At 51.7% G+C, this 141,577-nt stretch overlaps 2 protein-coding genes across 14 annotated transcripts; one reads left to right on the forward strand and one right to left on the reverse strand.

Annotated features, from left to right (window-relative positions):
* Positions 1–1,382: 1,382 nt before the first annotated feature.
* CTPS1 (CTP synthase 1) lies at positions 1,383–20,618 on the forward strand. Of its 3 annotated transcripts, none has more exons than XM_086765074.1 (19): positions 1,383–1,493; positions 1,854–2,031; positions 2,499–2,669; positions 3,448–3,548; positions 4,693–4,809; positions 6,207–6,290; positions 6,536–6,616; positions 8,337–8,488; positions 9,740–9,872; positions 11,327–11,415; positions 12,272–12,366; positions 12,916–12,978; positions 13,826–13,869; positions 14,811–14,907; positions 15,119–15,174; positions 15,259–15,355; positions 15,643–15,787; positions 17,996–18,086; positions 19,601–20,618. In XM_086765074.1, exons 2-18 carry the CDS (start codon positions 1,866–1,868, stop codon positions 18,078–18,080), a joined length of 1,776 nt encoding a protein of 591 aa, XP_086621200.1. In that variant the 5' UTR covers positions 1,383–1,493; positions 1,854–1,865; the 3' UTR covers positions 18,081–18,086; positions 19,601–20,618. The 3 variants fall into 3 exon arrangements, with proteins under 3 accessions (XP_086621200.1, XP_086621198.1, XP_086621199.1); XM_086765072.1 differs by having other exon boundaries at positions 1,389–1,493; positions 1,858–2,031; XM_086765073.1 differs by having other exon boundaries at positions 1,389–1,493; positions 1,858–2,031; positions 20,179–20,618.
* A 3,705-nt stretch (positions 20,619–24,323) lies between these two features.
* SCMH1 (Scm polycomb group protein homolog 1) lies at positions 24,324–96,591 on the reverse strand. Of its 11 annotated transcripts, none has more exons than XM_086764856.1 (16): positions 96,477–96,572; positions 79,616–79,721; positions 76,167–76,252; positions 73,416–73,484; positions 68,129–68,199; positions 67,119–67,353; positions 64,048–64,136; positions 62,821–63,064; positions 43,561–43,793; positions 42,874–43,000; positions 41,639–41,839; positions 40,786–40,971; positions 34,679–34,810; positions 28,207–28,410; positions 26,918–27,060; positions 24,324–25,066 (listed from the first exon to the last, which is right to left on the reverse strand). In XM_086764856.1, the coding sequence occupies exons 3-16, from the start codon at positions 76,189–76,191 to the stop codon at positions 24,941–24,943; spliced, it is 2,085 nt and encodes a 694-aa protein (XP_086620982.1). In that variant the 5' UTR covers positions 76,192–76,252; positions 79,616–79,721; positions 96,477–96,572; the 3' UTR covers positions 24,324–24,940. The 11 variants fall into 11 exon arrangements, with proteins under 11 accessions (XP_086620982.1, XP_086620981.1, XP_086620980.1 ...); XM_086764855.1 differs by having other exon boundaries at positions 79,616–79,677; positions 96,477–96,550; XM_086764854.1 differs by lacking the exon at positions 79,616–79,721 and having other exon boundaries at positions 96,477–96,587.
* Positions 96,592–141,577: the final 44,986 nt, after the last annotated feature.

Genomic DNA, 141,577 nt, shown 5'->3' on the forward strand with positions numbered 1-141,577 from the left:
CCACATTAAAAATCTGGGAGAACATTTTTTGATAATTTATGACTGGATGAAATTGAGCAAGAGGAAAGAGGAAAATGTGTGCAAAGTATCAGGCGCGGTGTCCCAACAGTGAAATGGGTTGGTCTGTCCAACAGCCAAGAGAAATCCCTTCCTGTGAGATGCCACTCAGCTGCTGAAGGCAAAACACTGGCCTACCACAGATCAAAGCAAAACTTCTTCTGGAACAAACAGGACCAGGGTTTCCTCTATCCTCCTCTCCATTTGCTGGGGCATATTCCTGTTCCTGCAGGAACTGGCTGCCTGGGTCCTACTCACCAGCTAGCTGAAAAAGAGCACCAAAGTGACTGTAAATAAAGCTTTGTCTGACATTTGAGTTCCTTTCAGTTCTGCTTCCCTAGCACACAAAGAGTAGCTGTTAGCACTCAGTCTGAAGGGAGGCACTGATTCATGGAATCACAGAACAGTTTGGGTGGGAAGGGACCTTAAAGCCCATCCAGTCCAACCCCCCTGCAAGGAGCAGGGACATCTCCAACCAGATCAGGTTGCTCAGAGCCCCGGCCAACCTGGCCTGGAATGTTTCCAGGGCTGGGGCATCCACCGCCTCTCTGGGCAACCTGGGACAGTGTGACACTACCCTCATGGTAGATATTTTTTTTTCCCGATGTCCAGTCTAAATCTACCCTCTTTTAGTTTAAAACCATTCCCCCTCATCCTCTCCCCACCTTTCCTGCAGCCCCCTTTGGGCACTGGGAGCCGCTCTCAGGTCTCCCCGGAGCCTCCTCTTCTCCAGGCTGAGCAGCCCCAGCTCTCTCAGCCTGGCCTCGCAGCAGAGCTGCTCCAGCCCTCTCAGCATCTGCGTGCCCTCCTCTGGACCCTCTCCAGCAGCTCCACGTCCTTCTGATGCTGGGGGCTGCAGAGCTGGAGGCAGCAGACTCCTCCTCCTCCTGGCAGAGTCCCCCCTCCCCTGGCTCCCTCTGCATTCCCGAACCGCCCTCGGGAGCCACCACACCGTCTCCCGGGCCAGGGCCGAGGTCTGCAGGGCTGCAAATCACCCTCCCAGCCTCCCCCGGAGCCGCTTTCCCGGCGGCGCTGGAGCCTCTGCGGGACGGGCGGGACCGCAACCCGCAGCATCCGGTCGGCAGAGCTGCCAGATGCAGCATTCGCTGACACCGGGTCGCTCCCCGCACGGTCCCCTCCGCCCGGTGACACGCAGCAAGCGCTGACGGGGGCGGGCAGGAGCCCCGGCGGGGCGGGGCGGGGCGGGGCGGGGCGCGGTGCTGGTAACGGCAGGTCCCGCCCCGCCCTCCCTGAGGCGCGGGAGCCGCCTCTCCTCCCCTTTACTGCGCAGGCGCCGAGGGAGAGCTGCGCCTGCGCCGCGCCGCGCGCCGGCCTCATGCGTTTCCCCGCCGAGCCGGCTGGCAGCAGCGCGGGGTGCGCTCCGTCCCGCAGCCCGCCCGCCACGCACGCTCTGCGCGCCGCACCGGCGGGCACCGGTGAGCGGCAGCGGGGCGAGACGGAACAGAACGGAACGGAACCGAACCATGTGGGCGGGCGCAGGGGCGGGCGGGACCACACGGGTCTCCGGGGCGAGGGGGAGACTGGACGGGTGGCGGGCGCTGGTGGCTCGGCGGGGGCCGCGCCTGCGGCGGGAATTTCTGGCGCGGGGGGAGAGGGGGGGGCTGGCCCGCGCTGACCGGCGAGGCACTGACAGGGGAGTGGCGGGGTGGGCAGAGAGGGGAATGGCCCGGGGGGGGCTCGCTGACAGAGGTGTCGGGGTCCGGGGCTCCCCCAGGCAGCCAGTCTGTCCCCGCCTGGCCCGGGCAGAGCCCTGGCTGAGGCGGTGTCGGTGTCAGGCAGGCAGGCAGATGAAGTACATCCTGGTGACGGGCGGGGTCATCTCGGGCATCGGCAAGGGGATCATCGCCAGCAGCATCGGCACCATCCTCAAGTCCTGTGGCCTGCATGTCACCTCCATCAAGATCGACCCCTACATCAACATTGACGCTGGCACCTTCTCCCCGTATGAGCACGGTGAGTGACCCTGCGGGGCCCAGCTGTCAACGGGCACCCGGCCCTGAGCTGGGTGCCAGGGTCTTCCAGGTGGGTCCTGGGTCTGGCTTTGCCTGGAAGGAACCCGCTGGCTTTGCACAGTGGAGCAGTTTGTTTTGGGTCCTGTGCGTGGGACCTGGGAGCCTAGCCTGTCCGGTGTCTACGGCCTGACTGGTGGGGCTGGTTGTGCTGCCAGCGAACAGCAGAGCTGAGCTCTCTGTCCTTTTATCACTGCTGCATGGTCGAGGGATTCAGTCCTCAGTGTGGTAGTCCTCTTTGTTATATAAGGCTTTTAGTTTTATTAGCTACTCTTAAACTTGCTGTAGCAGTCAAAGATTGTGTCTCTTTACATTGAATTCTTCCAGCTGTCACAGGCAAACCCAACAAATTGCTGATGTGTACCATTTCCCCTTGATGTGTGCACTTGTGCCTTTTTCTTTGTGCCACAGGAGAGGTGTTTGTGCTAGACGATGGAGGGGAAGTGGACCTGGACCTTGGTAACTACGAGCGCTTCCTTGATATCCGACTCACCAAAGACAACAATCTGACTACTGGGAAGATCTACCAGTATGTCATCAACAAGGAGAGGAAGGGAGACTATCTTGGAAAAACTGTCCAAGGTGACGTGAAACTTCCTTTCTGATGCTTAGGAATGTATTCTGTATTTCTGCCCTGGTTGGATGCTTTTGCCTTTCATCCTAACTTGAGGTCTTTATTACATGCTGTCCTTGTGATGTTTTTTGTTTGTTTTTTTGAAAGGGGAAGTAGAAGACGCACCGGTGCAGGTGTAGCAGTGCGTGCCATAGTGAATTAGGTTACCTGTAAGTCGCTCGAAGACTTGCAGTGCTCAGCAATGTAGTGCCTAGAGTTTGGGCTGTAGGCTGCACTTGGGTCCAGCTGTCTATCATAGCCAGTACTAAATGTGAATAGACTTCAGACTAATATACCTGTGGATTATTGTTACTGGTTAAAATGGTTATTGCTTTTGATAACTGTCGTGTCATTAGAAAACCCAAAGGATCTCTGATCAGATCAGTCCCTTCCCTTTTTAAATATCCTCCACAGCTGGTTTGGATAAGGATTTTTACAGGCAGCTTAAAACAGAGTAACATTCTCTGCTTACAGCAAAGAACTGTTTGTACTTGAATCTTCCAGCCTAAAGGAAACATTGCTTACATGTGTTTGAGGCAGGATTACATTTCCTGCCAAGGCACTTCGCTTGAAAGTCACAGCCAAGAATAGTCATTTCAAAAATGCAGATTTCTTTAAAGACACGTTAGTGTTCAAGTCGTATGGGAAGCACTGGCTAGTTATTTTCATTAATTTGCTCTGTAATGAGTTAGAGAGAGAAACGTGTGTGGGTTGTGGCTTTAACCCTTGCCTGGATTTCTCTTTCAGTTGTTCCCCACATCACAGATGCGATACAAGAATGGGTAATGAGGCAGGCACAAATTCCTGTAGATGAAGATGGTGTTGAACCCCAAGTTTGTGTGATTGAGGTTTGTAGCTCTTGCAGGAAAAAAAAAAAAAACAGTTTTGCTTCTTGTATGGAGTAATCTGGACTCTACATGTATTTTGCACAGTAATTTTTTTTTTTTTAACAGTGAAGTTCAGCTTTGCATGTTGTTGAGTTGGTTAAAAATCCCTCTTGCTAGCATCACTTATTCAATCAAATCTTTTGAATGCTCTGTGTCTGAATCTGCACGTAGAAAGACTTAGGTCTTGGACAGTTATATATTTTGAGATGCTTTGCTCTCTACTGTAATGTGAATTGTCTAGAGCGAATTTTAGGTCTTGTAACTTCATGTAGCAAAGTCTGAGTTAGTCATGCTGTGCTCTCCTCTTCCTTGGTGGATGGAGGGAGGGCAGGTAAATCGCCCTCTGGAAGCACCTCTTTCCTCCTTAGGAGTAAAGGGAGCCTTGGAGCGGCTAGTCCAGGAACAGACCTGGAAAAGAGAATGGCACAAGTTAGTGGTGACAAACCCCTTGCAGTTTCTTGTGTTGCCAGAGGAGACACAGTAGGACGAAGGCTCTGAGACAGTGCTGCTGAGGTGGCTGGCAGGATATGCTAACACAGGAGAGGGAGCTTGCTAGAGTGCCCGGGTCATTGTGTCTTAGGACTCTCCCTCCAGCTTGAGTGGTAGTTTCTGTTCCAGGATTCACAAGCCTGGATCCTGAAGTATCTAGAGGCACTGTCTAACAACACACAGGAGGCTGTCAGTGCTCCAAAGAATGCCTTGTGTCCAAACCCACTCTATATGATTGCTAAAATTTAATATCAGTTCTGCTTCTTGGTTCGTAAATGATAGTTTTTTTTCCCTGAAGAGAGAATCAAGGTAAAGCTAATGTCCCTGGAGAGAGGCTACCCGTACGAGAAGCTGTATTTCTTATGGCTTTTTGAATTTTGGGGAAATCATGAAGGTAACCCAATAGTTGGGGTGGAGTGGAGGCTGTGGAGGTGCATGCAACTGGTAAATCCTGGTGCTCTTCATGTTAATGATGCTGCTTTTAGGGGGTCGGAGGGAGGTGCTGTGGAGATGTTTTAGTATCCTTTTATGTATGTTTTCGCGTGCTTTAGCGTACAACTGCAGTAGGTGGTGTTTTGGTACTAACTTTAACTCTAAATGTTGCTGTCTCTTTTAGCTCGGTGGGACGGTGGGTGATATTGAAAGCATGCCTTTCATCGAAGCTTTCCGCCAGTTCCAGTTCAAAGCCAAAAGAGAGAATTTTTGTAACATACATGTCAGTCTAGTTCCCCAGGTAAGGACCCAAAATGTTTTGGTGGTCAGAGGCTTCTGTAATCCAAAACTTGCTTTGTAAATATGTGTTTCTGAAATGCTATATCTGTAGGCACTGTTAAACTTCTATTTCTACGTATAGAATCATAGAATAGTTTGGGTAGGAAGGGACCTTTAAGGGTCATCCTATAGAAATTTCTGGAAGAAATGCAGAGGATTTATGGTTACGTATTTGAAAAGGTTTGCAAGAAGTGAACAGAAACTTCTCAAAGTGTGTAAATGTGTAATAAATAGTTGGGAGTTGCAGCAAATACAACTTTGCATCTTTAACTGCTGTTTTTCTCTATGGAATTGTCTCTTAGCTTTTACGGGTAAACTTGCTTTCTAGGGCTGAAAACTTTCAGTTTCCCTTCGTTTGCATAGCCCTTCATTTCTTCAAAGCTAATATAAAACTCAGTGATACAGTCACTCTTCACAGCCATTTGGACTTATTAATAAGATCATATTCCAAACTTTTCCTGGAGTTCTTTAATACTTCTGTTGCTGTGTGCTTTCCCTTTCCACCCAAGATTTACATTAGCTGTAGTTAATGAAATAGCTTGAGCTACGTTTGTAATTTCAAAACAACACTGTGTTTTGAAGCATAATCTTTTGTTTTCCCCTAGATGATATTTTTAATGTGTGGTTTGGTCTTTAACATAATTCCACAGACTCTCACGTCTGACTGCTATGTAAGCCGTAAGAGTCAAAATATCCTTGTGTGCCAAGTAGATGAGGTGAACTCCAGTTAATACCAAAAGCGTATAAAGATGTTTTATGCTATGTGATGCCTGATATGACCTCCTCTCTGTATTATGTGCTCTGGTTTTGGAGACAATTTACAGTCAAAATTAAACAGAAGAAAATCTCTATTGCAGGAGTCACTGCTGAAAAAATTCTTCCATGGTTATGTTAATAGGACTGGAGAGCATGAGTTTTCCTTGTCTTGTAACTGGATTTGACAGAGCACCTTGATAGTTACTGGAGTGCAGATCAGTCTTTGTTCTCTTCTTCTCTCCGTCTCTTTCTTTCCCGTTCTGACCCTGCCAGGTGATTTACAGAGAAAAAATTAGAAATATAAATATTAGGCATTTGGAGGGAGCAGTGGGTAAAAACCTTAGGATTTCTGCTTTCTCCTTCCCTCACTGTAATGCATACCCACTTACTGTACAGATGTGAGCTCTGGTTTCTGCCGGTTGCTTTCAGTCTTTGAGATTAAAATGATGGTGTACAGGGGTATTTGAAGTTCATGTGAATTGTTTAGGAACTGAGTCGAAGTTTTTACACAATTAATGGAGTGGAGAGTCCTGATTAGCCTGATAAGTCATTGCTATATATCATCATAATTTGATATACCAACTTCTGCTCTTCTCTGACCAGCCAAGCTCTACAGGAGAGCAGAAGACTAAACCCACCCAAAACAGTGTTCGTGAACTCAGAGGTCTTGGTCTCTCACCAGATCTGGTAAGGTTTGCTGCATGGCTTTCAATTTAAAAATGTGGTACTGACATGTTGCAACAACATCCCATTCTAATTAATGCTTAGGTTGAGAGCTCTTGTGTATTGGTAATAAAGATTACTTCTACTTAATTGGGTTTTTTCCCCAAGTCATGGAGACTGCAGAAAGACAGCTTTTTTTAGAGGTTTGTTACATGAATGTCTGAGTACTTCTGTTTTACTTCACAATCTTGATGCTGCTGTTCTGTTAGATTGTTTGCAGGTGCTCCACTCCATTGGATACCTCAGTAAAAGAAAAGATTTCCATGTTCTGTCATGTTGAACCAGAACAGGTAAAGATTGCTGTCTGCACTTCCTTGCAATAAATATTCTAGCTGTTTGTCAAATGCTGAGTGGAGTTTTATCTGAGCATATAGTGGTTTTGTGTTCTAGCTGTGTCTTTTGTTAGCTGCATAATTCATTTGAATGAATTTTGTCTTACATGGGTAAGGAATGCCGGTAACCGTTGCAAAAATAGTCCTTTTTATGCCAGCACCCAGGTTTTATTATAAAGTAGTTAGCGTAGGCTTAGAGAATTGTATGGAATCCAAGGTATTTTCTGAGTAGCTGGTTTTGACGTTAATTATCCTTCCACATTCCTTCTGTGAATACAGAAGAATGAGATTTTTCAGTATTGCAGGATAAAGAGTAGTTGCCCAAAATTAGGTTTAAAGAACACATGAATGTGTTCTGTACAGTGCTTTTGTCACAATATTATTCTTCTGCCCAAGACTGCACAGAAAAGTTGAAATGATGTTTGAGAGACGCATTACTTCATGTAAATGTTATGTGATGTGCAAAAAGTCCATATTGGCACGATTTTTTTTTTTTATCTTGAGACTACTTTGCATAGCATAGTCAGAGGTAGACCTTGGAAAATAATCAAACAGCCTGTAGGATAAATATTAGAACTTTCCAGTCCAGCTGGAACTTTTAAAAATTTTGTCTTTTTGTGAGAGACTGAGTATCACTTCACAATTCCAGGCTCTGTCAAGAAATTTTTATTAATTTCCAGTACAGTGAGATCAAACAGAGTCTTGCAGTTTCAGCTGTTACATTCAGAATTACCTGGCAATGATCCTGATTTGTCAGCAGTACAACATCTACCTCTTGTTGGCCAGGAACTGAAATTTAGCTGGCTCTTCTCATTCACTTTCCTGGAAGTTTAATGCAATTTTATATAGTTGTTTCTCTGACTGCAGCTGGACTTGAACTGAGAAGTAAGTGCTATTGATTATAATGGAGAAAAATATGCAGCATAGGGAGTTTTACTGGTGCAGTGTTGAACTTTACTTTCATGTGAGGCAGGAGAAATGAGGATTTAAAAATAGTTGTGCCAGTATATTTTTGATCCTTAAAGTACAGTGTCATTCTTGATGGACAGGTGACAGTTGTCCAGAGCCGTCTTTTCTTTTCTGACGAAGTGCGTTTCAGTGAACTGGAATGGTTGATGTAGATATTCCTCCTTGACTTAGGAGTTGCTTGCTCATAGTTGTTTAATCCTAATTTTGATGAAGGACCCCCTGTAAAATTTATTCCTCTGTTGAGATTTCCTGGGCTTTAATCAAACTGGGAGCCCTGGTTAAGCATGAGAGTGATGGCAGACGGGGAAGCTGGGCTTGTGGCAGTTTAACAGTAGTTTCAATTCAGAGTCCTGAGAAGGCTGTATCACGGGAGATGTCTCTCTTAAAGTGTTCTTTGAACTTTGCTGTGCACTCAGGGAACTTGCATAGCAGCTGACTTTCTTACTGCGAGGTTATCGTGTTATAGCCCCTCCCGGGGAGCTCCCGTGAGCAGAAATGCCTGGAAAGTGTTGAAGGATGAGCTTTTCGAGTATGTGGAAACTAGTACTGGGCTGTTCAAATGTTGTTGTGTTGTTCAACAGCTGTTGTTTCCTGGAAGTTCAGGTGGTCAAATGGTTGTCTGCTAGAGATAAGCTCTCTGAATATCTTTCTAAAAATAATTGCACGGGCACTTAGATCTATTTTAATGACATTTATATTTTATGAACAGGTCATCTGTGTTCATGATGTCTCCTCTATCTACCGGGTTCCTCTGTTGTTAGAGGAACAGGGAGTTGTTGACTACTTCAGACACAGGCTTGACCTTCCCATTGAGAGGCAGCCCAGGAGGATGCTCATGAAGTGGAAGGAAATGGCTGACAGGTGAGCTGCACCGCTGGGTGTAGTTTGAGTTAAGACTCTGGATTAGTTTCTGTTGTTGGTTATGAGGTGATACTTCGTGTTCCTCATGTGTTCTTATGTGGTCAAATTTTTTTCTCTTTTTACCACAAAAATACATTTTCTTCCTGGATGTTGAACTGTTTGAAAAAGATTCATTAACGTGAGAATCCTGTGAGATAGCACTGTTGAGTTCCTTATCTTGTGTTGGTAGTGTACTGTCTACCTTAAAACCAGTTTGAAGTAATGGAAAGGTGGACAGCTCTGCTCTCTCTTTTTACGCAGAAAACATAAAAAGTATTGAAATCCTTTTGTAGGCGTATGTTGGAGTCATCAGGAGTGTCAATAAAAATGTGTCTTTTGAGTATGCTTTCAAGCAGGTGACACAACTGTTCTGTAACTGTTCTGTCTGAGAATTCTAGGACATGTTTCTTCCCTGCAAGAAAAAAAAACAAAAACAACTCCACGTTTGTGGGGAAATAGTGGATTGAATCTTTTAAGTTGGTATTCAGACCCTTTCTGAAGCCTGAAATACATTTGTCCTTATCCAAAATCAGTGTTCAAGACCAGATGTTTCCCTTCATATGCATGACACAAGCCACCACTGTCAAGAACATTTTCTTTTGACAGGGAAACCCCTTCCAGCTTGGTGGAAGATACTTAGCAATTCTGAAATAAACTTTAAACAATCTCTTACACAGCATTCTTGGCTACAGCTAAGTCCCATGCTGCCGGGTGAGGATTGAAAAGCAGATTGAAAAAGGGTTGACAGCGGAGGCAGCACAGCCTTAGGACTGTAGAAGTCCTTTCTGTCGGTCTAGCTGCTGGAGTGAACTCAGTCAGAAGCAGTGTGGGAAGCTGCTGTGCAGTATAAACATATGCAGGGTTGTTCTTTGATCCTCTCTCCTAATAGTTTACTGCAAACTATGAATCTGGTACAGCTTCCTGAAAAGCCAATTTGGATCTACTCAAAGTGGCTTTTCTGCATAAGGAGACATGAGAATTTATACATGACTTTCTGCAACTGTTTGTCACTGTTTGGTTTTTTTTTTCTTTTAATCTTACTTTGATGTTTTAAAGTCATAATTATTAGAAAACGTCATCATCTCTGTAGTTGAACAGACTTTCAAGAGCCCAGCTGTTTATGTTACTTGAAAAGCTGGATAGAATGTAAGTGATTCCTTCCTCCATTTCCTGTTAATGGTGAAGTAACCCTTGTGTTTTGGTTTTGTTTAGGTATGACCGTCTCCTTGAAACGTGTTCCATTGCGCTTGTTGGCAAATACACCAAGTTTTCAGATTCCTACGCGTCTGTTATTAAAGCACTGGAGCATTCCGCACTGGCGATCAACCACAAACTTGACATTAAGGTAGAGGAGGGGGGGTGTGTGTGTGTGTGTAAACTGCCCCCCCAGCTCTCCTTCCATCTATAGTGCTGCCCATCTTAAGGTTTTTTCACAAACCCATAGACAGTGAGGGAGAGTTGATTCAGCCAGTGAACTTGAAAATTGTCCTTGGATTATGGCATGAAAACATCTCTTGTCAGGCGTAAATCAGCTTCAGAGCCAACTAGCCTTTCATCCTGTAAGATATACAAGGTGTCTCTGTAATTGATGGGAACTTTTCCGTGCTCAGTGTAGCGTACTGAACTGTGATAGAGTGGTAGACATATTTGAGGAGGGCACTGTTTGCTTTAATTTCTCTGGCAGTTGTTGAAAGTGGGGGTTTTTTTTGGTTGTTTTTTTTTTTTTTTTTAGGGTTGCTGCTCTTAACTTTGTGGTACTCACAGGTTTCGCGATGCTTCTGCCTCAGCTTTATTAATGCTTTAAGGCTGATTTGGTTGCACAGGTGCTCGTAAGGGTCTTCGTTATAGCTAGATGCTCTGAAGAAGTGAAATATGTATCTGTTGTCAGAAATTTTACTTTAATTTAAATATACTTTTAAAATATCCAATGGTTTCATGATGACGGTGAGTCATAGAAATAGGTGCTTGCTTTATAAGAGCGCTGTTCTATGTTTGGGTTACTTTTCAACTTACAAGTTGAACTTCTCAGTAGAAAAGAAGAAAAACAAGTAAAACTGGTGAAGGGAAAACCCTGCGCGTTCCTGACACAACTGTATTTGTATGGTTCTGCGAGCCCTGCACATGGAGATCTTACGTTGGGTTAAAGAACTGTTTAGCAGTATTCCAGCCTTAAAAAATAAAAAATCGGAGGGAGAACAAAAAAATGGTTGTTCAAAAGGCTTAGCAGACTGCCAGAACATTCAGAAGTTCAGAAATACTGGAGTACTGGAGGTGAGAAACTGGAAATTTTGCAAGTTTTTTCCACGTAGCATCAGTTGTACCTCCTTTAATTGAAACAGCCTGTGTTTCACCGTATACTATTTGTTCTTTAGCATCTCTTGAAGATGAAATGATGTACATTTGATGAGATAGCGATTCAGATTTTTTTTCTTGCTGTGTGGTTGTTTTTGTCTGCATAGCTGTGTGTTCCCATCTCACTGTGCTCCATTAAGACTTCACATTTAATGAGTTTGGGTCTTGTGAACTTCATGGACATCACAGCAGAGCTGCAGAGAGGGGAAGCCGGAAAGAAACCATGGTTTCTGTTTGTGCATTGGTAGTAGGATGGTGGGGGAAAGCAGTTTTGTTGACTAGCAAACAGGAGATCAGTCCAGAAAAAACACGCAAGCATCCAGTAGGAAACAAATCCAGAACTATCCAGGAGGAATGATGGTATCTTAATTTAATAAGAATTAAGATGACCCTATATTTACACTCTTGTGGCAGTATCTCATCATCCTTTTTTGGATTTCTTCCCAGTATATAGACTCTGCTGACTTGGAGCCAGATACTCTGAAGGAAGAACCTGTCCGATACCACGAAGCGTGGCAGAAGCTGTGTGGTGCTGAGTAAGACTCTTAACGCTCTGGCCGTTTCTTCGGAGCATGTCTGATAAACTTGCTGCTATTGACAGCTGGAATTAAGAGCCTCACTGGAGACTGTTTTCTTAAGCACTGCACCAGTGTGCTCTGACACTGCCCCAAATAGGATGAGATGTAAAATGAAGAATTGTTTACAAAGTGAGGGAGTTTGTGAAAGGTGGCAGCAGGGGAGGTGATTGTGCAGATGAAGATACTCACAGGCGTAGTGGGGAAACAGGGTGAGAGGAAATAAGGGGAGGAAAGGATAGGCACTGGCAAAGGCTGTTAAAGCCAAAGAGAGAGGAGGGGAGGTGTAAACGTGGTATGAAGTTCTTTAGGAAGAAAGCATGAGAAGGGAAAAAGCATTAGCTCAGAAAACAAGAACAAATGGGGCTTGTTAGCCTTCAGGGATGCAGGCTTTGGGTAACACTAGGAAAACAAAGAACCTCCTGCAGAATTTTGTGTCCTTGTGCCTGCAGCTAGGACAACTTGACACTGCAGCCAGCAACTTCCTCCTGTGTTTGCAAACATGTTTGATGCGGAGCATGAGAGTCATGCAATGTGAACCACTGTAGTGTTGTAACCTGCATTGTATTTCTCAGGAAGGTGAAATGTGCGTTTATAAAACGTTTCCCAGAAAAACTCTGTGACATTTTATGTGTTGGCTTGTGTGAAGTCACACGGAAACTGCTGCAGACAGACCTTGACACATAGGGTACTTCAAAGCCATTTTCAGGAGTGAGGTCTTGCAAGTCCAAGATCTTACAGGAGAGAGATGGTACATGGTTGGGAGGAACCACGCTGGTGAGCCCCATGTGAATGGAATTTTTTCATCCTCATGCAGTGGAGTTCTGGTTCCTGGTGGATTTGGTGTTCGAGGGACAGAAGGCAAAATTCAAGCTATTTCCTGGGCAAGAAAACAGAAAAAACCCTTCTTAGGTGAGAAACGTGTTTCATCCATAAGAAGGAGGAGGTTGAATAACAGCCTGGTTTGCAGCAAGAGATCTGATCTTCGTTAGTATATAGAACGTACGGTTTTGAAGAAGGCCGAGGAAGGCAGTGATCTGTGCTCAGCTTCACTGGCTGATGCAGCCGTCTTCTGTAGCTAGCTCTGAAGTGGTCGGAGTTGGCTGGGATGTGATGACGTGGAATCTTTATAACGAGGGGGTAGGAGTCTTGGAGAAAGTTTCAGAGGAGGCTGTGGTGACCTTGGCACGAAGAAATATGTGACGGCGTTTAAATGAAATGGACGTAGAGAGAGACTGGAAATGTTGTGTGAGCAGAGTGGATGGGGAAGGGAGGTGTGGAGTAAAACTTGTCAGAACTACTTGGTGCAGAGTGAACAGGCCCCTAAATCTAAGTCAAAGCTCTGTCTCACCCAGGTTTTCCTCTGACTCGGGACTGCTCTGTGAAGGGGTGTGTGCTTTGCCACGCGGGCTCAGTGGTCCTTGTCCTGACTTGGTCTGTGTTCTGCCTTGCCTCCCGCAGGAGTTTGTTTAGGAATGCAGTTAGCAGTTGTGGAGTTTGCACGCAGTGTTCTTGGTTGGCAAGGTAATTGCACAGAACTCTTCCTGGGTTTTGGTCGTTTCTTTGATTGCTTGAGTAATACCTATAACTTGTTAAATACCAGTAGCTTTTTAATTTTTCATTGGTAGCTAGATTTAATTTTTTTTTTAGGCCTGTAAAATTCCCCATCTCCTTTGCTAATTTAAAGGAAAAAGAACAATTTCTTTATCCTGTTCAAATAAAAGTCAGTGGAGGAAGGCATGCTTGTAATGACAGAAAACTTTCTATTGCTTAGAGTGAGGCTCAGCTCCTGAATAAAAGACCTCGGAGTTCTGCCTATGTGTGCCAGACATCCTAAATTCACATTATAGCCAGTGGGAATGAAGACGAAAAAGCAATTCAGCTGACCAGGCAATTGCAGGGTCGAATTGCTTTCTGGGCTCCACTACTTGAATTGACTGGGTCCCTGTTGTCAAAACTCCCTTCAGAGCGCTAAATTTAGTTTCTTGGCCTAAGTCTGAGTCTTACTAGTAGTGAAGGTAGGGGAAGATGTATTTCTCAGAGTACTTCTACTCCCTCTCCCCTCCCCGGCTTTATTTAAAATACTCTAAGCTGTTGAATGTGTACTTTTCCTGAATGACCCTTGCTTTCGTCACTGATTGCACTGGACTAGTTGCCCTAAGATTGCAACCTCCAGGCAGTCTCAGAAATTCCTGCCAAGCAGTGCTGACAGAGGCTGCACCGGCAGCTCTGCGCAGGTGAGTGGCTCAGCTCAGTTGAGGTTGCTGCTTGCCAGGAGCATGGGGATGAGCTGTGCCTGGGGGAGGTCCTGGAAATGCACCTCACAGTGTGAGGGGCTTTGTGTTTCTAATTGAGGAACGTTACATTGCAGATGCGAACTCGACAGAATTTGATCCCAAAACCGCTCATCCCGTGGTGAGTTTATGATGACTCGCTTCTAATATCCTTACTGAGACAGTCTTCTCCGCACGCGCCTGTTGGTGCAGTTAAGAGATTGTTACGTCTTGTGGCTTTTGTCTTCCATCATTTACTAATCTGAAAAGAAAATGTCTTTGCCTAGTCGACTGTATGGCAGTTGCTGCTTCATAGAAGATTGCAGTGCTTATTATAGGTGAAACACTAGTATTTTTTTGTTGTTTTGTTTTAATTACACATTTTCGTAAACCAAAGCATTTTCTAATAGGTCCATAAAAGGCAGTTTAAAAGCTAACAGATTTCACAGAGTAAACTGTAAAGATTTGGTGATACCCAGATTCCACTGCCTAACTGTTTAATTTTGATCGCAGAAATTAACACAGACAGAAATTAAATCCTTGGAACATTTGTGGACAGATCTCTGAACCTGCATTTCTTAGGCTGCAGGCTCTGCGTGCCTTGTCCAGCGCCCGCCGTAATGACCGCTTCTGCTAGAATTTATAATGCTACTCAAAAGGAAGAAGCTTGATAAATAACTTCACAAGCTGATTTCTTTTTAAAGTATAAGTGATTCTGATTTGGGGATTGTGTTTCTGTAAATTTGCTTGCCTGTTTGTTCAGAAAATAGCACAGTATTAGTGTGTGGGATCTATGGAGGCTTTGGCTGAGACCACTTCCTATGCTGAAGCTTCCTGAATACCTGCAAACCTTCTCCGTGTTCTGTGCAGCCTTCACTAGAATAACTCAACTAACTCAACTGGTTCTGTTGCTCTAACTTGTCAAGACAGCGTTCCTTGGGATAGTTTGCTTGTTCTCTGTATGGATGTTTTTTGTTTTTTTTTTTTTGTTTTGTTTTTTTTCCCTGTTATCATTTTTCAGAGTCCGCATGGGACTATTATTCCTCCCTCAGTCCCACCTCCCTCTCTGAATACTTTTCGCAGGTCATAGACATGCCAGAACATAATCCTGGGCAAATGGGTGGGACCATGAGGCTTGGCAAGAGAAGAACACTCTTCCAAACCAAGAATTCGATCATGAGTAAGGCATCTCTTTAGCTCTTTTGGAAGTGTTTCCTGGGAATGACATGCAGGTACGGTGGGTATGGGGAAGTGAGACCTGGGAGTGCTGAAGCGTCATTGAATGGTAGGTGTTTGCAGAGTTTTGTTCGAGTGGTGAAATGGAGATGAGTTAATATCATGCGGACTGTTTGGCATTTGCTCTAAGAAATGTCGTTTTCCTTTTGCTGTAGGGAAGCTGTATGGAGATCATGATTTTTTGGAAGAGAGACACAGACACAGGTTTGAGGTAAAAATGCTGTTGTAGGTATTGAGCTTTTCTGTGTAAGCCAGACACAAGAGATTATGTTATTTCTTGCTTCTGGTCTTCTAGGTCAATCCCGAATTGAAGAAGTGTTTTGAAGAGCAAGGTTTGAAGTTTGTAGGCCAGGATGAGGAGGGAGAGCGAATGGAAGTGGTTGAGTTGGAAGGTGAGTGCCTAAGCAATTAGTTTGTGGCTGTAGGTATTTACAAGGGAAAGTGTTCAGAGAGTGATTGAGCAGGTTTTTGTGCGGGACCAGTCCAGGCTCCCTCAGAATGATTCATCTGTAAAATTACACTAAAAAAATCCTGCCTGCCTGTCCATGTAGGGACAAAAGGCAGGATAGCAATGACACTTCTCCATCATCAGGGCTTCAAGGTGATCAGTACTTCCATCTGCAGTTCAGCCACAGGCTTAAGAGACTTGACATTAATATTTTCTGTTTCCTTCTTTTAGAGCATCCTTTCTTCGTTGGTGTTCAGTATCACCCTGAATTCCTCTCTAGACCAATTAAGCCATCTCCCCCATACTTTGGCCTCCTCTTGGCATCTGCAGGAAGACTGGCGCATTATCTACAGAAGGGCTGCAGGCTCTCACCCAGGTAGGCTGAAGGAAGACACCACTCAGACCTTTCACAGAGCAGTGCTGCTTCCTGCAGGATAAATTGGAGAATCCTCTTGGCACAAGGTTACTGTGGGGTAGCTAGCGGTTATTTGCAGCATCTCTTCTTTCCACTCTTCCTTTGAAACCTCTTGTCTTGCATTTTGAGATTGGCTGTAGTGCCACAGAGCTGTCCCGCAGTGAGGTCCCGACTTCAGGGAGAACAACCGCAGTCTCGTGTCAGTCGGAGGTGTTTGGGGAAACCACAGCTGGCCTGCTCTGCTGGGTGGCTGGAGACCTCATGGGGTTTTTCCCACTTTCCTTGTACAAGCCCTAGGTACAAGTTGGTCCTTAAGAAACTTGTACCTGTTGATTCTTTGGCCCTGGTTGCTGCAGCTTAATTTTTTTTTTTTTCCTGCTGACTTAAGCTTTCTGTGTTCTCAGTTTGCAAAGCAACTAATGTTTTGGGTAGACTTAATGGTGTATTTACTTCCTTCTGCTGCTCCCTAATGCCCTGCAGTTCTGCTCAGCAGTCGTGGCAATATGCAACAAATAAACATCACTTCGGTAGTGAACCATTTTCCTCCTTACAGAGGAGAACACAGGATTTGCTTGCATAGCTGGAGAGCTAACACACACTAAACAAACCCAAACTAAATGCAAAAGAGACGTAGCACTGAATGTGTTAAACTAACGCAATGCGAAAAGGAAAGCATTGGCCTTTCTGGGTTGAGCTGCAGTGCAGCTGCACCGCAGGAATTCCTGTGTCGATGTCTGGAGAACGGCTGTCAGTGGTGCTCTGACTGATCTGCTCCGAAGAGGCTTCTATGTGAAGATGCCTCATTTCAATGCTTCCAAGGGTTGAGGGATATTTTAATTTCCTGCTTTTGCACATCCGAGTCTGAAATGGCTTCTGAGAGCAGAGAGGCTGAAGTTTCCTCTGTGCTGCTGCATCTTGGAGCTTGCTCTTGGAGTCTTTTGTGATTGTGATCGCAAATTGTTTCATGGGTAGCAAATAATCTAAAAATGTTGGTGGCAGTTACAGCCCCGTGGTGCTCCCCTTTATCCCTGTGCTCTTGTAACTCTCCTCATGTTTTCAGGTAAGTCTCATCGCTGCACTCTCGTGGGGTTTGCAGGTGACACCAAACTAGGAGGAACAGACACTTGAGGGTGGGACTGCTGTTCGCAGGGACCTGGGCTGGAGGAGCAGGCCAACAGGAACCTGATGAGGTTTGACAAGGAGAAATGCAGAGTCCTGCATCTAGGAATTCCTGGCAGTAACACAGGCTGGGGACTGAGCAGCCTGGGAGCAGCTCTGCTGGAGAGGTCTCAGGGAACAGCAAACTGAACGTGAACTGGCAGCGTGCGCTGGCAGCAGAGGAAAGACAAACGGTGACCTGGGCTGTACGAGTAAGAGCACAGCTAGCAGATGGAGAGAAGTGATTACGTCTCTTTACTTGGCATTTGTTAGACCACGTCTAGAATACTCTGTGCAGTTTTGGGTCACCCAGTACAAGTAAGACATTGATAAATTGGAGAGAGTTTAGTGGAGGGCCACTAAGAAAGTCAGGAGGCTGGAGGAGTTGGGCTTGTTCAGCCTGGAGAAGGGAAGGCTTCAGGGGCGACCTAAGAGCAGCCTGCCAGCACCTGCAAAACCTTATCCGGAAGATGAAAACTGGATCTTGACTGAAGTGCATGGTGGGAGGATGAGACAGTGGGCATAAATTGAAATAAGAGAGGTTCTGACTGGATATGAGGAAAAACTGTTTCACCATTGGATCAGTCACGCGTTGGTGGAAGTTGCCCAGAAAGGCTGTGCAGTCTCTGCACTTGGAGAATTTCAGAATCTGACAGTAAAGCCCTGAGCAGCCGTGCCTGATCTGATAGCTGTCCCTGTGGTCCCTTCCAGTCTGAATTGTTTTGTGATTCTGAAAGAGCTGTTTAGTGGGTTAAAAGCAATCAGCTGTTACTGGGAGGCTGAAATAGAATGACTTAACGGGTGGTTAACCAGTCTCCTGTTTCCTGAGTTTCCTTTAGAATAACTTTGCCTTATAAAATGCCTATTATATATATGTAATAATTTTAATTCACAAACCTTTAAAATTGATAATGACTTAGCAGTTTTACCAAACCCCACTGATTCCTGATGCAAAACTAGGTCTACAAAGCACTTGTGCTCTGTAAAACAAAATATTTCTGAACTCTGCAGGGACACCTACAGCGACAGAAGTGGCAGCAGCTCGCCTGACTTGGAGATAACAGAGCTGAAGTTTCCATCAGTCAATCACGACTGATTCCTGGTAACTTGTAATGACCTCAACCTCCTTCCTTACGGAAAAAATTCCTTGCCCAGTCTTTCCTCCTGCCATCCGAATGTTTCATATTGATTGGTAGAAAACTGGCACACCATGAAAAGTGTTGGTGCTCACACATGTGTTCCAGCTGTGCTGAGGGATGTGTAGCACCTCCTGTCTGTGTTACAGATGTGGGTGGGTATTTCCTCAGCAAACCGACATGTAATAAAATATAAAAATACGCGTGGGAGTTGGAGATGAAATCCAAATAAAGAAAAAAAAGTGCAATTATAGCACATTCCTGAAAATGGAGGCAAAGCTGAGCAAGGGGTTACTGGATTTAGAAAGTTTGGTATTTTGGGGGCAGTCTCTCACCTTTGCCAAAGAACACTTTTGAGACGGCCGTTCTCCCCTGTCTCTTGACGGAGCAGGTTTCTCTGTCAAACCAGTGGGCTTGAGCTCTGCGCTGCAGTAGCTGCTGCAGATGTTACATGGATGCAAAAACTGGATGTGTATAACTGGATGTATATAATCCAGTCTTGGATGGGGGACACTAAACCCTAGCATTCAAACTTCACCAGCAAAAAAGGTGGGCTTAATTTTGAAATGAGTTCTCCCCTTGTGTGGCAGGTGATTGTGGGCAGAACACTTCCCTTCTGCTCTGGCTGGTTGTGGGTGGTGTTTTTGGAGGAGTTAAGCGGCATTTGTGTACGCGCATGTCGAGTGAGAGCAGGGGTTTATTGCTGAATGCCTCCTCCCCCTTCTCTCCTCCTCCTTTTCTTCACGTAACAGATGCTTCCAAATTTAACTGCAGAGTGAGAACGAGGGTTAGCACAGGTCTAGCACAGAAGTAGTTCCCCACCCCTGGTCACGAGACTGGGCCTTAGCGGTGCTGAAGACAGCTGGGATGGCTGGGTGTGGGGTTGTTCCCGAGCTGGTACAGCAGCAAACTAAAAGCTGAAGAACCCTCTCTGTAAATTCTTATCCTCCTGAAGACACTCCAAACTTCTGGCTCACTGAGGATATCCCGTGCGCTCCCTGATGTGGCAGGTCCGGGCACTGCGTTGATCCCCAACAGCCTGGAGGCTGTTCCCAAATGCAGTTGTGGGGCAGGTGACGCTGGCTGGTGTGGTGTCCCCTGTCCGGCTGACTGGCCTGCCGGAACACAGCTCAGCTCAGCTGCCTCCTCATAGCTGCAACAAAAGGAAGATTCTCCTTTGGTACCAGCAACGGGGGGTGCTGGGAAGGGCATGACGTTCATTCTTAGCTTAACAGTGCTTGCTCCCTGCATTTTATTTAAACGTTGACTTCCAGCAGGGTGATAGCTGGTGTTAGTGTTGCCGTAGTGCCCCTGTAAAACTGACAGGCACAGTCTGTCCTGGAAGAGGAGCGTGGGCAGCTCCCACGTGTTACGCTTGTCTGGGGTGACCTGTGTCAGACTTGGACTTTCAGCAGGCTGTGCAGTTCCAGCCCGTTGCTCTTCCCCGTCAGTAATTCCTGCTCCTTTTCTCCGTCCCCAGGTGTGTCTTCGCTGAAGAGAAGAGCCTTCGTTAGATTTTTCCAGGCATTCTTACAGCAATAGCTTGAACACTGTCAGCTTTGGGCTTTTTTTAAGTTATGGTTTTATAATTTTTGTTATGAAATCCTGTCCCTTTATTTCCTCAACTCTTCTATCCTGTGTTTGTTTTCTGTGTAGATTCTGGTTATTTCTGGAGAGCTCATTGCAGCACGTGCACCTCGACTTTCTTCAGTTAGCACAACCTTGGAGATAAACAGCAAATTTGGGGATGGGATTTGCTGTGTTGGGGAGAATGCAGTTGCACACTTCCTCTACCATGCACTGGAAGTGCACTGCCATGAGTGCTGGCATGAGTTTGTATCTTGGACACTGACAGTTGCGTTGCTTTTTCCAGCCTTTTCTGCTCCCTCAGCAGTCTCTGTTAATTACTGGTGGGATTTCGTGGATGACGCTAGATTTCGGGGGTTGCTCAGTTGTGCTGTGCTGCAGAGGATGGGTCTGCTCAGCTTTATGCATTATTTGGGGGGGGGGGGTGGACATTTTGTTCTGTTCTGATATTTTTTTTTTTTTCTTCAATAGTATTTAAAAACATTTGGCACTGGTGGTCTTTTGGTGCATTCATTGCCAGCAATGAACTTTTAACCAGGAAAATCGTCCTGGAGTAGAGTTAATCTGGAACACGATCAGCTCTAACTGTGATACGCCACTCTGCAGGGACGCATTTGACTTGGATTATGTGAACAAATAAAAAGCAAAACTGTCAGGAAAGCCCACCGTGGCCTGAAATGAGGTTAGGCCAACTGTCAGGCCTTTCCATGCCAGTGTTTGCTGGTGCTGCTTCCTGGGCTGGGAAACCTCAACTCCTTGCATCAAGGGGGAGGTGCAGAGGAGACAGTGAACTACTTTCAGGTGCTGCCTTTAAAAGCTCCCGTTGTGATTTGCCTTGGACTGAACAGTTCATGGTGCTTTTGTTTTTTTGTTGTTGATTGGAAGCGGAGCCTTCCGTTGCCTTTTTTTTTTTTTTTAATAATTCGGCAGAGCCGCGTGTCCCGCGCTCGATGCAATGCAGAGTGCTGTTTCCTGCGGGAGGGGCTTCGCGCTTTGCCCACAGTGTTACCCCGTTCAGTTTGCAGATGTGTGCTGTCCTGCCATGACCAGCTCAGCTTTGCAGCTCTGGGGTGGGAAATGCACTTGCTTTTTGTTTTTCCTGCCTCTCGCTGCAGTATAAGCCACGCAGTTTTTGGTCTCTGGTAATTCAGAAGAAAGGATCTCGGCTGTCTGAAGTGGTGTACGTTCAGAGCTCCTCAGTTCATTACAGTTTGCAGAAAGCTGTACGGCTCGAGCCTGGCTGAGTCTGAACTCCCGTGTTATCTTATGCCAAACTTAATTAAACGCTGTCCTGTCTCATCTTAAGTGATCTTTTCCGCAGCCTCGTCGTGCTTTATTCTGCAGTTATTCTAAATATATGCTGTGAAGCTGCTTTTAGCCAGGAAAGCTTTGAGCCTTCTTTGTGCGTGCCAGTTAAAGGAGTCTGCAAAAAATTATCAACTGAATCGAGATCTCCTCTGTCCTGAACAAACATGGGCTGGGAAAGGCTGGTCCTGCAGCAGCGTGAGATCATTCCGTGCGTGCAGCACAGGTTCGTTTTCTGTCTCCTGAAATGGTTTGGTTTTGGCTAAAACTGCGCACCTGACTTGCTCATTAAATGTGTGTTTGTAATGAAATGAGCAGCTAGCCCCAAGCTTGCTCTATTGCCTCCACCGTTCAGAGGGAGGAAAAAGGACCAGACTGTACTGTCTAGTTCTAAATTAATCCACTGCACGGTGGAAGAAGTTTGCTAGCTGTATGTGCAGTGGTTTTTAGATGTGCATTTCCAAGGTCTCTGAAAGGATGAGGCTCCCCCCCCCCCCCCGGCAGAAACTGCCGGTTTGTAATCGGTGACGCTGCGCGCTCCTCCGCGGCTGGCAGCGCTGCTGGCGCCGGTGGGCGGGGGGGGGGCGGGGTGTGCGGGGCTCCACGCAGGAGCAGCCTCGGCCGCGGGCTGAGTAACCGGCTCCCCCTGCCCCGAGCGGCCCTGGGGACGAGTGTCCGGGGCCACGGACCCCTGGGCAGCAGGCTCGGGCTCTGGCGAGGAGCGAGGAAGCGCTTTCTGGCTACCCACCCCCCCCCCCCCCCCCCCCTCACCTGGCTGTGTCCTGGCTGCAGCCGGCTGGGACCCCCCGGCTCCGCTCCGCCACGCCGGCCCCGCTGCGGGCAGGGACACGCTCGTTCCCGCGGCTGTCCCGGGAGGAGACGCTGGCTGTGGGGGCACAGGGCTGGGTGCTGGCACGGTGGGGCTGCAGGTCCCCGTCAGCCTGGGCTGGGAGCCTCACGCTGTGGGCAAGCGGTCCAAGGGGCGAAGCTGGCCCAGAGGCACCCGAACGGAGGTGCCCAGCGAGCCCCAAGGCTGCAGGAGAGACCTGGGGTGCTCCTCCCACCCCAGCCCGCCCGGTGCCAGACCTCCAGGACCAGCCAAGCCCCTTCTCCCCAGCAGCACCCACCCGATTGCCCTCCCTGGGGCTGGGCATCTCTGCTGCCTTCTCCGGCCCCCAGCGCCGTCCCTTCACCGCCCGCCCCTGAGCGGGTGGCACAAGGTGCTCCTGGCGCAGCTCGAGCCAGGACCCAAAGCCCAGGCCCACCACACGTGAAGGTGAGACCCCAGCCCCCCGCCCACTCCTTGGCTTCACCCCCCCGTGGGGTGCTGCTGCTGGAGTTCCAGCCTGGCCGAGCCCCGGGACACGAGCAGAGCACCCCGCCGTGCGCCGTGGGTGCCCCGAATGCCCTGTGGGGCCTGGCTGAGCCCCCAGCCCCTGCTGCCACCCCCCTCCCTGTGGGATACGGAGCTGCCCTCCGACAGCTCCCAGGGGCTCCTGGCTGCCCTGCAGCTGCCCAGATGTGGGGTCCACGGCCACGGCAATGGTCTGTGCTGGTGAGCCGCGAGGGAGCTCGGGGCTCAGCTGGTCTCCCCCTCCCACCTCGTGCCCACGTCTGGCTGCGGGCGGTGGTCACCCAACCTGTGTTCACCCACCCGCTGTTCCCTGCGTGTGTGTGTGTGGTGATGGAGCCCCTCCTGCAGTGCTTCTCAGACAGGGATGCCCCTGGGTGAAACCGCCCCGGAGAGCAGCGCTCAGCTGCTCCAGATGAAACCAAGCAACGCTCGAGGACAGCAGTGACCAACATCCCATTCCCTGTCCCCACGGCCCCCCCACAGCGCCCGTGGGAGATGCTGCCAGGGCCCAGCCCAGCACTCCCATCAGTGCACGCACACCCGGCGGGGAGGAGCTCCGTTATCCTTTTATTTATAAACAAACCAACGTAAAATAAGTGCGGAGGAAAGCACTGGCTGACCCCGCACGGGGACCTGTCTGCAGCGGGATCAGTGCCGGCTAAAAACGAAGGCCGTCCCAGGGCCAATGCTGTGAGTGCCAGGGCTCCGTGTGTGGCTGGACCCCCCCCCACCCCGACCACCCTGGTGCAGCAGCAGGGACTGCAGCACAGACTTCGCTGTACAACAAAAAGCTTTATTACTTTGGAGGTTGGGGGTGGTGTTTGTTTGTGGGTTTGTGTTTTGTGTTTGGTTTTTTTTTTTTTTGCAACTTTTCCCCTTAGGGGTAAACCTGACCCAGAGCAAGAGACGAGAGTTGTTCAGGGCGCGGGCCCGTTCTGCTGCTGGCCAGGGCCTCGAGGTTGGCAGGGAAGAGCGTGAGATGCTGCTCTGGATGCTCAGCAGGTGAGCTAAGGACAGGAGGAGGAGGAAGTGCTTGCAGTGGAGATTTCCTCGTCCCAGCCCTTTGGTCACTGCAGAAAGGAGGTGCGTGCCGTGGGTGCGTGTGTGGGCATGCACCCGGGCCGGCCCTCACCTGCGCTGGCCTCGCCCTGTCAGCCCTTCCCCGGCTCGCCCCAGGCCGGGGCAGGCGATGCTCCAGGGGACGGGCAGCAGTCCCCCCAGGCAGCCTCGAGGCTGCTGCCCAGGGCACACGGCGGCGAGGCCTCCGCTCCGCTCCTCCTCTTGCAGCTGCAGTGCCGTGTCTGGGACAGCGGGTCACTGCCCAAGTGCCATCAAAAATAAATACATCAGAGTGTCTGAAACAAACAGGTGCCCCGGCTCGGGGAAAGCCCTCACACGAAGAGCAATGAAGGGACAGGTCACCACAGCGGGATCCTCTGACTTGTCAGACCCAACGCCCTCTTGCACGCGCTGAGCTGGGATGGACCGAAACCCCAGAGGACCCAGGAGGGCCCCTGGAAGACGAACCTTTGCATTTCTGGCTAAAAAAAAAAAAAAAAAATCTCCAAGAGTTGCGAGTTCAGCAACAGGTAGAAAAATCATTTCATTTTAAACAGACAACTCCTTATTTAAAAAAAATTAAAAAGAAAAAAATAATGCAAAAAAAAAAAAAAGCAAAAAAAAAAGGAGCGAGGAATCAGTTGAGTCCTGCAGCATCCAGCCAGCCTCCAATGCTGACCCAGGCCTGTCCTTGCCACGGCTACGCCAGACCCAGCCATGCTCGTTGGCTCTCCCACAGCTCGCTCCGTGCTGCCGGGCAGCGCTGTGTGCCACCCCGCGGCCTCGCCCGTCAAAAATAAATATGAAGGCCTCCATCGCTGGCCCGGCATCCCCGGCGGGAGGAAGGCTGGGCACAGAGGGGCGTGCAGAGCTCGGCAGATGAGTGGGCCCCGGGACGGGCAGGCGGGGGCAGGGTGGGGGGGGTGGGGGGGGGGTGGTCGTTGCTCTGAGCTTGCCACGGTGCCACGGGGGCCGAGCGTGGGTCGGGGGCACCGTCCCCATCGCAGCCGGGCTGCTCAGTGAAGCGCGGAGCATTCAGCCTCACCGGCCCACCGCTCCTCTGAGGGGTCGGGAGCCGAGGGCCGCCCCGAGCAGGCGAGGCCGGGAGCGCAGGAGCCACAGCGAGAGGGAGAGGAGCCGGCACGAGCACCCAGTCCCCACGGGCTCTGCCCGGAGCCGCTGCTCCATCCCAGGGAAGCAGGACCGGGAGCCCACGCAGAAGCGCCAGCTGGGCCGCAGGGAGAGCCTCTCCGCTTCCAACACGACGCCCACGACTGGGTCCGGTGCGAAGCCCCAGGGCCAGCTACATGCCAGCCTCCTCCCAAGCACCTGCTGGGGCCTGGCTGCTGGCGCGGGGGCGGGCGGGCAGCTGGACCCCCGCAGCGGGGCCGGGGTGTCGGCGAGGTGTCCGTCTGCGGCGTAAATGGGTGTGTGCATGCGTACCTGTCGGCAGGCGAGCGCGGGTATGGGTGGCCAGGAGCGGAGCTTCCAGGATCCGTCCTGCCAAGCGTCCTTTCAGAACTTGCCTTGCTTTAGCTTGTCGATGTGGTAAGTGAGCTTCAGGGCTGGCCCCAGCTTCAGCCCCATGTACTTCATCATCATGTCACTCCGCAGCAAGAGCAGGGCTTTCCCGTCGATCTCCTGCAAGGAGGGGAAAGGAGCGCTGGTGAGCACCGCCAGCTGTGCGCAGCTGGATGCCCGAACCCTTCCCACTGAGCCGGGCTGTGCCCAGGACACCGGCAGCTGAAGCAGCACAGCTGGGTATGAAAGCAGGGCTAAACTGCAAAGGGTTGCACGAAACTGCAGCATCCCAGCATGGGCATCCCTGCATCCTGCCCTGCCTGCAGCACGGGGGTTCAGCCCCAGACCCCCACGTGGTGCTGGGAACACTGCTGGGTGATGAACAGCTGGGAACCAGGTCCAGCTGTCAGCAAATCCTGAAGAGAGGTGGGGAGGAAGGAAAAGAGGGGGATTTCCCTAAGAGGGGAAGGATGGAGGCAGCAGCAGAGCAGGGCAGCAGTCCCTCTCGCAAGGGCACTGTCATCCCACTGCCGGGGAAACGTCCTGGGCGAGGATGCGCCGGCCCTGACAGCAGTCCTGCCACAACACGCGCAGCCCCCAGGTCAAGGCTGAAGAAGGTGGCAAGGGACCACACCCTGCAAACCCAAAGGGACTGCCACTGCGTGCAGAGCAAGTTTCCGGAGTTCCTCAGCAAACTCCCAGCAGCTGGCAGAGCGACGGCGGAGCAGCACATCTGCAGCAGGGCTGATTTCAACCCACCGCTTTCAAAGGTATCTGGTGCTTTACAGTTGAGGCAGCTGTGCCGCTCCGGAGGAGAGGGACCACGAAGCTCAAAATAACTGGAGAACCGCTTTGCGCTTGCCATCTGCAAGTGGAAGTTTTCCAGAGCCTTGCAGCACTCCTTTCCTTGACCTGGTCCTGGCTTGGCCAGCTTTGCAGTGGACAGGTTTCCATGAAGAAAACGTCAATGGACTTATAAATGAAAAATAAAAATCACGACCTCTAAAACCAGAAAACCCTGTCCTGTGTCGATGCTCAGGTCTCACACTTGGTAAGCTCTCCAGTACCAGGCTTGTACTGCTTTTGCCTTCTCAGGTGAAAGTGAAGCTGTTCCTCAGGATGCCAATACGGAGCGCTGCCATCCCTCAGCAGAGCAGAGCACTCTCTTGCATAATTAAAACAAAACATTTTTCAAGTACTAGTTGTTCTAAACCAGAAGTAATTAAAATAAAGAAAAAAAGAGAGCGTTGTCCCAGCCCAGCACAGAGCCAGAAGCATCCCATCCAGCTCTCCTGCCTGCGGAAGACGGGCATTTTCTCCTACTGCTCTTCTGAGTTCACCACCAGGTATAACACGGACGGAAGCAAGGGGCAGAGGGAAGATCAACCCTCTGGCAGGAGCCAGGACGAGGAGCTGCCAAATTTTTTGTAGCTTTAATTGTACAAAGTCCACGCTGTATATCGCAGCTACTTTTCACTTAAAGACGTGCACAAGAGCCAGAGCCTTAGGAGAGCCCTTCTTATAGGAAACAGGAGTTTAGCAGCACCACGCTCAATGAATTCCACTTGGAACATGTTTCTTGCCAGGAGAAATTTGCTACCAGGTGAATATTAAGACTTCAGGATGAACAAGGTTTTGTGTTTTCAGCACGAGGGTTCAAATCCAGCTAAGAGCTGAGCTCTGTACGCACAAACGCAGCGGCGCTTGGAGCCTCAGCTGGGCTGTCATGTCTTCCCCTCGATGATTTCGGAGTAAGAGGATCCCACGCCTGAACACGATACGAGCAGGATTTATGAGGATGCTTTTCTTAGCACAAAACCCCAGTTGGTACAAAGTGCTGCCATTCTGCTGGCCTTCCTAGGTTTTTTTTGTGTGACGATCCGCCCCTTCCCATGTATAACGAATAAATACACAAGTATGTACACGCACATACGTGCACACACGTACATACACACACAGAGACATGCTTACGTGTTTTCGAAAGAGGTCAGCGTGGGGGCCCAGCTGTGGATCCGCTTCTCGTATGAACTGCATCACCTCTTCCACCGTCCAGGATGAGGGGTCACGGCTGCTCAGCCGCGAGACGTCTCGTGATCCAAGGTACCGATCTGAACCTGAGGGGAACGCGGGAGAGCAGCCGTTACTCTGCGTATCCCCGGCATCGCTCCGGCAGTTATTCACCCTTAGCCTACCACTCATTCTCCTCTCTCAAAGCAGTGGCAGAGACAACGCGAAGGGCACGTCCCAGCCGTGCCCCAGACTCCTGCAGCACAGCTCTAGCACCGAAGCCTCCTGCTCTCTCCTTAGGCCTTACTTTCCGGGGCAGCCTTCTCTACCGAGTCCTCCTCACTCCAAACCCCAATTTCCCCTTGCCCTCCTTCAGCTGAGTTTGGAGCCCCGTTCCCACTCCTGCCCATCTGCTGATGCTTCCCACCCGTCCAGAAAAGGATCCTCCACTCCCCCTCTCTCCCCACGTGCTGCTTCTCCCCTCGCTCCCCTGCTCCAAACACCACCTTCAGCAACCCGAACGCAGCAGAGCTGCTCAACGGTTTCACCAGCTGCGTTTCTGACGGCCTGAGCCCGTGTGTGCAATTCTGTTCTCCTGAAGCACCGCTCCAGCTAGCAGAAGTCCTGCTCCCAGTGTGCCAGCACCAGCACGGCCCGTTGGTCCAGCTCTCTGCCTACACACCAAGATGTGAGGGGAGGCAGAAGGATCAAGGCATCAGCAGCCTGAGCTTTTTAGAGGCTTTTATTGGTGCTGTGCACCTAAAATCACAACTTTTTGCAAACACCTGGATTTGCCGTGTCCTGATCTACTACAACGAACAGCTCTGCTGCCCCTGCCCTCCTACAGCCAAGTGCCAGTCGCGCGTCTGCCCACCCTCCTGGCCCCCTGCACCAGCTCCCAGCCTCATCAGGCACTTCTCCGCTCCCCGGACGTCCCGAGCCATCCTCACGGGCTCAGATGCTTGCTTATCGCCCTGAAAGCCCCCTCCCCATGCTTACAAGTCCAGCTCCTGCCTACTCCTTCCTCTCCGCTGCCCTCCAGGTCCACCTAGTCACCACGCCAAACGCGTGACCCTGCAAGCATCGCCTCTCCGCACTGCCACCCGCCCACCTGCCGTGTCTCCAGAGCTACTGCAGAACAGCGCAGAGGCCAGTCTCTGGTACTTGCTGAGGTTAGAAAGGTGTAACTGGAGTTAGAAAAGCCCTTCATTGCCAAATTTACAATCGGAGGGCTGGCTTCTTCACTCTCTTACCCCCAGAGCTAAGCCTACGCAAGGCAGAGGAACCGCCCTGGGTGAGGCTAGAGGGCTGGTGCAGGTGCCTGTATCCTTGCAGGCGACAGTCTCTGGAGCTCCTGCTGTGGCTGGATGAATTGACAGAGTTCAAGGCAGAGTCCATGGGGTCCAGGCGAGGCTCCAGGGGCCCTGGGAGGCCATCTCCCAGAACAAAGGTTTCACCTGGAACGCACCAAGCTGCAGTCAGTGCACCCGAATGCCACGCTGCCCGACGTTACCGCTCGGTGGCAGAAAGCAGCGAAAGGCAGAGCTTGCGGTGGGAGCAGGGCTGAACCACCGCGTTGGTGGGCTCCTCAAAAGCCCAGAAATTAAACCAGGCACTGCTAAAGCGCTGCAGCCTGGTGTTTGCCTGGCAAATACCAGTCCAACCAGTTAGCAGCAATAATGGTTTGTACCCAGACTGCAGCAACAGCTACTCTGTTAACGTTACCACCCGCTGTGGCTTTGCAGTCCTGTGTCCTTTCTGCTTCCAGAGACCCCTCCGCAGCAGCAGGGCAGTGCAACGGCAGGCGGTGGGGGGCTGCCCAGTCTGGATGCCAGGGGACACAGGACCCACACAACAGCCCTGAGCAGGGAGAGGAGGCTCCCCGAGGGGTCAAGGGCAGCACATCACCGGCATCAGCGTGCAAGGGAACGGCCCCGGCGGGTGGGACTGTGGGGATGTTCAGTAAGACTCATGCTGTAGCCAGGATGGCAGCACACATGCAGAGCAGGAGGGAGCATCGGGTTCCCCTAAGCAGCTTAGCTGCACTGTCACGGCCAGGCAACGCTTCTCACACCGTGCTGACCCTCCAGCCCCGAAAGCATAGGCGCTGGTGAGCAGCTGCGCACCCCTCTCGACCTCCTGCTGGGCCCTTTTTCATTGCCTAACCAAGCTGGTGACCAACACCCTTTGCTGGGATGTGCGCAGGAGGGACAGGGCAGAGAGGAGGGGTCCTCTTTACGCAGGGGCTCAGTGTGAGAGTGACTTGCTCACCTTCTCGACCAAAAACACATTTACTTTTCAGCTGTCAGTGGCAGTATGGGGATGGAGGGCCTGAGGAATCCATCCACGGTGAGATATCGTATTGGCTGAGCCAGCAAGATCTCCCTTTGCTGTTACACTGCAACAGCTTCATCCCAGGACTGTGTGGTTCGAGATTTTACTACGGCATGCAGAACTAGGCTCAGTCCAGATGGACCTGATGCTTCATGAGTCATCTTCAAATACATGCCTTCTTTATGAGGAAATATTGGGCAGGTTCACACAGACAACGTGGAAAGCAGCTCCTACAACGAGGGGCACTGCCTGTGCACTCTAGACTGAGCCACTGCACCTGGCTGGGAGCTGGAGCTCCTCTACCAGCATCCGTGGAGACCCTGAGATCAGCTCACAATCCTGAGCTGCTGCCCCTCAAACACCACAGTGGCGACAAGGATGAAGGAACCTGAGCAACTGCCCCAGCCAGGCCCTGGGCTTCCTCCTTAGGACTTCCCAGACCACAGGAGCAGCGGATGAGAAGCCAGCACAGTGAGGCTGTGCTGAACTGGGATGGTGGTAAGGGCACAGAGTCAATACTGCAGCCCATGAGACACAAAAGTTCTTGAGATCTTCCCAAACCTTCCTGCTAAGCTGATGCTGCCGTGCCCCACTGAAGGCCGATGCAGCTTGCCAGAGCCTGAAGCAGTCCCTGAGAGTTGCAGAGGCTGGGCCCCACCAAATGGGGCAACCTCTCTTGGAGGCACGCTGTTTTATCTGGTTTCTATCAACTACAGGACCATTCTGTGAACTGGGATCCTCTGGTTTCAGTGCCTCTGCTGTCTGTGTTTGAGCAGAGAACTCAGAGGCGAGTTCAGCCGGAGGCAGCCAGCCCAGACCTTCCCTGGTTCCACCTGCTAAGGCTACAGAATGGAAAGATCCCTCTTTTCCAGCTGTTTGGCAATTCAGTGAAGCTGATGCGAGGTTATCACCTGCAGAACTGCAGCCCTCCATCTTGTGGGCTCTGTTACTCTGCACTTGAGGCATTCCTGCCTTTCTGTGCTTTTAGGTCACTGGGATGCTCCCAGAAACCAGAAGAACATCCTTAAAATCTCATGCAGAAACAGCGCTGATGTGAAGACTGTTATTCCCCTGGAGCCCTGTGCTTCCCGTGTGAGCAGAGGTGTTTCCAACTGCTCTCTGTGCATTCAAGGAGGCTTTCTGGCTCATGACTACTCCCGCGTAACTCTAGACGCCTCCTTCACTCTGGCACCACCTTCCCCCCATCCCATTTCAGCACAAGACTGGATGCTAGCCCAGCACTGGTGGACAGAGATTCCCTGGCCCAGGGTCAGACAGACCCACACAGCAGGCATGACTGACACTGGCGGGACTTTATAGCGGCTTCTTCATAGCCACAACACTGGGTTTCCTCTCCAACAGGACAGTTCTGCTTAAAACCCAAAGCACTTTGCTCTGGGTTGCTTTCATCTACATGAAAGGTGACGTCTGACCCATGGGAAAGCGCAGAGGTGTGAGAGGGGCCACTGGGCATGCTGCTCTGCGCCGATCCGGATGCTCTGGAAAAGGAACGTGGCTGCAGACACGTGGAATGGGGCTGTGCTGCACATCTCCGTCCTCCAAGGAAAGGCAGCACCTTCTGCGAGGTCACACACAGCCTCAGCTTGCCAGGAAGCCCCAGGACACTCAGCCCAGATGTGCTGGGCCAGGCAAGTGTGTGTGTCTAACTGCTGGTGAAGACCCCAAAGCTCCCACAGAGGGGATGTGTGTCAGCAGAAGGAATTTCTGGGCTCAGCTAGTGAAGATCACAGCTCGGGAGGCTGGGAGACCACATGCACAGGTTCACGCTGCTGCAATGCTAAGGATACAAAACTCACCCTCAGAAAATGTTTAACTCAACAATTGACACGTTGTTGTTATTCTGATGTGAGTGCGCTGTGATGCATTCCTCAAATATGCGATCGTGTTCTCACACGTGCTTATGATCACAGATCCGAAGAAGAGGATGATGCCATGGACCTGGGGAGCACTACTTCGTTTTGCTCAAGATGTGGAAGTGAAGTTGCATGTTGACCCTCAGGTTACCTATCTCCGGAGTGGTGAGTGCTTGGTCATGCTGTAAATATTGCAGCAGAGCTGGAAGCTTCTTGGTAGGGTCAATGTAACAGAGATTTAGGATCACTTCGAGGGAGACGATTCTGCCCCTCTACTCCGCTCTGGTGAGACCCCACCTGTGGACTGTGTCCAGTTCTGGAGCCCCCAACATCAGAAGGACGTGGAGCTGTTGGAGAGGGTCCAGAGGAGGCCACGCAGATGCTGAGAGGGCTGGAGCAGCTCTGCTGTGAGGCCAGGCTGAGAGAGCTGGGGCTGTTCAGCCTGGAGAAGAGGAGGCTCCGGGGAGACCTGAGAGTGGCTCCCAGTGCCTAAAGGGGGCTGCAGGAAAGGTGGGGAGAGACTCTTCAGCAGGGCCTGGTGTGACAGGATGAGGGGGAATGGCTTTAAACTAGAGGGAGATAGATTCAGATTAGATACTAGGAAGAAATTTTTTACACTGAGGGTGGTGGAGCACTGTCCCAGGTTGCCCAGAGAGGCGGTGGATGCCCCATCCCTGGAAACATTCCAGGCCAGGTTGGCCGGGTCTCTGAGCAACCTGATCTGGTTGGAGATGTCCCTGCTCCTTGCAGGGGGGTTGGACTGGGATGGGCTTTGAAGGTCCCTTCCCACCCAAACCATTCTGTGATTCTATGATTCTATGATTCTCTTAAAAACACAAACACCCAGAGAACTGCTCAGGTGAACAATACCCCGAGAAAGGGGAGGGGGAAACAAGGCAAGAGGGGAACGATTACCAGCCCTGTGAATCATCCGTAGCAGAAGACAATGTGCTTCTGCAGGTGGCAGGGCACAGGCTGCGTTCAGGCGTATACGCTACCCAGAACCCTTTCGCCCGTGGTAACTTGCTTCGGGGTGAGCAGGGGGTGGTTAATTCTGAGGCAGATTTTCTTACACAAAGTGTTGGTTTTAAATAAAGGCTTGCATTTGGAGCATGCTAGGAAGACAAGCCACGATTAGTGCTGGAGATACAGGGAGCAGATAATTAAAGTTTAATTAAACAAATAGTGCTATAGATTCAAGAGTGTCGTTTTACTGCTAAAACGTGGAGTTTGGCCACAAGCACAAACCTGATTTGCACAATTGCTAAACCCCCACTGTTTCCAACAAATGGCAGGCTTTGAAAAGCAGGTCCCCACTGTGCTGGAACTGCAGCTTTTTAGCAAAAAGCAACACAAATGCCACTGGATGCACGAGGAAAAACAACGTAAGGAGTGAGATCCTCTCCTCATCTCTCTGACTTCTTGCCAAAGGCACAACGAATGAAGACTTCCTGCTGCTGCTCACTGCCTTCCATTTGGCAAGCTGGAAGCTGTTCAGGTTCTGTTGTCCGTCACACTGCTGAAGCCAGAACACGCGCTGCTGGCGGAGCTCATCACCGTGAGGTGTACCTTCTTGCTAGAGAGATATTCATTACCTGAGTAGTTCAGGCTCATATTCTTAAAATCCACCCTCTGAAACGCAAATATTCCTGCTTGTACTTAAATTTCATGGTGGAGGGGGATGAATAGGCTTTTAGCTGTGGGATAAAAACAAAATTCTAGATGGAACCTGGAACTGCACCTCATTTCTCCCTGTCCTGTACCCTGCTTGGACCGAGAACAGAACAAGATCAAGTTGCTGTAGGAAGTTCAGACACCAACAGCATCATCACCCTCACGTGAAGGCACACTTTCTGCCCTTTGTCTTTACATCTACAGAACACGCTGGAGTCCTCTGGGCATTCAGATGGCATGTCCCATTCAAAGGCCAAGAGATAATTGAATAGACTTTGAAGTAGACTAAGAATCACTCTTGTGGACAACCTAACACACGTTCCTCCTTGGAATTACCCATTTCAGAAGCCTCCTCTCTTCACTGACAATACAGAGAGTGTATGATGCTCACCAGTAACAAGGCACTTTAATCTTTAGAGCACACTACCATGCTTCAAGCACTGGTGAAACGCTGCTTGTTCTACCTGCCAGTAGAGGAGGAGCTGACAGGCTTGGCTGGTGGTTATCTAAATGCAGTGCTTGATAGATTTGAGGAGAATGTCAAGGAGACCAGCGAGGATATGTACCTAGAGATGAGAAACAGACTGGGCCTCAGGGAACATTTTTTGTCCTGTCAATATGCCGGAACAGATGAGACCATCCCATGCGTTACCTTCTTCTTCGCTTCAGCCATGTGACAAATCTACAGTTTTAATCAACGTAGATATGAAGGCCACTGGAAACTGTCCATCACAAGGAGCAAGTTCAGATCAGCTGTGCTAAGATATGTGGTCAGTAATCCTGAAGCGCGCAGGGCACAGTGATGGATGGAGACCAGAACTGCCCCTCAGCGCATGGGAGGCTGTGCAGTCTCAAATCTGGGATCAACCACCCAAGCCCAGCAAACTCAGCAAGAGCCAGGGAGATGGTGATTCTGAAGGGATTCAGCAGAACACAAAGCCATGGAACTACGGGCCCAGCCAAGAGTCTCCAGTAATTTTTCCGAGACACATTGCAAAGACAGACTAACACCTTGGCAGATTTCACCATCAATTAATTAAAAGGCTTCAGTAAGGCTGAATCTCCAGTCTGCTTTATGGGATGTCTGCAGTTCGAAACAAAAGGCAAGGTGCAAGTGTATTTACTGAATACTCCTGCTCAGGCTCAGTCCTCCACCTACCTGGGGGCCCCCTGGAAATCTCCCACCTGCACATGCAAAGGACACCTATGGACCACCTACCAAAGAGGAGATTTCTGCAACTGCTTTTGAGAACCTGGCATCGCACATCTGCACCAGCGTGACCCGATGGACACTGCAGGAATCAGCAGGCTGTGATTTGATCTGGTTTAGCTGGTGGAGCACATGCTAGGAAGACCCTCCATGCTATTTAGGGAGGACTGTGAGGAACAGGAGGGGATCCTGGGAAAGGGCAGCAGCGTCCTGGCTGTACAGCTGCACGTCAGCATATGTACAATGCACTGCAGCAAAGCACCACGGAAAAACTCGGTGGAAGACTGACTGAAGCAACTGGGCTGCTTTACGCCTGTTAATAATACGCATAGCAATGGCAGCTAAAACACAGGTAATGAAATCCCAGATTATACGGTATTAGATGCTGATTATCAGGGTTAGAAGGAATCTCCCTGTGTTCCACATGCCTTACTCAGCTGCTTGGGGAACCTGCCTTGGCATGGAGTGGTTTCTTCACTTCTCCCTGAAACGCCAAACATCGACCCCATGCCAGAGACAAAGCAAAGCAGATTTCCTAAACCCCACGGCTTGATTTGGCACGGCAAATCTAATCCTGCTGTATGTTACACGTCGCTACGAACAGCCAGCTTTGGGAAGAGACGCTGTGCTCACCTTCCAAAGGGTGACGGTCATTCTTTGGTAACTTGGGGGAGAGAGGAGCACTGTATGGAGGGGAATCTTGGGAATATCGCTTTGTACCCCGGCCTGGTCCCTGCAGAGTGCCGTCTAACGAACTGCTTCTGTCTAGGAAAAGAGAACAAGCCCTATTTAGGAGTGGAGACTTTCTGGGAAATCCAGTTTTGCCAGAGTCACTTGAGCCTTGCATGCATCAGCAGCCTGGTAACAGCCTGTTAAATCTGCAATCCAGCACATCTGCCGGTGCTTAACATTTTATATTTTGCTTTGCAAGTTTTATCAGAGAAAAAGGGTGGTGAGTAACCTAACAAAGAATCTTAGCCACGTTTTGCTACATTTCACCCCAAATATCACCTCTGATTGACTTAATTCCATTTCTCCTCGTTCTACCCCTTGGCTCATCCCACATGACTCCTGCTCCTCCCCAGTCTTCCCCTTTCAGACGCACATAACCCTTGGACAATTTGCAAACAACCCTCGGATGAGTTGCAAACACTCTGTGCCATACACAGTGCTTGATTAAACCGTACTCAAATTTTCCATCTTTTCCCAAATGGATCCCTCAAGCACCCCAGCTGTCGCTGCTGCTCTTCTCCAAATGCTTCCCAACGACGGGGCGCTCTATCGTACGCAGCAGACGAGACGCCGGGCTGGGCTGCGAGACGTCTCTCTGCAGATGGCTAAAGGCTGCACACGAAGTGTCAGTGGGTGGGTGAACACAGAGAATGGAACGGAAGGGAAGAGCAGCCAGGGAAGCAATATGGTGGGTGGCAGAGCGTGCCCCGTCTGGACAAGGCATGGTCAACTGAGAAGCAATGAAGAGGTTACTCATGGGCCACCACCTGCCCATGCGGGCCACCAGCACTCCTGGCTGGCCACTTCCAGCTGCCCTGAGCAGAGATGACATGTGTGAGCCTGCAGCGTTCACGGCGTGCGGGGAAAGAGGGGTGAAATGCTCAAAGACAAATGCTGGGAGCTGGACAACAGCACGGAGCAGCCCCAACTGCCGGTGCGGAGCAGGAGCGGGTGCTGAAGGGGTGACAGAAATACGGCGGGGAGAGACTGGGACCAGACACCACGGGAGATGCATCATACTAAACAAAAATACGAAGGTACAGGTGGGTGGGAGGCATCAGGCGGTCACAATTTAGTTGACTGACGAGAAATACAAAGGTAGAGAAAAGTGTACGTTCTATCAAAATCCTGCGGGGAAACGAAAGGTAAGCTGCTTACACCACGGCGCTGGGACTCCACACGAGTACGATCACAAATCACTGTTACGTTATTAGAAAGACAAATCCTGTCCTCAGGACAAGTCTCTGTAAGGAACATTCATTGGCCAGAGATGGGAAACAAATGCTCTTGGTAATGTCTCTGGCTATCTCTAAATGTAAAACTGCAGGACCTTCTTCACCAACCAGTCACAGAACCACAATGAAAGGCGATGCTTTTTAAAGGTTTTATCAAGTTTTGGTTTGGGTTATTTTTTAAATTGGTTGATTTTAAAAGTAATGCAAACACAGAAGGTCAAGTTGTAGAAGATAACCCAGGGAATCAAGAATTAGGTCTGTCTAAATTCATGGAAAAGTAAATCGAAAGCAGGTCTGTAGTTAGGGTGTCTGTTTTTAAAGGAAAAAAATTAAGAAAAAGAAATGGAGTAATACATAGAGCTACACTCAGCAGTCATGATGCAGATCATCAGGAAAAAAAGAAAATACCTTGTTGAAAAGTTGCCATAAACATCACGAATGTGTGTCATCAGTGAGGAAATAACCTGGGAGGAAAGAACCCCAAATCTGAGTGGATAAATGTTCACTTTGAGAAGGATGCTGAGAACAAGCAGGTCATTGACTGGAGATGAAAAGGACCTGCTCAGCACGGAGTCGCACTCCTCAGAGGATGGCGAGTTCAGGGACAAAGTGAACCTTTTAACTCGTTCTGTTCTTTTGACACAGTGTAAAGGAAAAGACCATGTTTTTGGCTACAGAAGTAACAAGTGCATGGGAATGGAGTGAGCCGATACTGTGCAGAAAGGTAAAGACTGAGGAAAAAAAAGGAAAAAAGGTTGTCCTTGTCTGCAAATGATGGGACAGCTTTGAGGGATATCTCACCTCACCTAACTTGGGACGCTGGTGGGGAGGAAAGAAGAACACGCCTGGGTTTGCACTGTTGGCCATCCCAAGGAAATCAGGATGGATGTCTTTACAGTCAGTGAGAGTCTGCTTGCCTCATCTCCTCAAGTCAAAGTCAAAGCTCCTACCTCAGGATGCTGTAACGTGCACTGACTGCACTGGTACCTCCCCCTGACTGCGGAGCGTGCCTACACACCTAGCTCAGGTGTCAGTGCCTCTGCGACACCCACCTGTTCAGTAAAACAATCCCCACCTTTCATTTCCAGTCGCAGCCATGCTGAGCACAGGAGCAAGGCTCACAGGATAAAAGAAACGGGACAGGAATGAAAATACACACCACTGACTGAGAAGTGGAGGTCAAATCACTGAACACAAAACTGGGGATGTGAGGGTGCAGAGGAAGCCAAAATGTAACTGAGGAAAGAAGGCACACCTGAAACTCTGGGTCTGCTGCAGCAAATTCTAACAAAACTTAGTGACGCGCTGCTCAGAGTGATTGGAAACATGGTGCTAATGTTTAAAAAAGAAGGTGAAAAAGTTATTTGGCAACAGCAGTACCGCAAGGCTTGTTAAAGGTTCTGAAGGAAAGGGCAGGGAAAATACTGCGATTACAGATGGCACATACTGCAGCAGGTGTTCATCAGAGGAGACTAACCCTTACCATGGCGAAAAACCTGATCTGTCACACAAAGGAACAGTGGTCTACTTCATTTACCTGGAATTCAGCACGGTGTTTGATATGGAGAACCACCAGCTGAAACAGAGAACTCAAGCATTACCAGAAGCCTTGTTATACGCACAAACATCTGAGCTGAGGGGAAAAGCAGTCAGCAGAGCACGGAGCGAGAACATGAGGCTGGAGAGCAATTGCTAACGAGTTTTCTTGAGGATCATTCTTGAGCCCAGGGTAATTTAATACTTTTATGAACAACTGTGGCACAAATTTTTAGAGTTTCACTGCTGAAATCTGCTGATATCTTCCCACGCCAGGCCAGATAAAGTAGCATTTGAAATTATGCATAAAAAATACATATAGAACGGAGTACCAGAAAGGAGGTAAATCCAGGAGCAGAATGCAGATGTGCACTTGAAGCATTATCGAATGAGCTGCAAACTTGCAGCTGACAACAACAGATGAGAACAGAGTATGCGACCAGAACAGGTTGATCATCACCCGCTACGAGGATACAGTGACGAAAAGCAGCTTTCAGAGACATTTCTTGTGACCATGGTGGTGCCAGTGCTGTGGCACCAGGTCCCTGTGAGCTCTTCCCCAGAGTGCTGGGTGGCACTCGGGTCACCTCATGCGGTTTAATTCAAACCAACACTCGATGAAGAGAGCGGAGAGTCTGTCTGACCAGAGCAGCCAAAAGGTGAGCTCCCCGAAGGGAGCTGCTCTCTAACTACTTCCAGAAGAAGGAGAACTAAGTTAAGCTAAAAGACAACGTCAAGACAAGGAGACACAGATACCACGTTGCCCAAGAATAGATTTGGGCTAGAAACTACAACATAGTTTCTAAAAAACCAGCAAAAAACCTGGGAGCAGTCTCCAGTAGAAAAGCAAAATCCCCAACTCCAGAGCTAATTAAAGCAACATCGTACGCTGTGGTGCCTGTGACAACAGAGCCAAAGGCTCAACAGTCCAGAAAGTCCCTCCAGTTCTATGTTTTCAGATGGCTCCAGATCAGATCTACCTGTTCATAGCATTTTACAGCCCGTCCCTGTTCCTATCAACAGCAATCAACTTCACTTTTTCTTGCCAATCTACTGTTTCCTGATGTACAACTTGATCTACTTCCACGATTATGCCTTAGGATGCAGCTGACCTGAGGGCTGCTGCAGACCTTCCTCCTTCTGCCCCAAGCACGCCCACGAATTCTCCAAGGTATCAACAGTGCTGCTCCTATGAAGCAAGCTTGTTCTGGGAATTGAGATCAGCTCCCAGTCCTAACCAGTGATTGTGTTCTGGAAGAACCAGCCCCGTTGAAGCACATGAGCACCTGTACCACTGAGGAAACAAGGCAGGACACAGAGCTGAAGGTGAGACCACGGCAGCCTTGACACTTGGCGAGATTTAAGCAGATGTACAACTGCATCCTCATTCTTCCACGATCAGCCCTAACCTCTCAAAATCGCCGGTACTGTTTCGTTGCCCTCACCAGAAGTCACTGTAATGTGTAGATAACAACGTTTATCATCTTCTTTCAGGTGCTTGAGAAAACTGTTAGATGACCAGATGCTGAACAATTCCTGAGACATCAGTATAAACTACAGGACTAGGTGTTATCACTTCTTTGGACTGTGGTTAATCATTCTTTAATCCCTGCAAACACTAACAAAGAGTTCAGGATGGGCAGGTCTCAGCATCGTGCCACATCTCATGCTCTGCCTGAATTCCCCTGAATTCTGACGTTGCTCTTTATACCCTTCCACTCTGCCAGGCAGCCCAGCTCTTAGCACAGACACCGCTGACATCTCATGGCGGCTAGAAACCATGTGTGCGAGCTACAGGACCCTCTCCGTCCAAGCCTGCTACCACGCCCAAACCCTGGGTCCTCCTCCTCCCATTCTGGTTTTGCTCTATCTCACGACGACAGGGTTCTTCCACACTAAAACACAGAGATTTCTTCTCATTAGGGGTTCCCTCGAGGGGTAACCTCTAGTCCCAGTAACCAGACATAGTGTTCCTGTACTTGCCACAGCAGCCAACCCACTTCCCACCGCTCCCCTCCTTCCAGCACAGCGTGGCTCCCTGCCCCGGCACTGCTGGCTCCAGCGTGGCTCTGCACAGCCTCAGCCCGCAGGCCGCTGATCAGCCAGGGCGGAAGCAGAGGACTATCACCCTGAGACCCTCGCGCTAATCCCTTCCCCCGCACACCAGCGTTCTGCGAGCTGCAATGAAGCGCTGCGGCATGAGGCTGTTGCCCCCAAGCTTCATGCTTAGCGACTTTTCCTCAAACAGCTCTTCCTAAGTGCCCGTCCTTTGACGTTAGAAATTCTTGCTTTTCTCATCAGAACCATAATTATCCAAAGGATTCACTTCAGAAAGACCTCAAACGGTACAACAGCTATTTGCTGACTTGAGGGGCAGAAAGGTAGCGGAGAAAGCAAGACAGGAGAGCAGATCCGCAGGATACATTTGTCAGACACCCAAAGAGGGAGCGGATAGCTTTTACCTTCTCCACAACCAGCACTGCTACAGCAGCAGTCTCCCTGGAGCTCCACGGCCAGCCCGGGAGGCAGCTACCGCCCCAGGGGTTGTTGCCGCTACACAGCACTGCAGGGAAAAATATTGGCTTTGTTTTCCACTGCTTTTGCTTAAGAGCAATTTTGCAGCCTGATGATTTGCACTGTGGCATGAACTATCTTGCTGGGGGTGCTGCTTCAACGCAGTGGAGCATTAGTCATGCCAAGAAAAACAAAGCCGCCTATGCCTTGGATCGCTGCAGCGTGCATCGTCTCTGAACGGGCTAAGCCTTCACCTAGGGCTGGATGTGCTGGCTGCTGGCGGCAGATTCACAGCCCCTGTGAAATCCACTCTGCTAGGTTTTAATTCCATTTCTAATTACAGTTTACCTGATACACGTTATCACTTCTATTTCTCACGCGGTCTTTCCCCTGAATTCCGAACTGGATGAAGTCACTATAATCAGATTACAGGAAGCGAGAAGGACTGGGGGACAAGGAGAGGAGGGAAGACACGGAGACAGCACGGATGAGCAGAAACCTACAGGCAGAGATGGAAATCAGACTGACAGGCAGAAAATACAGCGATTTGAACCCTGTGCAAAAAGAGCCCCGCGGGCATGTGCACGACACTAGGTGTGATGCAATGAACCCTACAGAGAGGGCTCCGAAACACACACCTGCCTCCTGAGATAAAGATAAAATCTGGGTTAAGGCATGGAGCACCTGGGGTCCCTACAACGCCTCCCCCGCCCCAGCTCCTACCTGGTAGATACCTGTCGTGGTCGTACTCGTGTGAGCGCTGCATGTGGCTGTGCTGAGTGAAAGGCTGGTTCCCAAAGAGGTTGTCACTGCGAAGATTGTGGCAGAGCTTCTCCAGGAAGCGGAGGACGTAGGTGATACTGTTTACTGCTGGCAGGTTCAGAGTGTGCTGTTCCCGATCAAACACAGCTGGAGACAGAAACAAACAGAGCCCAACACGTAAACCCCCAGCAAAGGCAGGAGACTACGCCCAGGGCTGCACAGCCAGCTTCTGTATCTCAGCATCGCTGGTCTAGACTAGAGCAAACAAAAGCCACTGCCTTCCGCTGGCTGAGCGCTGGCGAACTCGCTTCCCGGGACAGGCTAAAACCAGTCTGCTGCACCCAGCATCAGGTACTGGGTTGCAGCACCTGAGAAGCTGCGTTCGAGGGGATGGAAAGGCATTCAAGAAGGGGCCTGCACTCCCAGCATCCGCATAAACACGGCCTTGAAAGCAAAACTAAAAAATGGGATATTTCTTGTCTTTCCATCAGGAGTTCTGAAAACCCCACCCGTTCTGCGTCCTCCTGGGGCTCGGGCAGTGCTGGGGGACGACAGGAGAAGCCTGACGCTGCCCAAGCTGACACCAGGGCCACACGCTGCCTTCTCCAGCAGCTGTGCCTGGAGGCCACGCCAACTGCTCTGCTCTGAGTCAGCCGCTAGCTGTTGCTTCACTGACACAGATGTTTGGCAAGAATGAGAAGACAGAAATCTTCCCTCTGCCCGTGACTGCACAAGCTTCAAGAGAGACATCTTCCAACCAGCGAATTCTTGCAGTGACATCTCCGAAGGCACAGTGCTGCAGGCCAGTTCTCACCTGAGATGACCTCTCCCCCGTGGCCTTGTTTTAAGAAGGAGAAGACTGTTTTCTGATGATAAGCACAGTCAATGCAGGCCTGTACTGCTTGCTGCAGGACAACGGAAGCTCGAGCTGGTCCAAAATGGTCTGGCAGCTGCTGAACTTTCTTCTTGTCTAGGTGGGGCCCAGTGCTGCCGTTCTTGTTCAAGTAAATGCAAACTGCCAAGATGAGAAATGTGTTTGCCATTAACCCACTCAAGAAAGCAAGAAACAGATGCCTAAAATCCAACCTGAGAGATGCTGACATTTTAAGACTCTCAAATCACTCACAAAGGGGAAACCACCACGACTGCCGGTCTGCATCCTAACAGCAGAGCCCCTGAGAGAGGGGAATCACCTAAAACTCTTCCTGCCTCACACTCAGCTTCCAAGCCGCTGCTCTTTCTCCTACGCTCTCCCCAGCACTCCAGCTCCCAAAGGCAGGCTGCAAAGCGGTTCCCATGCCAGCCGGGTAAGGCGGCTGCAGTGTTCAAAGGAGATGAAGGAACACAGCTTCCGCTTTTTAGGGAAACTGCGTTCTCTAGGTTCCTCTGAAAAGTGGCCAATAATGTTCTGGGGAAACAGAGGGCTCAGCCCATATCCAGCGCTTGACTGAACATACAAAAAGCAGCTTTGCATCAGACTTTCCTGCCCAGAATAATCTTCAGCTATGTCTCACAGCTGTAGCAGAGCATGTACTCTGCACTGCTGCTCCTAATCCTCCCCTGCTCCCGCTTGGCCCTGTTTGCATCAATAACCTGACACTCAGCAGTTGTTCTGCATCCTGCTGCAGCTTCAGCAGCCGTGCCTGGCACGGTTTGGGAGAGCTTGCGCTCTGGATCAGCAGAGGTGCTGCGCACCGTACTGCCTCGGGGCTCGGTGGGCCATGAGAAGCGCCCTTCGAGAGCTGCGGAGGCACCAGCATGCACAGGGTATCGGGGAAAGGGGTTCCTGCGCTGACCAGATGGACTCGCAATCTTCCTATGACTTTGTTATTTCCAAAACAGACAGAGGGATAAACGAACGGCTGCTCCGAACTCGTGTGCCTGTCTTTTCCTCCCGACACACTCTGTATCAGGCCAGCCTTTCTGGAATTGTAATGTTTGCTGGTTTCTGGATTTAGAACGAAATAGGAATACCTCAGTGTGTGACTTCCTGACTGGTGCAGCTCCTAGCTGTGCAATCTTGTCAAGAATGCGGTCTGAGACCCTTACCTGTGGGAGCCTGCATGGCAGAGCTGGGGATTGTAGCAGCATCCTGGGGCACAGTGCTTGTGTCTGGTTCTGGGGTACTGGTTGTTGGAGAGGTGGGTGCTGGGTTCAGCAATGTCCTAGGTTTCCTCTGCAGAAAAAGAGGAGATATTTCTCCTTTTATCCCTGCTCTCCTTTACCACCCGGGATCGCTACACTCTCTCCTTTGCATCCAACAGACAAGGCACTGTGGAACATGACACACTTCTGATGGTGATGACGGGGAATCTCAAGAACCTAGTAATCAATACGTGTGTATTTTATAAACCACAATCCTGAAAAAAATAACAAGCCTGAGATCTGCCACCTCTGCTTGACTCAGACTAGCTACACACCACGGATGGAAGAGCTTATTCCACCGTTTGGCCATCCTGTCATGATCACAGCATCTGCCATGCTACTTCACAGCTAATGCAGCTCCAAAGACACAGTTTTGTGATGGAAATGATCTTCAGGACACAGACATTCTCTACAGCTCTGGGGTGGGACTCTGAGGGACATTCCCAGCCCACATATCCCTTTGGTCTCCTACTTGCTGCAGTCACACAGCCAGAGGCTGAGACAAACGTGCACAAACACACGCATGCACCATCCCATGGCAGAACTTGCAGCACCTGCTTTTCACCCGCCTGCGTCAGCATCAGCTTTTACCTTACTGCCAGGCTTGGGGCCTCTCTTTCTGGGAAATTTCAAAGGCTCCACTGACTTGGAGGGTGTAGGCATGGGGTGGTGGATTAGCGCTTTGGTCGTTCGACCACGCTTCTTCCCTGTTTTGCGACGCCTTTGCCCTTGTTGATGCCCCAAAACAGTCTTTGTGCTACTGTGCATGCTAGGTTTCTCCGAGTTTACTTCGGAGGCAGGTAAAGGGCTCTTTGGAATCACAACTGAAATAAAAAGAGAAAAAGCAAATATAATTAAATCAGGCGAGAATCAAAACAAGAGCAGCCTCCATCGTTAAACAGTGTCACATGGAAAACCCTGGAGTATTCGCAGCCCCCTGAATGGAGGCTACTGCTCCCCATGCCAGAATAAAAACCGAACGCACTGATCCTGGGTTCAGCACTCGAGCTGTGGGACACTGTGGCTTAGCCTGGATGGGCTGAACTCCAGAAGGATCACGCTTTCAGCCATACCTTCCTTCCTGAAAATAACCGGCACCTACACCTCCTCCTTCTGCGAGTGGTGACCTGCCAGCAATCGTGTAACAGGCACTGAACGCATTCCTAGGAAAAGGATTGGTCAAGACCTGCCTGACAGTCACAGAGCCAGTGCTGTGCAGAAATTCCCTCTTTCAAGGCAAAAAGTCAAATTTGTTCTGTCCCTAAATTACCAAGGAATTGCAGGGAAAGGTACCAGCTCCATCCTCCATGCCTGCAAGGACTCCTGCTCCTGGCCCTGAGTAACAACTCATCTCATCTGCATCAGCTGACCTGCTCCTCTCAGAGGTAAGCGAAGTGCCACCACACGGTCCGTTCCTTCTTATCTCTTCACGCTTGCCATGACTAAACCAGGTTTTTGGCATATTTGCCCCAAATCCCCTGAATTTTGTCATTCATCTTTCCCAAGTCCTGCTAAAGGCTAGAGTTAAACTGGCTCAGCTCCGCAGACCAACGTTTCCCTCAGATTTAAACTTCTGATAAAAAGAAACAAAACAAAACCCTCCTAGATTTTGAAAAACACACAGTGACCTTTAGGATGTCTTGTTTCTCAGACCTGGAAACCTCGCTGTGTTTTCAAGACGAGGGCTCTGAGTTAGAAAAAAGCCAACCACTCTTGAAGTGACGAGCTTTATAGTTAAGAAAGAAATCTCGGCAAAGGAAACAGAGCGCACTAAAAGACTGATACCAGGATGGCATGTAACCCTTACAGGGGCACAACTGTGGGAATGCACAGGGATTTTTCAGGTTTTTCTAACGAAGGTTTTGGGAGCAGTTACAGTGAGCAAAGCCTCACTCCCTTGGCACAAAGGCATCGTTTCCTGCCGACAGCTCAGAAGCAGCAAACTGAGACAGGTCCAACTCGCCAAGGTCTGGAGAAGATCCGTGGGCTGTGAGGCAACAGCAGCAAGCCCCGGGCCAGGTGAGACTGCAGGCACAGGGCAGTGAGCTGACAGCTCTGTTCACTGAGTCGCTGCAACCTGAGCACAGACTGCGCAAACCGCATGGCTGTACAGGGAGACCTGTGTAAGGCCCCCTCACTGGCAGCTTATTTTGGGCTTATGTGAACAACTACTGGAGGTGGAGGATCCTGCTTTGCTCTTCTGGTCTGACTCCGGTCACTAGCTTTGACCCTGGGGTACCCTGTGCTCTCCACAGGGAGACTGGGTGCGAACCAGCCGCCAGGTCCGAGAAAACCTGAGTGAATGGTTCAGTCAGGCAGCTTGAAACCAGGACTGGTGTCACCTCACAGCAGGACTAGGTGACTCCATGTGAGCAGACACGCTAGCCAGGCACTCCTCCGGGTCCAAGCTGCCGTCGGGACTCCCAGCCTCCAGCCACGCGGGTGTTTCTGTCTCATCGGCAGCGACAGCCGTGCAGGGGCAGGAGGGCAGATGGAGCCGACCCCCAGCTGCCAGCTCGGTGCCACAGCAAGACCGGGGGCCAGGGCATGTTTAGGAGGCAGAGGTCAGCAGCTATGGCAGAGAAGGGCCAGGAACACCAGGTGCCACCCCTCCTATTGCCGGCAATGACCGTGGCCACTGGCAAACCCTGCGTACGCCTCCACTCGCTGCTGTGAGATGATGAACTGTGTCCCTGCCCTACCACACTAAGCTCCTGGGTGTTTCTGTGAGGAACCTGCAGGAAAAGCGCAGTGCAGAATGTCCCGCCGTTACCTTTGGGTGGTCTACACCCATCCCAACCTCCCTTTGCACCAGTGCAGGTAACTCGGTGCATGGTGCATCCAGGAATTGGCCCTGTTCTGCCTGACCTGTGGGCACGGCTAGATTTCTGCTGCCCTCAATTTTGTTTTAGTTTTATGTTTATTTCCTTGCTCTTGTGCATTAGCGTTCTGGATCAGACGCCAGGGAGAAGTACAGAGTCAATCAGGGATCCATCTCACTTCCCAAGCAATGTCTTCTTTTTGTGTCAGGCAGACACAGAGAATTGTGGTAGAAATAGGGTTTTACTGCTCCTTGTTTGAGATGTTAACAGCAAGACTACTGGCAAGAAAAGGAATATGATAGCTCAGGGCTTCTTACAGTCGATGGGTTTCCAGGACAGTGAGTGTCACCTGCTACAGGTGACAGCCGGCACCGAGCTGTGCTGGTGGCGAGGAACGGCACAGGCAGCGCAGGCGCTGGTCGCTGAACCACTGTGCCTCCAGCCTGGCACGTGCCCAGCTGAGCTCAATGGAGAAATATTTGTATGGAAGGATTTACTAGAATCCCACAAGTCCATAGAACAAGGATAAACACAGGCAAAATGTTCCGTACTTTAAAAAAAACCCCTCTTAAACATCAAAAGGATGTGCAAAACAACACAGGGGGCGTTTCGTTTGCAACGCGCACCAGTGCCGAGCGTCTAAACCGAGCCGTGCCACAAGGAGGGGTTGCTAACCTGGAAGAGAAGTTGAGGATTCTGCCGACAAGCTGTGAGGCAAACACAGGGGCTCGGTTTTACCAGGGAAACACCCACAGAAACGGTGCAGTTGGGAAGTCGGGATGCAGTAGGCAGAGCAGCTGAACCGCACCCTCGGCTCCCAGGCTGGGACCACGTCACAGACAAATTCCAGTGCCAGGGAAAAGGCGACTGATGTCAGGTGAACTTCTGGTGTGCGAGCTTTCACTGTATAATTTTATAATAAAAAAAATCATTTAATCTTTTGGTACAATAAATGCTAGAAAGATCTATTGTCCACTTCAACCATAAAGCTATTACAGGTAACGTCCATTTGCCAGGCTCAAAGAATCCCTGCTTTGTCCTCAGAGCAATAAAAGCACACAGCTGGCTGCAGGCAGCCCACACGACAGCAAACCTCACTTCACTCAGCCACACCAGAGGAGCTTCCACCGCACCTGCCGCCCCTGCCAGTGCAGCCCTGCTGCGGCCACGGCTCCCGCAGGGACGGAGGAGCTGCTGCAGCTCAGAAGGCTGTTCCATGAAACAGGCTGAGTTACATCTCAACGTGCAGCCAGTTCACGGCGTAAATACACAGAAAATGACCCAGATTGTTGCTTTGTGCCTGACGGTATTGCTGAATACCATGCTGAATACGTTGCTGGATATGCACTGATGTTTTTTTCCTGTGGCTGCTTCAATAAGCCTGATACAATGCAGAGACATTTTTCTGACCTGGAGTGATTTACCAAAACGAAGTCTTATCTTCCCATGATCCAGTGCCATTCAGCAGACTCACACGGCTTTTTGTTTGATTTTAACCAGAATCTGAGAAAACACCAGCCCGTGCTAATTCATTGCCCTTGGCCCTACCAGATGTACCCGAGTCGCACGCAATCGGCGTGACGAGGAGACACCAACCCGCCAAGAGCAGTCGTACCACCCGCTGCACCCGCGCAGCCCCAGAACCACAGAGTTACGGCCGGCCGTGCTGCTGGCTCCTCTCCGAGACATTTATAACTGCTTCAGTGACTGGATGCTTCCTAAAGGAGCCTGAAGTTTTTGCCAGGTGCCTGTTACTTTCCTTCGGGATTTCAGCCTCTGATGTTACAAGGATGTGACCAAGAAGCACAGGACTGTGGCGGGAAGGAGAACTGCAGAGCACTCAGCCCCGCTCGCACCCACCCGACGCCCGAGGAGCTCGGCTGTACTCAGCAAGCAGGCTTATCTCACGGCTGCAACCACTGCTCACGTACCCTTTCAGTGCCAAAAGCTTCAATTTGTTGCACCTTATTCAGCTGGTGACAGTGCTAGCTCAGCAGTGAGCATCTACCAGGGACATCCTCACCTTCTTCTTCCTCATACTGCTCTCTTCACCCCACAGTGAGCCACTGAGAGGAGCCCAATTTTCAGAAAGTGAAGTGAGGTCCTCTTACTTAAAAAATCAACAGTTTGCTGTCACTGAGAAAAGCGGCGCCTCTCTGCCCCGCAGCTTTGGTGCTCACACAAGTTCCGAGCAACCTAATACAACTCTGAGGCTAGCGCTGCTTTAGGCAAGGAGTTGGGCCACTGAACCCCCGGCAATCGCTTCTGACTTGAATCATTGCGATCTGAACTCACGGTTAATCATTTCAGGTCACTAATGGAACAGAAAACAAATCAACAGAAGTTTTCTGCTGATGGAACTGTCTTGCTTTGGGTCACAGAGGCATACAGCACAAGGGGGGACCCAGAGACCCAACATCCACACAAGTTGGGGACCCCAGCTCCTTGTTGAGCCGGCTGGCATCGAATCAGTTTGGCTGTAGTGAGAAACATCACCCTGAAGATGCAGGATCAAACACTGCTGAACTTGGAGCCAAAGAAAAGCCAAGCACCACTGACTGGACTATTCGTCACTGCAGGATTAGTTTAAAAAAGAGTCTCGAGCTTCCTGCAGAAACAAAGAGACTTGACAGGGAATTCCAGACTTTAGGTTCTATTTCCTAACCCAAATGTCCCTTGCCAGCTGACACATGGCGCCGGCGGCACCTACAGCCGGTGACTCAAACTGTTACTCACAGGAGACTCTGTGAGGGTTAGCCAGTATCAGAAAGCAGAATCTGTCACTCATCAGCTTCTCTCAGGCTTGTCACAGCTTGAAGAAGACAAAATTATATCCTTTGGGATAAGAATAACAACACATAGGAAAATACGGAACAGAAGAGTGAAGATGGAGACCAGTTTCCTGCCTTTCTCTCCAAAACACCAGCTATTTAACAGTTCGCAGTTCCTAACAGCTGCTGGACCACAGCCCCAGGATCTCAATTTTACCTGCTAAGGGCTACTCTACTCTGAGATGCAGCCACAGCTCACACCCCTTCTCTCTAGAGATACCAGTAACAACCATTACAGAGTCCTGAAACACAGGGGGTGGTTCTGGGAAGACTGAAAAAGCCATTCCTGTCCATCTATGCCCTGTAGGCCACTCCTCCAGTGGTTTTTTGGTGCTCCAGCTGCCCCTTGTCCCTTTTCCAGCATTGCACGTTCAGAGGCGTGACCCAAAGAGATGGGTTGGAGCGACACATTTAAGACAAGCAAATTTGCCAGAGAACAAAAGTTTTGTTGAGATCTGGCTGAATCCTTCCCTGGATGCAGCAGTTCAAACCCAGACATCCTGACGGCTAGAGCTGGACAGGAACCAGAGCTCGGAGCCTGTCTCAGAGTGAGATGTAAAAGCTTCAAACCTCAGCAATTCTTCCCAAAGCAGAGACCGTTGTCACTGGTGACCATGGGCACGACTGAGACCTAAATATGGGCTCTGATATCTGGGCCATCCCGAGCTCTCAGCAGGCCAGGCAGATGTAACAGGAGAAAATGTCAGAGACGTTCTCATCATCACTTATCTGAACTCCGAAGATGCACATTCTCTTTACAGAAGGTTTGTCTAGTTTCAGCTTTCAGCTACTGAAACTCGTTGCCGCCTTCACTGGAAACCATGAGGTGCTTTATTCGCTGATCCCCTCCCAGACCTCACTGGCCAGTGGCTACAAGGCAGCAGGCATGCAAATGCAAGCCCGTGGTCCCTAGAACTGCTTCTGTCCTGATGGTCAGGCTGCATTTCAATGTCTGGTTTTGGGCAGGACACCCACAGGCACGCAAAGAACTTAGAACTAAAGAAATGTCGTAGGCTCTGAATGCTCATCATGAATGTCCCGTTTCTTAACAGCTTAGAAATCAGCAAGGTCTGGAGCAGGAATGTTCTTATTTTAATTGTCTGCATGCACTTGGATGAGCTCTGTGCACTGCAGATGTCCCTCTACGTCCCACTGGCACAAGCTGTGGCATTTTTACAGTTGTTTTATTTACAAAAGAACTAAAAAAAAAAAAAGGCTCAAGAGTCAAAAGCTATTTGCTTTTTGCACAAGTCTTACATTTACAGCTCTCAAGGCAGCATTCCTGTGTGCCCTAAACCATACTGGCAATTACACCTGGCACCTTCCGCAGGCAGTGCAGCCAGGGAGCTTAAAAACCTTCCCAGGGGTTCACTGCACCTGGCAACACATCATAGAATCACAGAATGGTTAGGGTTGGAAGGGACCTTCAAAGGTCATCTAGTCCAACCCCCTGCAAGGAGCAGGGACATCCCCAACCAGATCAGGTTGCTCAGAGCCCCGGCCAACCTGGCCATGAACGTTTCCAGGGATGGGGCATCCACCACCTCTCTGGGCAACCTGTTCCAGTGTTCTATAACTCGCATTGTAAAAAATTTTTTCCTAATTTCCAATCTAAATCTACCCCCCTCTATTTTAAAAGCATTACTTCTTGTCCTATCGCAACAGGCCCTACTGAACAGTCTCTCCCCATCTTTCCTGCAGCCCCCTTGAGGTACTGGAAGACCACTATTAGGTCTCCCCGGAGCCTCCTCTTCTCCAGGCTGAACAGCCCCAGCTCTCTCAGCCTGGCCTCACAGCAGAGCTGCTCCAGCCCTCTGATCATCTTCATGGCCTCCTCTGGACCCTCACCAACAGCTCCACGTCCTTTTGATGCTGGGGGCTCCAGAACTGGACACAGTACTCCAGGTGGGGTCTCACCAGGGCAGAGCAGAGCGGGAGAATCACCTCCCTCGACCTGCTGGCCATGCTCCTCTTGATGCAGCCCAGGATGCCGTTGGCCTTCTGGGATGCAAGGGCACATTGCCGGCTCATGTTGAGCTTCTCGTCCACCAGCACTCCCAAGTCCTTCTCCTCAGGGCTGCTCTCAATCCATTCCCCGCCCAGCCTGGATTTGTGCCTGGGATTGCCATGACCCAGATGCAGGACCTTGCACTTGGCCTGGTTGAACTTCATGAGGTTGGCACGGGCCCACCTCTCCAGCCTGTCAAGGTCCCTCTGGATGGCATCCCTCCCCTCCAGCGTGTCGACGGCACCACACGGCTTGGTGTCATGGGCGAACTTGCTGAGGGTGCACTCTATCCCACTGTCCATGTAGCCGACAAAGATCTTGAACAGGGCTGGGCCCAGCACGGACCCCTGAGGGACACCACTCGTGACCGGTCTCCACATGGACATTGAGCCGTTGACCACCACTCTCTGAGTGCGGCCATCCAGCCAACTCCTTATCCACCGAGTGGTCCGTCCATCAAACCCATGCCTCTCTAGTTTAGAGAGAAGGATGTCGTGTGGGACAGTGTCAAAAGCTTTGCACAAGTCCAGGTAGATGGTGTCTGTTGCTCGTCCCTTGTCCACTGATGCTGTAACCCCATCGTAGAAGGCCACCAAATTGGTCAAGCATGATCTGCCCTTGGTGAAGCTGTGCTGGCTGTCACCAACCACCTCCTTGCTCTCCATGTGCCTTAGCATGGTTTCCAGGAGAATCTGCTCCATGACCTTGCCAGGCACAGAGGTGAGGCTGACCGGCCTGGAGTTATGCGGGTCTTCCTTGTTCCCCTTTTTAAAAATCGGGGTTATGTTCCCTCTCTTCCAGTCATCGGGGACCTCACCAGACTGCCACGACTTCTCAAATACGATGGCCAGCGGCTTGGCAACTTCATCCGCCAGTTCCCTCAGGACCCGTGGATGGATCTCATCAGGACCCATGGACTTGTGCACCTTTAAGTTCCTCAGATGATCCCGAACCTGCTCTTTGAGTACAGTGGGCGGTTCTTCATCCTCGCAGTCCCTGCTTGCACCTTCTACAGCTTGGGTGGTGGGACAAGAGCTCTTGTCGGTGAAGACTGAGGCAAAAAAGTCACTGAGAACCTCAGCCTTCTCCATGTCCTGGGTAACCAGGACACCAGTTCCCTTCCGGAGGGGGCCTACATTTTCCCTGGACTTTCTTTTGTCCCCTACGTACCTATAAAAGCTCTTCTTGTTGCATTTTATATCCCTGGCCAGATTCAGTTCTGCCAGGGCTTTGGCCTTCCTTACCTTATCCCTGGCCACTCACGCAGCCTCTCTGTAGACCTCCCAGGCTACCTGTCCCCACTTCCACCCTCTATAGGCCTCCTTTTTTACTTTCATTTGATCCACGAGCTCCTTGCTCATCCACGCCAGCCTCCTGGCCTTTTTGCCCGACTTGTTCTTTGTCGGGATGCACCTCTGCTGAGCTTGGAGGAGGTGCTCCTTGAATACAGACATCGCCGAGACGCTGGGCAACACAGCGACAGCCGGAGGCTCAGCGACTCGCCTGGAGTGTCAGAGCAATAACAGTATTGCAGCACATCCCAAATGTCCTGCCTCTAATGACAACCACACGCAGACACGGGAAAAAGAACAACGGAAGACTGCAGTCGGTGTTGCTGGAGCTGCAGACTAGAAAACCCCTACTCTGGACCTGCAGGATCTGCTTATACGACTTGAACCCCAGAACTCACAACCCAAAAAGACCCCTGCGTCACCAAGGCTGCCCTCCTGTGCATCACCACCCATCCCATCCACCCAGGCATTTGCTAAACCCAATAAATTAATTTTACTCAAGCACAAAGTGCATCTGGCTAAAACATTTTCTGAAAGAAAACGGAGGATTTATCCAATAACACAGCCCCAGGAGGAACTTGACCTACTGGGGCAGTGTCAATACAGCTTCTGTAACGGAAACCCGGCCTTGCCAACCTGGAAGGGTCTGGACTGGTCAGTGACCACGCAGATGGATGTGACACAGCCTACCTGCCTTTCCACAAAGCCTCTGAGATCCACACCAAAGGCTTTTACGAAAACTAAAGAGCCGTGAGATAAGAAAGAAAGTTGCTATAGGGATAAATCAAGGGTTAGAAGAGGTAGGGGCAAACAGTCATTCCTGCGGAGGGAAGAGGTCTACGTGGAGTGCACACCGATCCGCAGCGGGATCTGCACTGCTCAACGTATCCATGAGTGACCTGCTGAGGTGATAAGCGAGGGGCAGCCAGGGCTACGCTCTGCCTTGCCCCGCGGCGTGCCAAGAGCCACCCCGAGTCTGCCCTTCCCCGATCCTGTTAAGAAAACTCTTGGATCAGAGTTCCTTCACACCGCTTCGACTCTTCTGCTTAGCACACAACACTAAGTATCTTGTCATGTTTTTAACCAGTTTCCAGCATCATTTCAGAGACAGTAACTCTTATACCTTAGTAACTCAATAACTTAGCAGTTATTGACGCTTTATTAGGGTATGAACATGTGTGTGCAGATATTCCTCAATGTACGGTGAAAGCGCTTTGAGAGCGGCACGGCAAGCGTTACGGACGGACAACACAACAGACGTAGTCATTAGAACGCCCTGGGGGTCAGCGCCGTCCCCATTCTGCTGAGGGCAAAATAAACAGAGATAAGTGACTGGCTCATGATCAGAGCCAAAGCCAGCGACAGTGCTGCGAAGAGCAAGGCTGTCCAAATCGTCATCCTCAGCAAAAGTCATTTTCAATTTAGTGCTGAGCACACAGATTTACTTCGTTCCAAACCCCAGGTCTTAATTTGTCCCTTGCATGGGAAAGATATTAACTGCTTTGTATCCACTGGGTAGCATTATCAAATGGATGAGTAAACTGAGTCATGCATTTTATTTATTTATTTATTTATTAAAATACTGCAAAGGCTAGCATTTGGAGAAGGGAAAGCGGCACCACGTCTGCCACCACCGGAGCAGCTTGTAAGCCCCTCGTGTCTCAGTAATTTGCTGTGGAACATCCGCACAACCAGCCACAAACGTGTCACGCTGCCAATTCTACGGCTGGAACTTGAAGGAGCAGCACAGCCCAGCTTTGTCAGCCCCTCTTTCCCCTGCCAGCCCCTCTTTCAGCTCCCAGAAGGCAAAGCAAAGGAGCAGAACATGCTGGGAACTGACCTCGCACAGGCATTTATACCACAGAGAAAAACGGCAGGTCTGGACAGCGGGGCTGGCTGAAGGGATCTAGCGCGCAGAGCTGCATTGCACAGGAAGCCCTCAGCAGAACGAGAGCCCGCAGCACAACAGCGCTGTTATTTATTCTGCACAGCGTATCCTCACCGCCCTTACAGAAATACTTGTGTGAGCCAGTGTCCAGCAATCTTCGCAGCCCAGTTTGACACAGCTGGTGGCCTTGGCTTGCACTCTTTGTGCCAGCATTGTTCTTTAATTCTCCAGTGCTCAGATAACGTAACTCTGGGCCCAGTTCTGCAAGGCCAGCTAGATGCTCCTTTGCAGGAGCAGCCGAGAGCGCAGGGGCCACCAGCTGCCCCAGTCTGTCTGGAGCACAGCTCCTTCTCCCAGCCCAGGTACCAGGCTGACAACAAGGAGCTGCAATGAGCCTACTGGGGCATATAGCTCAAATGTAAAGGACAAGCAAATGCCAAAGCTGTCTGCAATCACCCTCTTCACATCCCATATTAGCAGTTTTCCTCCTGTGCCCATCCCTCTTATTCCAAGTAAACTGGCTGCAACACAACCTGGGTTCTTGCTTGCTGTGATCCCCCGATCAGTCTCATCTCCTCCAGTCCACTGCAAAAATAAAGCTGTTGTAACAGTATGTTGTTTTAATCAGCTATGAAGCAGCTACGGAATTAAAATAGAGAAATTCTGGACTACAAAAAGGAGACGAGAATTGAGCCGGGCAGCTCCAGCATGAGAAAGCTACCAGCAGAGCTGAAACCCAAGCTCCTGACTGAGGGGATGCACGAAGCAGTGAAAGAAGACATACGGGGGCAATCAGGGAGCTCCAAGAAAAATGCAATGCCAATATTTACTGGCAAAGTCAGAAAAAAAATCAAGTAAAAATCTCAACTTCAATACTCAAGCTTCACTTGATCACCCTAAAGCCAGGCTGAGATTGTCTCCTGTGCGACAGTGCCCATGGACGCATGGTGAGTACTCCAGGAGCAACCACAAGAGCCCAGCTGTGACCCCTGGAGCTGTTCAGATGGTACCTGAGCAGAACTGGCACCTTTAGTCCTGACACAGACACCAACAACACAAACAAACTCATTTCCACACCTCGGGAAAACCATCATACTGCAGCTCTTCCAGGCTTAGCGCTTCAGGAGAGGCCATCGGCAGAGCACGGACCCAGAAGTCCCTGGGATGACTGACACACGTCTAGTCTACACAGCAGTCCTCAAGAAAACCCAGAGCCACGGTCTTGGGAAGCAACCAGCCTGCAGACTGGGAAAGACTTCAGCTTGTGCAAGGACTCCCAGGCCAACCTGCACTGCACCTGCAGCAGGACGGAGGTCACTAATTTCTTCACAGATCCACAGCCTGCAGGCGGTTTGCAACGGCACGGCTACGCTGCTATTTATATCCAGCGAGCTCAAGGACCTACGTTCAGTTAAAATACGCGGCATGAGAGGCCACCACAGTCAATCTGCTGACTGATCATGTCTTCTGCCCGTGGGAATTAATCACCAGTGGGTTTCCAAAACCCCGTATTGAGAACGGTTCTGTCCTCGTGCCGTATTCAGGCTATTCAGGACTGTTCCTGGGGTTTCTGCTGCTTCTGATCTTCTCTGAAGCTCTTTTTTTAGCTTTGGCCTCCTGGTTAAATATTAGCAGAACACCTTCAACATACCAGTGCACAAAGAACAAGGAGACTGCCAGGTGCAGTTTATTCCACCTCTTGTTCTTTTTTAAAGCTGTTCAGAAGTTATAAAAATACTGAAGATCAAGAGGAGAACTGTGACAAGCTGCAAAGGTCCGATCTTTATAACAAGTGGGGCTGTATATTCAGTACAAAGTTCCTAGATCCAATAAAAACGCACGCCATGGGAACATACACTTGTTCGCCAGAGCCAGAGCTGCGCTCCACAGCATTTACTTCCCCTCTCCAAAAAAATGGGGAGGAAATGAAAAAATGAAGAAACTACCCAACAGGTCACAAGATGATGATATAATGTTCTTGCTCCCATGGAGTCATTGTGAAAAATCCCACCAAAAGTTGCCCATTTCTCCCATGCGCACAGACACTGCTCCATCCCAATAGCCATGGGCAGCCTTCACAGACCTTTGTGAGAAGAGCCTGGCTGATGGTTCTGGTTCCTCTGGCTCTTGCCCACATCAGAAGCGGCATCCCTACAAGGGACCAAGCTCCCGTCACCCCCGGCTTGCATGTGTGTGCTGGTGACGGGCAGAATCTATGCGTGGAGCCCTAAATCCTCAATGTGAAGCTTCTTAGCACCATTTAGCACACTTATCTGCATGGGAAACTGCGCTCTCCCTGTACACCAGTGTTAAGGACAGGCTGGGGGACGGTGGAAACTCTGCTTTTCCCAGGTCAGCTCCTCTTCTCTGAGGCTCCTGCCAGCCCAGAGCCATCACACAGTAACACCAGGTCTCTGACACGCCAGGTTCACCGCTCCCACCGAGCCACGGCTTTGCTGTTTGCTGAACCACCGGCGCTGTCAGCAGCCAAAGAGCGTCGGGGGGCAGCACACCCTCCTGCAGCGCAGCTCTCGTCCAAGCCCCTAGACTTGCAAAGCCAAGGCGTATTCCAGGACGCACATCCGAACCGAGCCATGACTACTGTGAAGCACCCTGGCTCTGTGCTCCAAACAGCTCAAGAGTTTTTCTTGGGATCTTCCGATAGCAGTCTCAGAGGCAGCAGCACACAGGTACTGCACGTGCAGTAGACTCACCGATAAAAGAGAAAACGCTGAACTTTGTGAAACCTTCTCCCACCGTTGGTACATAAGCTGTGCGGTCCCAAATCCAGCCACTCTGACACACAAAAGTCATCCAGCTTGATGTACGAGCTCCAAATCCCAGCTCAGTCCTGAAGTGACAGTAATTCATATTTTTCCACCTCCTTCAAGCAATAAAGCGCAGGAGCTCACCTCAGTGTTACCCTGGCAGCTACTCCTGATGAGGGTCCTCCACCCACTGCCGTGTTCTCGCCCCAAGTGAGGAAGAGAAACCAAGCAACACAAAAAATAAAAAAATAATCATAAAATACACATTACCTTCACCCATGGGCAGAAAATCTAGCGTCTGATCATCATCTTCATTTGAAGACACCAAGCAGTTAACCAATAAATCGCATGGCAGCAACAGTGGCGAGAGATGAAGAACTTAATGAACTTTCTATCCAGGGCTAGCATTCTGTGCCTCTCTGTCACCTCCTGGAGTTATTGCTCCGGGTACAGCACCCACGCAAGGGCAGGCCAGGCCCCGCCGGCACGCTCCGGGCTCTTCGGCAATGCGGGCAGGCTGCGTAACACACGCAACAGCTGGTGAGTCCCAGAGTGGATGTGAGCTCCACTTCAGCATATCCCCATGGTTACTATCTAAAACTATTAACTTCTGCTTGCTTTGAGAGAAAGGCTCTCAAGGCGGCCAAGCCCAGGGAGAGGGAGCAGTGTGCTGACGGCTGGCAGCAGATCCAAGTGAAGGCAGGCAAGTCAAGCGCCTGCTGTTTGACCGCGCTGAGCACCGGGTCTCCAGTGCCCTTGCTGCAGCTCCCCACCAGCCCTGGCACCGCGGTCGGGAGGACGTGCTCTGCATTAGCTCTCCCCGACCTTGCTGGGCATGGGGCCCTCTCCGCCAGCTGGGCTGGTGCCAAGGCAACTCCACTCCTCCAAATTCCAGCACTGAAGCTGCTTCCAGCTCTGCCTGCCCAGCCTTAACGCTTTCATTGCTGCTCCTCTCCCACACCCAGCACAGCGTCACCCCTCTCTCCATTACAGAGCGTCCAGAAGGGCGGAAAAGGGTGTAATGGACCCACCAGGGAACTCGAGAGGAACTCGGCATCAGACAGAGGCATAGCCCAAACAGAGGAATGGCGCAAGGACCTTCTGAGTTCCAGACTTCGACCGCAATACCTGTGTCTGTGGGCAGGCTGCTGCAGGCTGTGTGTCCCTGCATCCTTGTTTTTAAGGTTAAAGTAGGGAGGTACTTCCAGCAGGGAAGTACTAAACACGGGCAAGGAAACTTCTGGGACACTACTAGAGTGGAGGAAGTGTGTGTATGCATGTCAGGCATGGGTTAAACCTGGGTTTCTCAGGACCTGGAAAATGAGCTGCAGGAGAGACTGTCCCTGCCATTGCATCTTCCAGCAGCAGCACTGTTGGGACCACCACAGAGCTACCAGCGCTTAGCTGTAAGAAGGGCTTCTGAGAGGTCCTGTAAATGTCTGACGTTTTGAGGCAAATCACAGCTAAAGTTCCTGATACTGTAGCATAAACCCCAGAAAAATCCATGCATTTCTTTGAAACTTAAAGCTAACGCTTAAATAAAAGAGCTCTACAGGTTTTCTTGTGTAAACACCCAGATCTTGCAGAAGATCTCGGATTCCTGCGCCCACAAGCAGCATGTATAGGCATAAAGCCCCGATCCCATCTGCTCAGTCCCTTTTTCCCAGCCTGAGTCCCTTTACCTGGCGTAGTGAGACCCTTCAGAGCAGCACCTCCCCGAGGGAAGAGCTCAGAGCTGGCCGCTGCCTTGCAGAGTACCTGAGAAGACCTTGGTTTGTTTCCTCTTCCTCCAGGGCCTCACAGCTCTCCATCCCACAAACCACTTCACAAAGGAAGATAACTTCTCATGGATCCTTTTCCAATGTGTGTTTTCTCGACTACAAAGAACTGAACTTTCCTCTGTGATCGGTTGTGAAAACCCAAACTTCCCATGAATAACAGAAGCAGACACATCTACTCTCCTGAAGACCAATGCTTGGCTGATGGGCGATTTCCCTCATCCCACCTCTCTGCTGAAGGCTGGTGGCCCTGGAAACCACAATCATTAACCAGCCTCTTATCTCTTTCCTCTTTATTCTCAGTGATTTTTATCACAGTCTTGTATTTCCCTCTTCAATCCATTTTGCCCTGAACTTTGGCAGCAGCACCTCCATTTGTGTGTGCATCTCTTACTCTCTTCTTCCATGACTTAAAGTAACCAAGCAACAATCTCAACTTAAGCAGCAAGGTCGATCCTAAATGTTGATTTTCTGTACTGTTTATAATGGAGAGGGACTCTGCAAAGCAGCTTTCCAAATCTGTGTTCCACACGTGTCAGTGACCTGAGAGCAGGATGGTTTCTGTCCTGTTTAAGAGCCAGGAAAGCTTCAGTTGCTCACAGACTCCCCAAAGAGCGGGAAGTTTAGAAAAAGTAAAAAAGTTTTTTAAAAGTACTCTACTGGTTTTGGCTGGGACAGAGTTAAATTTCTTCATAGTAGCTCGCATGGTGCTGTGTTTTGGCTTTGTGATGAAACAGTGTTGATAACACACCTGTGTTTCAGCTGTCACCGAGGCGGGCTCGCACAGCATCACAGTCTCTGTTTCTGACGCCGTCCCACCAGCGAGCCAGCTGGGGCTGCACAAGAAGCTGGGAGGGGGCACGGCCACGACAGCTGACCCCAACTGCCCAAAGGCCAATTCCATACCGTATGATACTGTGCTCAGCAGGAAAAGCTGGGGGAAAGAAGGAGGCAGGGGGGACATCGGAGTTACGGCGCTTGTCTTCCCTAGTCACCGTTACGCATTACGGAGCTCTGCTTTCCTGGAGATGGCTGAGCACCTGCCTGCGATGAATGAACGCCTGGCTTTGCCTTGCGCGTGCAGCTTTTGCTTCTCCAATTAAACGGTCTGTACCTCAACCCACCTGTTTTCACACCTTTACTCTTGCGATTCCCTCCCTCATTCTGCTGAGGGGGTGAGCGAGCGGCTGGGTGGGGGCCCGGCTGCCCACCGGGCTCACCCACAACAGACGACCCACGTGTTTTACTCCTTCAATCTCAGCTTTCCTCCCAATTTACATCTCTACCCAACATTGCTGCAGTGCACAGACTCGTACGCTCCTCACGCATGTCACAACTTAATCTAAACCTTGAAGCTCCCAGCTTGAGAAACACCAGCTACCTCCTGCACGATATCCACTGCAACGTCAGCTGAGCCACTACATGACTCAAACGGAAAAGCACGCCGGCCTGGCAGATGTGGATAATTCCTTCCCTGCTCAACACACCTTCAGGGTCTTCTGTTGAAAAAAAAATCCACGTCGTTAATAATGTGCACACAAGTATTTTGGCCTCGCTTTTGTGGACTGCAATATCTAAACACGGGGAAACACCATTCTCCTCTGTTTTGCTCTAATTCTGAAACTCTGACCCCGCCATGCATTAGGAAAGTCCAAAACCGTTGCAGTATGTTTGCATTCAATGCCCCACGCAACCTTAACTCAGCTGTTTTATATACACGTGCTGTGACCTATCCGTGTTTCTCAATCAGTATTTCTCTAAGATGACTGCTTGAGTCAGGAAGCACAGATGTGCCAACAGCTCTTCCGGAAACAGTCAAAAAAAGCTAATTTCTAAAACTCTGAAGTAAACCCACAAATCATGAGCACCTCCTGTTCAAGGCACCTGCAGAAACCAGTAACACAGTCTGCCCTGGAGCAGAGCTCAAAGCTGCCATCCAGCACTTAGTTTAAGAAGTCCATTTCACCTCAAAGCCCAGAACATGTGTTTAAGGGTAAAAAAGCATGCGTGTAAGAGGCATGAAAAAACATCTAAGATGCTGTACAGTACATGTGAGGAGTGGCGTGGGGATTCCTGTCCAGGAGAGCCTCGCTGGGACAGGTGGGAAGCCAGAGGAACTTGCTGCGCACCCACAGAACCCCCCTCCCTTTGGGACAGTCACAGGGACCTGCCTTCCCCCACTGCTGCCAAGCTGGCGCAGAGAAGCTGAGGATTCACGGGAGGAGCTCCGCTGCACCTCACCTTGCTCCGCAAGCCCAGCAGAGCCGACCTCCAACCCAGCCCACAGGCTGGCGCAGAGCAGAGGGGACCAGGACTGACCGCACACGTAGGCATCCCCAGAGCTACGTTTTCCCTGCAGCGCGTGTGTAGTCAAACCGCGCGGCTCCAGGCTGTGCTGCATTGAGAGAGGAGCTCCAGGAGACACCTGGGAGCCTGCAGCCATCTGGCCACCGGCCGCGACGGAGCACTCCCAGCAGGCCACCGCACAGACAGCACATCCTGATAGCAATGTAATTACCAACCTGGCGTGCAGAGAACCGCTCCTCCTCGCCGCCTGACCTCCCTTTCCTCCCTTCAGACACATATGCCCCTCCTGAAAGCTCCCCTCGGTGTGGCTGGCCGGGCCCCAGCTCCACCAGCACCCTACCCAGCTGCCCCAGCTAAGCAAACACTGGTGGGAGTGGGAGGCCCCAGAGCTGGAGAGGGGATGTGCCTGGGAGAAGCCCCACACTCCTCCACCTCTGCTGGCAACTGGCAGAAGGGACAGATTAGAGCTGAATTAAGTTACCAGCATTAAATAAACATGCCTGGCCTCTTTGAAGTTCTGCTTCCCTTGAACATGAGCTCATTTCACGAGGCCTTTTTCGCTCAACCCCAGGAAGCCACCAGTCTCGATGGAGTTAACTCTTTGCAACACTTCGCAGCTCCCCATGGCATCGTACCCTGCCAGTACCCATCGGCTCAGGGCAAGACGATCAGTCTGGTACGTGAGGAGATCTTGGTATAAACTCGGTTAGCACCGACGTCTCTCCAGGTCTCCCTGATTTAAGGGGAAATCCCAGCAAGGAAATGGAACCTCCTTGACTCCAGTGTGTGGTCCTGCAGGCTCCAGGCTGGCACACTGGGAAGCTTTACTGCGCCGGGTGCTGTGGGTCGGATGGAAATTCTCACCTCTCCTGGGAAGGCAGCTTCCACTTTGCTCCTAAACCTTCCACTCCCAGTTTACTGCCAGGAAAGCTCCCATCCAGCACAAGCCTGTCTTTAGCCACCCGTGCAGTACCTGAGAAAGACCTTGGAGATGCTGGGCAAGAACCTCTGACTCCAGGGCACCGCTGGAGAGGTTGGCCACCGGCCAGGAGGTCCCCAGCAGCTCTGCAGAGCCTGCGGGGCGGCAGCGGGTGGGATGCAAACAAACAGCAGGAAGCGAGGGAGAGGCTGAGAACATCAAGGCCAAACGTAGAAATGATAAACAGCAAGGGTACCTTTCAATTCCCAGCCACAGCAGAAATCATCTCCACCCGAGGGGAGCCCACAGCTTGGTTTGCACACAGGCCGCGTCAGGCAATCCACCCTGCCACCAGCCTTGCAGCACGGAGGACAACTGGCTCACATCAAGGGACACCACGAAGGCACCAGCCTGACAGGTTAGCACAAGCTGACCCAGGGTTTTCAAGAGGAACACTCTCATCAGAGAAATGCCTTTCCTAAGAAATCCTTCAGCTCCGGCAGACAGGTTGCTCTCCTGCTTCTCATTTCATTGACAGGCACGCGCCAGACTTGCCAGCCAGCGAATGCCAGAGGGATGTGCGCGGGGACAATGTCAGCTCTCCTGGTCCTAAACACAACTGCAATGCTAGCAATCTGGAGACACATCTGAAAATCTTAACAGACAATGCTCGGGCCTTTGCAAGGCAGAAAGTTCCCCAGTACCACTCCTAACCAACAACCACAGTTCTAGGAACAAGGCGAGTACAACCTGACTCAGAGCTGCTTTTCCCACATTCCCAGTAGAGATCACAGCATGAGGCAGAGCCAGACAACTGTCCCAAGTATCAACAGGCGCAGTCCTGCAATTTAATAGTTCTCATTATTCCTTTACTGTACCCACAAATAGCCCCGTCCCTCTGTGAAAAAGTCCCTAGGGATGTGCGTTTCAAAGACACAGGAAAGAGTCCAGGGAAACTCCTGAAGAGGAGCAGACCTCAGCAATGCTGTACAGCACCACCATCCCTCCAGAGAGCCATCATCCTGCCCGTCTTTAGAGACGGCTGTTCCCTAGCACCTCGACGCCAGGCTGTTACACTGCTAATGGGTACGATCATCTGTGTCTTTACCACGCATGAAACAGTACAAGAAAGCCAGACAGGACACCCAGATGTCCTTGCTGTTAGCCTCTGCCTGGTTTGCTGCTCTTTGAGAGCTGAGTGGAGGAGGAACACAGCTAAGCAATAACGTGGGCCTTACCTTTTGTTCCAGGGGGCTGCAGATTATCTCCAGTCAGCGAGCACCAGCCTACGGGAAAGATGTCCCGGGAATCATATCGGCACCAGTAATCGAAGGCACCTCTCCAGCCATCAAATGTTATGAGGACCTCAGAACCTCTCACCTCCCCAATGGTGGCCGGGCAGATGAAGTGAGGGTTCTTCCTGTCCACTGCCTCCAGCTTCATACCTGTCTTGAAGAAGTTTTGGGATGGAGATGGTGGTTCCTACAAGGAGAAGTTGAAAATGGGCTCAAAGAGGATATGCCAGTGCCTCCCTAGACTGGGGCCGTCCCCTCCATCAGCAAACTCACCGTCACAAGCAGATGCAGAAGGGAGCTAGTGGGATGGATTTGAACCCCAATTAGGTGTGCACATGCTGGCCTAGCTACGCAACCACCTGCCCTTTATGTCAAGAGGCAATGAAGTCCACCACTGACTGCTCTGCCATCACCTGGCTGTTGGACCAAATCCAGACAGCGCTACGTTAACACTGTGACAAGTGTCACACCTGTGACAAGTCTGTCATGCAACACTGGCTGAAATAAAGCTCCAAAGAACAGAGCCTCTGTAGGATACCCTCACCTTGTTATCTCAGAGCAGGAAAATCTGAGATATCACTGTCTCTCTCCATCGTTCTTCCCCCACCTTCAGCTTTGTGAGAGATCTGCTGTCCCTCCTTATCGGGGGCTTGCTCTTCCTAGTCTTTCATACTTGAGATACACTAAAGCCGCACCAACTACACCACAGCACGCGCCTCTAGACTGGCGTCTGTCTCTCCCTGACTTCACTACGGGTGTGAGAACACAAACTATGAGAGCATAGTTGCAGTGTTGCCTCCCAGCAATATTTGCACTCCTTGCAAGCTCTGGCACACTAAAATGTTTCAGAGAGGTGCTGACTTTCACATATTACATTCCTGACTTTGAGCAGCACCTGCAGCCCAAGTGAAAAATAAGCACATCTCTCAAGCCCAAGCGCTGAGGCCCAAGCCATGCTCTTAGTAGACCTGTCTGCATCTCGACACTGCTGGGACCCAGCACTAGAAGGTAAGGATCTGTCCTAGAGAAGCAGCACTGTGGCAAAGCTGGGCAATGTTCATCTCCTCTGGGATCAGCAGATCTCACACGAGATGCCAGCTGTGATTTTTGTGCTCTGCAGTAAAGGGGACATGCCAGAAGGACGTCTTCACAAACAGTACAGCAAAATACCTTGTGAAAAATCCGGACAGGAGCCATCTCTGCTCCATTCAGAGTCTTCAGAAGGAACATGGGCCAAGAGGAGGCATTCAGCCGAAAGCCTGCAGAGAAGGAAGCAGAGATGGAGACTTTAAGGCTGTGGGGACCACCGGATCCAGCAGCACATGCCTGCTCTGATGAGAACTTTGCAGTGGGCACGCACTGTGATCCCACACCGTCCTCCTCAGGCTGCAGAGTCAGGTTTGACCTTTTCCAGAAACTCCGAATGCGAAACATTATGTTGTTGAAAAGAAACATCTGGAAATGGATGTTTGGCTGCAATATTTGCTTATCATAACAGAAGTCTGTACATAGACCATACAGGCAGAGGAATTTGTGCAGCACTAGTGCTGGCAGCTTCAGTGATCCTACGAGAGGGGAGACATGAATCACCAAGTGCGCACTCAGGCTATGAAACTTCTTCCTTAATCTCAGCTTCTGGGTGGCCTCCTCCACTCCTCCACCTTTTAGAGTGAGCTGCAGGCAAGCTAACCTGAAGAAATAAACAGGCTATGACTTGGCTGGAAAACAGATTTAATAACTACAGGAAAGGATGGCAGGTGTTGGCTCAACATGTTCTATGAAAAAAAAAGTAGAGAAATAACAGGAAAGGGCTTATGGGAAGAAAAAAGCAAATTCACACACTCGAGTCTCTGGCACTGAGTACAACTGCACAACCGACAAAAGTCTCCAGACATCACAAAACACCACTTTTGCTAAATATGCACCTTCCTCTACAGGCAATTCCTGCTGCTCAGCTGAGCACGGCACTGCACTGTCTGCACCTGCAGTGTTCTGAAGGTAACCCTGGCACTGCAGCTACACGGAGAGCACCCCACGATGATCAACACGGCAAAGTTTCGCCAGGGCTGAAAGGCAAGAACTCAGCTAACTCAGCACAGGCCACCCTGCCAGCCCTGCAACTCTGCCAAACAGCCTGGAAAACGGACAAGCCAGCCGCAAACCTCGGGCGATGGGAGAGGTAAGCTCCCAGAGGGGCAAAGGGAACATTTCACCTGGGTTATCTGTGTAAAGCGGGGGCGCAGCAGCAGGTGTGGAAACCCAGAAAAAGCTACAAGGAGCACAGAAAATCCTTGCTGCATTTTCTGGGCCCTTGCACTCTGCAGGCAGAAGGGACAACTGCAGAACTGTTTGGTACCTGTCTTTATGCTGGGTGCCAGAGAACCACTCTTGTCTGGCCTAAGGCAATACAGATCAGAGCTGGGCACACAGACTTCTTCCAGACTAAAAACTCTCTCCTCTGGCACTGTCAGAAATGAGTTTTGCTCTGCAATTCGGTTACAGTTATTGCCATCTGCTGGCAAAACCCAGACAAAGCAGAGGAGGAACCCATCTCTGCCAGCAAGGACAGGCACCCATGCCTCATGGGCAGACAGCACAGGAGCTCAGCTGCGTGCTGGGACCAGGGTTTCAAAGAGATGTCTGGAAACGGACAGCAGCATGAAAATAACACACAAAAATTGGCAGTTTTAATGTTAATAGCTGCAGCAGGTTTTGTCTGTAGCAATTCTGAAGGGAAAGGGTATCATTTGGCTCGCACACACCCAGCTTTGTGTGGTGTGATGCGCCAAAACATGCACCTGCCGATGCTCCTTCTTTCTTCAGAAAGGTCAGCCCCAAGCGTCCCTTGGCAATTTAAACCGTACTTCCACCAAAGCTCACAAATGGTGCTCCAGCATAAAACAGGAATAAAAATATTCCTAACTCAAGGTATCCTATTGAAGGTTTCTTGCACTACTGTTACTATAGATCATCTTGGTATTATTCAGGGATGTGCTAAGCGAGAGAGATATTTACGAAGACACTTCAAAAAAAAAGGGCAGCAGAATGCAAAAGCAGGTTAATCTTGCTGCTTAATCAGGAAAGAACCACCAAATCAGCTCATCATTTGGCTAGTGTAAAAAAAAAAAAAAGATGTGTGTTTAACTGAAGACAAGACTGGAAGAAGTATTCGGCTGCCCAGGTTATTTATAAAGCTGTAGCCAAGCAAAATTAAATAAACAGATGAAATATCACAAACAACCCTTCAGATGAGACAGGAATTAAGTCACTGGGAACGTTTTCAGACACGTTTCCTCATCTGATCGTCTCCAGCTAAGCTGCTATTGCCCCAAAGACACTTGAGCACAAACACACTTAGACAGCACGAATGAAAATTTAAATGCTTTTGAAACCACAGTGTCAGGATTAGCAGTGATACAGCAGATGCCTTAACCCTAATTGCTCTCTTGGTTATTCTCTACATCAAGATTTACAGATCCCCAGCAAAGCACCTCCATCCAGACACCAGTACACTGCTCCGCATGAAGGGAGAGCGCAGGGGAGAGCGCTGACGGATGGCAGCCGCTCCACGTCAAGCACGCCTGTGAGATGGCAGCGCCCGCAAGCAGGCTCAGAAGCCTACAGCAACGGGCAATGGCCAGAGATTAAGCTGTTGCTAGAGCTCCGTGCCATCACCGCCTGTGAGACTGCGTGGTGTCTCCCAGAAAAAAAGAACCTGGATTCGTTCTGTCCTTGCACAGGCAATCACCCAGGAGAGGCCATGGCAGTTGCTCTGCCTTCAACGCTACCACTCACGCTCCTGGGTCAACCAGGTCTTGGGGCTGCCCCTCATTTGCTTGTGTCCCCTCCGGGAAATGCAGCGGCTCTGGCATTCTTTCACACAAATGGGTGGAAAATGTGTTTTTCCTTTGAGGTACACAGGCAGAATTTCAGAAGGCATGAGAGCATGGTGAGCACGTGCTAATCCTGAGCTTGAGCTGCAAAGAGTGCCAGCAGCTCACTTAGGTGCAAAGAGCTCTTTCATCTACACTGTAAAGCACCTTCTTCTCCATGCCAGAAGGTCCACGTGGAAACACAGACCTGGTCTGTTCAACAGCCCAAGCTAACAGGGCTGGTCTACATCACAGTGGTGGGCAGGGGCAGTCCATGGGTCTCTGTCTCAAGCACAGAAATGTAAAAAAACCTCGGGTTTTTCCCTCGGATAATGCAGGTGCTTGTTGGACAGCTGAACTTCAGCTCACCCAGTGGAGGCTGCAGCATCCCTCCATTCTTCTCACAGTTTCCTATGGGCTGGATTTCATTAGAGTCCACCAGCCGCCAGAAGTCATTCTTGTTATCGCTGCCATCGAGGCGCAGGCGGAGGCGTGCGCCCGTCAGACCCACCACCGTGGCAATGCAAGTGGAGGTGGTGTTCCTGGGGTCCTGGGCTTCTAGTTTCATACTGATCTTGAATTCATTTGCAGGTGGAGTGTATGACTGCAAAGAAAAGAACAGGGACCCAGTTAGAGAAAGGATTTCCAATATATGCACCACCTCAATCGTAAAGCTTAAGGCCCATGAGTGTCAAAACTGATTCTACCGAAGACTGACAGCATCCTTCAAGCACAGCATGGGAGCAGACACCACAGAGCAGCCAAGAAAGTTTGGTGAGTCCTGGCAGATCTATGACACAGATCACCGTCTTTCAGTACCGCATCACCTACACAACTAGACCTACCCTTTTCTCTTCGCCTTCTTCTCAGGAGAACCACCCGCCCGACCCACGACCCAAACAGACACTCCTCTGTGCTGCTGGCCCTCCGGCTGGACCCAGGGGTGCCACGCCAATTCACTCCTGGATCCCCTGTACTCAGCACTACCACCTCTGTGCTCAAGTACCCAGCGCATGGGGGAGTGCTACTACATTAACAAAGATCTGGTGAATTCTAATGAAAATCTCCTTTCTAGGAGACTCCAAATCCTGGAACACAGCCTACTCAGAACATTTTCTGCAAGACCCTGTGCTCAGCAGAGAGAGGAAATGTTCTTGTGTTCCCATCCATGCACATCCAAGAGTAAAGTCTTCTGCGCTATTCTAACATGTCCAGCGCCTGAATGTATCTTTTTTATCTTCACTTCAGCAAACTTAGATTTCTATTAAGTCTCTGATATCCTGAAGCATCGTCCTTGCCAAAAAAGGGGCCTATTCCAGGCACAGAACTGGGCCTGGACCATTGCCCTTGGCCTGTCTTGTTTTCATTCACCCTCTTACCTGCTTGAAGCAATGGGCAGGAGCTGGGATGGCACATGTCTCTTTCAGGTATTTCTCCCAGGTGAAGTGACCTGAGAAGAGAAAAGAAAAGGATTCAAATAGGAACTGACAAGGAAAAATCTCAGAAGAAGAGATAGCTGGACTCCTAATGCTGGCAGTTCTCCACTTCTCACAGAGGAGGTGCTCACAGGCAACATGTTTTCATCAAGATCCTCCGATGTTTGTGACCACAGAAGATTTACAACTGCAGCTGACAGGCAGAACAAAGCACGGTGCTGCCTACGGCATCTCACTGCCTCCGTGCTGCTGAGGAGGGTCTGCGAAAAGTGAGGATAACAACCTACAACTCAATATAAAATACCCAGCACAGATGGGAATCCGTGGAGTCTTCCAGACAAGCGCCCCTTGAAAATCATTCCTTGAACACACTGCTCAGCCTGGGGATTGCGAACAGTCACCGCAGGCTAAAAGCGGCCCCAATCCACAGGAAACTGCCCTGCACCGACTTTACGGCTCCCCCGGTCCAGCGCTCGCACAGCCTGCCCCACGAGCCAGCCGCTCAGAGCTGCTGTTCCCAGCAATTAGTGGACAGGTCAGCAATTAATTTCCTGAAGCGGATATGGAGTCCACAGCTTGGGCAGGATGGAAGCAGGGATGCTCCAAAGGGGGATGTACTGAAGAGTGGCTCACGTCCAACACCAAAGCACCTTCCGCTGAGTGTTCCTGCTGGGGGAAGCGTATTTCATCCTTGCCTGCGCTTTTCCCCACGTACAGCAGGAAGGGCAAAAGCAACATGCCATCCAGGGAAATCAGTTATTAAACGAAGAATTAAAATCTCTCGTGATCCAAGCAAATCCTTACTTCTGCCATTTAAACTGAGCAGCTGGGAAAGGCTCCTTCCAGCACGACATCAGGTTGTGTTCCTCTGAACGGCTCCCGGGAGACTGCTGTTCTCAAGTCATTTCAAGAGCATTGGTGGCAGCACAACTGAAGAGTCAGCTACTGCTTCCCCTAATCACGTCAAGTTTTTAATCAGTCTATTTTCAAAACAAAGGCTGCACTGAAAGTAATTTTAGCTACTGCAGCGCACACCACACCTCCAAAAACTCAGGCATTAAGGTCAGCACACGTTACTTACTACGATTAATTTTAGAGCCTGTTGGGACCCAACCACCATATAGAATCATAGAATCATAGAATGGTTAGGGTTGGAAGGGACCTTCAACGGTCATCTAGTCCAACCCCCCTGCAAGAAGCAGGGACATCCCTGACTAGATCAGGTTGCTCAGAGCCCCATCCAGCCTCTGAAGACACACACATGACACTAGAACGTATTTTGGAAAGAAAAGCAGAAGCAGCAGAAAGACTTCTCTAAACTCTAAGAAAAGACAGAGCTGACACAGCAGAGCTGAGCCTGCCCTCCTTCTCTGCTCACTACTGGCCATTTCTTTCCATAAAGGTGGCACGATAAGGACAAATAAAGATTACATTTCTTTTTCAAGATTACTGTCAAACCAGGACAGAAACTGTGTACTGAAATTGGAGGCTGCCAACATTGCCTTATAGCAAGAGGAAGCCCCACACAGAATGTAGGGAATGGTTTTAAAGGAATTCAGTAACAGCATTTAGCCCATGATATCACGCTTTACACGCAGGAATTTCAAAGTACACTTAACCAAATATGATCAGCTTCAACCTAAAAACCACAGGAAGAATCAGAGAAAATAGCATAACACAAAAGTTGAGGTTTTTAGTACAACAAAGGGAGAGCTGCCAATAAAACAGAAAAAAGCAGGAGGCACTTAAGGCTTTTTTTAATCGGGGAGCAGAGAAAAAGCCCCGAGACCTCTCCTTGAGGAAGGGCACATATGGCTGAAGATGGATACACCACACCTGGCCCTCTCAGCCTCAGCTCCTCTGGACAGTGCCCAAACCCTCCTTGCCGTACTGATCTCCCTTCCAACAGACCTGCTCCGGAGCCTCCGCGCCAGGCGCGCTGCTGGCCAGGACACCAAAGCTGCCGGGTGCTGGCTGATGCCATCTTACAGGCTCGCTGTGTACCGAGGTTGTAGGTCCAGAGGGAAACGTTGAGAATATCTTGCTCGGCTTTCTTGTTAGCACAGACTGACTATCATGTATTTTATATTCTCTCAATATTATTCTTTGTATTAATAACTTGGACGCACTACTGTAGGGAGATAGGATGTTTTAGTCTGCAAGATGCTTGTTTCTTATCTGGCCTGGGCAGGCAACACTGGCCGTTCCTGAGTGTTAGTCAAAAAATCCTGGTGGCTTTTCTCCAATTCCCAGAGGATCACTTTGCTTCAAGAAAAACCAGCACTCCAGCTGGTCCTAAAGTGTCCCTTTTACTGGTGATGGAGCAGGAGTGTCCAAGGACAGGGCTGACTGTAGGGACTGAAATTCTCTCTCACCTCAAAAAGCAAAGGGGAACACTTGCTCTGCAGCTGTCCCCAGCTTCCAGTGCAATACACAGAATGTCCTACCAGCCTAAAATCACCTTCCGTTTTGCCTGGTCTCTGCCTTCTCTTCCGTGTTCCCTCCCCCACCTTACTCTCACTTACTCACACCATACTCCCTCAGATTGGAAGGATCACTGTTTGAATGGACCGCGTTCCTCGGTATAATGTACATCAGATCTTTACAGGAAGAAACGAGAGAAGGACGCTTAATGAGAAACACCACGTTTTTGTAATTACATCTGTGAGCTACACAAAAGCCAAGGACTGTAAACCTATACGGCTCCTCGTAACTCAGCTGTGAAAATGCCTGCTAAGGGTGGCTGTCCATCCCTTCTGCTTGCCTTTGGAAAGCTCCTTACCGTGTGCTTGTGCCAAAGGGAGATATCACTTACAGGCAGAGTGTCAGATTTGGGCTCTGATGTCTTAACCTCCAAAAATATTTACTACAAACAAAACACTTCACACACCCAAGGGGTCAAACTACAGTAGCTGTGAACAATGCAACTCTGCACCCTTGCGCTCGGATTCTCATCGCGTTGCATTTAATGCTGATCTTTTGCCCAGAATTTAAATGAAGACAGAGTTTCTGTTTATATCTTTAACTGAAGTCTGGTTTGGCCTCCATTAGCATTTCAGCTCCCGAGGGGTCATCAATCCAACTGAAACGATACATGTGGGTTTCAGGTCACATCTGTGAAGGAGAATGTGCCCTATCCAGATCAAGGCATCCCATTAAAGTCTGCAGCCCATATGTGTGTCTGCTAACGAGCACCAAGGCAGCACATGAAAGCAGCATGGTTTGAGCCAACTTGGTATGAAAATTAGCAGAGTATCATCTCTGCTCGTAGAACCAAAGGCAACAGCGGCCCTCCACGACGTCTAGGCGAGTCCTCCCAAGGGGTCAGCTCTCCCACAGCGACGGGAGAGCTCCTGCATGTCCTAGCCATTACCATCTCCAGGCGCTTTGCTCAGCCATCACTCTGGCTGCACATTCTCCATCGTGAACAGCTACAACTGACAACGCGATCCCGCTTACTCGCTGTCTTGCTCAGAAGAAATGCGAGAACGCGTGAGCCAAAACTGATAGGTTTCATACACCACAACGCTGTCTGCTTTGCGTCTTCTCCGAGGTGTCCCAATTCACCATTAGCTTTGAGCAGAAATCCTTTCAGCCTAGGCTCCAGGGCACTCTGTGCCAGAAAGCTGCTGCAGTTTCACCCTCCTCACTGTGTACCTGAGCTCCGGGCAGCGATGAGCTGCTCAGAGTTTCTTGCAGGGAGGTGATCCCTGATCCCTGCTGCTATACCAGGCGCTTGCCGAGGAGACACGTGCACATCAGCATATCTGCGGCATCTCCTCCCAAGGCCAGCAAGCCCTGAGATGCAGCGAGGCGCAGAGGCTGGTGTGCTGAGTTACCTTGAGCACTGAGAGGAAGGCACGCCTCCATTTCACAGAAAGCTCAACTGCAGGTCGGCGTTGCCACTGAACAACAGCCAGTCCTCTGACATCTGCAAACAGTGCAATGCATGGAGGAGAGCGGAAACCGCAATGGAGCCCCCAACACCCTGAAGGCAAACCATACCCAGGCCATGTGAGCTGTGACAGCGCCCCATTACATCACGTGGAGCTCTGCACGGGGTGACAGAGGACTGAGGACTTTATTGGAGGTACTAATAAACTTCCTCCGCTTGGAGCGGGCCCTTCCAAAACTGTGATCCACAGGACTTCACTGTAAGGGTAGACAAGGACAGACCAGATGCTCTAAGAGAGAGGGTTGCTGGTGGCCCACAGGCTAGCATGCCCGAGAACCACCACTCTGAGTCTTACCTTGAGGGCCAGGATAACCAAGCCCCTGAAGCACAGCAGCCACTACAGCTCTCCCAGGGGCTCTAAGAAACACCAGAGAGCCTTTCATGAAGGCAAACGTGTTTCCTGTTAGACATGGCCTAACTCAGGCAATTGTTTAGTTTCTTGTCACTCTGTACCTGATGTGAGGTACGGACATGGAGAATATGAGGATATAAAGACATCACATTCTTATACTCTTTAAGTAAAATCCAGGCCCAAAAATCTTCTACTAAATTATACAAGTCTTACATAAACCTCCTAAAGTTGGAAGCCACCTGCGTACCCCCTCTGAGAGACAGCAGGAGCCGGCAGTTTTATGGACTCAACCTGCAGGTGGGGTGCGCAGGGCCAGTCAGAATGCACACAGAATTAAACACACAAGGGCTGTCTGAAAGCAGATCTTATCTGAACTAATTTGGCATGCTGCAGTTTCCCACATTCAAGCAACTCAAAAAGCTTTTAGGGGAGAGAAAAAAAAAAAACGAGGAGAAGGGAGGAGAAGGGAGGAGAAGGGAGGAGAAGGGAGGAGAAGGGAGGAGAAGGGAGGAGAAGGGAGGAGAAGGGAGGAGAAGGGAGGAGAAGGGAGGAGAAGGGAGGAGAAGGGAGGAGAAGGGAGGAGAAGGGAGGAGAAGGGAGGAGAAGGGAGGAGAAGGGAGGAGAAGGGAGGAGAAGGGAGGAGAAGGGAGGAGAAGGGAGGAGAAGGGAGGAGAAGGGAGGAGAAGGGAGGAGAAGGGAGGAGAAGGGAGGAGAAGGGAGGAGAAGGGAGGAGAAGGGAGGAGAAGGGAGGAGAAGGGAGGAGAAGGGAGGAGAAGGGAGGAGAAGGGAGGAGAAGGGAGGAGAAGGGAGGAGAAGGGAGGAGAAGGGAGGAGAAGGGAGGTGAAGGGAGGAGAAGGGAGGAGAAGGGAGGAGAAGGGAGGAGAAGGGAGGAGAAGGGAGGAGAAGGGAGCGAGCTCTCTTACCTTGGTACTGGGAGGGAGACTCTGATGGGCGGCTGTACTTGTGCTTTTTACCATCTTTCCAGTCTATGGCTGAGACAAGAAATAAAGCATTTGTGTCAGACAGTGAAGGAAGCCAGCTAATGCACTCTTCAACATTATCTGCTCACGTCACCTGCTTTACAGGCACCTCAGAGGACAGGAGTGACCTCCCTGCCCTCCCAGTCATGACCCCAGTTAACATGGATGATTTGTCTAAATCCATGGGGCGTGCTGCCTGCCTCCACACAGCTAACGAGAAGACCTGACAGAAGGTATCTGTATTTCCATCTTGATCTCTGCCTAGGCCTCACCAACTTGAGTTCTCCCACAACGGCGAGAAGTAACGTAAAAAGCAGCAAACTGCCAGAGCTCCGTAATTCTGACTGTGTGAAGAGTGGCAAGGCTTGAGAGGAACAAACGTGAAAGCCACGAAAACCGGCACGCATGGATCTTGTACGCTGAGAAGCGGTGCCTGAATTGCTCCTCATTTATCAACTCCAGGTTACGGCAGCCAGCCTGACTGACACAAACCGCCTGGACCCTCTCTAGTGATGGGGAGATGACTTCTCCCAAAGTTTGCGCAACTGCCCCTTCCAAGCACAGCACCACGCAACTACCGCACGTCCTGCGCAGCTCGTAGGAGAGCACGCAAAGCAGCACCAACTCTGAAGAACATCTCGTCCGAGTTGTCTTTGCTCATGACGGCTTTGGGCCTCAAGTTGCAAAAAAATAAAGTTGCCACGACAGCTCTGGAAAGCGATAGAGGAAGAAGTGAGGGATGCCCATCCCTGCTTCCAGCCCAATGGAGGGATGCCAGAGCAGCGTGCCACGGCAGAGCTCGCCCTGGGCAAGCTCCTCCACCCGCTGCCGCCTGACCAACACACTCCTGGGAGTGCTGCTGCAATCCAGCTCATTTATTTTACAAAGCATTTTTAGGGTTATTACAAACAACAATTTGGCAGTGCTCCATGCAACGCGCCTTGCCCCTACAAAAAGCAGTTCCTTGTGAAAGGAACAAAAAAAGAACAGGAAAAATTCTAAAATCTTCTGACAAGTAGCTGTAAGAGGCAGGCCATGAGCTGCTGCTAGAGCGGCCTGGTGGGTCCTAAGATGTCTGAAATTGCTTTTGGACCATTATTTTTTGCAGTCTTCTCTTCCTGACATGTTCTCTTCAATACAATGGACAGGAGGGCTGCACGCAGGTTTTACCCCTTAAATGAACACGAAGGACACAGCGTGGCCATAGCATCACTAGACACGGACCAGACAAAGAGCCTCCTCGGAGAGACACGAATGAAAAAGCTGGAAGGGCACCCCTCCTATAAATGTATTCCCATGAAGGACAGTGTTCTGCCATCTTCTTAAGAAAGCAAGACTAAAGGACAGAAAGCATTTCAGTCAGAAGCAAAAAAGCCCCCCAGGATGGGTAACGCTCTCTAACAGCATCCACGCACTCAAAACAGCCTCTTGCCACACTCTGCAGGTGACGTTACATTTTACTGATAACCTTTAACATGCAAAAATCCTCATTAAGCAGGCTGTAAAAGCAGCAGAGAGGGAAAGAAACACAAGAATTTCTGCAGGCAAATAAAGGAAAAGGAAAAGTTCAATGCATTATTAAAAAAGCAGGTAAGTAGGACAGAAACCCACGTGCACACGATGCAGGTGACGCTTCTGCAACCTACGGCCCGGTGTTCACAGCCCAGGTCACACAGCCGCGCTGGCTGCAGCCAGCTCCGCAGGCAGGAGGACAAGCTGCGCGCAAGGCTCAATCCAGGCAGCCCCGGCCGCGGCCACGCTGCTGACTAATCAACCTGCCTCTTTTATTACCAAGCCCTCCAGCTGCCTCACAGCAGGCTCTCCCCATTCCTTGCTTTCCTTCATTTATTTTCACTTCATTAAAGGACAAGCAGCGTTAGGAAGAGGATAATGCTCCTGTAAGATGAACCACCAGAGAAGCAAAAGAGACATTTAAAAAAAAAATAAAGAGAGGAGAGAAATCGAGCATAGAAATCTCCTGCCATAAACCTTGTGAGCGTGTAGCGGACGTGAACAAAGAACTGTGGAGGATGCGCCATCCTCTACGCTTCTCCCTTCCCCCATCCTCTGAAGCACATGTGATGAGATCACTCCAGTCGAACGCACATGTATGGCACAACACTAAAGGAAATCAATATTTTTGTTAAGCACAAGAAGTCCAAGCAGCTCAGCTGCAGGCTGAGCTTGACTTCACCCTCTTTGTCAGGGCAAGCAGGGCATGGGTAGCAGGCGCACGGCCGCCCTGAGCACCGTGGCTGTGTAACGGGACGAGAGAGCTAAGCGTCCGGAACAGATTTCACCTCCACAAGGTAGGCTGGTCTCTGGTTTCACGCCTCATTAGAAGGGGGAGGCTTGTGCCAGTGGAGAAGCAGTTTGCCTCACGCTGGGAGCACTAGCAGATGGTGTGTGCTGCAGGCTCCGCAGAGCGCCCTCGCTGCCTGACACTGCGCCCCACAAACCGCAGGGGTGCACCCAGTGAGGGACTCTTCCTCTGCCCTTCTTGGGGGTGGACTGATGGAGCCTTCCCTGCACGCTGCCGGAGGAATTCAGGACTTCGTTTTGAACACGCAACCAGTGCATCCCTCACCCTCACACTCCCGCCCCGCTGCCAGCCTCCCGCTGCGCTGCGCTCAGTCCTTCGGTCTACACCAGCTCGTTACCGGGCCTTTGGCTGTGCCAAGCATCACCGCTCACCTTTTTGAGGGCCTGGTTTCCGCATTATATCACCTGCTGCTTGTCCTTATCCTGGGACTGGCTTGCTTTTAGATAACTGAAGATGTCTAGGACAAAAGAAATAAACATGAGAAAATTCCCTCATTCTGGAGCACACAGTCATCTGCAACATTAACTAATCACACAGCAGGGAGAAAAGAGATGCTCTTTCACCCTAGGTTGCACAGAACATCTCCTCCTGAACAGGGACAATTCATTTCAACGCCCCTGAAACTACACGTCCTTCTCCAATATGTGGACAACTTCAAATTTATGGCAGCGGGAGCGGCGTAAATACGCGAGAGGAGCATATGCCAGTCTCCGCGTCGACTCCACAGCGGGTCCCGAGCTTGTGCGCGGAAGGGGAGGCTGCTCTTGCTCACTAACAAAGGGAGGCAGAGCTGAAATTTATGAAAGAAAACACATGGAAACATAACATTAACTCTGGCAAAGCAGCACCACAATTCCCAGCTCGCCACCTGCAATTCAAATTGCTCACAGCAGTTCTGGGTAATGAGGATGAGAAATTGGACAATGACCCAGGAAATATTTTTGCTATTAGTACCGCAACAAATGTCCAAGTTGTGCTGCATTTTTTTTCTCCTGGTCGGACGAAAACTGGCTGGATAGTCCCCAGAAAGAAAAAGCATTTGCATTCTTGTTATAAGCAAACGTTACTGAAAATCAGAGCTTTTGGGAGATGCGTGCCGGACACGTACACGGAGACCAGAGCTCCTGCGCAGCCGGTCTGGCGGGGCAGTGCCTCCTGTACACACCAAGCCTTGCCAAGCCCTGACAGAAAATATTGAAATGAATGGCTGAGCTGCAAACAAGCCCTCAGGAAAGCTAGTAAAAGCATGTTTTGACACTACACTAACTAATGAAAGATTAATTGTGTCAATATAACTCCGTTTTGTTCACAGTGGGGCAGTCAGGCTGGAGGACGTAAGAGGAAGCCGTCCCAGGATGCAACGCTGAGTTTCTGCTTAAAGGGTTATTGACAGATCCAACTTGGCGAGAAGTTTTCAGTTTGAAAACCAGGCTTTTTCCAAACCTCACAGAAATGAAGAGTTTAATTTTCTACAAAAGTGCTACAAACTACAGCCTTTATGTGCACTGCTTGCAACACTGAGCAATACTCCGAGACGGAAAACACTAAAGGAATATTAAATACTACAGGAAAAAAAAAAACCTAGTTGTTTTTTAATCCAAATCAAAAGGTACACAGTAGTCTCTTGTTGCCTCTCTCATAAACAGTGTGTGTGTTTGTGCATACTTGTGAAAGGAGAAAAGTTTCTTTCCCCTTCAATAGCCGAAGATAATCTACATGTGAAAGCTTATTTACAACTTGTAACACTTCTTTTCATAATTTTCTTCAGTCATTTTTATTAAAAGCTAGCAGTCATGGCAGGAAAAGCCCCCAGCCATAAAACCCAGGGTGAAAGGTGTTACAGAAAGGCAGCACACAAGCATTCGCCATCTCTGGCTCTAGACCTCTGCTGTCTGCTCGGCTCCCCCCGACGCGGGGCTCTCCAAAGCACCTAACGCTCATCATAAATCTCACTCGTCCGGCACGAGACGAGTGCTCCTGCGCCACTCAGGTGGCTTTTGAAAAGCTGCTACAGCCCGAGCGCTTGAGAGCCCTATCCGGCAGGGATGTGTAACCCTTCCCTGCAGAAATTTTGGAGGAAAAAATCGTGACCGTGTCAGAAATGCCCAGGTACAATTTGTGGAAGGCTGCGGCTCGGGAGGATAGATGAAACTACCGCACCCTCTGTCCTTACAGAGACGGATGGCAACGGGAGTAATCCTGCCTGCTTATACAGCACACAGATGACTGCTGGTGTCCCTCTGCCAACACTGTCGTGGGCTCCCAGCAAGATCGCATGTTGTGGAGGAGAATGAGACATTGTAAATGTTACTCCTGTTAAAGGGAAAAAAAAGAAAAAAAAAAAAGGTAACTTTCCCAAAAGGAGAAGACTTGGAAGACTTAGGCTGCACAGGGACTGCCACTCTGGTGAGAGTTACATGGGTGGGAGCCTGGGGACAGCGTGCTCCAAAACACGCTTCCAAGAAAGTGTTCATATGAGACGGCCCCAGCCCGATTCCTGCCACCCTTCACGGTCCTGCACCGCGGCTTTGCAACATCCAGCTCCCCCGTACGTTCTCACGCCACAGGATAGCAAAACTTGTCTTCAGCCTGCAAGATCATAACTCAAAAATGAAAAAAATACATGCAGAACAATCAGTATGCTTCAGGGCCATGTAACACCCAGAAAAGAGCCAGAGCCAAACTCCATGAGGTGTGGCTTCAGCCTGCCGGCCTTGGCGGCAGCTAGCCCTGTGCAGCGCGGGTGCGAGCCACCGGAGTCACCAGCCTCAGTGCATCCCAGGGACAGGGACCAGCCCCTGACCTCTCTCCTTCAGCCATGGAGACACAGCCCATGTACCCCAGCCCTCTTGAAACTGGTATAAGGTGGGCTACTAACACAGGGCTTGGGAACTGGTAATTCCCACTGGCTGTAACTTCATTCTGTAGTTGCCCAGGGAAGCTGTAAAATCTCCATCCCTGGAGATACTCCATGCATCACCAGCTGCCACCCTGAGCAGCCCGATCTGACCCCGACGGTCAGTCTGACTCCAAAGGCAGCCCAGTTTTGCATGCAGGGCTGGACCAGACAACCTCCAAAAGTTCCTTCCAGCCCGCAATACTCTATGCTTTTATTTCACTGACAACTGATTGGAAGGCAAGTGCAATTGCCCTATAGGCTTTAGCAAGCCCAAAACACCCCAGTGAAGAAGACAGACTTCAGTCTAGAGAGAAGAAAGTGAATGGCAGAAGAGGGATGGCAGGACAGGGAGAAATGCGGTCTGGATCTATGCGGCCTTTACACTGTTGAGGAACTGAAGACTAAAAAGAATCAATACAGTACAGTACAGTAATCAATAGCAGAAGCTACAGTTTGGTATCCAAGGGGAAAAACGTGGGCCAGCCACACAGATAGATCTTCCTGAATGACCTCAGACACAAACATGCCCCCAGTGAGAACTCGTCGGCTGGGTCAGTGACGTGAAGGAGACAATCTTTGTTTGCATCAAATAAACCATCTGAGATTTCCACAGCCCAGCACCGGCTGCAATACTCCATCTCCAGAACCTGACACTTGTACAACGCTGCATACCACAGTTACAACTCCTCTCTTTTACAAAAGCTGTATTTCTCATGCTTGTGGATACGAAGATAATCCTGCAAACACAGACCACAGTTTCACGTGGTGTTTGTTTCCAGAGTTTATACCCTGAAAGGACAGATCAATGCGCAAGTTCATTTCAGCAGGATGCTACCTTAAAATCAAAAAAGGCCAACCGATTTGCTGCCTTTTGTAGCAGATAAAGTGCCTTTCCCACAGTTTCAAACAATTTCCACTCACCAAGATATCAAAAGCGCCAAGGGCTCCACTGAACTGTCATGGGCTCTAGTTCCCCATCATTCCTACAAGAAGCAAAGTCAGTACAAATACTGGGGCATGTCACAACCTGAAAGCACAGAGACAAAATGAAAAAGTTTGCATTTAATTGCAGAAAGGCTAGGTTACCAGTTGCATTATTCATGTTCATATTTAATTCATTTAAAACATCCAAAGTTAAAGACAGCTGCAACAAACATACCCCCTTGCCATAGCAAAGCAGCGCAGAACTTGACACAATTTAAGTTCAGCTTGCAACGAGTACGCAGGACCGCAGCTCTTCAACGCCTTTGATATGAGTAAGATCACATCAACTGAGTTGATAGAAACTAGTTCAGCTTTTGTAAAATGAAACTATCTCAGAAAGGACTTAAAAGACTAGACCTGGTTAGTAATAAAAGGGAGAGAGACCACAGGAGAGCATATAAAATAATGAACAGCACCAAGAGAGTGAACTGGGGACTCCAAACAAACCCTTCCGCAGAGCAGCAGGGCAAATCTATTATACTGAATAGATCTACATACAACAGGGAAAAAGCCATTTCACTTACTGGAAACTAACAGACATGCAACTTCCTCATGGAGGACGATATCAAGACAAGTAAAAAAGTAACACTAAAAAAGGACAAAGATATTCAAAAGCAAACCAGCATTTATAACCGCATCAAAGCATGAAACGCACAGGCCATCGGTGCTCACACCTCAAGCAAGCGTTGACCAGAAGGCGGGGTGACCAGCGGAATGCTGCCCACCACGTTACCACGTCAGCTGCTGCCTTTTGGCACGGGAAAGCCAAGCACTTGCCTTCCCGCCAGGCTGCCGGCACCGGGTCACAGCCAGAGGCAGGACACTAGCTTGAGAGGCAGCTTTGTTAGCACCCCAGTGACGCCCTGCGTTGGTTTACACCAAGATTTATACCTTGGATGTATTTTCTTTTTTCTTGTTCAAAAATAAAGGCAGCCACGGCTGGGAGGAGTATGGTAGGGCATCCTCAGTGCAGATTGTGGTTCCCTCCAGCAGCCACATCGCACAACCCTCACCACAAACGTCGCCAAACTGCATCTTAATCTAATTAAGTTCTCCCCCTCGCTGCTTTTACCAAGAGGCTCTTCCAAAAGCTCATCCTTATCATCCCTAAGGGGAGAACGCTTCAGTTTACCTGTGCCAGATTGGAAGGGACCTTCAGGGTTATAGGGTGGCCTCCTCTGCAATATTCTTCCACTAAATGTTGCAACTGCAATGCCAGTAAAACAAAAAGTGAGAAAATGTGGGTGGAAGACACTGTCGCAGCTCTACAGACCTCATAAGATGCATGTAATCTCTTTATCTACAAAGCCTCCGCTCCTTCGGAGTGCATAATTATGAAAAGAGTTAAAGCTGAGGTTCTTAACATTTCTTCTAGGCACTTCTTTATTCCACTAAAGGCACCACTCGCATCTGAATTATTTCCTGGGGTTGTCTGGACTTCCTATTATACAAGGAAGATTATGGTGAACCTTGGGATGGCGGCCAAGTCCATTCACAGCGCTACCATGTTTGATTGAAAGGGTAACTGAAGTTTTGTTGACAGCGTGCCAAGCTTCAGACCTCTTTGGACAATGCAGTTGCCAGCAGGCAAGATGTTTTCAGAAAGAAGAGGAAGAAAACTACCAGCAGCGAAGCTGAAAAATGGTTTTATTAGGTCGGATATATACCCCACAGATCAGGATCAAGAAAAAGAAAAAAAAATTCTGCATATTGCCAGAAGACTGTGAGAATGACGCTTCTTGGAAATCCCATGGGACAGCGACAAGAGAATCCTGATGGTTTCTCATAATGACAAACGCCCGCAGTCATTCATTTTTTTTTCCCCACAAAAGCATGAGTCTTGAGCAGCACGGCCAGTTCAGCCAGTAAAAACCCCTTCAACACAACCCCTGCTTCATCCAGCTTTTCTTCATGGGTATCTTTCCATCAAACACTATCAATGTTGCCAATGACGAAGAGCTATCCCTTACAAATTCCCTTGGGAAACGGGAGGGCAGCATTACAAGTTCCTGCCCATCACGGGTGACGGCAGTGCTGCCATTCCAGCTCCCCAGCTGCAGGCTCAGGCTCCCGTTTCATGGAAGCCCCCATGCGCACCATGGGTCACACGAGAGCACCCAGTTGCATCTCAACCCGGTCAGAAAACTAGGTACATGATGAGCAGATGCATGTAACCACCTCAACCTGCTGCTTTAATATCTCTTTTTGCCGTTTTTTATTTCTATGGTGGAGAAAGAAAGGCACTTGCAGCCTACTTGAGAAATTAGAGGACTGCCAGCACATCATTGAAACACTTCTCACCTCTTTTGGTTTTCACACTGGACTCAGCTCCTCAGATTTCTGCCTGACCTGCAGACAGCATGACTTCTGCTGGTCTAAAATCCCAGTTTTCTCCATCAAAGCTCCGGTGAGCCAGCCGACTGACCGCTCGCCTGGGTAGAAGCCACCCTGCACACCAGCCCCCTCGGAGCCAGCCACAACCGCCAAGGAGCACCAAAACGAAACGACAAACAAACGCTTACATGGGCCCTGAACGAAACTCTTCAAGAGCGAGTAGCTGCAGATTTTGAAGAGCGGAGTCAGAATTTCTCCTGACCAATCGGTTTATTTCATCCCACCTCCCCGTTACCGTTGTTCTGGACCAGACTGGAGTTTTATTTCTCCTTGTCTGTGCAAAGCTATGTTTTGGCAGCTCTGAACTGCTGATGAAGCTACAGCACCTCTGAAAGCATGTCTCCTCATCAGGTCTCAAGGGTCCTTACGTTCATACTAGGAAATTTTTCAAAGAAACACGGTAACAATGTATGTTGGTATTTCCATCTGGAGTACTGATCCCCTTGCGCGATCCGAAATATCTGATGGCTGCAAACCATTACCCCTCTTTCTACCAGAAGGATTTTGTGTCATTTCCAACATCTCTCTCTCTCTGGAACTGATTGTACCTTCCTACCATGTAAGAAGTGGACTGATAAACTCCAGACTTCATGACCGGCTCTTCAGAAACACATTCTTGTGAAAGATGTAAAGACACTGAGGTGTCTCGAAGATGTGATCACCGGCAACACACTTCCTTAGCCAAGGCTCTGGGGAGAACATATTTTAAGAGAGACAAAAACATGCAAAAAACTTGGACAGACCACGTCTCCACAATGAAAATATCAACTTTATGACTTCCTTTTGAACACCTTCAGGTTGGAGGGGAAAGGAGATGGGTCAACCTCCTAGCAACTGACAGCTGGATCATTAGACACTGCCAAGTTGAGCTCAAGGGAAAGCCAATAGCTCAGGGTGAGGGTGAAAACCAGAGACCACTGGAAAGAATCACTCACCACCGTGTTGGAATCTGCAGGAGTTACCACCTCTCATGACTGCAGAGGAAATGAAATAAAACCTTGCAGGATTCCAATAAAGGTTTCCTTCTCTCGAAAAAAAAAAAATAAATCCTAGTGTGGGCCTTGGCTCAAAATAGAAACGTCTTGCTGTGTATCACTGTGAGCAGACCTCGCTCTCCACGAAGATTCAAGAGGTTATAATAAAAACGACATGTTTGGCACGCTCCAGGAACAGGATACCCAGGCCGAGTGAAACGGGGAGAGGAAAGGGCTTTAAAAAAAAGCCAGATGAGATAGTCTAGCCTGAGTTTGCTAAGAGGAAGCCCCTTAACACGTTAAAACTTCTCAAAATAGACTTTTCTACCAAAAAGCCGGGACTTAAACCCAGCCTGCTCCATCTCTGCCATTTCTACAGCGATGGGCGTGAGCACTCTGGCCCTTGGGGGTTGACTGCTGTAAGAAATTCACACACCATTGAAAAATCAAAACTGCTTTCGTTTTAAGATCAGCGTGGCTTTGCTCCTGTTTCTGCACAAACAGAAAGAAAACACTGCAAAACCTAAAAGCATGACAACTTAGAATCATAGAACAGTTTGAGCTGGAAAGGACTTTAAAGATCATCTAGTTCCAACCCCGATGCCATGGGCAGGGAAAAACACAGAATCATAGAATGGTTTGGGGTGGAAGGGACACTCAAGGGTCACCCAGTCCAACCCCCTGCCAGGAGCAGGGACATCTCCAACCAAATCAGGTTGCTCACAGCCCCAGGCAACCTGGCCTTGGATGTTTCCAGAGATGGGGAATCCACCACCTCTCCAGGCAACCTGGGCCAGTGTGACACCACCCTCAGCGTAAATAATTTCTTCCTAATATCTGATCTAACACCAAGCAGAGGATCCTGTGTTGCTCCTCCGCGAGGCAGCACTGCATTCAAGGCTTGGAGCCAAGACGTGGGCTGCCTTCCTTTGCCAGGGAGACATTGCCCACAATGAAGACTGGCTGATGTGATGTAGACTTAAGCTAATCATAGAAAACCAAACCCCTGTCATTACAGTTGAGGCTAAGGAAGCTTCATTAAGCTCCAGAATTACTTCAGCAGATCCATTAATTGCTGGTCTTGCTGCTGAATTGACTTTCAGACTTTGCGTTGCTGTTGTTTCTCCTTGGCTGAGCAATGCCCAGGTAGCACATCCCCATGTGAAGGAGGCCACCAAGACCACGGCTCACCATAAGTGTTCTGAAGGAGCTTTGGGAAAAGCAGCAGGTATCTGTTTCTGGGTGTTAAGCAGAGACATTTCTGAGCCGTATCACCACAGTACCTCCAGTGGAGCTCTCCCAGATGCACTCTAGCAGAAGCCAACATGGGCAACTGACTTTGAACAGGTGAGACACCTTCTACATGTACAAACTGATGTACTGGTGGACTTACCAGGTGTGTAGGAAGGACGTGTCAAAGCAAGGAATTGAATCTGTGTTCCCGAGGCTGATGCTTCTGCCACCAAACCATCTGGGTCATGACTCTTTGGTGCCAGCAGTTTTCTGCCTTTAGAAGAGGAACAGCTTGGGCAGTGGAAGCTATCTAGAGTGGCACGCCAGCGTACCCAACATCCAACCCACAGTGGTCACCTCAAAGGAGAGATGAAAATCCATCACACATGCAGCACTCTGTAGCCCTGACCCCAGCGTATTCTGCCCATATCGCAACACCCTGAGAACAGGAGCCAGGCCACACGTCGGTTTTGCGCACACCGGGGTTTCCTTCCAAAGCCATCCCAGGAGCAAGGAAAAGCGCAGAGATACCGTGCACCCCAACACGCCCCTGTGCTGGGTCACGCATCCCCCATCGCCTGGGGACAAGCCGGAGGGCACGCACTGAGAGCGAGGTGCAACGCAGAGCACCCTCTCCAGTGAGGCTGCGCCCCACCTGTGGAGGCTCAGTGGAAAGGCCAGACCGACACAGGCAGTAAAGAAAGTTTTGCAGCAGTGTGGCTATTTTAATCCGCACGGAGCCGCATGCCAAATCCAAAAGCTATTAATGAAAGCAGATGGCTTACAGAAGACCTTGAAATGGGATTCTGCCCATGACGGTTACAAAGTCACCCCACACAAAAGCACACAATAGGATGCTTCAAAGTCTTTAAATACGAATTTAAACGGAGGTCCAAAAAAAAAAACAGTGCATGGTTTCTATATCTCTGTAACAGAGGCACAACCCTGTCTCGCAGCCACGTGACGGGCTAACACAGCACCCCTCCCACAGTCATGACTGCTTTTCCAGACAGCAACTACACACACGAGGTACGCAGCCCCAGAAATGCACCCCAGTGTGTAAACCCTCCACAGGTCTCCGTTCAACACCCAGTATACATATCCTACAAAAAACTGCTTCATCGACCTTATACTTATTTTCTTCTGGAGTGTGTCTTACCAAAAACTAAGATCTTTACGGGACGGGAGATACGGGAAGGAAGTACCAGGTAGATAAATAGACACATGATTTGTAACACGAATTAATGAAATGAATGTACCTGAACTCCAGGAAGATAATATACCCCCATGTCCCTAGCAAGGGTACACAGGAGGGAATCCAGAAAGAAAAGCCTGACTTCCAGCTGTGCCTCTATCGGAAATGTCATGACAGACTGTGTAAGGACGCTGCAAGCTGGATGTGAGAATTCCTGACAGAATATTTTGCATTAACTATTTCCAGTAATCTAATAACTTGATACTTAATCAAGTCTCAGCATAACATCCTCAGGAGACCATACGCAGGGAAAGGCAGCTTGAGAGGGGAATAAAAAAACCAAAGGGATGGTAATTAGGGGACACAAAAGAAATGTAAATGAGGAAAGCCTGGAGAAGAGAGGGGAAGGAGGTGATGGCTGCCTTCCCTTACCCGCACCTCGCAAGCGCTCCGGCGGAAGGGCGTGCTCCCCGGGCCAGGCAGCGGGCAAGGTGACCACCGGCGTGGCAGGGCGGGAGCCGAGAGCTCAGGGAGCAGCCAAGAGCAAACCAGCCCTGAGGAAAAGGTAAGGGACAAAATCACCACTCGAAAGCTAAAATACTGGAGATGTGGGGGGCGATGATGGTTACATACACCTAGAATTGCACTTTCCCGTATTCTGCTTGCCTTCTATAGCCCATTTGAACAATTAAACAGAAAGCCTAGCAATAACCCTTGGGAAAATACACAAGATGAAAACTTTCATCCTTAAGCCTCATGTGGTATCAAAGCAATCTCTAAGGTGCTCTCTTCCCTCATCCAGCACAAAGTAATGACCTTCTCTGGCATTAAGCATTTCTGAACTTCCTGGGCTCCAGCACCAACACAGGCACATCCTTACTGGCAAGCAGCACTGGGAGGGCCCATGACTGAAGTCACACTCAAGGGTGAATTCTTCAGAGATCTGCGTACAAAACCCTGTCCCTGACTCAACAACCACGCAGCCAACCTTCCCAGCCCTGCCAAAGACAACTCTCTCTGCCCTCCTGCACCTGGCTTCTCAGAGAAGGCGTGGTAAGATGATCCCTTTAGCATACGTATCCTCAGGGTGACAAAATGCAGGGTCTCCCCTGCCAAGCAGGTACGGCCAGATTCAGAGTCAGGCTCTTCCCTCCAACACTCCCAGCAGCTGATTCTTCTTGTACAGAGGAAAAACGAGAAAAAGTTCCTACTGATCTGCCCTATCTGCAAAAGAAACTAAAAAAAAAAAAAAAAATCAGAACCCTCATGGTAGGGAGCAGAGCCACACAAACCTGGATTTACCCCTGCTAGAGCTGAATAGGAGTCAACCTCTGCCGCTTGGAACGTGGAGAGAGAGATAACCCAGTCCCTGGCAGAGGGAAGGAGCATTGCCTGGGAGAGCGAAGGGAGAGGCTGTGCCACCACTGCTGCTGCCCGGCCTCCTCCAGCCCAGCAGCACCTGCCAGGGCAACGGGGCTGCACGGGAGAAGAGAGCTCACAGAAACTCGCTGTACCCCACGGGGAACGGCATGCCAGGGCAGGAAGCAAGCGTTTGTTTTATTTTCTCACTCATGTAGAGAGATATTAATTCAACAGTTTCTTAGGAAAAGGAAATTGCAGCAGTGCAACATGTCAAGAGAGACGAGAAGAGCCAGGCTCACCGAGGATGGGTATTAATTACTGCTTCTATTTTTATCCTATGTCTAACTCTGGCCTCATCTGTGCCTTAAGGAGCTAAAATCCCAGGAGGCAAAACTGTAAATCTACTGAAATAGGTGAAATATCCTCTACAGGCTGCAAAGTCTGGATACAAATAACTTCTAACAAGTGCCCATCAAAAATTCTGTAAATTTTAACAAGAAAAGAAAGAACAATCTAGCAGCACACAGAAATATTATCTCAAGAGGATTACTCCCAGAGAGGAAAAACCACTAACCAGTTCCTGCAAGCAACCCTGAACAGATTGGTTTTAATTATGTAAAGAAAAAGTTAGGCTGCTTTACATTCCTGAGGGGCCAAGAGTTTGAGAAACTAAAAAATATATTGTGAGGCTCTCACTGTTGTCTGTACAAGACACTATGAAATCTCTGATTTTGGCAACAACATGTACCTGCAGTAGACGCCAATATAAAAAAAAATAAAAAGTCACGACCACAAGCAACCCAAAGTCCATCCTGCAGCTATGAAAGTATGCTCACTGTCTGCCAAAGAGCTAATGAAAAAAACGCACTCTTACAGACCGTATCTGCTAGACATTAAACTACCTGCTGGACATTTTGTACAGCTTATAGAGCCATAAAACAGCACAGGGCATTTACAGATTCTCCAGCTGACAACAATATGAAATAACTGAACAGACCCAGCGCAGTCCTCTGGTCAGGCACAGCGGGGAACGCTGAATACACGCCAGCACACACACAACCAGAAATTGTGCCAGCAACGCACAAGAGGAGAACGAAGCTCACGGTGACGGCAAACGAGCCAAGACAACAGAGCCATCCCTCAGCCTCACTGTAATGCTGGAACCACAACGGGACCGCCCAGATTTACAGTGTGGGGCCTGGATAATGCCCAGAGGGAATCAGTTCCTCCTGCCCTGCCTGGGGCAGAGGCAACTCACTGTCAAGCGAGCCGCTACCTCCTGCCATGCTGGGGGACGTGCGGCATTTTACGGTCACCCAAAAACCTCCATTTTGAGATTGCAGAAATGACACCATGGACTTCACCTCTGGAGACACGTGACAAGCCAGGAGGACTGGCCATCTGCTACGGCTGATTTCCCCTGTGGTAAGGATCAAGGGCTCCAGGTGAGCAGCAAGGTGGTGGCCTCGCTGGTCAGAGCCGATACCTGTGGCCAATCAGTCACCACTTATCTTCTGGATGGTGCCATGTCAACCGCACATAACATGAGGTACGGCAGATATTCTGCTACAGAAAAGAGAAAGGATTTTACCAAGTAACCTGCACACAAGAACAGAAATACCAATAGCACCAAAACTGGAAAGATGTAAACTTCCACCACCTAGGGAACAACTTGGGAACAAAGCATTACACTTCTACTGAACCAGCAAGAACTGCAAACAGAGATGTAAAACAACACGACCGCATTAGCAGAGTTTTCAGTCTTCCACCTGTAGCTGATACTCTAATGGAGACCTCCACTTGAAAACATTTTTTAATTATGCTGCGTTGCCTGAAGAGTTCTTTTCTTTAATAGTCTAACAACTCCGGACGCGAGCTGATGACGAGGATGTCTCCACAGTCTTTTTGCAGGCAGGTGCAAGCTCGGCAGACATCAGAAACTCTGAGCTGGAACCATGCAGTTGCAATCAGTACACCGCTGCCCAGCCCTAACGCAGTGCCACGCAGCTACAAGGCTCCTGGTTCAGAGCTGCCTCGCACAGGGCTTGGTACCCAGCAAAAAGCCGGGATATTGCTTTCCACCTGCCAGGTACCTTTCAGCAATCTCGCAGGTCTGGAAAGCTAGCGCACGCACGCACAGAAGGGCATTTCCTAGCAGGCTGCAGAGACATCCAGCCACCAGAAGCATTCAAACACCTGACAACACGAACGCGCTCCAGGTACAACATAATAGTGAAAAGTTTCACCAAGGACTTCTGCAGAAGCAAAATGGAAATAAAATTATGAGGTTTAATACGTAATGAGACTAAAAACCACAGCGGCAACAATTTCCAGGAGCTGGGCAGATAGCAGGGCAGGGGCACTGTAAAGGCATCGTGCACGTTTGTTGCCGCAGTCTCTCCTTGCAGGGCTGCAGGAACAGTCACACACTGCCAGTACAAAAACGCCATCCAGGAAAACAGATGAGCCCCTGAGATAGCAATTAGCAGTTACTAGTGGCTAGAAAATACAGCGTGGAAACAGGATAACTGCGTTACAGAAATCTTTGTGCAACACAGAGAGCTTCAATATTGTTACTGCTGTACAGCCAGGACCCCACTGCAGCCCATGCGGGCTTCGCGAAGCAGTAACTGTTATCCCAGGAAAGAATTTGGAAGTGCCTCATCACTTTTTTCCCCTTTCTGAAAAAGAAAACCCACGAAATCACAGCCTATTTCAACTGTAGGTCTCTCCCTGAAATGCATCATAACAATTTTATCAATGATTGAAATGAAGAAATGTTATGATAACGTCTTGACGTTATTAGGAAGACCCCTCGTAGCATGGAAAGGGATGGGAAGTTAGCTGCAGGTTGTGAACTTCCACAGCAAATGCAATTTCTTAAAACATTCAACCACAGGCAAAGGAGATCAAACCCACCCTGTGACAGAGAACAATATTCTGCTCCCTCCTAGATGGGAGGGATGTTTGAGATGTGCATTTTGCTACAGAAGTATGAGACAACTGGGGAACTCCTTATATACAATTTTAATGAAACGCAAGTTTTCAAGCACCACATTCTCACTGACATCAGTACAGATCAAGGACTGTTAGTTATGGCCAATTCAGCACGAGGATTCGGGACCAGGGCTTCCCGGCTGCCACATGTGTAATTAAACACGCAGCAGGGCACGAGAGCCAGCAGCAGCTCTCTGAACACAGAAGGGAAAGGTTGAAAGGAAGATCGAAGTCTACACAAATGACTGCTTTTACATTTACAGAATTTTTCTTCTCTTTGGTAGTCAGCAAGAGAGAAGGTGAAATGTCAAAACGACGGGGTTAAAGTGCAGCAATACCAGCCTGAAATCAAGCAAAGCTCCTTAATCACCCGAACAGTCAGGCACTGGAGTAGATTGCCGAGGAAAGTCTGAATCATCATCATTGGAAATCTTTAAGAACAGCTTAGACAAACCTCTAGGAAACATTACGTGTAGGTAATCCTTCAAGGTCACTTCCAGAAACACTGAAATAACCAAGACTTTCTTCATAAGCATGTATCTGATCACACAGCCACTGCAGGATTTTGATGGGCTGCAGCATATTTTTTTTTAAAATTTGACAGAACAAAAGAAAAAAAAGCAAACAAACTCAGCGTACAGAGAGTGGCAGCCTCTTGGCTGCAGGAACATTCGCTTGACTTATTTTTAGAAAGTGGAATTGGTGCTACTTCCTCCTCGGTCCACATCAGACTTCATCAGCTCTTCTGTCTGCTTGCTGCGCCTTCCCTTAAATAACGCTCTGTGTGCGTAAAGCAGAAATTTCTCCTACCTTAAGCATGCTGCTGGGGCAGGAAAGGCCATGCTCCGGCAAAAGAGGGGAGCAGGGAGGAGAGGGCACTGCACTTTACAGCACTGGCAGCAGGGAGGGGAGCGCCTGCTAGGAGATGCCCGAACACACTGCAGAGCCCACCCGGCACGTCCAACCTGAGCTTGGGCAGCCAACCTCACCCTAACGCAGTCACCTCTGGAGACCGGCCAGTTTCAGGGACACAGAGCAGCACGGCTGCAGGACGGCTGTTTATGCTAACGGGAGCCACGGTTCTTCCCTTGGAGAAGCGTTGCTCATCCTCGTCCCTCCACGACGTGTGTCCAGCCCAGCCCGGGTTCCTAAGGGCTCTCCTCGCGGGCTGCCGGTCTCCTCCGTGGGCTGCAGGGGACACAGGGAGAGCAGGCAGGCTCTGGCAGGCGGCCCAGGGAGGCCCTCTGACCACCAGCAACCAGGAGGTAGCGGAGAGGGAACACAAGAACCCCCTGCTTGCTGGAGACGCAGCTGGACGCATGGCCCTCCGCTCCAAACGTAGGCAGAGAGGGCTCAGAGCGGTGGGAGGAGGCAGGGGCTTACTTGAAAAACGAGGGAAGGGAAAAAGAGGCCCAGGAGCAGGGGACAAGGTGTGGCCCTCGCACAAGGGGAGGTCAGGGCGGTTAAAAGCCGGCACCGGGCGCTGGCTCACGAGAGGCGTTGCAGCATTGCCTCTTCCAGGCAGGCAAGGCGATTGCGAACAGCATCCAAAGAAATCGTGGCTTGCTCAGCGCAAACCAGCTGCAGGCTGAAGCAACGCTGGGCTTTCCACCCTGCGCAGTGCTCTGCCAACACTAAACTGAAAGAAACAGCACAAGCGTTCTCCAGCTCCCCCTTAGAAGCAAATTCCCGCTTTTCCCAGCGGGACCTTTCCCTGGAGCCAAAGATCAGCAGTACCCCGAGGGAGCTCAGAAGGGTGCGCCCACCCCCCACACGCCCAAGCAAACCACAGCAGATGTAGCTCCAGCAATGTGAGCCAAACTTGCTCCCTCGCCACAAGATCCAGGAGAAGGGACCTGACCCAGCGTCCCGTGCAACACTGGAAGGGCCAGGAGAGGGGAGAAATCACGTGTTTCTCAACGGGCAAAGACAGAGCTTCACAAATTTCCACTGGCATTTACTGCTATGGTTTCCGTTAAAAACAAAACGGAGCCACGGGGAGGTTTCTGGACCATTCACACTGTGTCAGTCTGGAAAACGTAAGAGCTAACTGAAGTTGGGTAACTCGGAGCATATTGGCTGGGAGGAGGCAGCTCCAAAAAGCGGTAGGCTTCTGACTGGTGCTAACACCACTCGATTTGCAACACAGACCAAAAAAAAAAAACTTCTGAGCAAGAAATGGAGAGGGGTGTATGTATTTCAGAACACGAGCTTGTCCCAGGGGAAAAAAAACAAAACCAGTCCTGTGCTGAACAACCCTACTCTCTCACATCAGCTCTCTTGTGCTGCCAATGGCCGTATCGACTCATCTCTGCTCTCCTTTCCTTATCTCCAGTGACCAGTTACCCACCAGACAGCAGAGCTGCAAGGGTGACTTACTGCTCCCGGTAACGTCAGATCTCAGGAAGACAAGCGCTGGTAGAGTCCTCTGCAGCAGGATAAGGCTTCACCCCATCCATCTGGCCTGTCGGACGAGGCTGCCGTGCAAACGGCGGAGGCAGCAAAACGGACGTGCATCTTTTCCTTCAGTTCACAGCCAAATTCTTTAACTTTTGCTCAGGACGAGTCTGCATAAAACCGCGACACTATGCACAGCGAGAACAGCAGCACGGACACAAACGCCGCTTCAATCCCTGCTGCAGTCGCAGAAACATTTGGTAGGTGTCTGAGTGAACCCTGCAGATTGCAATACTGCGTATCACGGCGTCTAAATCTGCTAGAGGTTTTCTGCCAGAAACCTTCGTGAAAGAGCTAACTATTACTCTGTTTTATTAAGGAAATGTAATGCAGATGGAAATCTCTGGGAATTAAATTTTTCAGCACCGGCCAGGCTGCAGCGATGTCCCTGTGATTGTGAGCTCTTCTGCTTGGTGAGAGCTCACAATGGAAGCTACCTCTGAAATTTCCCGTTAATGGAGACCGCTATGCAGGACCATCGGCAAAGAGCACAGTTTCGCAAACAAGGGGTGGTGCTGATCTCCAGTGCTCAGCAGCCCCCACCAGATACTGTTTTGACACCACCAGCTCAGGCCGTTAAGACATGGACAAGTCCTGTTTGCTCCAAGCCCGGTGGGACTTGGTGACACAGATGGAAGAGTTTGTGTGCTTCCTGCTACCTTCAGACTTGCATTATCAATTGAAACGTTGAGCAAGCATGTTATAAAAGTTTCCACTGTTAGATATTTAAGCTTGGGAACAAAGGAGTTATTTACATGTGCATAAAAAAAAACCAAAAAAAAAAAAAGGCACTTTCCTTTAGGACTTGATGCTGTCATCCTGCAAATAAAGTGAGACGAAACATTATTCATGTCACACAGCCTGGGGTGCACGTGCCACACCAGGGCGTAGTGCTGGGGTGAAGGAGGGGGTCAGAGCTACAGTTCCATTACACTGAGAGTTTCATCGCGGGGATGATTTTTACCTTGGCAAGTTTCTGAATTATCTAAAATATAAATATATCCAGGAGATTAACCACCTTGCAAAAGAAGCTGGCAGCCGGAGCTGCTGCTCTGTCCTCAAAGCCTCTTGCTTCATTTCTCCTGGGCCTCTCCTGGCCATCTTGTTAGGAAACTTTTCAAACATAAACGGACGAGTAAATGACTCAAAATCCGCCTGTCTCATCACAAACTGAATTTCAGTTGCAGCCAAGAAAAAGAAAAGGAAAAAAGACAGGGGGCTAGATGCAAACATTACGGCGTTAAGAGACCCAAACATGCCAAGCTTTAATTTACACCAGCACCGAGCCCACACCACTAGCACACTACTCCAGGTTTTGCTACTCCAGGAGTTCACCGAGCACACGCCAAGTCCTTTGCCACAAACGCACGGTTCAACACACAAATATGCAAACGCCTGATCTGCATTCTTTTTCACATATCAGCACCCAAAATGGGGTCATTTGGACCCACTTATTACAACTATTCCACAGAAGCTCAACTAGCACAGTCCTACCAAGCCCAGTCTACACAGTGCTTTAAGGAAAGCGTGGATCGACAGCAGGGTCCAGAAAGGGGGCAGAGATCAGCTGAGCAGACAACAAGCCCATGCTAAAAGAGCAGAGAAACAGAGCTTGTTCAGCTTAGGAAGAGAAAACAAAGTCTTGAAATACTTCAATTGAGCTGCCAAGGTGTAGGGAGTAGAGTGTTCTCCACAGGCCCTGGAGATCAGAGAAGAAGGAACAGGCTTAACGTGCAAGACAAAGATTCAGATTAAACACCATAAAAATCTCTCTAATGGTGAGGAGCCCCGAGTGCCAGCGTACATCTGCACAGGATGTGAAATTGCCAGCAGGAAGAGTCTTAAAAGAAGAAACATTATTCAGGAAGGGTTTAGATGTGTACCTGATCTTACCCCGGGGTTGGGAAACGGCGACAAGGTCTCTGGAGGTCCTCCCTAGACAAACTGTGTCTGGGGCTACGAGACAAAGCTTCAGAGATTCCTTCAAATTAGATACACGGCAAGGACAACCCCCAGATCACTCACATCCTCATCTGAAATGCAGGTCCTTGATGAGTAACATCATGTTACACCCTAACAGCATCCTTCGTTTAAAGGCACCAAACTGCAAAATTCATCAAGTTTCCAGAGAAGTGATTCAGGAGTTGAACATTATAAAAATTTTAGCCACAGGAAAACCAGGGGGCACAGGCTCTCAACTTGCTGGGGATGCCACTCGTGCTCCTGTTCCAAACTCTGCATTTGCTTTCTTTTAATTAGCTAATCACCCAATTTATTTAATACCAAATACAGAACTAAAAAGCAGATTATCAAGATGTAGATTTATTGCTTCCTAGGAGGTAAACAGTGAAACAGGAGGACTGAAGGTCAGTATCTCCCTCTCAAATAAAACACACTTTAACTTTTAATAAAATAAATACTTTAAACAGCACAGAAATATATTTCCCTCTTCCCTGTTGTAAAGCAGCCTCCTATTTCTGTCTGCATTTTCATACCATCTACTGGGCAGATCCTGAACTACCCAGCCGCACGTCCTGCAAGGCTGCAGCTCACAGCAGTTTGTCCTGAGCTGAGCCCCACACGAGCCGAGTTTTATTCCCCCACATCAGCGCCAAGCCACAAGCCAGTGCTTGCTACAAAGCACAAGGGAGGCACGAAACCACCATCCCATACTCCAAATATTTCCAGCAGGAGCATGGGGACACCACAGCCCAGCCAGCAGAAGTGTGAAGGTAAGAGAAGAGGAGGGTGGAGAGGAGGAGGAGAGGGGGCCATCCCTCTGCCAGCAGCCTCAGTACAGCCTGCCGCACGCTGTCGCTCAGGCGGTTGAGCTGAGGTGGGAGAATATTTTTCCCCAATATTACTGGCTGCCAAAGAGGAGATACCACATGGCTGTTCTCAGCCACTCAGTGCACGGTGTTTACTATAAACAACAACAGTAAACAGAAACAGAGCCAAAAATCAAAGCTGGACACCCCAGAGCTGGGTCTCCACATCCTGACTTTACCCATGGAAATAATTAGCTTAGTATTCAGCTGCTGAACCTAGCACATCCGAGGCGAAAGGGAGCCAAGCTGCTCAGTGCATCCTAAACTCAGGTCGCCTGTTTAGATTCTCTATCTTTAGTCACCAGGACTCCGAACTGCTGCCCCAGTTTTACACGGGAGCTTCAAAGAGCCTGCGGATTAAACCAGAATGACGTGCTGCAGGAGCCAGCCTGACACTGTATTTATTTTTAAACATCTTACTGTGCATGAAAAGCTCAAATCTTGTCTCGCTCACAGCTCTATACAAGCGCTCAGCTCAGGGGGCTGCCAGGGAGGCGCAGACGTTTCCCTGGGGACGCTGGTCATGGGGTTTCTCTGTCCGGTGGCCGGGATTGTCCTTGACATCTCCAACAGCAGCGACCCGGCGGCGGGTCCTGCTCAGAGCATCGCTGTGCGTCTCCAGAACACACCACGGTGACAGGAGGGCTTCACTGACCTCCGAAAGGGCTCGTGGGGAGGGAAGGACACCAACCTTCCCCGGGCATGACCCGCAGGCTGGGGCCACCTCCTGCAAATCCTCCAGCAGCTCGGTCTTTCTTCCCTTTTTCATGCAAGGAGCGTCCGGCAGATAATAAACTGCGCCGGGGAGCAGGGCTGGCTCAGGCGGTCCGCAAAAACCGCTGCCAGGCCTTCGGGTGAACACGACAACCGTGGCCCGGCGCTGCTGGGCGAGCTGCTGCACCCCGTCCCACCCCGTGCTGGCCGGCCCGTCCCGGTCGAGCCCTGCCCGGGAACACCTGGAAGAACAACAAAGCCCCTCGTAGCTGCTTTACCGGTAGCCACAACCCAGCCGGGAAGGAGCAGGAGGCCCACGGGAGGCCGGCGCAGACCCCCCGGGCCTCTGCCCCTCTGCTGGCCGGGAGTCTCGGCGCCTCTGGAGAGGCCCCGGGGGAAGAGGCCGGGCCGGGCCCTGACGGGGCCCAACAGGTGTCGGCGGTGACAGGCGGCCGCCTCCGGCCCGCACCCACCGCGGCCCGGGCCGCGCTGACAGGCGGGATCCGCGCCGGGCCGGGCCGGGCCGGGCCTGCCGCGCGGCCGCCGCCGGGGCCTAGGCACCCGACCGCCGCCCGGCCTCCGGCAGCGCCTCGCCGTGCCAGGCCGTAGCGCACCGCGCCCGCCCCCGCCGCCCTCCACCTCACCTGCGCGGCCGCCGAGCGCTGGGGCTGCTCAGTCCCTCGCCGCCGCCATGTTTCCGATGCGCAGGGAAGGCGGGGAGCGGGGGAGGGAGCGCGGACAGACCCGGCCCGGCCCGGCCCGGCACCGCGCCGCCCCCTGCCGCCCGGGACGGCGCCGCCGCGCCACGCTCGGGGCAGCTCGGCTCGGCTCGGCCCGGCTCATTCCTCACGAACTCCAGCCGCACGTCACTGAGGGTCCCGGCGGCCCCAGGCCGTGCCCACCGGTCCCCACACTTTGGGCACGGGGCTGCCCACCCCCCCCACCGTGAGCCCCAGCCTGGGAACGGACCCTGCTGTGCCCACCCGGGACCCTCTGGGGTCAGGGCAGACCCTCACTGTGATCCTCAGCCTGGGAACGGAGCCCCAGCGCCCACCACAGACCCTCTGGGTACGGCAGAGTGATGTCCACCCGTGTTTGGATCCCCACCGGGGACGGCCCTGGACCGGCCTCAGGCCCCACTGTAAACACCCAGGACCGGGGTAGACCCCGTGCAGCATAGCCAGGCCACGGGACAGACACCCCCCAAACTTTCCCTTTCATCCCACCCCGAGCAGGACCTCACCCTGCGCGCAGCCCTGCTGCACCCTTGCAGCTAGAGACACCGGGTGCCCCCAGTGCCCCCAACCCCCCCCAGGCAGAGTAAGACGCCTTTGGCTCGCGGCGAAAAGGATCTGAGGTTGAACAAGACCAAGTCCTGCATTTTGGTCACGACCCCACACAACGCTGCAGGCTTGGGGAAGAGCGGCTGGAAAGCTGCCCAGCGGAAAGGGACCTGGGGGTGCTGGTTGACACCGGCTGAACATGAGCAGTGTGCCCAGGTGGCCAAGAGGACCAGCAGCATCCTGGCTTGTGTCAGGAGCAGCGTGGCCAGCAGGTGTAGGGCAGTGACCGTGCCCCCGTACTCAGCACTGGTGAGGCCGCCCCTCGAATGCTGTGTGCAGTGTTGGGCCCCTCAGCACAAGAAGGACGCTGAGGTGCTGGACCGCACCCAGAGGAGGGCAACGAAGCTGGTGAGGGGTCTGGAGCACAAGTCCTGTGAGGAACAGCTGAGGGAACTGGGGTTGTTTAGTGTGGAGAAGAGGAGGCTGAGGGGACACCTCATTGCTCCCTACAACTCCCTGATAGGAAGGTGTAGGGAGGCAGGTGTTGGTCTCTTCTCCCGAGTAACAAGTGATAGGGTGAGAGGAAATGGCCTCAGGTTGTGGTAGGGGAAGTTTAGGTTGGATATTGGGAAAAAATTCTTTACTGCAGGAGTGGCCAGGCACTGCAACAGGCTGCCCAGGGTAGTGGTGGAGTCACCACCCCTGGAGGTGTTCAAAAACGTGTAGACGTGGCACTTCAGGACATGGTTTAGCAGACATGGTGGTGTTAGGATGATGATTGGACTTGATGATCTTAGAGGTCTTTTCCAACCATAATCATTCTATGATTCTATGATTCTCATGCCACCGTCGTATCTCATTACCTTCACGGCACCATCCCCAGCTTACATCCAGAGAGACCTTTGTGCAGGTCATCCCCATAAGCACCCATGAACCCTGGTGATGTCTCCTGACCAGAGACAGACCTCCCTGTGCATCTCCTCTGTCCTGTAGAACCATCAGAGCCTACACACAGTACCCCAAAAACATCCTCTAGCAGCCCTTAGCTGTGACACGTGTCACATCCCATATGTGACACGTGGCTACTGCAAGGGCCACCTTTGCCAGCACAACTCCTTATCAGTGGTGTCTTCCTTCGTTCCCTTGGAGCTCCACACACACAGCTCCACCACAGCTGCACGTGTCTGTCCTCACCAACACATCTATCCGTATTGATCTATCCATCTATCCACCCACCATCTCTTCCCCGCAAGCCCTCTACCCTCTGTCCACTGTAGCCACCTCCCATCCTTGCCAGGAGGCACAAACCCAGCACTTCTCTGGTGCAACCAGAAGCCAGCCGGACACGGTGTTCCCATTTGCTCTACTCAATTATTCTGTCTGCTGCCTTTGCCATGCTGAAGACCCCACTTCCACTGCAAGGTATCACAACTAAAGAAGAAAGCCATTCGCCTTAAATAGCGACCAGGTCGTGCTGCCGCTGGATGCAGAACAGGAGATCATGTCCTCTCTCTGCTTGCTGGATTGCCTGGAGAAAAAAAAAAAAAAAGTAATGTATTGAGTTCTGGAGATCCAGTTCTCGTCTTCAAAGCTGCTCGTGTGAATGGTCAGTGGATCTAAAGGATCCCTGCTGGGTAACAGCGACTTCTCATGACCCAAATATTTCACCAAGACAATGGAGACACCACTTTGGAGTGACTCACAGACATGTGTGACAAGCCTTCTCAGGGAGAAAGCACCCCAACCCTTTCCAAAGTGCGTGTAGTGACATGGCCGACATCCCAGTCTCTCCCTGAGTGCTTTCTTGTTCTGGAAGATTACACGAAAGCTTGTGCATTTAGGTCAAAAGTGAAGCAAAAGATCAGAAGGAGGCATCCCTGGTGCAGACAGGGCTTGGCTGAGCTTGGAAAGGCTGCGCCTGGGAAAGCTCTGCCAAATGCAGGGCCTCCTACTCACAGCTTTGTTTCATGCGATGGAGGGAAGGTAAAGCCATGATTCATCCGTTTGCTGCCCACTGCCAAACCTGCGGTGCCTTCCAGTCCTGGCCAGGAACCCGCACTGATGCTGAGCAGAGAGGCACCCAGCGAGCAAGAGTTCTGCTCATGCAACGAGGTGGGGGACCGGGGACCTTCCCACCGCTGCCCATGGTGCAGCCTCGCAGGAAGGTCTTGCAACCACCGCAGCCCGTGTCTGTGCTCTTCCCTGTTCCTCTGGGGAAGTTGATGCCTTCTCCCGTGCTGGGCTGAAGGCCACAGGAGGATTGCCAAGGAGCAGAAATGGATGGCTGACCTCCGTCTACTGAAGGCAAGAGGCAACGGAACGTAGGCGCCAACACTCCTGCTCCAGACCCTGGACATGGTCCAGGCTATGCAAGGCGTCAGATCCTGCCCTAGGAGCTTCTACCTGGCAGTAGCTAACTTCTGGTGTCCAGCAACCAGTCCAGAGCTCTTCAACCCCTTTCTCAGGAAACAAAAGGGATCAGTACTCTCAGAGCAAGATACAACTTGTTTTTGCCTGTTTGTCCCCACAGAAAATGGTAAATAAAGACATATACCTCATCAAACGGGGTGGGATGTCTAAGGTCTGGGGAGATAACTCGTTGGGCAGGAGCTGTTCCAGAACTGCTCTTTGTAGGTTTCTCATGACCTTTTCTGGATGGTGGTACTGACCACTGGTGAAGACGAGCACTGGCCTGGAAAACCTCTTATTCCTCAAATACTCACGTTGAGGGGATGGACAGCTAGAAATGCTGGTGAGGGCTGTTGTTTTAAGTTGTGGAGTACCTGGTTATGACGGAAGGACACAGAGGTGTGTTCGCTGCCATATCAGGGCTCCGTGGTGCTGCCCATCAGCATGGCATCCCAGCACCTTCCCTGTAAAATCAGAAGTATTATCAACACACCTTAAGGGTTTCATCAACTCTGGTACTTCCTCATTTCCACAATAATCAGGATTTCAGGAATGGAATAAATGCACAAGAGCTAAAGATGGAGGCAGGAGAGAAATTTCTCCATTGACTTTAATTTGGAGTTAGCAGCAGCCAAGTTCAGAAGGATTTACACGACATCCATATGAGCACCACAGGAATTCAGTTTGATTAATATTCCAATGGCAACGAGCCGTAGAAATGGCTTGCCATTTATTATGAAGTGTTGCCAAAAAAGCTCAAGCACATTTGCAGTCTGGTTTGGGCCAGCTCTTGGCGAGTGCCAGCACAAGGAACGGCTGGGAGCTAACGGCTCCAAAAGGCCACCGATACCCTGGTACATGTGGTGTCGGACACGCCGGAGCAGGACCTTCGGAAGGAGAGAATGTGGGGGAATATAAGGCGACGTGACTGGGAAGAAATCCTCCTGCTGTGTGTGCTTCTCCCCTCCCTCTTCCTCCCTGGTTAATGCCTCTCAGTAACTCAGGACCAAACTTCCTCCCAGGCTGGCTCCCACTATTCGAAACGTTCCCATTATATCATCAACTTTGTTTTCTACCAGAAATTGATGCTGAATCTCTAATGGGTGATGCAAACGTGGACCATATTCCGCTATAAGAAAAGCCTAACATCTTATGATCCATGACCTTCTTATCCTGAGTCTGATATTTAATAAAAAGGTGAATAATAGGGCAGAGGGATGGATGCAGAGGATGATCTAAAGAAACATGTGCACACATTAACCCTGGCTTTCTCACCAATACGCTGTTTGACCTGATGTCTCCCTTGGAGAGGGGAGGTGGGAATCTCCTTATCGTGCCTTGAAAAGGCAGGAGGAAAGGTCATTCACAGAGCTGAAAGCCCCGATGAGCAGCAGATCACCTTGCAGGACCTCCTGTACGTTCCCGTTCCCAAAGCAGTCTCATATTGAGACCAGCTGTTGAATTTACCCGGGGCGTGCCTTCCCAAAAGGGTCTATTTTTGCTCTGAAGATTTCATGGACTGGAAAATCACCTTTGCTTTTCTGATAGCAGGAAATTGCCTGGCTTCATCTCCCAATTGTTTGCCTTTCCCTACCAGATTGCAGAGTGATCCTCTGCAAGAAGGCTGCACACCGCAAACCCATGCAAACCCCTCCCTTTTCAATCTCTTTGTGAGGCAAAGTAACCAATTTTCCCATTATAACACATTTCTCTTTCTCCTGTTCTGATGGCTCTTTTCAGCTACATCATTCGACATCCACCAAGCTGGGTGCAAAGTGCCAAGGTGACACCATGCCGTGCCCAGGGTCCACGCTCCCTGTTCATCCCCACTCCTCTCCAGTATATGCACCCAAATTTAGGCAAAAACCCCTCTGTTAAAGCATCACTCCTGCAGTTCGGGTCTGCTTTGCTCACTCCTAACTTTTTTCCCAGACTTTCCACTTTCCTGAGCGCAATTGCGCATCCCATCCATGCCATCTTTGCTGCTTAGCACCCCACCAAGCTTGGCTCCATATATATCATCTTCCTGTTATTCTGATATCAAAGTAGCCGGCCCATAATTCTCTGATTTCATGTTTTCACGAGAGCTCAATACCAGCACCCTTCCTATCTCAGCAGCTGCCTGGTGTTTCCCGAGCCTGCTCTCTATCTCCACCAAGTCCGTAAGGATGCTTCTGTTTTGGGTTATCCAGGCCTAGGTGTAAAAAATAAGTTTATTTTGAGCGGTTTAAATTTCTTTGCTAATAGCAGTCTTGCAAATCCCTGATCAGCCGTAGGTATTACAAGAAAAATAAACCAGTTTCTCTGCAAAAGCAGAATATGGAGATTTATTGAACACCTGAATTGTTACCGCTGTTAATGAATTCCCTATGTCTACTAAGAGACTCACATGGGTTTGAATTTCCTTTGTTCCTAGTTTATTTTAAACCCTTCCTGCTGTTGCTTTTTAATCCCACCAGCCACAAATACTTTCCTTAGTACCTTGTTTCTTCTCTTTGCACCCTTCACAAACTACTGCACGTCCTATCCTCCCGTAGGGATTTGCGACTTGAGAGTCCTCTGATCCACCCCGGCGCCACGTGGGAGCAAGCAGCAGGGACGTGAAAGAGCCGGGGCACGGTCACTTGCTACTCAGTGCCAGGAGAGCGGAGGGATCCTTCCTGACGCTTGCGGATGCAGCTGGATGTGGGAGAATATAAATCACATCTGCAAGCCTTGTGCTGCGACGCCTGGCGTGCAAAGGGAACACTAAACTGGCTGAAAATTTTCATCAATTTTCTCTTGAAAAAAAAAAAAAAAGAAAAAAAAAGATATTTTAAGATATTTTTCCCCTCATGTGACCTTTGGAATCAATTGTTTGAGGTGTTTAATTCAGTAGGGAAAGTTCCCATGTTCAGTCATCCCGCTGCACTTTCTCCCTCCTTTCCTTTTTGCCATTTTTTTCCAATACAATGCCTGCTTTGCTTTTCAAATTACTGTAGAAAATTTCAAGTCAAAAGATTTTTTCTTTTTGGAATCGTAATAAACCATTGGCACAAGGAAACAGCTTGGGTTATTGATTCAGTTTTGTTCATCTTTTCTTAAATCACCCGTTGCATTTCTGGGATTGCTTAGACTCAGGGTCACCTTGGACTCACCGAACTTGGATCGATGGGCAGTGTTATTATATGTCTTGCTATTTGTTTGCCCTTGCTGCTCTTCGACACATACGTATGAATTTAAGATCATCGGTTTACTATTTCCCCCCCCTGCTTTTCCAGTGAAACAGGATGGGATTCCAACTCCCATTGCTCTCCTCCCAACGTTGTGACCACCCTGAGCATCTGAAAAAAGTCTGCCCAAGAAGTCTCCGTCTCCATTCTGTTTTTCTGACCAAATTTTTCCTCCCTAAAAATTGGACCAATAGCTTGTCGCTCCTTCAAAGCAACAGACACAGAGACTGCTGGCTGGGATCACCCTGCCAGTGAGTGTGGCACCTTTCTATTCCCTTCAGAATAGAAGATCCGTTTAGAATACAAAAAAAAAATATTAATTATTTGATGCTAATTTCAAGAATACATAGTCAACAAACCAGAATGTAGAGTCCACAAGCGACTGAAGGTTGTATGCATCTTTTGGGGAAGCTTTTCTTTGTGAATCTGGTATGAGTTCATCTAAGTGCTACTCCAGCTTGGCTGGTTGTGCTGGGAAAATCCATCATGTGGCACTGAGGAGGGTACTAGCTCAATGACATTGAATATTTTCAAGTTGACACTCTGGAAAACCTAAACCCGAGACTCACAGAGGATTCAGCTGGGAAGCTGTCCGAGTTGTGGATGTTGAGATTTAGCAAGTCTTGAAAACTTGGAAAATCCCAAGGGACTGGGGGAATTACAAAATTGTCATGATGGTTTGAGAAAGGAAGCCATGAACCCAGATCAAACGATGGGAAGGATAATTGAGTTTCTACAGCAAAGCATTGGCTAAACAATGTAATTAATGGCTTTTGGCACAGAAAGTAGGTCTTGCCAGAGAAACTCCTGGTCTTTGCTGGAGAGATTGGGGCTGGTGAAACACCCACACTGGACCAGGCCATGTCTGAACAGTTTTAAGCAGGCACCTTGGGCAGGCAGACTGAATACAAGTCAGTGTGGAAATGGCCCCGCCAAGGAAATCGTTAAATGCTCTAAACTAGCAATGTAAACGAGGGTTAACAGGCCTCGTCAGCCATCTCCAGCTTCGTGACAGCTCCCTCCCAACACCAGCCCCTTGAGATGAAGGAGAGATGCTGTTCTTCCCGGGACTAGAAATTAGAAGGACAGAGCTGTGGAGCCATTTTATCGAAGATGTAGATGACAATTAAAAAATCTACAGTAACGTTTGCAGGTGACAAAAGGACTGAGCAGGACAGGTTACTGCTGCAAAACCATCAAGATCATTAAATAGTCCCAGTCCAGCCGCTGTGTTTGAAGAGTCATCCACAAAACAGCACCTGAGAGCCTGGAAAACACGCTCCCCGGGATGAGAGACTGTCTCACAAAGCGTCATTCAGGGCAGCTTCAGAGCAATTCTGTGCATCTGCCTGACGTTGGGTGTATAAAAGGGGAATAGCAAGAAGTCAGGAGTGACCTAGATCCTTCACACGACATTGGAAAAGCTATTACAGGAACGCCGCAGCAGCTCTGCTGTCAGCCTCCGATGAAGCCTGTAGGAGCACAAAAGAAGGTTGGAAGAAAAGCTACAGAAGTCTTCTGAGGGCTGGAAAATATCCTTCTGGCTTGAGGTCAAGGGCTTGAGGTCAAGGAGCTCTTCATGCGTGGCACAGAAAGATGAAAGGTCTCACCATGTCGTGCCCCTCTCGCGGGGCAGCAGCTGGATGGTGCAATGAGATGGAGGAGCTGGGAGTGGAAACAGGGAGGAGGCAGGGGGGCCTGGGGTGGCCAGGAAAACCAGTGTCTCCCTGTGAGCAGTGCTTTGAGTCACATTTTTTATTATATTTAAATACCACGCTCTGAGCTTCTGTTTTTATTTGCAGAAAGGCTCGTCATGCCTTTCCGGGTTTCCCTTTCTCCAAATTATTGCAGGCCGGTCCCACCTGGAGATGGAGCATGGTGGACCCTGCATCCACCTACAATAGAGAGTCTCCGTCATTTAATCAAGCACGGACCCTGGGAGGAATCTGCTCCTCAGGCTGGCAGACACCTGAGCGGTTTCCGTCTCCTTGAAGCCTGTGGTTTCCCACATTCTCCTGGGGGGATCGTGGTGGATCCCACCCAATCCGGCAGCCCTGCTCGTCCCTTTCTGCTGGGAGCTGGGTCTTACAGGACTGAAATATTCAGCCTCACTAAAGTCTTTGGGCTTAGTAGAGAATATTTGGGTGAGCCTATGACCTGTGACAGATAAAAGTTGCAATAAGTGGTTTCTAATGGTTACTTTTGGCTTTAATTTTTGAGGCCCCTTTGTGGGTGGAAATAGCCGCTCAGCCCATTCATCTCTTCCAAAATTAAAATTATTTGCTGTTTGCATGTGAAGAGCCACTCCCAGGCCGACAGATCTCAGCCGCTTTCGCTCACCCCATGCCTGGCTGCAGCAGTGCCATGGTCCGGTGGGGGTAAATCCTGTAATTAGTGATGGTGGGAGAGCAGGGGCCAGCCCTCAGTCCTTCCCGCAGGGCTGGCAGCGCTCTGCGTTCCCCTGCTTCAGGGAAGCCCTTGCCGCAAGCTCTTTACTCCAGCAGCATCAGCCGCAGTGCCGCACAGCCGCCCGCCGTGCTGCCGTGGCCATGCGCCCCCCGAGCTCGCGTGCTGGCTGGATCAATAAGTTGGCAACCATTTCTAGCCCGCATTTGCCTTTCTCATCACCACTTGCAGCAGATCCTTGAATGGGTGCTGTGCTTAAAAGCCGGTTGGAAAAATCGTTTTGGCGAATTAATTTGTGTGAGTTGTTCATTCTGATTATTGACGGGCGGCTGGGCTCCGCGGGGACGCAGCTCCCGGGGCAGGCGGTGTGTGGGGAGCTCTGGGGTTGGGCTTGGAAGAGCATTTTCCAGGGCATCGCTTTGTTTTCCTGCAGATACCTCACTTGGTTATTTATTGCCCCTCTATATCTGTGAGAATACAGAGACTGTGTTAAAGAAAGGAGGAGGTGTTCCTGTGCAATCCTGCTGATAAATGGCCCCAGGACGTTCCAGGATGTAAACCTGGAAATCTGGCTGTTCAGTATGGAAAGGGAGCTGCTTTTGCTTTCAGAAGTACTTTTCCTACGTAATGTCTTAGCTCTCCTTGGGATGTTGCTCTTAACCCCTGCCAGCACGCTTGGGAGACTTGCATGAGTTTTTTTTTTTTTTTTATTATTTCCCAGGGTTTATGCAGGATTTGCACCCAGCCAAGCTATGCACCGGCCGATCCCGGCCTGCCCACGAAGGGCTGTGCTGAGCGCGGGTGTCGAACAGGCCGTTGTTTCCCCATCGCCTGCACTTGGGCTGCAGATTTTCGGTCCTCAGCTCGAGGATGGACCCCCCCCAGGGTCTGCACGGGGATCTCGGGCCACAGCGCTGCCGTTCGACGGCTCGAAATAGGGCGAAGCCCCGCGGCTCGGCGGACTGGGGGCAGCGGAGGGGCACAGGGAGCCCGAACCGGGCCCGCAGGGAGGGAGAGGCGAGACCTTGTCCCGCAGCGGCCTCGAACCGGCGGGCCCGGCCCAGCCCGCTGCCCCCACCCCCGCTGCAGCGCCTGGCACGGACGGCAGGGGGCGCCGCTGCGCCGGGCACTGCCTGAGGCTGCGCCCCCCCCCTCCCAGCAGCGGGCACCGAGAGCACCGGGCACCGACGGGACCGGGCACCGACCGGACCGGGCACCGAGAGCACCGGGCACCGACGGGACCAGGCACCGACCGGACCGGGCACCGAGAGCACCAGGCACCGACCAGACCGGGCACTGAGAGCACCGGGCACCGACAGCACCGGGCAGTGACCGGACCGGGCACTGAGAGCACTGGGCACCGAAAGCACCGGACAGTGACCGGACCGGGCACTGAGAGCACTGGGCACCGACCGGACCGGGCACTGAGAACACCGGGCACCGAGAGCACCGGGCAATGACCGGACCGGGCACTGAGAGCACTGGACACCGGGCACCGACAGCACCGAGCACCGAGCAGCAACAGCACCAGGCAATGACCGGACTGGACAGCGACAGCACCGGGCAGTGACCAGACTGGACACCGACAGCACCGGGCACCGACCGCACCGAGAGCACCGGGCCCTGATAGCATCGGGCACCGGCAGCACTGGGCACCAAGAGCACCAGGCACCATCAGCACTGGGCACTGCCAGCACCGGGCCCTGCCAGCACCGTGCAGTGCCTGCAGGGTCGAGCACTGTCTGTACCTGTCCCGCCTGCAGCGCCTGGCACTGCCAGCACCTGCAGCGCCCTGTGCCCGCCCCACCCTGCCCTGCCCGCAGCACTGCGCACCGCCTGCCCTGTGCTCTGCACCCGCACTGCCCGCTCTCTGAACCTCCTGCGCCCCGTGCTGCCCTGCGCTGCCTGCGCTGCCTGCTCTCTGCAGCGGCACGCGCTGCCAGCCCTGTGCGCTGCCTGCACTGCAGCACTGTGCCCCGCACCCTGCGGGACCTGCAGCCGCTCGCACTGCCTGCTGCTCCGTGCAGTGCCTGCACCCTGCGCTGCCTGCGCTGTGTGCCACTCACACAGTGGCATCACGCAGTGCCTGCAGTGCTGTGCATCGCCCGGCGCACTGCCTACAGCACCGTGCACCACCTGCCCTGCACCACCTGCAGCCCCGCGGCCCCCTGCGGCACTGTGCTGTGCCTGTGCTCTGCCCTGCCTGTGTCTTGCACCGCCTGTGCTGTGCTCTGCCTGCTGCACCGTGCACTATCTGTGCCATGCCCTGCCTGCACCCCACGCTGCCTCCAGCCCCTTGCACTGCCTGTGGCAGTGCACAACCTGCAGTGCCACACATCCCATGCAGCGCATGCTGCCTGCAGCATCCTGTACCACCTCCTTTGCATACACTGTGCACCTGCTGTGCTGTGTGCTGCAGGCAGTGCCGGGGCTGCCTGTGCTCTGCACTGCCTGCACTGCGCGCTGTGTGCCCTGAGCCCCACTTGTGCTGTGCTGTGCCTGCACCACTGGGCAGCATGCTGCTGTGCTGTGCTGCTCTGCACCTTGTGCCACCCTCACCGTGCATTGCCAGGCACTGCTGGTGTTACGTGCTGCCCACAGCACCGTGCACTGCCTGTGCCGTGCACCACCATGCGTTGGACACCCTCTGTACCATGTGCTGCTTTGTATCAGACGCTGCCTGCACCGCGCACTGCCTGCAACACTGTGCAGTACTTTGCATTGCATGCTGCCTGTACCATCCCTTACCTGCAGCGACAGCCTCTGCTCTGCACTCTGCACACCCTTGCAGTGCCACAAACTGCTCTGCCCCACAGTGCAGCTCCTGCAGCGTCTGAAGCCTGAGCCGTGCTCCCTCGCTGCAGGGGAGCTGCAGGCTGCCGTGGGGCTGGTAGCATTGCTCAGTGACCCTGAGGAACACTGTGTAGCTGAGCACAGGGAGGTGCAGCAGGGGAGGGGAAGGGGTGAGCACACAGGAGGCTGGGAGCCACCTGTAAGTTTGGAAGAAGGAGTGACGGGGTGTTTGACGATGTGCTCACTGGGGTTGCTCAGTGCATTAAGTAGTTTGTCCATCCCTGGGCACCCAAAGCATGCACAGGCTGTCACCGTGCTGCAGGAGCTGCCCTGAGCTGCTGTGCACATTGCACAGGGCAGTGGCTTTTGTCTCCCTCTGCAACTCGTGTCCCACCGCATTTGGGCGACCTGGCCTCGCCACGCTGCAGGTGACTCTGTGAGGAGCTGAGACCTTTTTGTCGTCTGAGTCTGTGACCATGTTTTGAAGAGCTGCCAGAGAGCACAAGGAAGCCTACAGGCAATATCACAGCCTGGCAGCTCTGCGGGACCAAAATGGCTTTGCCAAATGCCATGTCAGACTGACCGTTGTGTTTTCTGAGGACTGGGCAGGAGCCGGTTGTCTTCCTAGTGTGGGAAGGCACCAACAAGGAGCTCCAGCCCTGCTTTTCCTCCATGCTTGCAGCCAATGCGAGGATCCACCTGATCATGGCCAGCTTGGGCTTCTCTGCCATCACCCAGGCCGTCTGGGACAGCAAATGCCGGATGCGTCACCACGGGGAGCTGCTGCTGCAGAGCGCCCGGTCCTGCTCTCTTTCCTCCTGAGTACGTCTATGCCCAGAAGAACACTACAGCTTTCAATAACATCTGACATCTCAGACCTTCCACACAGTTGCGTATCCTGAGGATTATCAGTAAGTTGCCTCACGGGAGAGAAAACCTTCAGCAGCACCAGCCTGGCCGGCGGGCGAGCTGTGAGTCCTGGGTGAGCTGGGCAGAGTCCCGTGTGCCTGGAAGCACCCGATGCATGGGTTGTGCCTGCCACTGCTGGCCCCCTGGCCGGGCAAAGGGGCTGCAAAACAAACCCCTGACAGAAGAGCAAGGCCTGGCAGATCCCCGGGTCAACGGCGCGGTGCGGTCAGTGGTCAGCGCTTGCACAGGCTTGGGAGGGAGACGTGCGCAAGTCCAGATCCACCAGCCTTGCAGTGCTGCTGGGACCTGATGGCACATTTGCAAAGCTCATTTTTTTTTTGCTTAAAAATGGCTGAAATAGAAGAAAGATTTCCTCCAAGGTGCTTTATGTCCATTGTGGTGTGCTGTACCTCATGAAAATGGACCTCCAGAGAAGAGCTCAGCCGTGCACTGAGGGAGACCCCAGCCCATGTCCTGCAGGGACATTTTGTCATGAGCACAGGTTAAAAAGACAAAAAACTTTCTCTGCATCTTGATTTGCAAGTGGTTACTTCGCACATCAGAAGAGAAGGACTGTGCCTTTCTCCTGAAATGCCATCATCTGTAAGACAATACTTGGTCGCATGAGGATTTTCATCCTCCCTGATGGAATAAATGTTGCGAAGTGTCTGAGCTTACCTGGGAGCTGTCATGATAATTAAGCAGCTGGTTTTAATGCTGGTGCCTGAAACGATCTGTGCAGTTCATGGGAGAGGCCTTGGGGTGGAATTTGGGGAGCCAACTTGTCTTTGCTGGGGGAGCAGAGAGGGATGCCCCAGTGGCACAGTCAGTTTTCTGGAAGTCCTTCTCCATGTCACTTGGCTGGTGAGGGCGGCGTGGGCAGCGCGGTGCCAGGACCACACGGGGCGACCTGCCAGGCTCAGCATTGCCAAATAGCATCAAACCTGGGCCTTTTGGCCTACTTGGAGTGGAAGAACATACTGTTCCCCTCCCACCTTCCCCCTTCCTCCAGGCCTGATCGGATGGAGCACCAAACATGGGCTTGTTTTAAGCGTTTCTGGGAATTTGTGGACAGATTTAGGGGTTAACTCCCCTGCAAGGAGCAGGGACATCTCCAACCAGATCAGGTCGCTCAGATTCCTGACCAACCTGGCCTGGAATGTTTCCAGGGATGGGGCATCCACCACCTCTCTGGGCAACCTGGGCCAGTGCTCCACCACCTTCAGTGTAAGAAATCTCTTCCTTGTATCCAGTCTGAATCTGCTAGGCTCCTTCTTTTCTCCTGGTACTAATTACCAAGCTGGATGTTTCTGAAATGCTGAGGGACAGGACTGCCCTGGTGCTGGCAAATGTCAGCTGAGCAAAATGGGAGGAGAAGGCTCCTCTTTGCCACGGGACCCTGGTTGTCTTTTAAGACTGGCTCCCTTGTTACGCTCTTCGCTTGCAGCATCCTACTGCTTCTGCGAGCATAAAATCCAATGGCTACACACACAACAGAGTAACATTGTCTGGTTTGATTAATATTTTAAAGTCCATGGAGCCCAAAGGTGAAGCGTCTAATCGCAGGCAGATTTATGGGTGAAGCATCACACCGTACCCTAGTACCAGTTTCGGAGAAGTTTTAGGAGACCAAGAGTGTTTCAAGGTGCGTCTGAAGTCTTCCCCTGGTTATTTTGGGGGATCTCTGTGTTTTTGGGATCTTGCCTTGATCCGCTCAGAGCCATTGAGAAGGGCCGTGCAAGGCTTTCCCACTTTGTGGGAACCGACTTAGCTGAAAACGGAGGGACCTGGGGGTGATGGTTTGCCTCTCCCAGAACATTAATTGGATTGCAGATATAAACTGGTATTAGAGTATTCTAGAAATAAGGTATAAAAAGATTACCTGGCATGGTGCTGCAGATTTTTCTTTATTAACATTTTGTAAAGAACAAAACATGGCTTACAAATACCTGCTATTAGTATCACTGTTTATTACAGCATCACCAAGAGAGAAACAGGCACGAGGTCTGCAGGATGCTAAACGCGGAGCCTGAGAGCCTGCGGTGGCCTGCAGGAGGGGAGAGGATGGGCATTGCCAGGGCCTTGGGTTCCTGGTCCTGCTTCCCGACGATTAGGTAAAATAAACCAGGAGGAAGTGAAGAATGTCCCTGATGTGAAGGAAGCAAAAACCCAACCGATCCTTGGCAGATCAGGGAAGGGTAGGTCCTTTTTTCACCCAAACCTCGTGACAGAGAAGACACCGCAGTAGCAGCCACACAATGGTTGAAAATGACAAAATTGTTCTTTTTTAAAGAGCTATCCCTCGCTGTTAGGGAGCGTCTCTCTTATTTAGGGGGCAAAGCTGAGCTCAACCCCCCCAAGCCATCATCAAGCATGGCCCGTGGTGATTTCCCACCGATGATCCTAAAGAGCGTGACATGTCTGCATGGCAAGGACAGTGTGAGGCGGGCGTCAGGAAGGGCTCGGAGGAGATAAAATGTTTTCTGAGAGACTACGTCTGTAAGTGGCCACGGCCGTTTAAGTATGGGAAGAGATACAAGAGTGTGTCTGAGCACTGAGGAGGAAAAAACCTGGGGGAATTTCAGCAAGGGAGAAGTAAGAAGCTCATAAAAAAACCCTCGAAAAAGTGATCTGCAGATGTGTAAGTTCATATCAGGATACCGATGGTATACAGGAAAAATGTCTAAAGAGGAAGAGCCAAAGTACAGCAACGCTTGGGACAACTCCAGTGGGACGTATGAATCTGAAAGATGAAAGAAACACGACGATACTCATGAGGAAGAGAGAGAAAAACAGATAGGAGACAACAGCCTCACAGGTACCATGGTTCTCCATCTGCTTTCACAGGTAGGAGACATGCCGGTGGTGCTGAGCGGCCTGGAAGCACAGCTGCTCAGAGTGATGTTTCCCTTGCAAGAGTGCCTTTTGTTAAATGAGGAAAAAAAAAAAGCCTGGAGAGGTTTATTGTTTACATTTGCATTTTGACAAAATTGGAAATGAATTAAAAACTGTGGGGGTCTTGCTTTGCTCCTTTCCAGTGTACAGTGTGTTGGTGGCAAGGCACAGGATGGAGAAAAGCAGGGAGAAAATGCTTGGAAGAGAAAACAAAACCAATATAGAAAACATAGGGCAAGAAAAAACTTCTTTTTTTGAAACCGCTGGAATTAGTCTATCAAGGTTTTAAAAAGAATTGCTATTTTCCCTGCCAGTTTCGGGGCCAGCCGCGTTCGTTAGGTAACGGAAAGGCTCCCTCGCTGCTCTGAGTCGCTGCTGGAGCCCGTTAGCGTGAGGCTCTGTCTCTTGAGCATTGATTAGAGCCAGCCGGATCTGCAGTGAGCTCGTGACAGCAGGGATGTCAGCTGCAGATTTCTCCAGTCCCTCTGAAACCCGGAGCTGCTCTCGCACCGCGTGTGCCTGGGCAGAGCCCGTGCCGTGTACCCTGTACTGGGCCTGGCCGAAGCTCCCCTGGGCTCAGTGCAGCACGATGAGGTGCACAAGGTCCTTCACTTGAAGGGGAGGCTGAAGCTTATGGAAGCATTTCAGAAGACAGTTTCTCTCAGTCTCAGTCTTACGTAAAAAAAAAAAAAAGAAAATGGCAGTTTTTCTATGTTTTTCAATGGGCACTCTAGCCTTTTCATGTGCTAGTTGACTTTGCTTAAAACTGGGTTTTCCTTTAGCTTCATTTTAGCCACTTCAGCTCCGTGTTGCCTGCACTCCTTCCTTGCTAGACATACCGACCCATGCAGGGATAACCCCTCATGCCCTTGCTGCCAGCAATGGAAGGGCTCTCCAGGGGCCTGGGGACCACAATGCTCTGGAAGTGAGAAGGTGCGGTGCTGCATTCAGCAGATTTCATAGAATCACAGAATCACAGAATGGTTTGGGTTGGAGGAGACCTTCAAAGCCCACCCAGTCCAACCCCCCTGCAAGGAGCAGGGACATCTCCAACCAGATCAGGTTGCTCAGAGCCCCGGCCAACCTGGCCTGGAATGTTTCCAGGGATGGGGCATCCACCGCCTCTCTGGGCAACCTGGGACAGTGTGACACCACCCTCAGCATAATAAATCTCTTCTTTTTATCCAATCTAAATCTACCCCTTTCTATTTTGAAACCATTCCCCCTCATCCTGTCACACCAGGCCCTGCTGAAGAGTCTCTCCCCACCTTTCCTGCAGCCCGCTTTGGGCACTGGGAGCCGCTCTCAGGTCTCCCCGGAGCCTCCTCTTCTCCAGGCTGAACAGCCCCAGCTCTCTCAGCCTGGCCTCACAGCAGAGCTGCTCCAGCCCTCTCAGCATCTGCGTGGCCTCCTCTGGACCCTCTCCAACAGCTCCACGTCCTTCAGATGCTGGGGGCTCCAGAGCTGGTTGCAGTGCTGCAGGGGGGGTCTCAGGTCAGAATCCCCTCCCTCGACCTGCTGCCCACGCTCCTCTTGATGCCCCGTGAGGGTCTGCGAAGGGATGGGAGCAGCAACCTGTTGGAGGGGATAAAAGCTGCAGGTGGCTGCAGAAGAGAAATACAGCCCGTAATAACAGCGAGCGTCCACTGCCCCTTTATAGCAGGCAATAAATCCTGCCAGACCTCTCCGGGCAGCTCCTGCCTGGAGTGAGGGGAGAGGTGAGCTCCTGCCGCCTGGCTGGCCGTGGGAGCCCCCGCTCGCCATGGCAGCACGCTCGCAGGGTGAAACGTCTCCACATCACACATTTGATCATGCAGCGAATTATTAGCAACGGTTGTTGGGAAGTGTGGTTCACGCGAGAGGAGCGAGCGGGCTTTCTTCGCCCCGGTACGGGCGTGTTTACAGTCAGCTGAAACCACAAGAAACGCGGGCAGGAATTCAGGCTGTTGGAGGTGGAATTAGACACGGTTTCCAAGAGCTGATAAAAAAAATAAAATAGCTTGCAGTGTGTGTTCTTTTGAAACCAAGCAAAGGAAGGCCTGGCTGCCATGCCAGCTTTGTCCTTCATTGCGCACTGTGCAGTGTAGCCTCTCCCGCGCCTCTGTGGCAGATCGCGTCTGGTCATCTGGCCCCAGGGTCTGAGGAGGCCTCTTCTCCCCGTCCCGCTGCAGGGCCCAGACTGAGCAGCGTGGTGTCTTGAGCAGGGGGGGACCAGGCTGAAAAAAGGCTGACATCCCTGATGGATTCTGTAGGGGAATTTGGAAGAATGGGGCCCAACTCTCCCCCACTCTCTCTCCTAATTTTGGGACTAGGCTGGGGACACAAACTGTCCAGGCAGCTGGGTCTTATGATGATGGAGAAGGCTCAGGCCAGAAGTTAGCAGCTCCACTTCTGCAAAATTCCCTTGAAGTCACTGAAAGCCTCCTCTGAACAAGCGCAGCAGAACCGGAGCTGGTTTGAACCCAGCTTTAGAAGTGACCTGCTGGGCCGGCGTTGGGTGTCTGTGAAAGCCTGGTGCTGGGAGGGCAGCGGTGACACCAGTAGTGTCGGACCCGCTGGCTCCGGCTCCATCTTCCCCTGCAAGGATTGCTGGGGGGTAACGCTGTGCCCTGCCAGCCCCGAGCCAGCTCCCGAAGGAGCACACTCCAACTTCAGGATAGTCATGTGTGGGGAGTTTGCAGGACCTGGGCTATCGTGCTTACCACCCTGATGCTTATTAGTAAACCACCAGTAGTTTAAGAAACTGCTGCATTTAATGCCAGAGACCACTCACATCCATTTTTTTCAGATGTAATTGTCTGAAACATCCAGCTGAGATTCCCACATGCTGTCTGTGCCAGAGGATGAGCTGTTTTAGAGAAAAACAAAGGAAAATTACCATGATACTTCTGAGGATATGAGGAGACAGATATTATTTCCCCATTGTTTATAAACAACTACTTGTCCCTTCAGAAATTTCAGCTCTGCAGCTGGAAGAGCCCACGGGGAGATGCTGGAGTTCAGCAGCGACACGATCCCCGATGAGGCTGCGGTGACGGGGAGCTTGGTGCGCCCAGCAGCCCCGGCTCCGAGCCCTGAGCCTTGAGCTCACAGTTGGGATGGGTTGCCAGGCTTTGAGACGGGAATTTGTGGGGAGCTGCGGCCTGCAGCAGCAGGGCCAGGCAGGTGGCACGGGTAACCCGTGCCCAGGGAAGGTGCGGGAAGGTGCAGGCGGTGCCGCTGGTGCAGCAGCTCTCCAGAGACGATGCTGAAAGCGGTGTGCTTGGGGAGATGAGCCTCGGGAGCTGCTGTACGGCCATGATGCACTGGCCAGTACGGTGCAGAGCTGCAACGCCTTTGCTGGAGGTGTGGTTCAAGGATAGCTTTGCAATTGTAGCTTGGAGAATTGCGATTTCCTGATGGGAAATGGAGTTTCCTCCCTAGGTTGATTTCCTGAAATATGAGAGTGGCTCAGACAGCATTTGGGGCTCTCCAGCCCCTGCCAAGCTTGCTGGAACTCCTGGCAGCGATCTGTGGGATGCTCTGCCTGCCTCCCAGCTCCACCCCAACGGCTCTGGGAGCCGGGGCTCCTCTGCTGCCCAGAGCTTGCCAGGTCGGCAGATGGGCACCCATGGCCTCCAGGCTGGATGAGCCCTCAGCAGCTTGCCACATGAGTTGCTGCAGAGTGGGGATTGCCAAACGGCTCCACAGCTCGCCAGATGGACCACCAGCCTGGCAGGAATCATCTGCTCCTTGCTGCCCGCTTGGCAGGCTGTCGGCATCCCCGGGCTGGTCCGCTCCCCGGGGCAACTTGGCCCAACACTCTGGCAACCTGGAAGGATGCTCAGCAGCTGGGACCATCAGGATTTTCAGGTGCCTGCCTGGCCAGCTGCTGCGGAGCAGGAAAGCAGTGAGGCTGGGGAGCTCCAGAAACTAAATCCCATCTCTGGCACTGCAGCACTTTGGAGGTCTTCCTCTGCTGCTGCATCTAACAGAGTGGGAGCAGGGACGCTGTGGTCCCCACTCGCTGGCACCCCTCATCCATTACCAGAGCCCTCCAGGCTGGGACGCAGCTCATCCCGCACCGTGAGCTGCTTCGGAAGGGTCTGGGCTCTGCAACGACCTGCTGATGTGCATCAGGGAGCTGCGTGCTGCTGAGCTTGGGGGTCCCGGCTCCTCCAGAGCTCGTCCATCCCTGTGGTGCCAGACCAGAGGGACATCTCCGTGTTCGCCCTCTGGTCTCCTCTGCCCTTCCTTCACCTGGACTCCAACAATGCAGCCGAAACAAACTCGGGACTGCTGCGGGAGATTAATGGGTCTCTTTCCACACATCCCCTCGCCCCCGAATGCACAGGGGCTGAGAGTTTGCCAGGGAATTACATCCAGGAACATAAGCAAGTTATTGAAAAGCCTTGCTGGCAGAAACATTGGGATCTAATTTCAGCGTGTGAGGGAAAATATTCTCCAGTGTGAGGGGAGAAGTGATGAAAGAACAAGAAGCTTTTTGAGACGAGTCGGGAACACCAAGTTACACCAGGACAAAAGTTGAGCAGTGATTTCCCAAACCCCAGACTTCCTGCAGAGAGGTTTTGGTTGTGGTTAAACCATTGTCAGGAGCTTCCCTCTGTTCCAGGGTGTGATTTCTGGTCCTGGGAGACTGCTGAGAAGGTTATCCAGGGTTGGAGCAGGAACTGGTGGATAGCTGGGGCTTGGCAGGGGCTGGGGAATGCCGTGGGTGGGAGAGGCTGGGGCTGTGCACGGTCTTGCGCGGTCACTGAGGGTATGGCCTCCTCTGCTGTCGCTTCAGGAGGGAGAACTGTTCTCGGGCACTGTGCTGGGGAGCAGAAGAAAAAGGTCGGACCATGCCACAGACCTCCTGGAGAGCCCCCGTTGTCCCCATACACAATGTCTCTAGGGCCAGTGCGGGCGCGTGGCTGCTCTCCCCATGGCGCGGGGTGTGCGGCACGTGTCTCTAGCAGCTCTCTGACACAAACCAGGCCCCTTCCCAGGCACGCTAATCCTCTCAGATGCACAATAGCAGCCTTTCAAACCCCAGCGCCCAGGAGAGCGGGGAAGATCACACGCTTCGCAGGAAAAGTCTGGGGGTGCCTAGAAGGACGTTCGTCTCCCTGAGCGAGGCTTTGGTTGCTCACGAGCTGCCTGCCTTTCATGTGCTTTCAAAGGCAGCATTGATGTCTGGAGAAGGAGCTCGTTCAAGTGACAGAACTTCGCTGCTTGCCTGCGTTGTGCTGAGAGCTGTAATCCCAGGCAGAGAGCTGCAGGGGGAGAGATGCTCACACGGACACACCACGGCTGGACAAGCGTGCACAGGCGTGCGCTTGGTGACACGCACACGTAGGGATGCTCTGAGCAGCGCTTGGAGCAGACCATCTCCAGAGGTCCCTTCCAGCCTCGGCTGTCCTGTCACGCTTTGAGGGGTTTTATCCTTTGCGGGAAGTGCATGGAGACCCAGCAAGACTGGCAACTGCACGCACAGCCCGGCTCCGGCTCCTGTGGCAGTGTCAGGCTGCGTGGAGACGCAGCGGGAGGAGCTGAGCCTCTGAACAGGCCCCATCTCTGTGGCTGTCCTGGGCAGGACCCGTGGTCCTGGAGTGGAGCTGCACAGGCAGCACCAGTCCAACCGGCTGCGTGGAGCGGGACTACGAGCCTGCGGTGAGATGGGAGAGGGCGGCTGGTGGACTGCAAAGTTATGCCTTCCTGCTCAGCGCGTAGGACATCCACACCAAGACCTGCCCAGCGCCGTGTAACCGTGCGCTCGATGCTGCTGGTGTGCAGAGGTGGGTGATGGATTGTCCTGGCCTGGCTGCTGCCATGAGTGCCCTGGGGATGCTCTGGAGCAGCTCCAAGCCCTGGCTGGCGTCCTCTTCTCCAGCCCACAGGCTGCTCTCTGCCAGCAGCCCCATGCCAGCAGCAAGACCCAGAGGGGACCTGGGGGCTGTGCTTGGCTCTCGCTTGGCATCGCCCGCCCTGACGCTGATGGAACTGCAGAGCCGGCAGGATGCAGCTGATGCCAAAGGGCTCCTTACCAAGAGGCTGACCTACATTGGCAGCCCACCCCACACATCCCAGTATGGTAGAGGCTGTGAGGGCTAATCTCTCCTTCCCGTAGCTCTGGATCCATTTTTGGCCCATGGGGCAGTAGCTGAGGCCTGCCAGATCCAGGTGCAGGGATCTACGGGACTGGAGACAGCATGGGATGAAATGGATGCAGGTGGGAGGAGTGTCCTTGGGCTGGCGTGGAGTCAAAGACAAAGGGATGAGGTTCTGCATCCTGGGGGCTGGGCTGGGTCTGGGTGACACGCAATGTCCCAGTCTTGGCCCGAGCATAAGGCAGGGGCAGCAGGCACAGCAGGGGTCCTTGCACAAAGCTCTGCTGCAGCTCTGCTAAAAAAAACATCCAGGGAACATAGGGAGGAGACATGCAAGCGGCTGAGCAGATGTGCACCAGGGAGCCTGCAGCCACTTCCCCGGCTGTCAAGTGGCAAAAATTTTGGGGCCTAGTTCCTCTACTTTGAGTGTGCTTCACATGGTATTTTGTTCGGAAGAGGACAAAAGGACTGGAGCCAGCAGTGGATGTGCTGTTATCCCTGCTGCTGGTGAGAATTGGGGCTGTCCTGGGGAGCAGGGTGCAGGGATCCCCCCCACCCCAGGCTCCTGGCTGTCAGCACCTGTGGGAGGTTTGGGGATGGGAGGTCCCGGTGGTGCACACCAGGCTCTGGCATGCCTGGACCTTGCTGGGAGGCTCTTGGCTGAGGATGGCTCTGCCCTGCTCCCTGCTTCTGCCAGTCCCAGCACAGGTACATGGACTGGTGGGCACTGGGAGAGGCAGGTGGAGGAGAAAGGCTCTGCAGGGTTAATAAATCATCCCTTGTCCCTTCTCTGCCTGTTCTCCCTGCCTTTTGCACCACTCCCGTGTGGCTGTGCTCATCCCCTCTGTGTTTGCTGGTTTATGCCGGCCGTGACAGAAATGAGCTGTGCCAGGCTGGCTCATCCGGACGCTGCAGCCACCATGGAGGTGGGATAGGATGGTTTCCTCCTGTACCTGCCACAGGTTGGCACTGCCCCGGCACCCCGTGGCTGCCTCTGCCCCCATCCGAGTGCTGGGCTGGGTCTGCGCAGGGTGAACGCCCAAGTGAACACCCAAACCACCCACCCAGTGCTCTCGGACGAGTGGATATTCACTGTAAGAAGCAAGAAAGGTTGTGGAAACAGCCTTCCTCTTTCTCCAGGGTCTTCCTCCAGGAGCATGTCCAAGCACCAGGAGAGCTCAGGGAGATGGGATCAGAGCTGCTCCAGCCCTCCCTGAGCCCCAACTTGCTCCCGGGGGATGGACCGGAGACCTGGGCAGGCTGGCCTACGGAGCTTCGGGAAGCTGCTCCTTGGGCGGGGGTGAGCCGTGGGTGGGCATGGAGACTTCGCTGGCTTGCACCTTGGTGCCCGGAGCCACCAGCCTGGCCTGGGAGTGTGACATGGGATATCCAGGGGACATCTGCAGCGTGGAGGGGACAAACCTTTCCTGGGTGTCCTTTTGTACTGGAAGAAGGTGATTTTTGGTGGCAGGAGGGCAACAACGCTGCCTGGGCACTGCGGTACAGGGCAAACAGCGACTGGAGAGACCCCAGAGGCTGGTCCCTGCCTGCCAGCAGGCCACAGCAGACCCACCCAAGGGTGCATGGGTGCTCCTGAAGGGAGCAGGAGTGGTCGAGAAGGACTGAAGCCCTGAAGATCAGGGCCTTTCCCCCAAACCAAAGAGGTGAGCATCGGACCTCCCTCTGCGCAGTGCCAGGCCCCGGGGAAACGCTGGAGAGGAGCTGGGACATCCAGGACCAGGGTTGTTTTTTTTTTTCTTTGTGGGAAAAGGCCCACGCTGTGCTGTTGGGGTTCGTGGTGGGATAAGTGACACCAACCATACCCTGGTCCGGCTTGTGTGCCGTCCCTGCTCGCCTGGCACCAGCACCTGCCTGTTCGCCCCTGGCATGAGGACACGGGTGGGAGGTGCCTCCCCACCCCCCCGCCACGCTCTCCCCTGCCCTCCCCGAGAGCCGCAGGCACGACCGGCACCGCGCCGAGGAGCGGAACATCCCGTTTCCGTGGCAACCGAGCCGCTCCCGGCAGCGGGAGCGTCCCCACCAGAGGGCGGTGGGCACGCGTGGATGCGCCGCGGCCCCGGGGAAGGGCAGGGCTGCGGGGAGGGGAGGGGGGCAACAGGCCCTGCTGCCCGTCCGGGGTCCCAAGATGGGGTCCCAGCCCTCGCCCCTCCTCCCCGGAGGCCTTTGCAGGCCGTGGCGGGGAAGGAGCTGCAGGGATCCGATGCCGGTACCCCACGGGTGATGGGGTGCTCACCCTGCTCATGCTCGGGGCGCCCGGTGCCGTTCTCTGCTGTGACCTGGGGGGCCGTGGGGTCAGCCCGGGGACGTGGACCTGCTGGGCTGGTGGCCATCCTCTCCTCCTTGCGGGTCCTTCGGTTCGGCAGACACTGATGATGGCACTGCCAGGGCTGAGCCGTCACCTTCTCCCAGTCCCCTGCACTGTTTGCTCATTAAACCTCCCTTTTATTCCTTCTGAGGTGAGACCCAGACCGGTCTGAGTGCTGCTGCCTCCCACGGACCTTCCCTAACACCTTTAGACCAAGGTACTCAAACAGTTGTTTCAGGTGAAACCAATGCAGATCTGGGTCTGGATGGTCCCTCCAACGGCTCCCATGGGAGGAGCTCAGGCCGACCCCCAAGGAGCCATGTCATGCTGGTGGGGCCTGCTTCCTCTCCTGATGGGACAAGACCCCTTCTCAGCTCCCTTAGTGCATCTCCGTCTCCATCTTGCCTTGGCACCGAAGCCACCGGACCTGGTGCCAGAGGCACATCACCACCAGCAGGGACATTGCTAAGATAAGCCCTCTATTTGCATATTTTCTAACATCAAACGTGGGCCACAGCCCACACAACACAACACAGTGGCTTTGTGTCTCCTTGATAGCAGCTCCTGTGCTTGGTGGGACACCAGCTGGCTCTCCTCCTGGGTGACCCATCCTTTCTGAAGGAAAACACTGGCAGGATCCCCCACCCTGGGTGCTACAAGGGAGGGTGGTGGCTTGTAAATCCTCCTCCTGGCACAGAAAGGCCTGGTTTGCTCTAGCAGCAGGATGCTAGGAGCTTTCCCTGTACCTTTATAGGATGTTGTGCTCAAAATTGCTCCCTCCTGCCTGCTTTCCCAGACCTGGCTGCACTCTCTCCAGTCCCATCATCTCCCAGTGCCTTGGCCCTGCTGGGCTGGTTGCAGGGCTGGGGGTGTGGAGGGAAGCTGGGGGATCTCTGCAGGGCTTCGTGGCCCAGGGCCAGAGGGTGCCCATATGGGCATCACCTACCTGCACGGGGAAAAGGAGGAGGTTGGCATTTTTAGCCAGATCCTGTGTGAATTTGCAGGAGTCGGAGGGAAAGTGTGCATGGATTTCAGTCCTTGTTTGAATGCAGCTCCATGCCGCCGCATTCCCAGGCTGAGAAGGAGTTTTCCCTGGTCCCTTGCATGGCTCTGTAGCCTCAGGCACACAAGCACAACAAGAAACATCTGTCCTTCTTTCATGCAATCAGTTTCAATCACTAATAATTATCTCTACTCTTCCTTTTTCCTCCTCTGCTGGCTGCTGTCCTAGCGCAGCATGGCACTGCTGGAGACCAGGTAGCCACTACTCGCTGCCACGGCTTGCGCAGCGTGGCGAGACTGAGCCCTGCTCCTTTTTTCTGCCCAGGCTTGGCCTTGCTTGCCTGATCCTGCAAATCCCAAGGATTTTGTGAAAACCCCAGCTCTTGGGAGCAGATGATGGGAGGATCTCTGCTCTCCTTGCTGGGAAAAGGCTGTTTCCTTCTTTGATGGGGAAGGAAGCTGCGAGGACAGGCTGACAAAGCAAAGGCACCAATGTTTCTTACCATTTTGTAAAGAGATTCCCAGGCAGTCCCCTGTTTTTTTTGGGGGCCTGACCATGTCATGTAGCTCTTGGAGCCATCATTCGCCTTGTCCTTCTGGAGCAGGCAGGAAAGCGAGGATGGTTTCTCAACACGGCAAGAAAACACAGCCCCAGACTGCATCATTCTTATGGCAGGAGGGTTTGAGGCGACTGCTCAGCTGGAGGGGTCACCCTCCTGCTCGGTGGCAGATTTGGGTGTCAGCTGGCCTGGGGAAGCTCTGCAGCCTCAGTCTGGGGCTGTGGGGAGGTGGTGGGGCCGGGGCTGGCTCTGCCGAGCAGTGGGCTCCGAAATCTGGCTGCCGGGCTCCAGCCGCGCAGGGCTGCGCTTTGCGAACGGCGGCGCAACAGGGCGATGTTAGCGTGGCTGGCGAGGCACGGTGTCAGGTTAGATCTGGGATTACGCTCAGCTTACCAGGTTAGATCTGGGCTTGCTTTAAACTGGGGCAAGTGGGGAGCTCCTGGCTCTGAATACCTGTGAGGATGAGACATATATATATTTACAATCTGTTATTAATCTAAAAATATAACCAAGTGGCAGATTACCTGTGTGGGTTTTTCATGGAAATGCAGGGCTCTGAGTCCTCGCAGGGAATAGAAAAGGACTGATCAACCCTGCCAACCCTGGGTCCAGGCCCAGCTTGTCTGTGCTAGTGCACCACGGGGCGACCCCGTGAAATGTGGGGTCGAAACGATGGGAGGAAACCCTGAGGATGCCCAGTCCGTGTCTGGACACACAGCTCAGCTCTTCCCCCGGAGCAGGACAGTGGGCATCACACAGGTCTCCCACGCCAGCTGATGGAGCAGGTTCCCCTGCTGCGGACAGGAGGAGCCCCAGGGAGTTCCAGTCCTCAGCACCCCCTCTCCTGCAAATGATCTCAGTGCCCATCTGAGTTCCCGGCTTCCCACAAAAGAGGGGACGGTCACTGATTTCCAGGGCTGCTGGACCATGTATTTTGACCTCCCACCACCTGAGTGGCCCCAAGATGTCTTGACAGCACAGGTCCCCAGGAGCTTCTTGTGGTGGCAGGTGCTGAGTGTTCACCTCTTCTTTTGAGTCTGATGGGCGAGAGGAATGGGTTCACTCCAAGCCCCAGGCTCCCTTCCAGAGCTGGTCTCTGCTGGAGCACTCTTCAACAGCGTGTGGTCTTCCCTGACCAGATGAATCAGTGGTTACCTCTGAAGTCATTGCACTTGGTCTTCAAATCAGCACATCTTGTCCCCTGCAGCCTTGGCTGTCCATGAGGAGATGCTCCCTACGTGCTGTGAGGTCCAAGGAGATGGTGGATACCTGAGCACTGAGCATTGGGACCATTGCTCTTCCAGTGCTGTGGTGTGTGGTGTATGGTGTCTGGACATCCCTCTACTTCCATCAGTGGGAGCAGGTTATCAGGATTGCTCCAGTTATGGCACCTACCAAACTGGGGAACTTTCTCTGTCAACTGGAAATTGTAAGCTGATCATGAGCTGCTGTGGTGGCTGAAGATGAAAGCCATGCAGAGACATGGGGACCTCTGGGTTCTTCATTTTCTGTAGGCTTTTGTATCTGGGATTTTGCACTCATGTCCTGAGGGAAGGCCCCTGCCTTACACAGCATCCCTGCCCACCCCACCAGGACGACCTGCTGGCCCTGCTGCTGCCGTGGTGGTGGCCAGTGAGCCTTGCTGCAGTGGCTCCGGGTATGTACCTCAGCCAGGGCCACTGTGGTAATCTCCAGGAGAATTAATCTTCAGGGAACAGTAGTCTTTAGGAGAAAAATGGACAGGAACTATCTAACTCACCACAGCAAGACCTCCTCCCAAACCTACCCATCCATGCTCCCGTTAAAAGCCCTCATGGAAGGCAGGTGCAGCAGCTTGGAGCCAAGGCATGCAGAGCTGGGACTCATTCCCAGCATCAGGAACCCCAAGTGGTGAAGGCAGCCAAAGCCAACCATATAGGCAGGCAGCGAAGGACCACCCCTGAAGGTGGCGGCTTGTTTTACCTTAGACGCTGTTCTGGCCCCCTCAGAGGGCCTGCCTTGCCCTGGAGATGATGGTGTCCCTTTGCTGGGCTGAAATATCTCTGACTTCAGGGGACCACGATGAGATGAATCCCATCCCAACACACATGCCGAGAGTGTCCAGATGGAGAATTAGCGTAGAATATCAGATGCTCCTCGCATCTTTCCAGAGAAACCTTTGAGTCATTTGCTCTGAGGCTGCGTGGGTGTGTGGGTATTTGCGCTCATGCACGTGGGCTTGCACCTGGCTTCTTGTGCAGACAAATCCATCCCGTGCCCATGCGTGCACCCTGCGGGCACACTCAGGCCCTACGTTGAGCCCCTGCACGCTCGGGCAGCCGGTGCGTGTCTGCAGTGAGTGGGCTGCTGAAGAACACGGGCAGACCCCTGCACGCTCACCAGATTTCCGCGCAGGCAGCAGCGGATGAGGTGAGGCTTCCAACGTGGCCACCGTGGCTCTGCGCACTGGTGCTCTCGGAGCTGCGCTGCCTGAGCGGCGTGAGCTGGCAGAGTTGAGATAACATGCCATGGGGAGCAGAGCCGCTTGGCTCACCTCTAAAATGCCTTATGCCATGAGACACTTATCACCTTAAATCCCCAGCTCGTCCTAGGTCACGTACCACAACCGCTCTATTACTAATATCATTAAGAACCCTTTGCTGGCTTCTAAATAATAAGCATAGGCGGAGACGCCGTGATTAATGGAGGGCTGATGGATGAAACCCCCTGTCACCATTTAATACCTGTAACAATAGATTCATTAACTAGGATTAGTTTCAGACATAAGCTTTCTATACCCATGGCTATTACTCACTCAGTTCATTAACAGGACAGCATTAGTTCTGGTACCTTTGAGTGCGGATACATCCTGCATACAAATGATGCTCGGCACTGCAACTTTCAGGAAATCCAAAGACTGTTTATAAAAGCTGGGATCTCTTAATTCAAACCTGTCAGTGAAGGCATTTCTGCTCTCATTCTCTGCATGCTTTGTTTCTGAAGGTGAAGGATGGAGGTGATGTGCCAAAGTACAGCTTCCCACTGCCCCGGCTCTTGCCTGCCGTCGGCTGCAGGCTGGGGTGGCCGCCCCGGGGCGATCTGTGGGGTGAGCTCTCTGCGCTCACCAGGCCACCGCCACGGCGTGGCACTCTCGATTCCCGGGAATTAACTCCGGAGAGTTTTACACAGCAGTTATTTCTCCATGTCACTGGCTGACAAGCTGGCTATGGGGTGCTGCACCCTAAGGATTTGTCCCCACGCAGCATCCCCCCAGCCTTGGCCAGTCTGTGGGAAGAGGGAACACATGTTTTTACCATGGCTGGTCTGTCTTTAAGCTCATGGTCCCTGGAGACAGGCGGTTGGATGCTGCGTGGTGGGGATGTGGTGGATGCAAGGTGATGGAGGATCTCTGGTGTCTGCAGAAATGCGCAACCTGCGAAAGGTGGCTGGGGGAGGTCGAGGTGGCGCTGGGCGAGTGCAGTCAAGGAGATGCAGAGACTTTGGGACGTAGCTGGTCAGTGTGGGATGCAAGGGGGTGTGTTCGCTGTCCTCAGTGGTTGTCATGCAGGGAAATGCTCCAACTGTGTTGCCAGATGTTTGCTTAGCTTGGGATTTTGCAGTGACAGCTTGGCTGTTGTGGGGCATTAGGTGAATGAGACTTCTTGTCTCCTCTTGCTTAGCAGGAGAGCAAAGGTACAAGGATGTCTGCCTGGCTTGGTTTTTCCAGAAAAAAAAAGGGAGCAGGAGGCTCCCGTGCCTCCTGCTGATCGGGATCCTGAGGGACGGTGTTCAAGAGGAGGATGATTTCCGCAGTGCAGTTCAACGGGTGGTGGCACAGGCTGGGTGGGATGTCCTGGCAGGTCGGGGGCTGAAAAGCCCCCGTGCCTTGGGTGGTCACAGCGTTGGGACTGGACTTATCCTAGAGTGGCAAAATAAACATTTCCCACTGGCTCTAGATGTGTCCTGTGCAAAGTAACTAATGCCCTGGCACGGCCCTGGGAGCGAGGGCTCAGCATCAGCCGCCCACTCCCAGTGCGCGGAGGAGCGAGGAGAGGTCCCATCGCCTGGGGCTCAGCTGCCGCGCTGACACAAAGCCTGCCTGCAGGCAGGATACTCCCCTTGTCAGAGGAACCATGGAAAAATGTACGTGTATCCAAAAATATTTGAGAGTTGAAGTCAATCTGCAGGATTTTACTCTGCTGTGGAACGTGCCTTCTCAGTTTATCATAATAAGTGTGATAAGTTCATTGTTACAGAAAATGCACAATATGTTTGGCCCAAAAAGCAAAATAAGGCTTCTGAGGACGCAAAAGCAAAGCTGAGTTCTTGCATTTTGATACGTTTCAATCTCAGCCTCCTCCCTATTAGTATGCAGTGCCGAGCCAGGGGGGCAGGAGCTGCGATTTTGCACATATGGAAAGATAGGAAAGATAACCCTTTTCCTCCAAGAACATTCCCATGGGATGGAAGAAATCACTCTGGGATCGAGAGAGAGGAACTGAGGCGGGAGAGGGAAGGAGGAGCGGTAATTCCATTTCACAGACGGCATGAACCGGGACCACGAGCCCGGGCCCTGCGGTCAGGAGGCCAAGGGGCGCTCAGACGGCGGCAGCGCTGCAGGCGTCCTCCGAGCAGCACGCCGGGGCGAGCGCTGCTGGACCACCTGCGAACGACAGGGATTGGGAAGGTCTTTGCAGATGCCATGTTTATAGTGCCGTGTGCGCGTTTGCAACGCAAGGTGGGAACGGTGCGTTTGACTGGAGGTTAATTCGAGGGGCAGCTTCAGGTGAAGTATGGAAAGAAATCAGGAGCCGCGAGCTCTGGTGCATGCCAGCGGGATGGTGCAGCTGCTGGCGAGAAGCAGTTCAACCAGAGTTGTTTGATTTCTCTTGAGGGTAATGAGGAGTGCAGAGTAGTGCACCCAGGGAAAATTACCCTGTGCGCTGGTCCAAACTGGGGCATGACTGGCTAAGCAAGCAGGTTATGGAAGACCTGGAGGTTATGGTGGAGTCTGGAGCGAGTATTAGCTCACGCTCGTGGCGCGTAAGGCAAACGTACTGTGCTATGCTGGGACAACCTCAGCTGCAGATCAAGGGCAGTTATCCTCTCCATGCAGCATGGGTGAGGCTGCATCTGGAGCACCATGTCCAGCAGCATGCCCCCAGTTCAAAAGGGACGTGGGGAAACTGGAGTGAAGGGATAGTGAGGTCCTGGGGCACACGACCTGCCAGGAGAGTGTGAGGGAGCTGGGCTGGGTTGGTGTAGGGAAATGTGGGCTGGGAACAGCCCGCAGCTACTGAGCTGTGGATACAAAGGTGACAGCATCGAACTCTTCTTGGCTGTGGCAGGCACAAGGACAAGGGGCAGTGTCCGCAGATCGGACCTTGGGAGGTTCAGGTTGGGTGTGAGGGAAGCCTTTGTCCCCAGGAGGGGGGTGCAGCCCTGGGAGGGGTCACAGAGACACCGGCACCTCCATCCTTGGTGAGACGTGGCTAGGCAAAGCCATGGCTGCTCCGACCTAGTGCAGACACAGCCCTGCTCTGAGTGGGAGGATGGACTGGGACCTCCAGACATCCCCACCACCAGCACCGCTGCAACTCTACGAAAACTGGGAGCAGATGGAGTAGATGAGTTGTGGAGCCAGAGACAGCCCTGGGGAGAGCCCAGCAGTGAGGACGGCACAAGCACACCCGCTCGCACCATCCTTCCCCTGCGATGTCCTGGCTTGGTCCCTGCAGCCAAGGGTGGCAGTGAGCACCGTGTCCTTGTTCTGAACTTGCTGTTTGCCTTCAGAAGCGCTGAAGGGTCAGCAAGGAGCCGGTGTGGCTGGACAAGGTTCCTGGTCTCTGCACCTGGGAGAAGTGAGCCCCTGGTCAATCCCACGCAGCAGGCAATCCCACAGGTCAGCAATGGGATTTCAATAAAAATGGAGAGGAGGAGTGGGAAGGGGTGGAAGGAAACATTTATTTATTTATTTATTTCCCACAGCAGATTTCAACTTTTAATCAAAACCCAAAACCAGACTGACAATTTTGGCTCATTCTGATTAAAGATTTTTAATGAAAACTGAGACTGTCCATAGGGAATAGAAGCTTAAAAGAAAAACCAAAACAAAAAACCCCGAAATCAATCAACTGTCCGACCAAATTTGCGCCGTAAACATGTTTAAAAAGAAAGTGAGAAGAAGTGGTGTGACTGCAATGGGAAGGGTGTTGGGATGTGTGGCCGTGATCGAGAAAGGGCTGGACAAATGGCAGGCAGGAAGATCTGAGACAGGCGGAATCGCACGGTGTGGTGTGAGACACCCCCATGGCACGAAAGGTTTGTTCACATCCCAGCACTGCCTGCTGCCCATCCGGCTGCCAGAGGCACGTGGGGATGCTGGATGGTCACACTCCAGGGACAGTGGCCGTGTTGGGTGGTGGCTGCTTCAGCGTGCAGCAGGTCAGTGGCGTGGGCTACCTGCACATCTGCTGGACACAGCCTGCTGTGTCCTTGGCAGAAACACGCGTGGCAGGAGGCATTTCCTAGCACGTGCATGTTCTCCGCGCGCACACACACATCCATCCACGCAGGTGTGTTTCTGTACTAAAGCAAGCGGAAGCCCAGCTGGTTTCACCACTACAGGTGCAGATACCAAAGCCAGTGAGGGGAAGGTGACCATCGCCCAGGAGAACGGACGTGGAGATGGCGGGGGAAGCTCTCGCATCGTACCCTGCTGCGCTGCAACGTGGATGCTTCCAGAAAATGAGCTCAACCCTTATTTTTGAGTCTTTGCATGAAAAAGGATCGGATCCCAGCCATGCCTGTCTCAAATGCCGGTTCACTTGGGAATGACAGAGGAAGCGAAGCTCACACCTGACCCTGGTCCTAATCCAAGTGGAGCTGAGGCAAGTCAGAAAGCAGGTCCCACCCGCGGTAAGTGGTAGGTACCCTGTGTTTATGGTAATAAAAATAATTTACCCTTCACTATCACCTTCCAGCTGAAGAGCATACAGCCCTTTGCAGGCATTAATTATCATTAGCCTAATGACACGGTTGATGAAACGGAGGCTGTGAGAGCTGGAGTGATTCACCCAAGGTCCCAGGGCTCCTGCGGTGGCAGGGGCAGGAGCTACGGGCCGGTCTCCTCGGCGCAGGCGGGGCTGCAGGGTGGGCTCTGGGCTCAGGGTGGGCACCCAGGGCTTCACCTTCGTCTTGGGGAGCTGGAGATTTGCTGGTCAGTTGCAGGTTGGAGGTGTGCTGCGTTCCCACCTCCTTCCCGGGCCATCCCAGCTGTCTGGGGATCGCTCCATGAGGTGGAGTGGGTGGCAGCAGGTGAGCAGCTGGAGGACCCCCACGGTGTTGGGGAACCCCAGTGCTGGGACCCTCCGGGGTGCGCCCAGGGCTGGACATGACAGCCGAGGAGCTGGGGAGGTGTGGGCAGAGCGCTGGAGCCCACCTGGCCGGTGGTGGGGCCAGGGCAGAGCATCCGCCGTGGGGTGCGGAGCCCAGCTCGGCACGGGGCCGGCAGCGAGGGCCGGGGCACGGCAGGCTGTTAGCACCACAGAGAAATTTTTATTTGAAGGCGTGGAATGATTTATGGGTTATTACCAGCTGTGACAGGGTCGGCTGCCAGGCCTGGGCAATTTGGGGTTGGGGGGTGTGGGAGGATAATGGGGACAAATTGGGGCCTGAAGGAATGCGCACGGTGCGGAGCGGGGGGCAGGGGAGGTGCCGCTGTCTCCTCCATTCCCAGACACAACCTGCTCTCGTTACCCTGAGCCACCACCGGCGCTAACGCACACAAATATATTCTAATTTATTAGAGCTGGCAAAGATCTCTTTGCAGAGAGCGAACGTTTTATTTTTGAGGCTCAGCGGTTCAAGTGTTTGAAAGGGCAGCATTCTCTGTGCCTCCAATGTGGGGCTAATGATAATCTAAATTAGTTATTGGAAATAATTACCAAGGCTTTATTGTGCCAAGCATAGCAGAGCCCTGGAGAGCAGTCGCGCTCAGACACGGCCATGCAGCTAAAAGCTTTGATGCTTCATTAATATTCCAGGAGAGTCCTGGGCTGTTTTCCCTCCGCCCCTCGTGAGCTGCCGTAGCTCTCAATGAACCCGGGGCTCCGCTGACACCAGCGAGGGGCCTGCTGATTGAAATTAGCACTGGTACAATATCAAAGTTCACCACACTCCTAATCTCAAATGGAGAAGGTGGGTTTTGGGAGATGCTATCTCCCCGCGCGGCCGCGAGGATTCGGTGCCGAAACGGCTTCTTCTGGCTCCAGGCGCCTGATTCCAGGCTGAGATAATGCTGGAGAGGTAGCATCTCCAAGGTTGTCCTACACAGCTGGGTTTTATGATATAATGGACCAAACCGGCTGCATAATTAATCAGCCTATATTTTTCCCCTAGTAAATCTTCCTGTGATAGGCAAACAGAAGCCCTGGAGCTGTGTTTGCCTGCCAGATCCGCTCTGGTGCGTGTGTGGCTTTTTCTTTTCCTTCTCCTCATCTCTCTTTTGGAATAAACGCTGTGATTTGAAAGTGACTCCAGTGCTGTTCACGAGGATGCGGGGATCTCAGGGCTGCTATTATTTTTCGCATGCAAAGCAGATGCAGCCTCCCTTCCAAAAACCTCTGGGCTCTGAGCAGGCCTGCAGGATGTATTTTTGGATGCAGACTTGACCTGGCAGGGCTCCAAGGAGAATTTCCTCCCCTTGCTCGGGATTCTGTGCTAATCAACCATTCAGTCCCGGAGCCTGCGGGCAGGGCTTGGAGCAGAGGTACCGTCCATCTCGGAGATGATAACCATGCTCAGCACATCTCCGCAGAGCCCTGCGGGCTCGATCCGCCACCGTCAGAAGCAGTGGCAGGATTCTTCTGGTTTAGCGAGAGCTGGGTGTAAAGAGCAAATCCTTCTGGCTTGCAGGATGGGAGACAGCTGCTGCGCCTGTTTTCTGGGCAAGCAGCACAGTAAATTGGGACAACCCAGGAATTTGACCCCCCTTTTGTAACCCGGACCATGCAACGGCTAAAAACACAGCCAGCCCCATAAACCTTTGAGCAAATCCTGCAAGGCTTTTGTGCCGCGTTGGAGGGGCAGGATGGGGATGGACCCCACGCCCGTCCTGGGAGCCGGCGGGCTGGTGGGGGCGGGGGGTGAGCGGGAAGCCCCGGTGCTGCAGAGGGATCCAGCGCGCGGTGAGTCACTCCTCACTCGCCGGGTCGCGCTTCCATCCCACGCCGTCTCGGCGAGTGAGTTATGGGACTTCTCCTCTGCTGAGCAGGCACAAATCATGGGGGCCTGTCAGGAGTCAGGATGAAGTGGGCTGGCTGGAGAGTCCACACTAGTCCTTTAACAAGATTGATGCTTTGCCACTTCCCAGGTCTGAGTTCAAGAATCTATATTTTATTCCTTCCCTTCTCTCCCTTCTCCCTGCCCTGTTCGCCGCTGCAGAAACTCACTCTTATAATTCCTGGTCAGGTTTGCGTGTGTGAGGTAGTAATGTGTCTCCCTGGGAAGAAAAAAAATTGTTTCTAGGAAAGATTTATGAGGAATGAATCATTTAACCTCACAGTCCTGGCTACCCCTGCGCCTGCCTGCCAGCACAGACTCCATGACCGGAGAACTTCGTCTAAAGATGCCCAGGTCGGGATGGGCCGATGTGTGAGTGATGCTGCTTGACAGGGTGGGGGACCCAGGTGGGGACAGGACAAAGCCGATGCTGGGTCTGCAAGCGGCAGATGCTCCCGCGCCTCTCAGGTGCCCCTGCCCGGCTGCAGCCATCGCTGCCTGCCTGTCCGCGAGAGCACTGCAGAGGCAGGCGGTGCCGCTGCCAGCAGGGAGAAAACCAGAGGTGAACAGCTGGCAGAACATCTGGCCTTATTCCAAGGCAGGGCATCTCTGCCCCACCAGGACAGGACGCTGTTGTGGAGCTCTACCAGCATGACCCGTCTCTTGGCAGAACCCAAAAGTCCTCTCCATGACGCAGCCTTGGAACTTCCCTCCGTATCTTTGACTTTGTGGGAGCCAGAGAAATCCAGCCGGAGCCCCGCGGGAGCGATGGATCAGCACGGGGAGGTGGGGAGGCAGCGGGGGTGGTACTGGTGGGGATGGTGCAGGAGCAGAGTGCTGGGCGTTGCTGGTGGCCGGTGAACGGCAGGGCCAGGAACACGAAGCAGCCCAGCCCAGGGTTTTGTAGACCTGGGGCAAAACAAAAGGGACAAAACGTGTTTGCAAGATATTTTTCCCTTGAAAATGACGATTTCTGCAGGAAGTGCCTGTCTGCAGTGAATTTCCAGAAAGAGAAAAAACACACACAAAAAAATCGGTTTGTGCGAATTGAAAACAAAAACCTGCCAGACGTTCCCTGCTCCTCGCTCGCCCGCCCCCTCGAAGAAATATTGGCAGAAGACAAGGAAGGGAAGCCAGAAAACTTTTGAAGAAAAAATATTAATGAAAACCAACCCTTTCTGCTTCTCTTTTAGTTTCCAAAGGGGAGATAATGGACTCCCCGCCCTGCCCTCTGGACCCTGGAGTGAGGATGGGGGTGATGCTGGTCCAGCCCTGCTGCCACTTGTCGAAGAGCCAGCCCAGAGCCTCGGCACATCTTGCTCTGCTGACCCCTCTGCCAGGGGCCTGGGGTCTTGGAGCAGCTTCTGATCCTCAGGAAGCATTTGGGAAGGGGTCCTGTCTAGGGAGCTGGGTGATGTCCCAGGGCACAGAGGAGCCCCAGCACGCTGGTGAGATGGGCGGATGCTGTGTTCGGAGAGGAGAGGATGGAGATGGGATGTCCGTGCTGGAGGTGTGGAGCCAAGGAGAGAATGGGTTGCTCAGGGGACTGGAGAGCCTTAGCCAGCATGAGAATGGCCTGTCTGGGAAAAAGACCCTGGAAACCCCGCAAAGGAGTCCCAAGTGCCAGCTTGCCTGGGGACATGGTGCCTGGCCTAGAGACTGAGCCACTGTCGGGGTGTCCCATGGCTCCAGCCCCACAGCAGCAGCAGGAGGGGTGGGAAGGGTTTTCTTTCCAGCCGTAAGCTGAGAGGGCAGGGAGGAGGTCAGGCATGAACAGGACAGGAGGATTTGACGGGGTGATGGAGTTCACAACGTTTCCCTTGCAAAATGTGCTGAAGGACTCAACACTTGCTTTCTGACGGCTGCTCCTCCCCAGCCACAGCACAGCAGTGTGACGGAGGGGACACCACCCCGGCTGCTGGCATCCTGAGCACCAGATCCCAAAATACCTGGCTTTGCTGCTGCAGCAGACGCCAGCCGTGAGCAGCATCAGGCAGAGTCCTCGCCGGCTGAGCGGTGGGAAGTCACCTCCAGGACAACCAGCTGAATGCAAGGAACGGGGAGATGGAATTGCAGGGGAAAGGAGTCTGCTGGCACTGCTGCATATGGAGGTGCAGCGGGGATCGATCCTGCACAGGGCAACACTGGAGTCCCACAGTACAGCAGGGTCCTGCAGTGCAGCAGCGTGCTTTGGGCATCCTGGGATCCCACCATGTCACTGGTGGGGCAGACTGGGATGCTGGAGCGCACAAAGGGTCGTATACTGGATTCCACTGGATTTCACTGGGGTGTCCTGGGAGGGTGAGACGTAGTGTGGGAGACCCTCCTTTGGGCGGAAAGCACTGGGCAGTGGCACAGTAGGTGGGATATACTGGGGTCACTGGGATGTGGCAGTTTTCCAAGAGACAACAGGATGAGCAGGCAGCACTGTGCGGCGTATCTCTGGTGACAGCAGGACTGCCACAAAATGGCATCTCTTCTTGAGCAAAGGGCAAGGCAGGCAGCTGGAGCCTGACCCTTCTCGGTTCACGAAGGTTTGATCAGGGGGATGGTGCCCTCCTGGCTTGCTGAGCCAGGGCAGGGTCAGGCCCCCTCACCTGATTTTGCAGGATGCTTGTTCCCCCAGCCAAGTCTTGCCAGCACTGGCTCTAGGCTTCCCAGCCAAGTGTCATGGTGATATAAAAGCAGGTCCTGTGAGGGCCTCCAGGGCCAAGGGGGATGGCGAGTGGGCTGTAGAGTACCAGGGGGGCTGAACTGCAGTGGGAGACATTAGCAGTGAGGCTTGAAGAGTCAGGCTGAAGGAGGAAGTCTCCCTATTCCTGTCTTTCACATGTTGGGGTGCGGGATGTGCACTCCAGGTCTGCACTCATCCCTGCTCAGGACTCACTGACCGCCTTCTCTGTGCAGCCACCTCCTTCTACCCCTGCTAAACACAACCACCTTCTTCCTGCTGCTTCCCCTACTCCTGCTCCTGCATTCCTCAGGCTCCTTGGGAAAAAGAATAAGGAGTCATGAGAAGACATGGCCCTACTCCTGTGTAGACAGAGGAGAAGAGCCTGGAGGAACTGGTCAGGATGAGTTCTACTCCCATTGCTGCTGGAGCTGCGGTGGGCACGGCAGGCGCCGCGGCAGGCGGGATGCTGCGCTGGTCCACGCCGGCAGCTGCCTGGTGCCTCTCTGAGGAGATGCAGGTGCATCATGCAGCTCTGCCTGGAGCGTACCACTCTCCCTCCTCTCACAAAAATCTTCCATCCCTCCAGGGAGGTCCAAATGCTCAGTGGAGACCTAACCTAGCAAGCAAAGTGCGTGGGAAAGCCAGGAGCTGGAGGGGCAGCGAATGGTGCTGGGGGCAGGAGGAATACGGAGTAATCCCACCCCACAGCCCACGGTGAGCCAGGGCTGCTGGAGGGGCAGCTCCGCCACGGGGAAGCAGTTCAGGCTGGTGCTGCCCTGGTCAGAGCCAGCAGAACCCATTTGCCTTTATAAGCTACGAGTTCCTCAGGTCTCTTTCACCCTCACTAACCTTCAAAGCCAGCTTTCCTGGCCAGGCTTATCCTGGGAGCAAACCAGGCACTAACGCTGCACCGGGGCAGGACCTGCCTCCGTCACCCTGCTGACCACGCACTGGCCACCCCAGGGCCACAGCAAAGCAGGGACTTTTACAGACCAGGAAACCTCTGCAAATGCTGTTTTGCGGTAGCCAGCCACGCGGCTTCGGTCCGCAGAGATCTCTGAGCATGCACAAACGCCTCGCAAGGCACAGAGGAAGGATTACACTTCACAACGCGCATACACGCGCTGTACACACACAGTCATGCTCACGCCTTGTGCATCCAAAACAATGCTCAGAGACATCCACAGTGATGCCTCCAGCTTTCAGTTAAAACTAATTTTAACCAGCAAACACCTGCCAAATTGATTTTACGCGTTTGACACCGGTAAATCACTTGAAATTTCAAGCCTCCACAAAATTTGCATTCTGCTATTTTCATGTCTCTTGGAAATTCTTGACTTTGGCTGGTTTTGCCGTGGAACTTTTTTACGAAGCAGCCCAGGGGCCAGGAGACAAGGAGCAGAAAAGCATCAACGCGAATGACTGCTGGGAAACACTGAATGGTTTGCTCTTTATTTTTGGGTCTGACATCTGAGTCTGGCTTATCCTGAGTTTGACAGGCTTGTCTAAAGATGAACAAACCCCTCACCTGACGGAATCTGGCTTGTGGATGGGGTTGCCTGTGGTTATCTCCCAAAACATAGAGCAAACTACGCTGTTGTATGTCTGGGTGGCTCAGGGGGGCAGCTTTGCTGAACCCCGTTTGTCATGAGATTGGAGCCTGCACTTCATGTATTCTGTTTTGCTTATAAATGATGAAATTGGATGAAATCCACAAGCAACCATGATGGTCCTGACTGACAAAATCATCTCACCACAGTCCCTTCCGAGGAAATAGTTACATGGGTGGTGTACCACTTGGATTTTGGTGTATCTCTGTATAGCTGGATGACTTGGGCCCAAGGAACGGCCACAAAACCAGGTTTTATTCCTTCTGACCCCAACGTGTTAAGTAGCTAATGATGCTTGCGTGGAGAGCTGTTCTGCTGCTTTTGTGTAACAAAGACATAAGAAATGAAGAATTAAATTGTCTTTAAGGTGCTCCTGAAAACAACAATGCTGCTGGAGGAGGATTTTTATCTCTGAGCTTTTTAATGGGATGGCTATCTTACACTCCAGGATCACAGCTGTTGTGTGGCTGAATGTGTCCTGCAGTTTCTTTCTTTTCTAAGTGGGCTGCTTGTGGCGAAGGGTCAGAGCGGTGCAGCCTTTGCTGTGTGTATTACAGGGCCTGATTCCCTTCTCACTTGCAGCCATGCAGGGAAGGAAGAACAGAGGCTGTGTTTACGGGATGAGGCTGACATCAGCTAGAAAAGAAAACCCTTACCCTGATCCCAGAGCTGCCCACCACCTCGTCCTCCCGGCGCTTGCAGGTGAAGCAGGGCTGTATCCAGAAAGCATCATCTCTCGATCCACAAGTATAGAAACAGCTGGATACTGTGGTGGAGAGAAATGGGAAATCTGAAACAATACAGAAAAGGACAAAGGAGGAACAATGAGAAAACCGAGGAACAGCAGATAGCTGCTGTGTGAAAAGGTCTGAAGGGCAGTCTGAGCAAGGATGGGCGCCCTGAGAAAGAGGATTAGAAACCCGAGGCAAAAGGAAGAGGCAGGTCGTAGACCAGAAAAAGGAGCGGAGACCTAGGTTTGGTGCACCAGAGCTCAGGGAGGAGAAACAGAATACAGGGTATAAAGGAGAAAGTAGCAGCTAGTCCCTAAAGAGGAAAGACAGACAACTGCTAACCGAGAAACAGAGGTTGAAGAGGGGACATGCAGACAAGACTGAGTGGGGACAGAGCAGATGAAGGTGTGTGGACTTTCCTGGCAGGGGCACGTGGTGGCCAAGCTTTTGCTTTCACACGTCGAGGGTGTCTAGGCCAGGGTGGGGAGGATGAGCAAAGAGGAGAAAGACGTCAGGACTTCTGCCTTTTGGAGAAGGGCAAGGAGGGAGCACAGTGGAGGTGGGTAGGTGATCTGAGTTTGTGAAGAAGGCTTTGCCACTGGAAAGCATTAGTGGAAAAAGGGTTGTTCTTAAATATGGGATTTTCCCTGACGCCTTTGGGAACTAGTCTTCTGGGGCTGAAGCTGGCACAACTGGTAAGTGGGCATTATGACAAGAGAAGTCTGGGATGAGTATGGGAGGATGGAGGGGAAGATGCAGCTGCCATGCCTTCACACTGCATGAACACTCTGCACTGGCACTGGTGAGGATGCTGTTTCTGAGCAGGGGAACGATGGCATGGAAATGGAAGTGACCACTACTGTGATGGGAAGAGAGCTCCAACAGTTTAATGCACTGAAATTGTGAGGAACCAGCTGACCTCTACCTCAGGGTCCTGGAAGAAATGATCCACGAAGGAGCAGAACTGGTAGCAAGGAGTCAGTCCAAGGCACTGCCACCATACCAGAGACCGTAAGCCATGTATCTTCACCAGTAAATGTGGCATGGATAATCTGGCCTCTGCTGTGTACAAGGTTTTTGAGCTTATGTGAAATGGGACAACGGTTAAAGTCACTGAGATGTATGGAAAAATGGAAGAAAACGCAACACGGGTTCTCCAAAGGTAACTTGTCAGAGACGAAGCAAGCCGTGGCTTTTCTGCACAGAGGCGATGCATTGCATTGTGTCTGTCTAGATTTAAACAACTATCGGCTAAAGCACCCATGGGAAATTATTAGCTAACCTAGAGAAGATGGAATCGCAGAAGTAAAGCGGATAAAGAACTTGTGAAGGGTGAGTCTGCGGTGGATGATATTAAAAGGAGGTTATGAGGAGGAAAAAATGTAAGTAGTGATGTTCCCTGTGGATGAGTCTTGGGACTTTCTCAGTAAGCATTTCCTTTCTTGGCCTTGGTTGTACCCTGCCTGGAATACACATGCAGCGGGAGGATGACCATGTCATAGGAGCACGGCAACCAAGAAAGGAAGTGCAGAGAGCAGCAAGGAGCAGGAGAGCACTTACCTTGCCAAAACCCGACGTCAGGCAGGCCTTCCAGCCAGCAAACGGACGGCACCTCCTCGGCTGAGAGCTCAGATAAGACCAGGCAGAAACAGTTCAAGTATTTCTGTACTGATGCCAGGAACATGAGCAATAAAATGGAAGAATTAGAAGGCCTCATCCAGGAGGAATGAGTAATCCTGGGAACTGTGGATATGGGAGAACTTATCTTCCAGGGCATAGATGGGAGAACAAGTGCTACAGATATCCTTGATCACAGTCAGATTGCTCTACCAGCCAGAAACAGGGGAGAAGAGTTTCGAGTTTGTTTTACTAATGAGCAAAAAAAAAGATAATTTAGTCCTGATGATAACCTCAGATTGAACTGAGATTGGTAATTTGATTTGGTGTCTCTCAAATGGGCTGGGGTGTACACGAATCGGTCTCTACTCAAGGTCTGGATGTTGGCATGCAGACTTTGAGAAAGGAAACAAATCAGATAACAGTGCTGCCTGGCTAGGGAAGCTCAGAGGGTGAGTACGGACAAACGGCCAGTTCTGCCTGGAGCCTACATACTTGCAGGAGGAAAGGGCTGGCGGGAGGGGCTCCAGGTCCCCATCACAGACGTGCCCCAAGCCAGGCACAGCCAGAGATCTGGCAGGACACGGCAAGCCTGGGAGAGGAGGGAGGCCAAGGCCAGGAAAGGTGGGACACAAGTAGGAAGGGTTGAGGTAAGGTCTTTCTAAGGAAAACCTACAGGCAGGAGATCTATGGTTTCTGTGGGCAAGAGAGAAACTCAGGTGGAGGGCTGCCTGTGGGGCACCAGGAATACTTTCTCCTGCTGCATAATAAGGTTACCGAGATGGAACCGACTGCTGGCCTGCTTGATGCTGGTGCACTGATGGCACTTGGCTGGTGAACGTCACTCGCAGTTTTAGGGCTGAGATGGGATGATCACCTGGGCTTTGCGCTCCTCTCGGTTGGGAGAGGTTCCCCGTGCTGCTGCTGGGGTACCTCTGCTCTGGGGCACGCTGAAGCCTCCAGACTTCCTGTAGGTGTTGGAGAGGAGCTCAAGAAGATGTTGGAAGGGAGGAAAGGAGTATCCTGGCCCTAATCTCTGTTCTCCAGTTGCTTGCCAAGGTTGTGAACTGGATTCAGTGGCCCACCTCACTCCTGTGGGCGGTGTGACAAGGCCAGTTCCCCTGCACCATGGGGATCACACCTCTCGGTGCAGTCAATGGCTGCAGAAACCCTTGGTTGCTGGCACGTTTACCGGTGTGTTTCCCGGAAGTGGTGCCCCAGCCCCTCTGCCCTGAGCCGGACTAGCTCGGCAGCACCTGCGGTAGCCTCCAGAAGGGCTGAAGAGCAAAGCGTTGCGCAGGCTGCCTGTCCAAAGCCGTTAGTGCTTGGCACCCTGCTTCCAGGCAAATGAGCCGGTTAACCTGATGAACTGAACACGTGGGCCCAGGTGCGGGCAGCCAGCAGAGCATCACCTTCCTCGTCCTACACATGGGGCTCCTGCTCATACAGCCCTCTCGTGCGGCAGCGTCGCAGGGCTGATTCAGATGGAGAGTGTCACCGCGCCAGCCCCCAGCTCCCCGGCTGTGCGGAGCCCAGCTCTGTGCCTTGTTCCGGGAGCTGCTCTGCCTTCCCCTTCCAGCACAATTCGGGGTTACTTTGGTCCCTCCGGAGGGCCTGGGGGAAGATTGGGTTCGTGCTGTGCCCGCAGAAGCGTTTCGTCATTCTCTTCCTCCTCTCCGGCTCCTCATCCCACTGCTGCTGGGCAGCGCCTCTGCATCTAGGTCAGGCGGAAGATTTTTCCTCACCTCCTGACTTTCACCACACCTTAGGTGTGTGGGCAATTATCCGTGCACACCCTGTCAGCTCTAATTACCCGGCAGAGGCAGCGCAAGAACAGAGCAGCCAACTGTGCCATCGTCCAGCCGCCCTTCGTCGAGGGATGCAGTGGGCATCGCTGACTCAGCATTCCTCACCTGGCTTGCATCTGTGGCTGCGGCCCATAGCACCGTCCCGCAGGCATGCAGGATCACCACACAGCCAACTTGTGGAAGGCTTGGTGGACCCAGCATGGACCCGGAGTTCATCAGTAACAAAAGGCCCACGGTGCCAAATGTTCCTTTTAGCAATGGCAAAGCAGCCCCCGGGCCTCTGTGTCTCTTCTTGCATCTGGGAATTGTGGATGCTCTGCAGGTCACTGGCTCCCTGTCCAGGGCTGGGCCGGTCCTGCCAGAGCTGCACCCCTCCAGAGCAGAGCATCTCCACAGTTGAGGCTGGCAGTCTGACGACATTGTCCATGTCCCTGCAAAAGGCAAAGCTGCACCACAAACAGATATGCCCCCCCCCCGCCCCAAACTGCACAAATCTTCTCTTCAAGCCAATCTCCTCCGCAGCCATTCCCAGAACATCACAAACCTCGAGGTTTGCTCAGCTTGCTGCACCCCAGCATCTCCGTAGGCTTTCTGGGGGCTGGGAAGGAGCTGGCTCACCCACCAGCGTGGGTCTTGTCGTAATGCCAGACCCCCATGTCACTGCTCGGTGCCTGGGCCCTTGTGATGTCAGAAAAGGTTTGGAGTGAAGATTGCAGCCTGGGAGAACCCCAGTCAAAACAGCACGGTTCTGTGGCTGCTGACGGCTGGTGAATGAGCCCCAAATGCCACTTTGATCGGACTGAAGCTGGGCGTGAGGGCTGCGTTCAGTGTACAGCTGTGGGAAAAAAGGGCAGCTAAAACATTTTCTTTGTGCATTTTCTAAATGAAACTTTTTTTTTTTAATGGTAAAAGCCCCCCAAAAGAAGGAATAAAAGGAAAAAGAAAGGGAGAAAAGGAAAGGCTTATAAAACATTTAATTTCCTGTAGAACGAATGCTTTGGCATGACCCAAATTCACTCTTCTGATTTCCATTTCTTGCAAGTTAAAATGCTTCTCTTGATTTGCCTCAGCCTGTACCTCCTCCCGTTAGGTTCTCTGTTGGCAACTGGACCGAGAAATTCCCCCATGTCCCTGCCCCAATAATGTCCCTGTTGCTTCACCTCAGTGGCTCTGGGTGCCCGATTCCCCCCCCCAGAGCTGGGTGCAGCTGGGGGCTGCCCCACTGTGAGCCCAGAAAATCCTTCCCTGCGGGGGTTCCAGGAAAGCTGATGGGGAATCTCCATGCCCAGAGATGGGAAATGAAGGAAAGCGGTGTCCAGGACTGCATATGCCGAACCCCGTCAGAGAGGGGTGGCTTTCCTTCGGGGGAGTGGGGCAAGCTGGTGGTGGGGCAAGGGTCCAGAGGGGTTCGTTTCTTGCGATTTGAGCATGACCAAGCCCAGAACCCTGGATGGGAGCATTTCTATAAATATGAATAAATAAAGAAAGTAAATGACAGTCATTTTGGACATTTTCCTGTATGTAAATGCGTCTCCTTGGTAATCACATCTCTAGTATTTCTGTTTATTTTTACACATCTGTTTTCGGTTAGCCCACAGAGCTCCGTGCTGAAGTACAGCAATATACTCAGATGTCCCTCACCTTGGCACGGCAGAGGGGCCGTGCAGTCTCACACAGGCACGTGTGCTAAAGCACAGAGCCCCCCTCGCATGCCCTGACGCACACCCACGTGCACACACACCCACATGGGGGGGATCCCTGCCGCCATGGACAGGGAGATGCAGTGCCACGGGCAGCGGGGTCACTGGGACCGAGTCTCCCTGTTGTTTTTTTTGCGGTGTGCTGCTGCTCTCAATGGCACATTTTTAGTTGTGGCTGTTAAGTTTCCCGGAGGCTTTTTAAACCCTGGGGTGAAACACCACATCAGCACCTGAGGGTGACTGTTGGTCTGCGAGTGCTGTACCAGGATGGTGGCGAGCGTGTCCCCTGCGGATCCCCTGCTCTGCTTCGGGCTGCGCAGGGTGAGGGCAGGACACAATGCCCTGGCTTCAAGCCCAGCTGTGTCAGGGTTTTTAAGCACTCAGCCCATAGCTCGGCACTGGGATCTCCCTGCCCCACAGTGCCCCACTTCTGGTGCTCCGCTTGTCTCAGCCCCTCAGC

The sequence above is a fragment of the Chlamydotis macqueenii genome, chromosome 22 (assembly GCF_036417535.1).
Source record: "Chlamydotis macqueenii isolate bChlMac1 chromosome 22, bChlMac1.mat, whole genome shotgun sequence".
Taxonomy (NCBI): Eukaryota; Metazoa; Chordata; class Aves; order Otidiformes; family Otididae; genus Chlamydotis; species Chlamydotis macqueenii.

Coding starts and splice junctions, on each gene's coding strand:
- CTPS1 (XM_086765072.1), top strand. CDS start 1,394: ATGCGTTTCCCCGCCGAGCCGGCTGGCAGCAGCGCGGGGTGCGCTCCG. Junction 12,367..12,915: donor ACAGAAAAAACCCTTCTTAG/GTGAGAAACGTG, acceptor TGCCTCCCGCAG/GAGTTTGTTTAGGAATGCAG. Junction 12,979..13,825: donor CAGTGTTCTTGGTTGGCAAG/GTAATTGCACAG, acceptor GTTACATTGCAG/ATGCGAACTCGACAGAATTT.
- SCMH1 (XM_086764854.1), bottom strand. CDS start 76,191: ATGCGGAAACCAGGCCCTCAAAAAG. Junction 64,137..67,118: donor GATGCTGCAGCCTCCACTGG/GTGAGCTGAAGT, acceptor CCTTCTCTGCAG/GCTTTCGGCTGAATGCCTCC. Junction 63,065..64,047: donor CTGTCCGGATTTTTCACAAG/GTATTTTGCTGT, acceptor TTCTCCTTGTAG/GAACCACCATCTCCATCCCA.